The sequence below is a fragment of the Prionailurus bengalensis genome, chromosome C2 (assembly GCF_016509475.1).
Source record: "Prionailurus bengalensis isolate Pbe53 chromosome C2, Fcat_Pben_1.1_paternal_pri, whole genome shotgun sequence".
In the NCBI taxonomy this organism is placed as follows: domain Eukaryota; kingdom Metazoa; phylum Chordata; class Mammalia; order Carnivora; family Felidae; genus Prionailurus; species Prionailurus bengalensis.
The window spans coordinates 31,262,245-31,406,423 of NC_057350.1; positions in this window are offsets into that span (position 1 = coordinate 31,262,245).

A 144,179-nucleotide genomic window follows, 5' to 3' on the forward strand; every position below is an offset into this window, starting at 1 on the left:
TACCAGTGAGAGTTAAGGTTTCATGTCACAAATTCTTCTAAAAGTGCTCGAGCAAAGCTGGCCACCTCCACCGCTAAGTTGATAATTATGTGTAATTTCACTCTGTTCCCTTCTAAAACTAATTATGTACTTGCATCTGGTTGGAGGAGACAAGGTAAATGTGACCATCCAGTCTGCAAGAGAGACCGAGAAATTGAGTTCAGACTCTGAAAGAGGAAGCAGGAGTCCTGTCGAAGGACTTTAAAATATAGATTCTTTCAAACATGGTGAATTACCACTATATAATGAATATCCAGAAATGTGACTACAGAACTTATTTCCTACCTGCTGCCTATTCACTAATAACTTCTTGGAATAAATATCTCTTGTTAACACACTTTGGGAAACACTGAATCAGAAGCAGGGAGACTAATAAGAAGGCATAATAAATACGCCAGAATCTTTTAATCTTTGCAGTTTCTACAACTCTGCACTTCCACTTAAAAATTCCCCATCCTTGTTGTGGGTAAGGATTTAGCCAAAATATGATCATTTGCGGCTATCTTCTTTATGATAAATACCCAACAACCTCAATATTGGTTAACTTGATATGGTAAAAGTATATGAACCAAAGATAATTTTTGGTCGACAGGAAAATTTTTAAATGATGCCACATTCTTTAGCTTTTTGTTTTAAAGAAATTCCTTCTCTGTTCCTGGCCACTATTGCATGTTTTCAAGGGTAGGTGAGGAGTGACTAGAAATTTATATGGGATATATTCCAAAAGAATCTGCTTCTCTATCTCACTTGCTTCCATTTTCCCGTATAAAGTGTGCTTGGAAGGAAAGGGAAAAAAAAAGGAATTTAAGGGGAAGCTGAATTGCAAAGAGGAAGAGTATATTACTTTCTTGAAGCTGCCATAACAAATGACCACAACTTGGTAGCTTAAAATAATAGCAATTTCTTCTCTCACAGTTCTGAAGGATAGAAGTCTGACCTCAATGTGTCAGCAGCTCAGTGTTCCCTCAGACCTCTGGGTTACCTTGGAGAATTCATTCCTTGTTCCTTTCTGTTTCTAGCGGTTGTGCACATTTCCTGACTTGTGGCCATATTCCTCCAATCTTTGCCTCCATGATCACATCGTCTCCTTCTTTTCTATCTGTCTCAAATTTCCCTTTGCCTTTCTCTTATAAGGACCCTTATCATTTGATTTAGCGTCCACCAAGATAATACAGGTTAGACTTCATTACATTTGCAAAGATCCTTTTCTCGAATAATATAACATTTATAGGCTCCAGACATTAAATATGGCCATATCTTTGGGGACAGGGGAGTGTTACCATTTAATCCACCAAATATCTGACCACTGTGGTCCAGCCATGGTTACACATAAAATTAGCCACTAAAGAGGAAGTGATTCCAAAATAAAGAAATAGTGCCTTTCTTTGACTGGAAATTTCTGAAGTCAGGGATTAATTGAAGTATACTTTCCAGGATAGCTTGGGGAAGTGTAGTGTTCTGTTGAGCTTGGAGATATAATGGTAATTTAATGATAAATTACATTACCATTTAATTTAAGGGGACGAGAAAGTAAAAACCAAGTTCCCAATCCTGTAAGATGGGGTGGAAGTAGAGGCAAAAAATCTCTCTGATTTCTGGGGTATGGCATATTGGTCAGGATTCTACAGAGAAATAGCAAATAGGATGTGTGCATATATGTGTGTGTGTGGAGAGATATTATCTATCTATCTATCTATCTATCATCTACCATCAAGAGATTTATTTTAAGGAATTAGCTCATGAGATTGTGGAGTTGCAACTCCAAAATCTGCAGGGAAGGCCAATAGGCTGGAGACCCAGGGAAGAATGCCAGTCTGAATCCAAAGGCGGTCTGCTAGAAGAACTCCTTCTTGCTTGGGCGAAGTCAGTCCTCTGTTCTTTTGACTTTTAACAGATTGGATCAGACTCATCCGTGTTGTGGAGGGTAACCTCTTTACTCAAAGTTCACTGATTTAAATGTAAATCTCATTCAAAAGATAACTCCACAGAAATGTCCTCCAGAATAATGTTTGGCCAGATACCTGAGCACTGTGGTCCAGCCATGGTTACACATAAGGAAGTGATTCCAAAATAAAGTGTCTTTCTTTGACTGGAGATTTCTAAAGATAGGGGTTCATTGAGTATACTCTCCAAGGCAGCTTGGGGATATTTGTTCTGCTGAGGTTGGAGAGCCAGGAAGGCAAACTCCTTCCTTCCTCTTTTCCCTACCAGTTGTCCTTGGGTGTCAATGTGTATAGATTATAACCTACCAGGCTCTTTAGAATCAGAGAGAAGAACCAAAGCCTGAAGTCACTCAGCCAAGTGATGATGCATAAAACCTTCTGAGGATTCAGCTTTTGATGCTGACAGAAGTCAAAAGGAGAAAGGCTAAGGATCCTCCAAAAAGTGAGGAAATGGACATTATCTTTGCCAAAACCACAAAAGCAGCAAGAATCAATGATATCAGATCAAATCAAATCTAGAACCTAGGTACCTTTTTTCCACTCATGTGTGCCAAGTTGAAATTGTAGGCAACAGTGGACTCTGCCAGAACCAGGGACCAGATTGGGGGGAAGAGGCACGTAAGAAGTCAGCTATAAACTACCTCTAACCCAATAGTCATGCATATATGTCCACCATGCATAACTTTCTCCCAATATACAAACAACATCTCAGAAAGGAAAAAAAAAAGAATCTTGAATGTGATGTAAATCTCATCCACAAGAGATTCAGTTTTCTTTAATTCTAAGATTAAGATTTGGTACCATCACTGAAAGTTGAGGTTCCTGAGTTAAGGTTAGTTGTTGAGATGCGTTACCTTCTTAGATTTCAAATACTGCATAAACAATGCAGTATTAAAGCTGTCTACAATTTTTCTAGAAGTATATTTTATTACATCAAAAATATTTATTTTATATTGTTAAATAAAAACCTAACAAAAATAATAAAACACTATATGTTAACAATACTGGAATTAAAATTTAAAAAACTTAATAAAAACACACACATGTACACAAAGTAATATATAAAAATATGCAAAAAAGGCTGAAAAGACACTACAAAGTCATGCGATGGTTCTCTCTGGGTGATACACCTGTGGTTGATTTTCATTTTCTGTTTTCAATTTCTCCATATTCTTTAGAGTGTCTACATGAACAACTCCTACATTGGTAATAAGAGAAGAATAAATACATGGAACATTATTGCCCTCTCCGCTTGCCTGGATTCAATTGACACATTGACATCAACTTTAATATTCAGTGCCTGTTGAGTTTGTTAGCTATCGATAACGTCTTTGAATCTGATGGCTACTTGTGAATTGATAAAATCAGTTCTCTAGAAGTGATAAATTATTTTCTAAAGCATCTTCTTGTGATGAATAAAATAACGTACCTATACTTCATAGAGGTAAGTGCCAATCAGAAGGAGCAAGTTTCACATTCTATTTTTAGGGTTCGGTTGCATATATCTTAGTGACCATACTATGCTCTCTGTGTGTTTTAGGGCTTTGCCTCACATGAAGCTGGGTTTGAAGACTGTGAACTTCAATTTTTTTTTAAAAGGTTTTTACTATGTCTAAAATTGCTTCCCATTTTTAGCAGCACTATTTTTAAAATGTTCACATCTTGATTTAGTATATCTTCTTGTAAGTTTTATTTTCATAGCTGTTTCCTATATTAATGGCTATTGCCTCCCCCCCCCCCCCCCCCCCGCCGCCATTTTATCTTAAGCTCCTGTTAAGGACAGAGCTGTATGATCTATCGTTCCTAGGAATGACTTCAAATTTTCTCATTACTGCAAGACATTAAGTTGCCAAGATATGATTTACTTTAGTAAGTGGCTTTTATGTCACCTACATTGGAGAGTTTTTGTGACTGTTATTTAAATTTCATTTCCCTGACAATTTGTCTCAGTGTAAAAAAATTTAAAAAAGAGAGAGAGAGAGAGAGACTAGATGTTGAAACCTACCAAGACACCTAATACATAGACAACTACCATTGCCTCATTAGGCATATACCACCACCACAGACCACACAGCACAGGAAACCAGAGCAGCCACCTGGAAAAAGCCGACGAGTGGGGTGCTCCTTGGCACTGGCTTTCCAATGTGTTCCTATCAACTGCACACATTTCAGAATATGCTGAAGCAAAGAGAGGACCACAGAAGTGGAAAATTGGAAGGCGAAAAAGAAATCCCCTCAGGCAAAGATTTGAAGTTAATTTTCAAGAATGTTTAGGTGGAGAATGCTTGCTGGAGTTCGATAAAGGTAAAAAGTACAATAGAAGCTTTCTGTTCCGAGGTTTAGGGACTGTGTTGAATTGACTGATAAGAAAATGAAATTGTGTAAGCAAATATAAGGCGAGGATGAAGGGGTTCAGTCGTGCTGAGGGCTTGCTAAACGAGGCTCAGAAAGCTGCCACCATCTCCATCTGACAAAGTGATGTTTTACATGTCTGTGTCCAATGCGATATTGGGAGTAAAAAAACATAAGGTTGATAGAAGTAGTCTGATTTAAATGATTCCTCCATTGGATGGCAAAAGATTCCGATATTTTTACACAAAACATTAAGCATGAGTATGGAATATGAAATATTGGGTTAAAACAAATATTTAAGGGAAGCAAAATAATAACACATTATACATGAGTATTAGTTTGAAAGTGCCTAAGATAATCCAGTAGTCATATTTTATTTGATGATAAAGATAATGTCTATGGTCATTGTTATTATTCCTTTGATTTATAACGTGCACTTACTTTTAAAATCTCTAGGAACATGTAAATTACAAAATGCTACATGATTTAAACAATGGCATAGCTAACAGTGGCACTTAAGAATTGTGTTAGCCCTGCAACACCACTGTTACTCACATTGGCAGACCTTAGGTGTATTATCTCAGAAATTACGTTATTGAATTATTCTCATTCTTGTCATCATATATATTCCTGTTCAATGGCACTAACCTAAAAGAATCATTTAAATGTTAAGAATAAACCTTTTAAGTCATGTTTTCCAGAATTATTCCTAATATTAATTTTATAGCTGGTCTCAGTAACGTTGTTCCCTCCAATGACACCGTCTTCAGTAATTGCCTTTATTAAAAATAATAATAATGGCAAGGTACTGTGTGCCACACAATGTATTTTAGATATCAACAATCTTATGAGGTGAGACTATTATTGTATCTGTTTTTGCAGAGGAAGGTAATCAACGCACAAAGAGGTTAAATAATTGTTTTCTACAATCGCGTTGCTTCGGTAGTAAAAGCGTAGATAGGCTTAAACCCAAGCTATCTTGGCTCAGTTTTGAAACAAAGAAGAAACACTTCCCTTTCATCACTAATTGTTTTAGGTTAATTTAATGTGTTTTGTTCTCATATTTAAAGGCAAATAACGATAACAATGAAATATTCACTGGTGTGGTCTGTAGCACGAATTGTCAATTGCCAAACACCTATATATTTAGAAACATTCCTTTTTTGGACCAAATTTTCAACTTTCTGTTTCTGTGTTTCTTCGTTTCTGTTGGAGTCCAGTTGGTGGTTGGGCAGGAGGGGCTGAACAGAACAAAAATGATGAGGCAGAAAATCAGGAAAAGTTCCTGAAGCAGACGATGGAGGAAGTTTAAGCAACTAAAATATTCTGCAGTTAAAACAGGCAGATGTCCTGGCAGGTGACGCAGTTTGGCAGCTGAGTCCCATAAAGCCATTAGCATGAGGAAGATATGTTCAAAACTGTTGCAACTCCAGCCAAATGGTATTCAGAGGCATGTGCTGGGTCTTTAGTAATGAAACAGAAGGATAGTGCCATTGAAGAGAAAACCGAAACAAGTAGGATGGTGAGATCCAGTGAATAAAATAAGAAGCTGAGATTTGTAGGACAGACTTCTTTGGATTAGGAACAAAATATGAAAGTAAAAATCAATCCTGCTGATAATTATGACAGTGATGTTCACAAGGGAACATCAAATGTTTTCACAATGGATCAGGAACAAAGCTAACAAAAAACAGTGTTTCTGAGGCCCATTGGGTGGCTTGGTCTGTTGAGCTTCTGACTTCCATTCAGGTCATGATCTCATGGTTTGTGAGTTTAAGCCCCACATTGGGTTTGCTGCTGTCAGGGCAGAGCCCACTGCGGATTCTCTGTCCCCCATCTCTCTCTGCCCCTCCCCCAGCTCAAAAACAAACATTAAAAAAAAATGTTTTTCTCAGAGTCATACTCAAGGCCACACCACAACCACAGTATTACCAATGACCAGTTGTTCAGAGTGATTGCTACCTTATTACCAAAGACATCAAGAGCCCTATTTCATTTCTCCCATTTCTTGAATAAAGATTATTAAAATAGTTAACTGCAGAACTTCTTGAATGCATCCATCTCAAAATGGGACCCCCACTTCTATGTTCCTGCTTAGAGTCAACCAGTCCAAGTTAAAACCCTATAAGAGATCCTCTTCTTTCCCATGGTCTTTCCAAATGCCCCCACAATAATTCTGGTATGTGTTCTCTTTTGCTTCAGGAAACTAATAAACCTAATCCAATTCCCAGACCCAACTTCAATGTTGGGGGCAGGGAGAGGTTCTTCCACACATAACACCATCAGGGCATCTAAGATACCCAATCAATTCTAACACTGTCTACCTGGAGGTAACATCAGATTAAAGGTTAAAGGTTAAAGGTTCAATTTTATAAGTCTGGCCCTCTACAGCACACTTAAATAATACTCACAAGTCCTAGGCTGTTACTTATACTTCTGATGACCAGCTACAGATTGGAGGTTCCAATAACCTCTTCCTTGGGTTCAATTAATTTACTAGAACAGTTAACAGAACCCATGGAAACACTTTATGTTGTCAAGTTTATTAAAGGATATGAATCAACAGTCAGATGAAAACATACATAGGGTGAGGTCCCTAACAAGTTTCTGTCCACATAGAGCTTGGGGTCTGTCTTGATGGCACATGGAAGTGTTCTGGTTCCCCAGGCATGAAAGTTCTCAAAATATCAGTCCAAAAAGCTCTTGTCTTGGGTTTTTATGGAGACTTCATCACATAGTCATGATTGACTAAGTCATTGGCCATTCACTGATTCAACCTTCATCCCCTCTTCCCTCCCTGGAGGTCAGGAGGTTGGGACTGAATGTTCCAACCCTTTAATCACATGGTTGATCCTCCTGGCTACAATTCCCCTGCTCCTTTTGCACGTGGTCCAAAAGTCACCTCCATTAATAAGACACTCATTCACATTTATGGCTGTGAAGAATTTTCAGAAACTGTGGATAGAACCAAACACACCTGAAATATATATTCTGGTCACTGAATGAACAAATATACATTTATTATAAATCATTTTATCATGCTTCACTTTCTTACATTGCATTTGTGTTTTTGGGTGTCTTTGGTCAATGGGCTTCCACAAATAAAAGAGATCAGTTCTTAGAATCAATAGGCTTGGTCAAATAAATAAGATTTCCTTTTTCCATGAAGCTGGCATACAGTATACCTGACCAGAGTTAGACTTTGGTCCAGAACATTGATAGGAGCTAATTGATGACGCTAAGGGGCCCAGATACAAAGTTCAGAAAGACTGAGGGCTAGGAAGTCAAGAAAGGTAACTATAGCCCAAGATCAATTATACCATAGTTTTCCAATTTCATTTATATTTTATATTAGAATTATAGAGACTTGAAATTTCAGTGGTCTTTTAGGTAATACAGTATGGGAGTCAGGCACTATGGTAGTTTGAATGTTTCATCTTAATGTCAATTTTGTTATAAATATGTTTCAAAAGATTTAAGATGATTTTAATGGGTTTTTTAATGTGTCTCTGTTTTCTTGTATAAAAGAAAGTCCAGAGCTTGTAATCATTATCTGAAAGATTCTATCCTCAACCCATAGGCATTTATGTTTGATATAAATTTTCTTAGCTAAGCTCTCATGGACTGCTAGGTTTGTTACGAAGACAGTATGAGCAGAAGAAATGCATTGCTTCATCCCCCCAAATTTCCTCATAACACATAAATATTCTACAACATTTAAAACAACGGGATGCAATCCACTGTAAGTATAATCCTGAGGCTGTTTCTAGGCCTCTCTGTTTATTTACCAAAAAAAGTGAAATGAAAAGAAACGCAGCACCTACACCTCATTATAAATTCCTGACTGAGCAGCGAAGGTGCAGCTGCTAGCTATTCATCACCTAAACTTGGCTTTGTTTCTATTGACAGATCGTTTTAATAACCACAATTCTCCAGTTGATGTAAAGTATTCCACATTTCCATGCTTGAGCAATTTATTATCTAACTGCCTAAAATAGGAAATTTTATTTCTATGCTTCTCCCTGGTAATTCTTCTTCCCAGTACACTTTTTTTTTCTCTTAAAAGTGCACTGAATAACCATGTTGCCTTTTCAAAAAAAAAAAAAAATTCGGTCTGACAGTTTAGTCAGACTTGACAGACAATGTGAACCTGTTTAAACAGAAGGTACTGGTGTCATGTGACCTGTGGTACCAGAGAGCTGTTTCTTATGTTGGTTGAGCCTACTAGTGATCTCTTCTGTCTGAATTTATAGGATGTTTACATGAAGCAATTTTTTAAAATGTGGAAAAACTAACACATACAAACCAGGGACAGTGTTCAGTTTTGCTCTGAGGAGAAAGATAGATGTGTGTCCACTGCCTCACATCTTCCAGTTGATCAACCTCTCTCTCAAGCCTTCCATCCCTTCTGCTTAATGAGAGGTGGAAAACAGCGCTAATTCTTTTTATCATGGTTGGTCTAAGAATCAATACCGCAATGACATTATTTTGAGCAGTAAGGCATCTCTCCCGTATTGTACTCTAAGTTAATGATGTGACAAGATCCTAGAGAAAATACATCCTGTTTTGTTTATGACAACAAATGAGGCTTGGGTTGTCAACTTGTTCATTTTATATATTGAGCTATGAAGCTGAAAAATACTTACCACCCAGGAAACAAGAAATCACAGTGTTTTGTAGAGATGAACTTCATCACATCTCTTTCATGCCATTAACTAGCCAAGTGCAAACTGACTTGAGAATGACCTGATAAAGTTTATATTTTTAGTCTGAGATGATGGCTCAAAAGGCTATTTTCATTGCCCTTGATGATTTTTTTCATTCATTGCGTTTCCTTATTTCTTGCTAAAGCTATTTTGCTAAAGGCTACAATATACTGAAGAATTAGAGCTAGTAGGGTAGAAGTAAGTTGGCTTTGAAGCTAAGTGGCCAGACTGCCTCCCTCTGGCAAAAGTGTCTCCTTATGATGAAGCAGAATTCCTTTATAATAGGCCTGGTGAACTTCTGAGAGATTACCCAAGTGTCAAGACCCCGTTTAGAATGTACTTAGGATGCCATTTTGAAGGAAGAAAATGCCATGTTTGTTCAAGTAAGCCTTAAACATAACATTCAAGCTTTACTTTCTTTTCTCTCCTGCAGGCAAGGCAGAATGAAGTTAAGGATAAAGAAAACCTATAATCAGCATCAGAGAAAGGGCTCATAACTATACACTTTTACAATATAAGAAAGAATTTGGGGAAAGGAGCCTAAATAACTTATCTGTCTGGCTTCACTAACTTCATGTTAAATATAAGGTTGTGACCTTTTAGTAGTCAAATCAATATGGCTTTGACACAGGTTCCTTGAATTGAGGAGCTCTTATTCTATTTCTTGGCTTCTCTTCTTCAGATACTCTCCAAAGCCCACTAGAGTTAGTTCTGACCAAGTGTAAACCAATCCTGGTTACTGTCATTGGAAAGTCTTACTGATCTAAGGTAGAGTCCATTACCAACATTAGTTTATCGTTAAGACCTGGGCAGACTAAATAGTTTGGATCAATATTAACTGACCATGTCTCTATACCCCCCCTCATAGTTCCTCAGGATGTAAGGTTGAGAAACTTATAATCAGCTATGTACTCTGCCAGTCCTTTACTACTTTTTAAATGTGTAGTATGTGTTCCTTTTTTTTTAAACAAAGAAATACATATAGTGAACAAGATAAGCCAATAGTGCACAGGGAATTTCCCAAAAACCTCTACTATTTCTCCCAAGTGACCTATTGTAGAAGCTACTAATATTCCAATTTATTTATTTACTTATTTCAAGAAAAAATATCACTTATAAGATTATTGTGTGGCTCTTGATAAACTCAACTTATATAACTCTACACAATCCATCAATATTTCTATTCGAATTTCTATTTCTATTTCTATTCCAATTTATATTTCTATTCCAATTTATAAGACTTCAAGTTTTATCCCTGAATGATAGGTGGGTATTTGTCCTATATGTATGCAACTGAAGGACTCTTCCTGGTGCTTCTCCCAAAGTAGAGAAAACTTAGGTTCAAAGGTAAACTATACATTCTAAAAATCCATGCTGTCAGGCAAGCCAAAGAGGCAGTCTTTTATTAAAGTCAAAATGAAATAACAACATACATTCAAACAAACCATATTCCTAAATCATTTTTACTGGGTATCAACTTATGCAATATGTGTTAGTTATTTACCTTAGTGCTTGATACATGGCATTGCTGATGTCATCTCAGGAACACTACAGAAGTCTGTCAATCCTTGCCTAAAATAAAATGGATCTGATATTTTTTAAAGAAATATTTTTATTACCCCATACACAAAGATAAACTCAAAATTGATTAAAGACCTAAATGTGAGACCTGAAACAGTAAGTCCTAGAAGGAAGCCTTAGTAATCTTTTTGATTACTTTTTTTTAATTATCATTTGTTTGCCTTGGCAACATATTTCTAGATATGTTTCTTTAGGCAAGGGAACAGAAAAACAAAAATAAACTATTGGGAGTACATCAAAACCAAAAGTTTTAGCACAATGAAGGAAACTAACAACAAAATGAAAAGGCAACCTACTGAATGGGGGAAGTATTTGCAAATAATATATCTGCTAAAGGGTCAACATCCAAAATACATAAAGAACTTACACAATCCAATACCAAAAAATAAATAATCCAATTGAAAAAAGGACAGGGTGGGGCGCCTGGGTGGCGCAGTTGGTTAAGCATCCGACTTCAGCCAGGTCACGATCTCGCGGTCCGTGAGTTCGAGCCCCGCGTTGGGCTCTGGGCTGATGGCTCAGAGCCTGGAGCCTGCTTCCAATTCTGTGTCTCCCTCTCTCTCTGCCCCTCCCCTGTTCATGCTCTGTCTCTCTCTGTCCCAAAAATAAATAAAAAACGTTGAAAAAAAAATAAAAGAAAAAAGGACAGGGAACCTGAATAGGCCTTTTTTCCAAAGAAGACATATATATATGGCCAACAGACACATGAGAAGATGCTCAGTATCAGTAATTATCAGTGAAATGCAAATCAAAACCAGGAGATATCACCTGACACCATACAAGACAGGGTGCTCAACACTAGTTGCTGTAGCAAATAACCCACAAACCTCAATGGTTTAACACACACCACACACACTCCACACTAACACACACACACACTCACACTCAAGCATGCAAACACACACATACACACACATGCACATATACATCACAGTCTCAAGTCTGATGTAGACTGGATGTGTCTCCTGGGCAAGATTCTTCTCCAACTTTGTGATCTGAAGATTCTGGCTCTTTTCACCATGTGACTCAGTCATGTCTAAGTTTTTTGCATTTGTCCTCAGGGCAAATGGGAGAGGACATTCTAGCTGAGTATCTCTGGGAGATTTTATTTTATTTTACTTTATTTTTTTTTTAATTTTTTAATGTTTATTCTTTGAGAAAGAGAGAGAGCATGAGCAGGGGAGGGACAGAGAGAGGGAGACACAGAATCAAAAGCAGGCTCCAAGCTCTGAGCTGTCAGCACAGAGCCTGATGCAGGGCTCGAACTGATGAAATGCCAGATCATGACCTGAGCCAAAGTCGGATGCTTAACCGACTGAGCCACCCAGGCACCCCTATTTTATTTTTCTAATTAATTTTTTTTTTTTTTTAGAAATTTTTTTTTTCAACGTTTATTTATTTTTGGGACAGAGCGAGACAGAGCATGAACGGGGGAGGGGCAGAGAGAGAGGGAGACACAGAATTGGAAGCAGGCTCCAGGCTCTGAGCCATCAGCCCAGAGCCCGACGCGGGGCTTGAACTCACGGACCGCGAGATCGTGACCTGGCTGAAGTCGGACGCTTAACCGACTGCGCCACCCAGGCGCCCCTCTAATTAATTTTTTAATGTTTATTTTGAGAAAGAGAGAACAAGTGTGCACATGTGCACACGAACAAATGGGGGAGGAGCAGAGAGAGAGGGAGAGAGAAAGCATCCCAAGATTCTCGATGCAGGGCTTCATCTCAAGAACCATGAGATCATGACCTGAGCTGAAATCAAGAGTCTGGGCACTTAACTGACTGAACCACCCAGGCACCCCTCTGGGAGATTTTAGTTATTAGGACAGGAAGTAGCAAATATCGCTTCCATTCACATTTCATTAGATAAAACTAATCAGATGGATCTCTAAGGTAACCTCAAAAGAATCTTTGCAATTTCCTTCCCGCATACTCAGCAAGAGAAAATGGGATGGGTGAGTATCTAACCAGGGTCTGCTGCAATGCTCTTGACAACAGGAAGTTTCTGCTGGATTATTGTGAAGTTTGTGAAGCTCTTTATAACCAACTAGGTGTGATTGGAAAGCCTAATGTAAATGCTGATCTCATCACAAATCCTGTGCAACTCATTTCAGAAACCTAACTAAACACATTACAGTATGTTAGCAAGGATGATGGACCATTTATTGAAACTACACCTGGACCATCAAACTTCTCATTGCTCTGGCCTAGGATGGGAGATGTTGGGCAAGTATTCAGAGAGATATAGCATGAAGTGGTAAAATTTTGTGGGAGGGTAATTTGTTGGCCCTGGCCTCTTTTCGTGAACAGAACTTGTAAATATCCTCTAGCAATAAGAAGTAATTCCTTGAAGCTCTTTGGAAAAGAATAGATCCTAAAGAGTTAGAGAAAATGAACCATTTTAAAAAATTTTTTCTTAATGTTTATTTTGAGAGAGAGAGAGAGAGGACAGAGTATGAGTGGGGGAGGGGCAGAGAGAAAGGGAGATACAGGATCTGAAGCAGGCTCCAGGCTCTGATATGTCAACCCAGAGCCCGACACGGGGCTCGAACTCACAGATCACATGACCTGAGCCGAAGTCTGCTGCTTAGCTGACTGAGCCATCCAGGCACCCTGGGAATATAAACCATTTTGAGTTCGTTTCAGGGCATGGGGTCACTGTGAGTATGTGGGTGGTTGTCGGGTAGGTTTGGAGCAGTTATTCTGAGTGGGCTAGTGTTGGTCAGATTGTGCTCTAACTGCAACACTTGAAGATGAGTGTCTCAGCCTAGCCACAAGGTTTGAAGCAGGGACAGAGGAAAACCAGAAGGAGGGTTTCATGAACCCAAGATAAGATGTCTAGGAAGGCCCGGCAGCCCTGCTCTGAGACTGCAGTTCAGTAGGAAAGGATTAGCACTGCAGAAAATCAGACTCACTGGCAGGACTATTGTCTGAGCATATGTGTGATGGAAGGGGTGACCTCCAGTACAAACTGAAAAGAAATTTGAGAGGACGGTGTAGGCTGGGGTCTGCACTTTTCCTACAGAGCTATAGGGAAAGGTCCAGAACTGTACCAATTTTGTGGCTATTGCTGGGCCTGAAGTTTTACGTCCAAATGGGATATACGTGGGGACACCTGGTTTCGATTGTCCTAGAATAATGCCCTCTCCCCCACCCCCTACCCCAAAAGAAATTCCATGAGAGGATATGGTTTCTATGCCGTGTTTGCCCAACTCACTTCAGGAAGGCTGCTATACTTAGTTTTTTGTTACTCTGGATCTCTGTTTTTTATCCCTGTTACCTAAATTAACTACTGTTACTGAGAATTACAGGGGAATTTTGGACAAATTAAATGCCTGAGGTAGACTATTAGTTCCTCAGTGTAATAACCTCCTTTCCACAATTGCCTAAGCAATGCCTAATCCCATGCTTCTCTTGTCTCCAATCACTCATATAAAATATATAAGAAGCATGTTAACCATTACTTCCTAGATGGTTAAGAGAATGGGGTTCCCTTCCTTTATTCCTGTTCCTCTCCAGAAATACTAACTTTAAAAGAAATGCAAATCAAAATTTCAGTGAGAGATCACCTCATACCTGTCAGAATGGCTAAAATCAACACTACAGGAAGCAACAGGTGCTGGTGAGGATGTGGAGAAAAAGGAATACTCATGAACTGTTGGTGGGAAAGCAAACTGGTGCAGCCACTCTGGAAATCAGTATGGAGGAGGTTCCTCAGAAAGTTGAAAAATAGAACTACCCTACAATTCAGCAATTGCACTGCTAGGTATTTACCCAAAGAATACAAAAATACAAATTAAAAGGGATACATACACCCTTATGTTTCTAGAGGCATTATTTACAATAGCCAAGATATATAAGCAGCCCAGGTGCTGTCAATTGGTGAATAGATTAAGATGTAGTGTATATACACAATGGAATATGATTCAGCTATAAAAAAGAATGAAATCTTACCATTCACAATGACATGGATGGAGCCAGAGTATAATTCTAAGTGAAATAAGTCAGTGAGAGAAAGACAGATACCACATGATTTCATTCAGATGTGGAGTTTAAGAAACAAAACAAATGAGCACAGGAGAAAAAAAAATAGAGAGAAACCAAGAAACAAACTCTTAATTATAGAGAACAAGCTGATGGTTACCAGAGGGGAGGGGGGCTGAGGGTTTGGGTGAAATAGGTGATGGGGATTAAGGAGTGCACTTGTGATGAGCATTGGGTGATGTGTGTAAGTGTTGAATCACTATAATGGACACTAGAAACTAATGTGATACTATGTAGTGAAACTAATATAATGTTAACTAACTGGAATTAAAATAAAAACTTAAAAAAATAAAATAAAGTCGATCATATCTAGTACAGTGAGGATGATGTATTCAAGTATTTCAAGCATTGCAGAACCTCACCAGCAGGGACTTTCATGTTCTACATATCCCTTGTTCTTTCTTGAATTTGTGATACAGGTCAAATGCAAAATGCCTTACCTTTTAACCTATGATGATATCCAAAATAGGCCACCATGCCTGGTCTAATTCTAATCCCCAAACCATTGGTCTAGAACCTCTAAGTATCCATCAGTGAATTGATGTCTCCTTGAGTTCTCTCTGTGGATCAGCTTTCTTGCTCTAAAAGTGATGTGACTCCCTTACAAACTCTTTTAAAGATGTAGTCTTCCATGTTTCTTTACAAAACCTACCCTTTGGTATTTTCTTAAATTACCTCTCTTAAGAGCGATCCTTGGTAAATTCAGATTAAGATGTAGTTTTGTCTTTGTAGTTGTGTCTCATTCTGTGTTTTGGGGGCCATGTTCCATTTTCTCTCTGTCTTTTTCACTCTGAGACGGTATTGTGACAAAGAATCATGCTCTATAAACATTTGTTAGATAAATGCATGGCAAATAGTATGTACACTTATTTGTACCTTATATTGACACTAATTGTCATGTCAGTGTCTTGCCAGGGTTAGTTCTGTGGCATAGTTTGGTTAAGGCATAGCCAAATATTGTGTCACAGTGTAATAATATTAGACAGTACCATCCCCAAATCCTACACTTCTAGGTAATGCAGCCTACAACAAACAGTTCATTAGAATCATGGAATTGTAGAAAATAATGATCACTTTTCTTTAATCATGAACACTAAATATTTCAACTCAAACGGCAAGTTTCACAACATGATGGAGATATAGCCCATTGTATTTGTCCTTAGGCTCAGTCCACTGATATGGAGACTTCACTTCTAAATTTTCAGAACAGATTGTGGGGATACCTCCATGCTTAAGGTAGAGAACTTTCCTTTTGGTTCTTACTCCTGTTCACTCCCAACATAATTTCTAGAACTTTGTGCCTTTTATTCAAACTCCCCACCAAGTTTCTACCTCCCCTGGGAGCTGGCCTCTGGCTTGTATTTGGCATTTTCTGTTTTCGTCTCTGTGGAAGCAGAGGTAAAGAGAAATACGGAAGGAATGCTTATGGATGTTGGGAGAATCTAATAGAAAATCAGTAAATTTGTGTTTCAAAGATTAAGCTCCTCAGGCATATAGTAAATATTTCATTAAAACAAGACTGTCTATATCTTTTTCAACTTTGAGATACATTACAGAAATTCTCTTCTATTACTTTAGACTCAGAAGCCAGAAAAGAGGAAAGCAGGTTATGAAGAAGGTAAATCTTTTATGACTCTGTTATCCACATCTATTTTAATTCATTTATGGCTAATTTGAAGTGATGGACTCCATATGTTGATAAATAAATCTTATCAATGGGATGAGAGTGTGTAAATTTATAGAAAAGATAAGGTTGAGATATCTTAGAAAATAGAGTCCTTGATCGCACAATTGGACTATTGAAACTAAATTCTAAAGTTCCAGGAGACAGTAAAAATAAATAAGGCTATCTATCTATATCATCTATCTATCTATCTATCTATCATCTATCTATTCATTTCACTAAATGAGGCAGAGACAAGCTAAGCATTTTGATCCATTATTTAATATTTTGTGTAATCAGAAATAATGAATTTTCCTGATACAAATTTTGGAGCTACTGATACCTTGATAATTATGGCTGAAGCAATAGAAAAATGAAAGAAGAACAATTTCATATATATGTACATATACGTATATACATATGTATATACATATATATGTGTATATGTATATGCTTATGTATATGTATATATATACATATACATAAGCATATACATATACATATACATATACATATGTATATGTATATATGTGTGTGTGTGTATTTTTTTTTTCACGGTGATCTTACCTGAATCATATGATCTGTTTTTATTTCTTTTGGGGTAGTGACATTACTAATATGTGTTTTTCATTTATATTGGCAAATATTTCATTTTAGTTGGCTGATTTCCCAGTTGTTTTGCTGTTCATTAATGTCCTCACCATTGGGTAGGGAAGTGTGGGGATGAGAGGGAAGTATACTAAAAGGAAGAGACTTAGCTTGAATGAATCAAGTTTGCATCTAATTATGAGCAAGCATAAGTGTATATTTTTTTTAAAAAAGGGATATTCTTTCTTTTAATAATTATGTTATATATTATGAATATTTTGAAGTACACTGAGAGATGTTCTGACTAGAACATATATTACATATATTGTTTTCTTCTGTGTGAAAAGTCATTCATGGCCCAAAGCTTTTCCAGATAATTTTAGGTGATAATGGATTGTCTCTTTTTCCTAATATTCAAAATCTAGCCCAATATCATATTAAAACTCCAAACATCACCAATTAATTCTTTTCACAACCAGCTGGCCCTACCTCAGGCAAGGAAACTTTCTGTGGGATAAAAGTTATACATTCTCCTTCTTCAGATTTTTCATGAGTGACAGAAAACAGACTCTTTATCTGTCAGATAGTCCAGGCAATGTATACCATGCTCTCCAGTGATCCTCAGGAAGCCATCCTTATTTAGCTTGGGAGGAGAGGAAGCCCTTCCTGACCCTACCACACAGGAGGTGGGGAGAGCACACTGACCAGTCTCTCCAGATAAATCCTCACCACCACTGTCTTTAATTCTGTCAATCTTGCCTCCCACATACAAGCTGGAGTTGGGTGATGGGGTAATGTTGCCAGAAACAAGCATTATATAAGTATTGCACAGAAAACATAAGAATCAACTTAAAACTGGAAGTATAGTGACATCTAGTATATTTTTTCTGGCCTCAGAGGTATTGGATAGAAACTCTGAGGTTATAGGAAATATACCTGGTTGTGTTTTAAAGCACAAGTACTGTATCTGGCACATAGTGGTACTCAGGAGATATCGATTAGTCCTTTTTATTTCCCATTACTCTCTCTTTTTTCTTAAAAAAACCCTTCTCTGAACTAAATTTCTTTCCAGTCCACAACTTCAAATCTACAAATGTCCTCTTTTATAAATACATCATATGCACATTTCTGTACACTTTTATCAATCCATTTCCCAAAACATGGAAAAGGAAGGAGATTGGGTTTATAAGTAATCATCATTAAGGAATATTAAGTGTAAATATGGAGTATATGGAAAATTAAAAATTATATCCTATGTGTTTGGAAATAATTGAGAACCACAACAAAAATACACGAAATATTACCAGACATTTCTATTTGTCTTTTCTCAACCATAATGAGAGTTTAGAACTAAATGATGTTATTAATTTACAACTGAGGATAAAAAGATGTCACAGTGAGTAGAAGTATATTTCACTTCCTCAGTGCTGTGCCTCTGTCTACTTAGGGGTGTTTTATGAAAGATCCTCCATCATATTAACCAGGAATATTTAAGTCTTCTTTCTTCCTTTAAATAGTCTCATAGATTTTAATAAAAAAATCTATGGATTTAATGATTTCAATATCAAACCTTCTTAAATTTATTTGTTCTGTAACCTACCATTTACAGGATAGTTTTACTATTATATAGAGAAATACTTTCCATTTTTTGAGTGAAGTCACTGCAAGGTCCAAGGAGTGACATCTAAAAATCCTAAATCAACCACCGAAAAGAGCTGAGGTGGCCTGAAGGAATATCAAAAGCTGATAAACTGGCGTGTCCGAGCAGTGGTCAGTCAGAGATCAGATCAAGAGAGCATTTCACACCCTTGAGCAAAGGAGTAAAGACTGTGTGAAGTCCAGTTAAATAATATGAAAATACTGGCAGGCAGCAAAAATAAGTGAAGAGAGCATCTTTGGAAGGGTGAAGAGGAAAGGTTAGGGGATGGAAATGAAGCAAAGAAGAATTTTGACACACAGCCAGTGCACTGTCTTGGCCTCCCCTGTCTTTATATTCCTCTCACTCGGTTGAGATTCGGTCCTGACTGAACCTGCCTTGGAAGTAAACCTGGTAACTACAAACAGCTGCTTGGCTGCCTGAGTAGCAGACAATCTACATTTGCCGGGGTGGAGGACAGACATATTTCTCCAGCATAGGCAGCTCCTTGACACTAATATCAGTGAACATGCTCTCCGTGCCTTTCATGATTTTGTAAACTTTGATCACTGTTGCTTCATCTTTCATGTTTGCAGGCTGAATGAGTCTTTAGCCCTTCCACATGTGGCAGGCCCTCTTTCCGCTCAGTAATTTAAGTTTATAGTTCTCCAGACGTTCTTCAACTCCATTATTTCCTGAGGTGGATCAAGGAGACTTTCCAGGTGTGGATTCTTTGTTGTTTTGAATAAGGACAGGGCAATAATTTCTATTTTATTCCTAAATGCTTCTTTAAAAAAAAAAAAATCCCAACGTGCTTTTGGGCTCCAAATGCTCCTTGAACAGTTGTTTTCATGGAATCATACAGTGCTTTCTCAATATCAGGTCTTATGTGAATTCAGTAGATCTGAGTTGAGGTATGATAGTCTACATTTCTAGCAAGTGCCTCCGGGATATTGCTGGTGTGTGGACCACACTCTGAGTTGTGGTGGGTTAGTGCAATAGCTATCAGAGTGTTTCTTTGTGGCAGAAGAAAAACAAATTGAGTCGAATATGCATTATTCTCTACCTTCTATCCCCCAACCCCCAATGATGACTTTCGAATTTTCTAAATTTGCATGTGCTTATTGATTTCCTTAAGAAAACAAATACATAGCCTCTCACTGCATTTTATTTATGTGAATTTAACAGTGTAAAGTTTGGACGTGTTTGACGTTTGCCAAATACATTTCAATTTAGTTATATGCTTCTTGTGACATCATGAAGCCTGTCATCAAGGCACATACATACATAGAATGGAACGGGTTAGCAAAGAACTGCAATGATGCTCGATGGGAAGTGACAGAAGCTAAAAACGAGGCTACCGACACTACAAGGTAATCCGAAATGACACAGATGGTAACCAAGCAATTTGACTCTCTCTAGTCATAACTCCAGCAAAAGTTGGTATCAGGGGCCAAATATCTTTGCTACCCCATCATATGGATAAAGAGATGTAGAATTTGGTTTACAGTTAAAAATTCAGCTGGGGTTTGAGGTGGGGTGACTAAGGTATAAGATTTATTACCATATTAGAAATTCAAAACTATGGGTTAAGGTAAATAAACTCAGTACAAGTCTCCCTTTGCCAGGAGGAGAAGGGAGGAACCCACTTAAATCTAGCTCTAATTGGGAGATAATGCTGTCTCATCAAAGTTGTTTTTTTTTTTAATTTTTATTTTTTTAGAGAGAGAGAGAGAACATGAATGGGGGAGAGGGGCAGAGGGAGAGAGAGAATATCAAGCAGTCTCCATGCTCAGCATGGAGCCCAATGCAGGACTCCATCCCATGACCGTGGGATCATGACCCAAGCTGAAACTGAGAGTCAGATACTCAACTGACTGACTGAGCCACCCAGGCGCCCGTCATCAAAGTTGTTTTAATAAGCTGCATCCTTCTTTCCTTATATCAATTTAAGAGATGGCAGAAAAAGTCAAGTATGCCATGCTTGTATAGATTATTTTTAAAATAGCTCAATGGAGACTGCAGGTCCAATATAAATACGGGGTTACCATAATGTCTCATTTTAATAAAATCATTAATCTGAATAATATATCCTTCCATGGCAAATACTTACACATTGTGACTTTTAAAAAGGCTTTTAGAAAATCTAAATAGTTTTCACTTCTATTTCTCGTCTGTGTGATTATTTAACACCTGCTTTTAGGGAGAAGACACATTTCTTCCCCATTTCTGATAGTTTCTTCCATGTAGGGTGGGCTCTCCCATTAAACACTCCTGCCCCTCTCCCCCTCCTCATTCATCTATTTGTTAAGTATTGGAATAAACTGGGCATGAGAACCTTGGCCTCTTCCTCTCTCTTTTGTGAGGTCTGCTTGCCTACAGAAGTCTGATGCTCTTGGTTATAGGATCACCCTAAAAGCTAAGGCTCTGCCCCACAGAAAGTTTCATGGTGGTCCAGGGCTGTGAGGGACTGGGGGGTGGAGGGGAGGGGTTATGTCTTTCTGATTTTTTGGGATCAATAGTAGGAAGTGTATCATTGTCAGTTGTCCAAGCCACATTCTACAATTCCAACTTTAGTACCGATAAAGGTAGTATTTGGTTCCCATTTTTATCATCTTTTTGTCTTTCCAGTTGCTTTCATACTTTGGCAGAGAAGAGGTAATATTTGTGTGACTGACCTTTGAACTCAAACCTTGTTCATCATCTTCCTTCCTTCAGAGAACTGAAGGAATGGGAATTGTTCTAATGGGAAATATGTTGTTTCCTTCTCATGATTAATGTATATGGATTCTCATATTTATTAAAAACCATCCCAAAGTCAAGATTTGGGGAATTTGGATTGAAAAAAGTTGAATTAGAGCTATAGCTTCCATGTTACTATAATTCATTAGTTGGCCATTCACTCTAAGTCTTAGTTATCTTGTCTGTGAAATGGGGATCAAATGTCTGCTGTCTACCTTAAAGAGTGACTATAAGGTTAAAATTAAACGCATATGAAAATGCCCTGACAAGCATAGAGCACAGCAAAGATGTGTCATTATTGTAAGTTCTTTATATGTGTAAATAGGCAAACACACATTGAAAATATATAGGACATTGCTTTTGAGAGTATTCACATTGCTTCCCTTTATAGAAAGCTTGAATTTAAGCTGTTTTTTTTTTCTATGTATACTATTAACTCTTATTTATTGGGCTATATTCTTATTTCATACCATAAGATATGCTTTCTTCCAGAGCTACTTTTTGCTATATACATTAAAAATGGATCATTTTTATATCTAAGCACTATGATTGGCTGAATGTATTTCCATGTCACATAAAGATGTTTAAAAGTGAATTATGTTTATAGCACTTATGTAGTTTTTTTAATGATGTAAATATCACCTTGTCTTATTGTTGTGCGTTTTTAGATTTATTACTTTTAGTTATATGAGGTGTCAAATAACATTTGCTAGCCTTATTTCAGTACAGGCACTTTTAAAATGTCAACCAAACAGATGTTCTACTATAAACATGAATAAAAATGAGGGCATAGTGAGACTAAATATAGTATATTTTACTATGTTAATATTAATATTACTTAAGATTCAGTAGTGATGAAATTATATATAATAATGAAAATGACAAGAAAAACACCCAAGTTATAATTCTTTAAACAATATTTGTACTTTAAGTTATATTTCAAGGTTAAGAGTTATTTAATAGTTTTAAATAGCAAGATTATGGAGTAAAGTTAGATGAGATTTCTAGTGTTATTGTGTTATTCTGATTATTTCTTATGTCTGAATCTGATGCTGATTTTATTTTTTTATTCTGATTTTATGATCTGATTTCTGTTCTCATTTTTTCTGATTCTGATTCTAATAGTGCTAAATCTCAATGCCATCTCAAGTTCAATATAAGTGGATGTTATATACTGATAATATGTGCATATTACTTAGCACATAAAAAAGGTGGAAAGGAGAAAAATCCATGCTATGAGAGAAAAGAAAACATAACTGTGAGGTTTTTTTTTTCAGTTTTGTATGTATCATAGCACCTATATGTATCATAGAACCTAAATAATTTGAATTTTCTAAAAATGTGTAACTAGCTTAAAAAGTAAACCAAACATGTTGTTAAATTAAAATATGACATAAAACAATTAATTTGTTCCTTTAAAACTTTACTTCTTTCTCTTGCTGTATTAAAAATGTATAAAATGTGTTTGCATAAATATGAGTCTTACTCTGTGTGAATCTATATACATAAAACATTTTGGGCTCTTCTAAATTGATTACAATAGTAATAATATAATAATGTCATATAATTCTATTTTTTTTATTTTTCTAAAGTTGTTTCTATTTTTTAAACGCCTATTGTGTATTAAGGATTTGGGTAGGTACCTTATATGTATTGTCCTATTTAATATATTTGTTTTTAATTGAAACTAAATTGATAAAGCATTTTATCTTAAAACACATTTTTCTTAATTCAAGACAGGAAATACATAAAAAGAGTTCTTGAATTTTGAAATGTATCTGTAAAGAAAATTCATAAGTGTCAAAGCAAACGATTCCAAAACTATTAATAACATGCATTGCTGTGAATATTCATGATGAACTAAAAATAGCCCTTGTGTGCATGGAGGGACTTTGTTCAAAGTTAAAAAAAAAAAATGTATATACGTGGAAAGAAAATCTGTTTTTTTCTTCTGGAGAATGTCCACATGGAAAGAAAATCTGTTTTTTTTTTTTTGGTTTTATGTTTATTTTATTTTATTTTTTCTGGAGAATGTCCTGTAGTCTCAGCATATTAAAAATATATATATTGTAGACACTTTATATGTATGTGTATAATTCTTTCCTGTTGGTAGTTATTCAAAGAAGCCATTAGGTGATTTATTTCAAATAAATAGCAATTCCCTAATCTGCTCTGTAAGTTTAAATTATAAACTAGGTTTCCCTAAAAATAAGGAATACCTGATAGTTTATCCTTAATTGTTCTCAGTTCATACACAAAATGAAATTCATTTTAAAAGTATTTCATTTATTAAAGTTTGAAGCAATTTTGAACACTGCAAAAAATCTTTTTTAACTTTGTAATTTGTAATTCTAGACATTTAAAAAATAAATCCCTAAGTAAAATAAAATATTTTTTTCCTTCCTTGGTCAACAGGGATTTATTTAAACAGATATTAAAATAATAATAAAATACTCAAGTAAGGTGAAAATAATAAAGGTTAACATTGCTATTATTTTAGAATTTACAAAGGCTGTTATTAACACCGCCAGTTAGCCCATAGATTAGGTATTATTTTTCATCCTTTCTACATTAGCAATCTGAGCCTCAGAGAAGTTAACTTGCCAAAGGCTACTGACCTAAGGGAATTTAGTAAGGTTAGAGTTAAAAGAATATCTTAATTCTCATTCAAACAAGGATGAAAATATATCATGTTAGACAGAATGTCTTTACTGACTTCCTATGAACCTATAAATTTTTCTACTTTGTTGTCAGAAAAAAAAATCTGCTAGACAATCTTGATAACTTTTTTGACAAATTTTCATTGAAATTTTATTTATTGTTTAGAGAGGTTACCAACCACAAACACCAAAGTTTTTAAAGTTTTAAAGCCAGGTTATTAGTTTTTTATTCTTGCTGTAACAAATATTAACTTAACTTTTGTAACACAAAGGTAGTGGCTTAAAACAAGACATTTATTCTCTTACAGTTCTGAAGGTCATAAATCCACAATGGTCCCCATAGGTCCACAGATGGAGAGGATTTTTGCCCCAGGGTGGATTATTTATAAAACCTCACTCATCCTTAATTTAGATGATGAGGTTTGGGAATTTTCAGCTGATAAGACTTATATGAAAATCTCAACTTGATGTTATAATGGGTTGAGAAATTTGAAGACCTTGGATGAGGTGAATGTATTCTGCATGTGAGATGAACATGAATCTTTGGAAGTCAGAGGGTAGCTACTGCTGAGATGGCTGAAGGGATCACCGAGTCACATACATACCCTCTTCAAAGGACTTCTATGTGACTGAACAATTTACTTTTTGATCCTTCAGAGGCACTAGCAAAAGGTTTTCAACCACAAAATTGGCTCTCTCTCCAGAGCATGCTTCCCGACAATGACTCTCCAATGTAGCATTCTTTGAGGAATCAGGATAGTCTAAGAATTCTCCCAGTCATTAATGCTTTTTTGCTTAACAGTTACTACCTCAATCTATCTCTAACCACTTGCATTCCACTATAAATAGCAAGAATAAATGAGGCTGCACCCCAACACATTCCTTGGAAATTTCTTCAGCTAATTTTCCAGGTCATCACTTACAAGTTCTGTTTTCTATATGACTACAGAATACAGTTCTGCAAAGTTTCCTGCCACCGTATAATGAAGATACTTTTCCCTACAGTTCTGATAACATATTCCTCTATTCCTTACAAAATCTCACAAGCAGCACCTTTACCCTCCATATTTCTATCTAGTCTGTTTATGACACTTTGGGTATTCTCGAAGATAGGCTTATCATGTCCCTCACGTCTTCGGAGTTCTCTCTAGCAGAGTCATTAACATCTATATTTCTATAACAGTCTCTTTAAGGCAATTTACATTTTTTGAAATTTCATTTTCAAACACTTTTAAAAAACTATTTACTCAATCTACACCATATATCTTGACAGCCTAGTAAGTGTAAGGGACTGCTCAAGAAATAGGGGACATAATAATCATTAACACAGGAATTTTGTTCTTAAGGAGCTTGCATTATATTTAGAGGAGATAAACAATATATAATTTACAAGAAAATATCAAGCAATTATAATGCAAGCTTGATTTGAACATTTTTCTATTGAATTTATAGTTTTTTCTATCATGCTTCTATAATTTTTCCAGCCTTTCCCCATTACCCAATTATAAAGCTACTTCCATACTTCTGGAAGTATTTTTTCAGCAGTACGCTCCTCTCTGCTATCAAATATATATTCGATGCTTATTGCTATTCGAATAAATTACCACTGGGGCACCTGGGTGGCTGGCTCAGTCAGTTAAGCATCTGACTTTGGCACAGTTCTTGATCTCATGGTTCCTGAGTTCGAGCCTCTCATGGGGCTCTGTGCTGACAGCTGGATCTTGCTTCAGATTCTGTGTCTTCCTCTTTCTCTGCCCCTCCCCTGATCATGCTGTCTCTATCTTAAAAAAAAATTTTTTTTAAATAAATTACCACTACATTAGTAGCTTAAAACACACATTTATATTATTACAATTTTGAGGATCAGAAGTTAGTCTTTCTTGGCTAAAATCAGACTCAGCAGGAATGGTTCCTTCTAGAAGTTAGAGGAAAAAATCTGTTCCGTGAATCTTCCAACTTCTAGAGGCTGCTGAAGCAACCTCACCCCCATCTCTGCTTCTATTGTCACATCACCTACTTCATAAAATGTATCTCTGCTTCCCACTTATAGACACTTGTGGTGACATTGGGCCCACTCCCATAATCCAGGATAATCTCCTCATCTCAAGATCGCTTACTTAATCACATCTACAAAATCTCTTTTACTGTATAAGGTAACATGGATAGGCTCCAGGTATTCAAATGTCAACAACTTTGGGGGCCATTATTAAGCCTGCCATAGCTTGATATTATCCCTCATTGTTTTTTTTTTGTTGTTGTTGTTATCTTCTAGTTTTAGTTGACTCTGAAAGGCAATTATGTTTTAGTGGCCTGGAAAGGTAGTATTATAAATTCGTTACTGGCCATTTATCCAAGTGTTGTTATTTTTTAACAATAATATATATAATACATATAATGTATGTGATTTTATGTAATGTAGATGATCTAGGGTTTAAAAGAAGTTACGATATTAAGATTATGCAAAAAAAAACATTTCTGTGAAAGTCAAGGTATGAAATAATCATATTAAAGATAATTGATCATGTTGCTTTTCCTGTCAGAATACACCACCTTTTGTTAGATAAGAGAGAAGAAAGAAGATATGGCCAAAAAGCTTTTGTCAAAAATGAGTTAGGTACTTGCTTTGAACTTAACTAAGATAAGATCACTGGATATGCAAGCTTCACTTTTATAAATTTGGAGCTCTCATTCTGTGTATATGCCTATATTGAGAGAAAAAGAAATAGTATATATCTAGGGGCGCCTGGGTGGCTCAGTTGGTTAAGCATGCAACCTCGGCTCAGGTCATGATCTCATAATTCATGAGTTCGAGCCACACGTCAGGCTCTGTGCTGATAGCTTAGAGCCTGGAGCCTGCTTCCAATTCCTTGTCTCCCTCTCTCTCTGCCCCTTCCCTGCTCGTGCTCTCTCTCTGTCTCAAAAATAAATACACATTAAAAACCTTTTTTAAAAGAAATAGTATATATCTATAAAGGAGAAGTTTGAGGGGTTTAGGATGTTTTATTTTATTTTTTTCAGATTACAGGAAACCTAAAGTAAGTTTCAACAAGTAGATGAAATGTACAGTTGGCACTATCCTAAAAGCAAATTACCTTTCTCCTCTAGGCAGTACAACCACATGTTATGAATCTGGTTCCACAAACTACAAAGGGACATTAGTTACATTTCTTCACAAACATTTGGCACTACTAGAGCTAGGGAAAGCTTATGCCTTAATAATGTCAGCAACTGAACAGTAACGCCATATGTCCAGTTTTTAAGCCAGCATGCTTGGAGTTAAACTCTGATCCCTTTCTATCACATCCAATTGACTGTCAGTATCTGTTCCACCCAAATTCAGGGCCACTGAGCTAATTCAGCTCTATGGAACTGTTCCACTGGCTATTCAAGAGCATTGCAATTCTCCTTCCTCCTCACAGTCATCATGTGAGGTCTCCAATTCATGTTCTACACACATGACCCGAACGGTTTTTTCCTAAAATGCTACTTCAATCGTGCCATTTCCCTCCTCAAAATTATGCAAAGTAATTTCAGGTTTAAGCCCAAACTTCTTAATTCAGCTTGTGGGGACTTCAGGATCTGGCTCATGTCAATTTTTGAGTCACATACCCTTGGATCCTCCTCAGAGAGAATTAAGCTCTTCCCTGGGCTTCTTGATAATCACAACTGGCCTGTTTTTCTCACCTACTATGTTGCATGTAATTTTCAAAAAATGTCATTACCCTTAATGGCACGCTTAAAACAGAAACAGGCTAAAATTATCCACGGATGTTGTATAACATTTCCTTGCTTAAGTTTTAGGCAGCAGAACTGGGATGTGTATAGGAACATATTTAACTCTTCACTATTCTTCTTCTCCTACTGTGCTAGAATTCAGGTATCACCCGAACATGGTGCTTATGTCTCTTGTAGTACTTAGCATAGTTCTTAGCTTAGTATTCTCCCCACTAGACAGTGGCTCCTTACAGAAGGAATCATGTTCATATCCCAAGAATATAATATTGTATCTGGTGCAAAGTTAGGTCTTCATTCAATGTTTGTTGAATGAAGAGACATTTTAAGATTTTTTTTTTCCCCCTGCATGGCAATGTGGCCAAAGAGAAGTGATTTGCATATGAGGGAGGAAAAGGCATTTGAATAAAAGGACCAAAACCAAAGGGAAAACCTAAATGCTAAGTCCATTACTTACAAAGTTTAAGGATAGTAGGCAAGTCCTATAGGCCCCAACTATTTCTTCCCAGATTCCATGTTTTCAAATTGTGTATATGTGAAACCAGGTAAGGAGCTGTGCCTGCAGGAGGTGGTAGATTTATTTACTTTTGGGATGGATAACTGATGAAGCTTCCATTAACACATTTTTCTAGCCAATTGTGTGTGTCTGGAGAGGGGGGCGGTGATGTTTAATAACATAAAGATGTAGCCTTAGTAATTACTAGGGTTTGTGTAGCGGATTTAATTTGAAATACAAAATGAAACAACACAAAATACAAATGATGTTGAATGGGCTTTATTCACTGAATATAGGAGGAGGAAAAGATATTTTGAATAGATGGTAGGGATAAAATGGATTTTCAATGCAGCTGGAACAAAAAAGGTATAGGTACCTCAGAATTTGTGGAGACACAGACAAAATAGGAGACAAAGCAGGAAAAACTATAGGACGTTCTGATTTTTTTTTTTTTTTTTTTACCTGAAGCTGTGAAGTCATTTAAGAACGGGATGAGAGTTTTTACAATGGGGGTTAAGATTTTAGTAGGGGTTACAAGACACATATACTTCTCATATTTTAAAATAAAGGATTAGTGCTTTATGAAAAAATTATAATTAAAAAAAGAAATCAAGTAAATACTAATTAATAGTTGAGCCATATATTGTCTAGGTAGTTCTACCTTTGTTGAATGTCTGGAGAAAGTTTGGGAAGACCTTTGCACTGTGCGTTAGAACTAATTATATGTTAAAGAGTTATTTTGATCCTATATGCTTGAAAGAGTTCCCAGATACAGTACCAACCCACTGTTTTTCTTTTTTTTTTTTTTTTTTTTAATTTTTTTTTCAACGTTTATTTATTTTTGGGACAGAGAGAGACAGAGCATGAACGGGGGAGGGGCAGAGAGAGAGGGAGACACAGAATCGGAAACTGGCTCCAGGCTCTGAGCCATCAGCCCAGAGCCCGACGCGGGGCTCGAACTCACGGACCGCGAGATCGTGACCTGGCTGAAGTCGGATGCTTAACCGACTGCGCCACCCAGGCGCCCCTTAACCCACTGTTTTTCCTAATAGTTTTGCTAGAATTAGGTATAGACAATTAATTATGTGGTTACCTATCACACATCCTATGCTCTATTCTACTGGTGGGCACCTCTATCTAGAAGCAAGTAGAAGAGGGGCAGTGGCTCATTCTTGTGTGTTGTGTAATAGTCTTGTCATGAGAGTAGCTAGAAAGGCTGAGCTTATTAATACCCAGGAAATCAGAAACCACATAGAGAGAGTAATGGGCTAAATCAGGAAGCCAATAAAGACCTATTACAAATTAAGTTCAGTTTGTCATTGTTTAAGATAATCCTTGGTTTACTTTCTATGCCTAATTTAGATCCATGTCTTAGAGCCAGCAGCCATCCAGATGGTGGTAGTTCTTTGGGACTTGACATTATTTTAAAAGGTCACCACAGGCAAATTATAACTGGCACCTCATTCTTTTCAGAGACCAAACATCTGTGAACTTGCTCCAGTTTTGAATCATTGCTAGAGTATTTTCCCATGGTAGCTCCTTGCTGACTTTCTTTCTGAGTGACCTATGTGAACTAATATTTTTCCTATTAAAAATTGTCCCATGTATTATATACACAGGCCCATAATGTTCCTAAAATTTTGTCACTTAAATTTGAATCAAAAGGTAATAGGTTTTTCATTTAGAAGCAAGCCATAGATTCATTGACAGTAACATCAAATGTTTAAGAAATGTCCCTTATGTAAGATGTATTTCCTTCCTGAAGTGTCACTACATCCAGCAAACTTACATCATTTACTCTGGTGCCCCAAAAGTATTGTACAAACAAATAAACAGTGTGTGCATATATGCTATATATTATATGTGTAATGTTGCAATTACATTTCAAAAGTTCATATCTCCTTTTAATATGAGAGAGTAAAAATGTATAAAATTATGAGACAGCTGTACATTCTCTCATATTATCCCCTTGTATTCTCATCCACAGATATGCACATCCCTAGGTTTTCTGTTATTTACAGACATGTATTATGTGTGTATGTTATGGGAAGAGGTAAGTGGGGGAATGGAAATGTATCTTTTATTTCACCACCCTGAAACATTTTACTACTACTTTGCTACACCTGTAAGAATTAATACTCATACAAAAGATGCAGAGGCCATTAATTATGAATGAAAGCTTCAATTATGGTCAGTGCAGTTTTTGAATTTAGTGAATTTTATTCTTATTTTTTTTGCCTCCTTCCACCCACCTATTTGAATAATATTAAAAAAAACAAAAACAAAACAATTCTGCTCAGTATTAAGCTCTTGTTCTGATCCCTAACCCTATACTTAAAGTCTGGCTTCTTTGCTTGGTTTGTGTTAATAAACTCTCCACTTACAAAGAGATGCTGTGACTATAGGCACTAGCCTTGTAAACATATTCCTTGCTATAGACAACTCTACCACTTGGCTTTTGAGTATAACTCATGTAGTGAAGATAATTCCCTATAGTTTTTTAATGACTGTCATTGCAATTTGTTTACTAAAGGCAATCCTAGGACTATTTAAAGCAAAGAATGCAGCTTTAAAAATCATCTTGATGTGTTGTAAAAACATATGGATGTCTAGAGTGGGGCCTCAGGTACATTTTTATTTATATAATCTGAAGTGTAGCCTTATTTGACAGCCACTAACTACCCCTATAATATAAGCTCCCTAAAAGTACACACGTACATATAACCTCTTGGTGGAATTCAATAACTGTCTACTTCCCCATTTATAACTCTAAACTCAAGGACACAAATGGGTTATAGTGATATGTTACAGAGTTTTCAGACTAAGAAATTAAGAGGCCTTCCACATCAAGTTGTCATTTTTCTGTTTGGAACACATCTTTGGTTACTCTTTTCTCTGGGAACTCTTGGAAATATAGATGGATTATCTCCCATTTGGGAGGCAATCTTCAAACCACAATGAATTCAGATGTTTGGAAGAAAGACCCAGCAGCATTCTCATAGATCCAGATGGAAGGAGGCAGGAAGCGGATTGGTTAGGTTAGATATTCTTTGCATTTTGGGGTAAATGCTATTTTCTTTCTTTTCTTTTCTCTTCTTTTCTTCCTTTCTTTCTTTCTTTCTTTCTTTCTTTTTTTAACTTTGTGATTGGCCTTACTACTCATTAAAATGGTAAAATTATGAGGATCAAAATACTTTACGGGACTGGGGATGTTGGTCTCTTTCTGGGCTCCAAATTAAGCTCACAAATAGTGTTAGAGTAGGAGAGCACCAAGAAATTTCAGGCCAAAGCCTAGTCAATAATCCAGTTTCCTCTAAAGTGTCCTTTTCCATAATGATACTCAGGGGAAAATACCTGCATTTTTACAGTTGCATGATGATTTTAAGAATCTGAGATTTAACCATCTTTGTCTTTCTCAGACACTCAACCAATACTTAATATACTGTCTTCTTATGTAGAATGTTTTTGAACATTAAAACATTTAAAAAAAATGTTTAAAAAAATGACAGTTCACTGAAAAAGTGAAATAATAATTTCCTCCCTAATTGAGCTCATCCTTTCTGTACTGTGCGGATAGGTAAGTTTCTGTATATGGATTAGGAGAGTCATGCATATAATAAATCTCTTTTAGCGTTTGGCATTTTCCCAAGTGGAATTTCAAATCTAATATTTTAAAAAAAATGGACAGGGGCGCCTGGGTGGCGCAGTCGGTTAAGCGTCCGACTTCAGCCAGGTCACGATCTCGCGGTCCGGGAGTTCGAGCCCCGCGTCGGGCTCTGAGCTGATGGCTCAGAGCCTGGAGCCTGTTTCCGATTCTGTGTCTCCCTCTCTCTCTGCCCCTCCCCCGTTCATGCTCTGTCTCTCTCTGTCCCAAAAATAAATAAACGTTGAAAAAAAAATTAAAAAAAAAATGGACAGCTACATAGCTACATATATAATCTAACCTCCTTAGCCTGGCCATAGCATTAATAAAAAAGATACCTGAAAATATTCTAAGAGCTCAGATTTTTTATTAAAAACAGACATACTTTGTGTTTATACGTTAGTAATTCTGCAACACACAGGAAAAAAAATGATGACTCACCACTATGCTTAATTGGTAAACAGATGAAGAGGAATATTTTGCACTTCTTTTGTTTTCTTTTTAAAGAAAAAAAAGGTCAATTGAGGTGGTTGAGAGCAGTGAGATCAGTGTAACAGATGTGACCAATTTAATTTTTTGGAGTGGAAAGGGATGAAGCAAAATATTTGGATGTATATTATCCTCATTCTGTGTAGATCATGGCCAGAATTTAAGGTAAAGTACAGTTAATCCTTGAACAACATGGGCTTGAATTGTGCAGGTCTGCCTATACAGCTTCTTTTTCTATATAATACAATACTATAAATGTATTTTCTCTCCCTTATGATTTATTAATAACATTTTCTTTCCTCTAGCTTACTTCATTGTAAGAATATACATAGATATTAATATCTGTTAATATCGGCTGTTTATGTTATCATTAAGTCTTCCAGCCAATCACTATTAGTAGTTAAGTCTTGGTGAAGTCAAAAGTTATATGTGGGTTTCTGACTACACAGGGCATCAGCCTCACAAACCCCCATGTTGTTCAAGGATCAACTGTATATTTCAAAACAAGAATTTTAATATTTAAGATTCTGACCTCATCAGTAATCAAAGTTTCACAATATCTGTTTTCCAGAAATGCTTTCAAAGGTATCAACAGTTATTATTTAAGACAAAAGCTCTATTGGCAAATATATTTGGGAAAAACCGGTTTAAAAGAGTCAAACAAATTTCTTTATTGCTGTAATTCTAAGAATATTTAAAATGTTAACTTGGACTATTGTATATAAATTATATATACATATATACATATATATGTGTATATATATATATACACACATGTATATATTATATTATTTCTATCATATATGTATATTATAGATATACATATATGATAGATAGATATATAGATATATAGATAGATATATATACTTTTCAGAGCATTTCATGGAGTAGGGTTCTGTAGACCCTACTTAAAAAAACTGAAATAAATGTTCTTCAATCCACCCACTAAGTCTTTGAGATTGTTGTTGCTGTACTGGTATTCACTAATAAATAGACTAAATGGTAGTGTACTGGTCAGAAAATGCTAAATAATCGCAGTTAACTGAATCATGTACTGGTTTTTATCTAAATTCTGGTTAACCTTTCCCTTTTGTCTAACCTGTAGAAGAAGGTCATCATTAAAATGTGCTTTAATTTTAACCTAAAAAACTGTCTGTCAGAAGGAGAAAAAAAAAAAGAGCCTGAAATTATACCAGGCTGTACCTCTGGTTAATAAAATACTTAGATCCCTGATGAAATAAATCATTGTAATAACAATATTTATAATGATTATCATTTCTTCACAAAGAGAATTAACTTTCGGGTATTCTTAGACTAATTCCATCTGCCACCACAAAATTTGGACTTTGAAACAAGTGCATTACATATTTCCTAAATCATATCCCCAGATAATGAAGAGCTTCATTAAATATAGATAGCTCTCTATACCCTCTGCGTCCCAAAGGTTTAATATATCAAAGCCTGCACTAGATACAGAAATTATATTTCCATATCAAACCCATGAAGTTGTATAGCATTTTGTGTGAGAGACTTGAGGTCACTGTATCCATCAGCCAACAATAGCTAATATTTGCATTTGACTTCCTTCTTTGCCTGATTTCAATTAAAAAGAAACAACAGCAACAATAACAATGACACAAAACATTTAAAATCCAGTTTTCAAGTAATGATAGCTTGCACTTCTGCAAGACAGCAAAGACGTTCCAACTGAAAACTATGCTAACATCTGCTCTGGCGATCTTTCAAATCCATGCAAGGCAGACAAAAACACCTATCTGAAAGGGTATAAGCTGAAAAATGAACTAGAAACCTGGGTAGATCCACTAGGGAAAATTGTTGGATTGCATAACAGTCATAATACATAAATAGGACTTAAATGGGAATGTCAGGTCACGCAAAATGCTATTCTGATGGTCTGCAAGTCTAATCTTCAGTTTCAAGGTTCTGGGAGTTAAGGCCAAGGAAAGATGTAGCGAGATGCCTGTAGAAACATCTTGCCTAACAATGCTGAGTATTTCTTGTGTATCCTTTAGTGATAACTTTAATATCGCTTCCTTTAAATTTTTTAATGACCTATAAAACAGTTAAAATCTAGTGCGGGAATTCAAATTATCTGGATAAAATTAGCTTTTATCATGACCTATGTAAAAACTATAAACTTTGCCAAATTGTGTAAGAATATATACATCAAATCATGTGAAATGGCCAATATTGTACTGTTTAAACTCAAAACTGTCAGTTTTATACTGCTTAAAATATTAAAATGGAAACTAAATGTTATAGTGGATAACAACTACAAAGCGAAATTTCATATTTTCTTTTTACCTCTTTTTTTCTACTCTTCTATTCTGTGTCTTATTACATGAAACTAAAAGAAGCCAATTGACATTATCAGCACTCAACCTAGGAATTAGCTTACTGATGAAACTGGCATATAGTCTAGTTGTTTCTTCATGTTGAAACAGAAAGACTGCTTTTTCTTTCCTTTTTTTACCTTTTTTTTTTAAGATTTAATTTTAAGTAATCTCTGCACCCAACATGATCTTGAACTCACAACCTCGAGATCAAGAGTTGCATGATCCACTGACTGAACCAGCCAGGTGCCCCAAGACTGTTTTCTTAAGACAACAAAAGCATAACCTTAATGGACATATTTTCATACATTTTACTATATTAAATTAAAGTCATCTGTATATCAAGATACTCATAAAAAAGTTAAAAGGCATGTGATAGACCTAAAGAGGATTTTTGTAGCTCATATAATAGAGACTATAATGAGAGATTGGTCAACAAAATGTACAAAGAACTACAAATTAATAAGCAAGCCTAGCAAACTGATAGAAAAATGGGCAAAGGATAAGAACAGGTAACCACAAAAGAATAAATACTAATGTCAATTCTATAGTTGCCATAATAAATTACAATAAACTTAGTGGCTGAAACAACATAAATTTATTATTTCTTAGTTCTCAAGGTCAGTAGTCTGACAGTTCTCAAAGCATTAAAATCAACTTATCAGCAGGCTGTATTTCTTTCTGGAAGCTCTTTGGGAGAATCTGTTTCCCATACCTTTGGGTTGTTGGAAGAATTCTGTTTCTTGAGGTCATGGCATCAAGATCTTCATTTTCTTGCAATCTGTAAACTGAGTCATTCTTAGTTTCTAGAGGATACCACGTTCCTTGAAAATTTTCCCCCTTCCTACATTTTTAAAGCCAGCAATAGAGGTGGAGTCCTTACATTAATTTCCTTTGACTCTTCTTCCATCTTTTATGCTGTAGGACCTCATAGGATTGGATTGGAAGAATCCAGATAATCCAGAATGATCTCCCCATATCAAAATCTTTAATTTTAATATTCAGTTTCTTCTTTCATATAAGATATCCTATTCATAGGTTTTAGAGATTAGTGTATAGTTATTAGGGGGATGTTATTTAGCCTACCACAGCTAATAAACATAGGGTATTAGTTTAAATTCATTTGTAATCAGGAAACATAGATTAAAACAATGAGAAGTGATTGAATTGAACCCATTGAAATGGCAAAGATTAAAAATTTATTTTCTTAATTATTTGAACTGGCAAAAACTGAAAACATGACAATATCAAGTGTTCGTTCAGTAGGATGTGGAAGAAGATATATTTATATACCACTGATATACATTGGTATAGGTAATAAATGGCAGATGGTCATGCTCACATATATAAATAAAATCTATATTTTTGTTTATGGATACATTCTATATATGTTTATATTCACATAAATATTTTTTTAGTCCAAAAATCCATCAAGATCATCACAATGATTTCCTCAAGAAGAGAAAATGTAAAGGTAATATGACTTTGGGTAGTAATCAAAATAAGCTTTACATTATCTATAATAAAAATATATTTTCAAAAAATTCTAGAAGTACAACATGCAAAATAAATAAATAATAAAAGGTCTTTACTGTGGGATACAGGGTTAGTTTTTACTATTATCTATTATCTCTATCTATCATCTGTCTATCTATCTATCTATCTATCTATCTATCATCTATGCATTTGGATTTTTTTAAACTTGTAAAATAAGTATATCTTAAGACAAGGAATAGAAGATCTCTTTAGACTATACAAATATACTCACCAAAATATATTCTAATAATTATTTAAAGTAGGGGTCATCAAAGTTGAACTTTTGGGCTCAAATCTTGATGCTTGCTTTCAAAAATAATGTACATTGGAAAACAGCCATTGTTAACATATTGTCTATGGCTGCTTTCCCAATATAATGGCAGAGTTGGGTCATTGCAACAGAGACCATATTGCCCATAAGGCCTAAAATATATATTATCTGGCCCTTTTTACCCTTTTTGCTTAGAAGGGATCCCTTATTAGAGCTGGCTAGGGATTGTATAAGTCTAGAGCCTATTGCCTCAATATGGGTAATTGTATTGTAGAATTATTTAGCATCAAGAAAATCAAGTCACAAATTAAAAGCAAAGATGATCACGATGTTTGGTTACGAATAAGTTCCAATGAAATTATTAAATGAATAAATCACATCTTGTACTCGGCCACAGATTGCTCTACTTAAAGGTGTGTACTGAAAGATAGAATTTTGTGCGGTTCCTGACTGGGAATAGCTCTTCAGTAAATAATCATAATAAAATAAAATAATTATGCTTCACCATGTGAAGCATACCCAATTATTTCATAAATAGTATCTCATTTAATTTTTTTAGCCTATATCCAAATGATAGGACTAATATTCTCATTTTACAGAAGAAACTGAGATTTTGAGAAATTAGGTTAAAATGTTTGCTTAGTAAATGGCATGAAGACCAGAGACCTCATTACTTGTTACCCAGTATGCATTTTTTTCTATTTAATGCTTTCTTCTCTCTTGAATGAGGACACAGGAAAATAAATATTTGATTGGTATAGACTGCTGCTTTTTTAAAAGGCAAGGAACATTATATAAGATACAGCTTTCTTCTAGAAAATAGAAAACTTGAAAATCATGTACATACTTTTTGTAAACCAAATGTTCCCAGCCCTCCCTAACCAATAGGTGCGGTTTAGGTAATCTTTGGGTTATTACTGCAGTCTTATGAGCCTCAAGCTTCTAGTTGCTCACACAGAACTGTTCATCTCTTGTCTAATCTCACACTACTATTGCTGATATTCTCCATGTTGATCATAAACCAGTCTAAGCTTCTACTCACCATGGTGTTCCAGAGACACAATCTATCCCCGGCCCTTTAGGCGTCAGTATATGCTTTAATTGCTGTATCATCCTCCTTTCTTTAGAGCCCAGCCAATACTGTCAGCTTCCAATTTTCCCTTCCAAGTCCGATATAGCATGGCAGTCTCTTGAAGAAGAGAAATAAAATATCTCACTCTCTTTTGGTGTTCTTGCAGAAGGGTGTCTAGAGCGCCAAAATAAAAGCTGTTTGTACTCACTCCCTTAGTTCTTTTTTCTCCTCAGGGGTTGTAATGCCATCAGATGGTCAAATTGCAATAGATTACTGTTTCTGCCACTCATTGTACATGAATTCACCATTCTCGTGCAGATGCCCAGGTCATATAGGTAAGATAGCTGATATTTAGGTTCTTATTTCTCTTTGGATAATTTTCTCCTGGGATCAATTATGGCCCTCCTTGAAATATTATTTCTGTTACCTCACCCCAATCTGATAGTCATAAATCTGTGAACACCAAGAGTAGACATGAATAAACTACCTTTCTACCCATTGGTAAGAGCTGACTAAAAATTACCTTCCCACCACCTCTGAACTGAGAGCAAGCCTCATTTGAATGGCAAATCAGTGAATACAGATAGATATTGTTGTGGGAGAAATATTCTAACTCATTATGCCAAAATACCATACCTTAGCACCTTATTTAAATATGAGTATAGTGCTTAAATTCTGTGATGGTTCATTTTTCTGTGTCAAATTTTAGCTGGGCCACAACGCCCAGATAGTCAAACACTATTCTGGATGCTTCTATGAGAGCGTTTTTGGATAATATTTAGATTTAAATTGGTGTGCTTCCAGTAAAGCAGATTGCCAGTTTTAATGTAGGTGGGCCTCATTCAATCAGTTGAAAGCCTGAAGAGGACAAAAGACTGATTTTCCAGGTGCAAGGGGGATTCTCCGGCATACCGCCTTAAGACTTGAACTGAAACATTGGATCTCTTCTCTTTCCTAGGTCTCTAGCCTGACAGTCTTTGCACTTGATGTATAATATTGGCTCTTGTCTGGGTCTCCAGCAAGCTGGCCCATCTTGCATGCTTTTGACTTGCCAGCTTCCATAATCATGTGAGTTAATTCCTTAAAATAAAGTTCTCTCTCTTTTTCTTTTCTTTCTTTCTTTCTTTCTTTCTTTCTTTCTCTCTCTCTCTTTCTCTGTCTCTTTCTACCTACCTACACACACACACACACACACACACACCCATGCTCATATGCACCACATATCCTATCAGTTCTGTTTCTCTGGAGAACCTTAATTCATATGATTCATAAAATATGTTATTAATTAAATATATTTACATTTAAAATTCACGGCAGATATAGGTACTCAATAAACATTTAACAAGAAAGACATGACACATTATCTGGGAATCTTTCAACAATTATGGTAGGAGACTCTTTAGATAGATGTATCCCAATGATCCCAGCTTCTGAATGATATTGGTATCTCTGTGTAGTCTCTCCCACATTATATCAGGATTAGTCTGTATAACCAAAAGAATATGGAAAAGCAATAGTATATTAACTTCTGAGATTAGGCTGTAAAAGTCACTGTATCTCACATTTTGACTGCTTCCTGTCTCTACCTCAGATCATTTTGTCTGAGAGTTGTAAGCAGACTTATGGGGATACACATGTGGGGAGGAACTGAGGTCTCTGTCCAATAGCCAGTGAGAAACCTTAGGTTCCTGCCCATAGCCATGATAGAAAGCTTAGAACATTCTCTAGCCCCACTCAAGGCTTCAGATGACTTCATCCCAGGTGAACTTCTTGAGTGCAACATTATAAGAAGTTCTGTGCCAGAATCATCCAGTTAAGCTGCTCCTGAATTCCTGAGGCTCTGAAAATGCATGCTATGATACATAGGTGGGTTTTAAGCTGCTGACTTTTGGGGTAAATTGTTACATGACAATTGATAACTAAAACAGACCTTGCTACCAAGTATGTGGTGTTATATAACAAATACCTAAAAATGCAGGGGTGACTTGGAAACTGGGAAGTGAGCAGAAGCTGGAAAGACTTGGAAGAGAACATTACTGAAAGCTTAATGTGTGTCGTGGCCTTTGAAGAGGCTAACTAACAGTAAAGGCCCGAGGGAGGGATGGTCGTCTTACTGGAAACTAGTAGATGGGGAATTTTTAGCATGTACTGGCAGAAAGTTTAGTGACACCGTTGCTTTCGGTAAAGTGGAAAGTAGCAAATAGACCTAAGAAACAGCTTCATTTAGATCAGGAGAACTCCAGCCAGAGGGTTGAAGATGTTGCCTGGTTTGTTCTTGAGCTTATCATAAAATCCAAGGAGAAAAAAAGCTACGGAAAAGTGCTGAACATGAAGAAACTGGAACTTGATGGCCTGGAATACTCACAGGCTTTTCAGGCTAACAAACAATGCTAAAACTAAGAAATGTCTTCCTGCAAAGAGCAAATTCAGTCACGGTTGGGGGTGGGGGGCAGTCTTCAAGTGGAGGGTGTGCCTGTCAAATGCATTGTTAAAACCTTAGAAAAACCTAAGTTGGAATTTCAGAGTACTATTGAGTCAGATAGGGTTTTCTAAAGATGTTTAAGGCTGTGACTCACAAATCCCTTTAAACAATAGGGCCCATTAAGTTTTAGGGAGTTTCCCTCCACTATGTTAGCAGAAGCTCAGCTAGAGAAGGACTTACTTCAGAGTTATTTGTGATGGGAATTCTTGTTTAATGGAATGAACCTTAATAAGATTCAAGAAGACCAAAAAAAAAATTTTTTTTTTAAAGAAAATTGTATTTGGAGAATCATGGAAAGCTTGACTGAAAGGGAGTAGAAAATGAAAACCTTTGGATTTTCAGACTTCTACAAGCAGGATGCAGCTGCAAACACACATTTCCTTTTGTGTTAAGGAAAACATAACATAAAGGATAACTCAGCACAGAATGAACATCCCAGAGGGTGGACCCCAGAACCACAGTAAATCATTTATAAACAGGAGTTGAACTGAGTCTTAATCAAGTAATTTTCATGTTGCCTGGATGGATTTTAGAACAGCTGTGGATCAGTAAGTGTGCCTCCTGTTTTCCCAATTTTTGGATAGGAGTTCTTATAGAAGTTCTCTGGTGTCTGCTCCACCATTGTCTGTTGGGCGTGTGTGTGGATGGGGGCAGGATCCTATGTCCCTTTAGATCACAGGACCCCAAAATGAAAGGACCTGGACTCATGAAGCTTTCCTTAAGGAATTACACACAAGCAGAACTCCCTGAACCTGGGCCTGATTAAATGATGAGATTCTGGATATCACACTGAGGCTGTAATGGAATGAGACTTCAGGCCCTTGGAGAAAAGTGAGACTATTTTGCATGTAGAACACACAGGAATTATTAGTGGAAAGGGCAGACTGCCTCCAAGATAGCCCTCATAGCCTGGAATCCAGACCGTATTATAGTCCTGTCCCACCTTGTAACAAGGTTAGGCCATGTGACAAATTTTTAGAACTAATGGTACTTAACTTCTAACATAGATTACATTAGATTCTGTGCCTTTCATTTTGCTAGGCTCCTCTCTTTCTCTTTCCCTTCCTTCCCTCAGATCACTTGCTCTGGGAAAGTAAGCTGTCATGTCATGAGCAGCATTAACAGAGAGGACCATGTGTTGAGGGGACTGGGACTCTTGATCAACCCCCAGTGACAAACTGAGGGCTGCTGTCAACACCCATATAGGTGTGCTTCCAAATGCGTCCTCCAACCTCAGTCAAGTTTACTTCCCATGTCAGCCTAAAGATTGACTACAACCTCCTGAGAGACCTGAGTCAGAGCCATCCAGTTAAAGTATTTCTTTCTTCCTGACCCTCAGAAATTATGTGATAAAATAAATGTTTTTTGTGTGTTCTTGTTTTTTTGTTTTTGTTTTTGTTTTGGATTAAGCTGCCAAGTTTTGGGTGTAGTTTATTATATAGCAACAAATAATTAATACAATCATCCAAGTGTTTATTAATATCTCAGTAGATCTCCTACTTTGTGTAAAGACCTATCAGAGATAATGAGGAAACATAATATCTGACCACTATATCAATTAGGACTCAATGCTGAACAAAGAAATCACTGTAGGAATTTTGAACTGGAAGAGTTTTAACAGAAGGAAATAGGTACTTAGAAATACTTTGGAAAACTTCAAGTGTGTGGTCAAGGCAAGGCCTCTGGGAGCTACTGATCTTGATTTGATTTGATTTTTTTTTGCTGGCGCCAGGAATTAAAAAACACACTCCTATATAGCTGAATGAGGCAGATGGGGTAAAAAAGGCACCACCAGAGCTACTGCTGCTGCTACTGAGGCATGTAAGTCTGGTAAGACGGGAAATAGAAGAATGTTCCTGAAGAAAAACAGCACATAGCTAATAACATTGCATATCAGCATAATCAATGAGGTGCAAAAAAAGTGGCTTCTGCCTCATTCCTACCCTCCAGTTCTTCTCAAAATAATTCAACTAGTGGAACCTCATTCTCTTCTGGAATCACAGTAGCCACAAAGTCTAGGAATATTTCTAGCTTTCTAATTTCTTCAGTTTTAAAGGATGTAACATGGAGGTTGAGAGAACCAATTCTCACTCTTCCTCAATAGTCTGTGCTCACCAGGGGATTACAGGCTTAATGGAATGACAAGATTAACACAATGTGACAAAACTGGAGATGGGGCATGTGCTAAATGGAGTGTTACAGCTTAAGTTCAACAGGACATCAGGAAAAAAAAAAAAGGAGATTAGAGTATGATGGAGAATTCAGAGAAAGTTTCATGTAAGAACTCAACTTTCAGTTGAAGCTTAAAAAGATGGTAGGAATCAAACAGAAAAAAAAAAAAGAAAAGATATTTAATGCAGGTGGATGTCAAGAGCAAAGACCTGGATTAATGAAGAGGGCAGCAAGTAGTTAGCCTGACTCTAGCAAAGAACAAAGAATGAAAGGTGGTGATAATAATGGACTTTGAAATATAAAAAGCTTTACAATTTGAAGTTCAAATATATTTCATATGATTATGCATATTCTAAATGCCCATAACACATAACTATATGAATATGAAAAATTATGAATATTGTTATCATTCAGTAAATTTGTTTCTTTGCCAGATGATGATGGCTCCTAGACTGAACTACAGAAATCGACATGCCCACAGATATCTCAACATTTTCTCCCCCCACCCTTTTTTTAACCTTTTTTTTTTAAGTTTATTTATTTATTTTGAGAGAGAGAAAGAGAGAGAGCAAGGGAGGGGCAAAGAGGAAGGGGGAGAGAGAGAATCCCAATCAGGTTCTGAACTGTCTCTGCAGAGCCTGATGTGGGGCTCAAACTCACAAGCCATGAGATCATGACCTGAGCCAAAGTCAAGCATAGGCCACTTACCCAATTAAGCCACCCAGGCATGCCAACAGTTTCTTCCCCTTAATCCTAGTTATATTTAAACACAAAATATCTCCTTTATGTTATAGTATCTCAGATCTCACAGCTTACAAAGTATTGCTGTTGTTCATTACTTCATTTGATCCTCAGAATAAGCCTGAGAGATGAGAAAGGTAAATAATTACTCTTCTTTTTTTTTTAATAGATTGGAGATGCAACTAACTTCTGAGTCACCTGCCCTTGCAAGTTGAGTGTTGAATAACCCTCATTATATTTTGATCAAGTCTTAGATGAAGAAAAATTTTATTCCAAGTACATTAAATAGATAGACACACTGATAAAATGATAACTAAATAGATCACTTAAGGATTTGAAGCTTCAAGAGTTGAACGTTTGGAAGCTTTCTAATACCACAAGGAAAATAGTCTGTTTCAATACAAACCAGTAAAATATAGTTATAAAACTTTTTTTTTTCTTATATAACTGATTCAGTCTTGGTTACAGTTATTCATGATCCTCACCTGCTCCTAAATGTCATACATCCCATTCTGGACAAAGGAAACAAATCAGACATCAGTCATCTTTCTGAGATTCTAACCAATCACTCATGTCTTCTGTCTACTAATGCATTATTTTTAATTGTGCAAGTGTTAAAGAACCTTTTTTTCGTCCCCGGTTGTCTGTACTGCAATAGACCTCAGAAAAGTATTCTTCAGCCAACTTATACATGTATGTTTACATTTATGTTGGAAGGTGAATTTCCTACGGGGGTTCACTATACACTAGATAGCTGTCTTTGGAAGTGTTAATCCATAAGGCAACCTAAGAAAATAAAGTTTAACTTCAAATTAAAAAAAAAAAGGAATTTTAGTAATTTGTCAGGATGTGGGAAAGAATTATAACTTCAGAATGACCTCTTGTTCTCAAATTTCATCTTTTCAGCAATTAGATTCCACAACCAGCCTGTCCTCTTCCGTTCAAGAAACAAAAATTTATGCCTATGTAGCATCAAAAATTCCTTGGTTATAATCAAGAGGAACATAAAGGTGAACATTTTCATTAGTGCATGTCATGAACATTGTAGAAAAAAGAATTATAACCCATCCCGGTCCAATCCATCTTCCCTGAGGAGCCACTTAAAGGACGGGGTCGGGGGACAGATCCTTAGTTTTTTAGTTGCTCTAACTCCTTGACATAAGTTTTAAAGTTACACAAGAAAGTTCTTAAGGAATAGCAAGGCTGCTTGATCTCTGTTACAGCCATGTGCAAAAAATCTCTAAGTTAGAGACTAATGATTTTACATTAGGAATAATGTATTCAATTCTAAAATCAGTGCTATTGATTGAAATCCAAGAGATAGATGTGAGACTTAAGCCTGGAGAAAGACAGTTAATACATTTTTCCATATATTTAATTAATCATGGTCATTACAAGACAAAGAATTAAAGATAATACATCATTTGTCTAGGCTTTATTGAACACTTTATAATTACATGAAATTTATATGAGAATTCAAATATTTTGCTTTCAAATCACAGGGAAGGGACTTTGTAGCTTAACCCTGAAAATTAAAAGGTGTTGCAAAAAAAAAAAAAACAAAAAAAACAAAAAAACAGTAGTTGGCTCAATAATAATGCATTACTAGCCAAGAATGTCCAATGGGGAAAAGATAGTCTCTTCAGTAATGGTGTTGGGAAACTGGATATCCACATGCAAAATAATGAAACTGGATCCCTATCTTACACCATATGCAAAAATCAACTGAAAAAAAGATTAAAACTTTGAACATAGACTTGAAATCTTCAAATTCCTAGAAAGAAATGGGGGGGGGGGTGGTGAGCCTCTTGACATAGATCTCGGTAATAAGTTTTTGGACTTGATACCAAAAGCAAAGTCAAAAAAAGCAAAAATAAACAAATAAATAAGCAAGTGGGTTCACATCAAACTAAAAAGGTTCTGCACAGCAAAGAAAACCATTAACAAAATGAAAAGACAACCTATGGAATGGGGAAAAATATTGCAAACCATGTATCTGAAAAGCACTTAATATCCAGAATATATAAGGAACTCATACAACTCAACAGTATATATATATATATATATATATATATATATATATATATATATATATATAAATATATATATATTTGTGCAAAGGACCTGATTAGACATTTTTTTTTCAAATAAGACATACGAATGGCCAATACATACACAAAAATGTGCTAAGCATCACCAATCATTAAGGAAATGCAAATCAAAATCAAAATTAGATAGCATCTCACTCCTGTTAGGATGGCTATTATCAAAAGAGATAAGGAATGCTGGGAAGGATGTGAGAGAGGTAATCCTTGCACACTCTTGGTGGGAATGTAAATGGTGCATCCACTCTGAAAAACAATATGGAGATTCTTCAAGAAATTATAAAAGGAACCAGCATATAATCCCCAAACCCCACTTCTGGATATATATCCAAAAGAAAGAAAATCACTATCTCAAAGAGATGGCTGTATTCCCACATTCACTGCAGCACTATTCATAATAACCAAGGCATGGAAAAAGCTCGTGTCCATCAGTGAAAATGTGTTATATCTATAATATTGTTTAACTTTAAAAAAGAAGGAAACTCTGCCTTTTACAACAGCATGGATGAAACTGGAGGACATTTATGCTAAGTGAAATAAGCCAAAGACAAATACTGTGTGTTATCACTTATGTGTGAAATATCCCCCCCCCCCCCCCAAAAAAAATTCTCATGTGTAGAAATAGAGAGTGAAATGGTAGTTGTCAGGGGCCTGGGAAAATAGAGAGACACTGGTAAAAGGATATAAATTTCAGTCATAAGATGAATAATTTCTGAGTATCTAATGTATAACAGGTGGCCATAGGTGATAGTATCATTTTGTATAATAGAAATTTGCTAAGAGAGTACAAGTTAAAGCTTCTCATAAAAAAAAAAAAAAAAAGGAAAGATACATTTGTGAGATGGCTCGATATGTTAATTAACTCAGTGGTAGAAATCCCTTGGCAGTGTATAAGAAATCATCATGTACACTTTAAATTTATTACACTCTTATTTGTCAAATATACTTCAATAAAGATTTTAAAAAAGAGGCAGAAAATCCTGGGTGTAGGTGACAGATTAATTTTTACAACTGAAAATAGTTCTTGGTGACCTCGATTACTCTAGGGCAAAGGTCAGAAGGAAAGGGAAGGAAAGGGTCCTATCCCACAATGTAATGTGGTGATTTCCCAGTACACTCCTGAGTATACACACATTAAGAGGAAGTTATCCCCAACCAGCTCATACACTATCTTTGTAAACACTGCTGGGAGAGGTATAATTATTGGCCAGACTCTCTTTTGTGCTTAAAGTAACCACAGAGAGTTTGGATGTTCCATCAGGGATTGGCAAATTGTAGCCCAAGTGCCCATGAACTCACTGTCTGTTTTTATAAGTAGAATTTTATTGGAATACAGGCATAGCCATTCATTTATTAATGCCTCATGTTGCTTTTGCTCTGTAGTAGCATATTTGAGTAGGTGAGACAGATGTTATGGCCCACAAAATTGAAAATATTTACTATCTGGCCTGTTTCAGAAAAAGTTTGCTTACCCTTGCTCTAAAGGGATATAGGAGGGCAAAGCTTTATAAAAGATGCAGGACCAGAGTAGGGAGATTTTGTGAAGGGTGTTGAGAGATGGCAGCACGTATGTGTGGTTGTGGTTGTGATTGTGGCTGTAGTGATTGTAGTTTAACAAAATGGGAAAGGAGAATGGATTTCAGGGAATTCTGAGTGGGATCTATTGTCACATTTGAGGCAAATTTTCTGTCATTTGCTTCTTGCAGAAAATTATTTACTGGCTTACTTTCTTTAATAAAGCCTTATTTTGTTGCAACATACTTACAATATTGGTATCATCTGAAAGATTTTTTGATTTCTAAGTGGGAATTTGAGCCAAGACTAAGGGGACCCTCTTAAAAGGAAGCCAGTCTCAGATTATATTTTCCTTAAAATATCGTGTGAGCATGTTTGGGTGTATATGTGTGTGTCTTAAAGATATTTCTCAGACGTTGTCCCAATAGAGCTTATGTATTTAGATATAGATTAAAGAGTGTAATTTATTACAAAGTATATGCTGTCTGACCATATTTAGGGGCACGTTGTTATATGCATCCCTTAGCTCTGACAAATCCTAAAGGACCAAATATTACCATTCTGCCCACTTCAAAGTTCCTCTGAGTTCTTACTGTTCAAATTGCAGTGGTGGCTAAATCCCCCTTTCCATTTGCTTGTCCTTTGTCTGTTTTCACAGTCTTCTTGGCTGTGTAATCACTCATTCTCTCTCATTTATCACAGCCTTTCCTGGTCCTGACTACACTATCTCCCCATTTTTGTCATGGTGCACTGGTACATTACAAATACAATTAAACCTCTTATGATACTGCAGCTTTTGGCCAACATATCCCAGCTTCAAGGTTGAAAGATTTCTGATATTACCTCTGATATCACTTCTTTCCCATTTATCGGCAGTGTCCGGACTAATGCAGTAGTGTTGCATTAATTAAAGGAAGCATCTAGTAATACTGCTGTTTTTGCCAGTCTGACACTGAATCGGGAGCTTGATGCCTGCTCATGTTTTAAGAACCATTTATCACCCATGTCATCCCAAAGCAGCCAGCTGTCTGAGCCAAGCCTCATTTGCATTTCATCAACCACAGGCTCTCTTTCCCCCATTTCATTCTCAAGTCTTTGTATAGCAGCTCTAATTTTTTGTAAAGCACATTTTTCAAAGAAGAAGCTTAGCTAAAATTAGTATGCTACGTAGAAAGATGATTTGAATACCAGACACAAGTCTCCACACTGATTGTGGCCAAAATAAGTAACAGAGACTGTGTATTAGATTCACTCTTTCTCTTGGTGGGGTGGGGCGACTTGTAACTACTACCCCACTCCCCAACATTACCACATGAATCTCATTAATATTCATACTCAATAGCAAACATAAAGATTCAATTTCATTTTTGATTATGAAAACAATTTTTATAGCAAAAATGAAATGAATTTGATCCAATATCATCCTTCATTTTATATGTAGCCCACTGCTCTCAGGCTCTCCAGTTGCACATTATATAATGTTTTTCCACCCACCAAAGCTTTTCAAAGACCTATCTTGACAATGGCTCAATATTTCCCAAACCAGAGAAAATAAACTTCTGAAACTGCATTTTGAAACTATCTTGTAACAAGTTTTTTGCTTGTCTTCGTAATTCCAAAACCTGTGTAGTTAACACACACTTTTTCCTTTCTCGTGTGTAAGATTTTGACATATCATTTATCCACGTTCAGTACCTCTTGAGAAATTTTAGGTTTTTTTCTTTCAAGGAAAAATAATATTTCTTCCTTTCCCTGAATCATCTTTATAATAAATATCTTCACATTAAGTATACACAGAATGTGTGTATGTATATGCACGTGTGTGTGTGTGTAGCTGTGTATGCGTGTGGAGAGAGAGAGAGATTATGTTAACTCACTGCACACAGACTTGTCCACTTCCAATGTTTTGCCTAAACCAAATCTCTGGTGATCATTTTAAGGGGTAATCATACCCTTTTATGTTCTTGCTTCTTAACCCAGATGGTCAACAACAGTGGACACCTGTCTCTCACTGAGACCATATGATAAAGGTCATTTAACAGCCTTTCCTAGCAATGCTCTTTAGTCCCTGTGGGTTTGGTTTCAGATTCCATTCAGTGGCCTAGAAACTTGAAAGCTCTGTATCCATAACTAATCCTCTGGGATTTTTAGTCCTCAATAGGTAATTATTTCAACAAGTTTCTCTCTGAAAAGAAGTGGTCTTTTGGAATTCCTATTAAATTGAATAGGAAAATAAAAACTTTGAATGTATTAATTTTAGTTGACATCCAAAGCACATTTTAAGATTAGCATGGTTTAAATTTTAGTCATCTATACATTCCATTTAAAGCAAGAGAACAAATACTCTTTAATAAACTGTGTAATAGTTTTAAATTTGATTTTAGGATAAGTGTTTGTGATTTACTAGTATGTATTTGATCATCTTTCAATCTGTTCTCAAAACACCGTACATTTTTAAAGCAGCAAAATGTGTTTCAGTAGGGAAAGTTATGTTCTAGAATCCCTTTTAACTAGGATACTATAATTTATTGCCTAAACAATATGAGTTTATTTTCCATTGACTTGAAAATTCCATGTTGATGCCACTGAACTCCCATTCATCATTTAAACAGTAAACTGGTTTTCTATAGCTTATGTGTTGCTGTATATTCACAGAGATTCATGAAAGAGACATTCTTTTACAATTTTTTTCCCTATCTTCTCATGCTTTTATTTTATACCTATTTCCCTTCAGATTTATGAACTAAGATCTTAATGCTGGAAGTTGAAACTTTCCGCCTCAGCTTTTGCACTTGTAAATCTCTTTTTACATTACAACACTCCCTGCTGTATCCCTGAATATAAAATATGTTCACATTTGTGTAAATGGATTGTTTCATTAATAACATTTTTGTAAACACTTTTCTTTTCACTACTTTAATTTGCTTTTGTGTGTTTTCATGATCCACGCAATATCTGGGTTTTGAGATATGGAATAAAGACTTCTGACATAAGAAAAATGGATTTAATGAAAACAGCTTTTTTTTTATTGCTGAGTACATTATTATGTCCCTCCTTAGCAAAAACATAATAAAATTATAATGGAAGATGTGTGTTAGTGGTAAAATGGATTGTCCTTAAACACTAATTGGGTATGTATATGGACCCATTTTTCCAGATAAATTTTTGTTTTAGAACTGTTTTAGATTGACAGAAAACTTATAAATATAGCACAGAGAACTCCTATATACACGATACCCAGTATAGACTTAAGTCTGTACTTTGTGGAAACAGATTCTCTTAGTTTTTTCCCAAATGTCAGGGGACCATTCTGATAAGAGAAAAATTTTACAGTGTATATCTACAGCTTGGTCACATCTAAGGGTGGTGGGGGGTGGATAAGAGTCCCTTCTGTTTGAGCTGGAATTTCTCAAAGTTCACAGTTTTAACTTAAATTCATTAGCCATGTGATCTTAGTCAAGTTACTTTGTCTAAGTCTTAATCCCTTTATGTAAATGTAAGTAAAGCAATAATACCTCTCTCTCAGGGTGGCTGTGAGCATTCAATTAAATGTTGCAGATAAAGTTCTCAATGCAGTATCTAAAACATATTCAGGTTTCAATGAATGTACTCCATAAATGTTGGCTCTTTTTTACTGTATTACTAAATTTGAAGGTTTAGGAAATGTCGTAGCCTGAGAGTGATCAAACTGACAGAATGTCAGTGTGGCTTCAGACTCATGAATATCTTCACATGTCTAAAATTCACTTCATTTTCAGGTATAGATCAGAGAGGAGATATCTGATCTACCAAATGGCCCATCAGGTATACAGCAGTGAAAACTAAGTTAGAAAGGGAAAATCCTGTTTTAGCTGCTTTGGCTATAATTGTGCATGAGTTTTCACTTTTAGTAAAAAGTGAATAGAATAGTGATGTTTTGATCTTTGAAGTTTGTTTTGTTTTGTTTTCATCATTTTCAAAATATCTAGAGATTGCTGTGACAGAGGGAAACTAAAGTGATCCTGTGAAAAATTGTTTTATTCACTCCCTTTCCTGCTTCCATTCTTGTTAGGACCTACATCCCTGCCTTATGCACACTTTATAGAACAGATCATGTACTTCCTTGTAAAGGTCAAGGTTTAATGATTTCTTTGGAGCCTTCTAGTACAATATAACATCTAAGGAGTAACCATATGGCCTCATCATGAATGTGTTCCAAGGCCGAGGACTCATCAAAACCCCTGGCTCTAGGGCATGAGTGACTTATGGAGGACACCTAAGTACTCCAGCTTTGTTCCAGGATTACTGAGAAGACCTGTGCACTGGACCACCATCCTTAACAAAACAAAAACTGTAGGCCCCAAACAAAGATAAGACCCTCTTCTCTACCCTTACCTTCCTGTCTTCTTTACTCTGTCTGTATCTATACTCTGTTCTAGGTCTTCAATAAACTCTTTCACTTCCCCTTGGTTCATGTTTCATTTCCATCCTATGCAAAGCCAAGAATCCCCTTAGCTGATTCTGGGGTACCCTTCTCTGTCCTCAGAACCAGCCAGCCCGCATCAGTGGTGGAAATGAAAACCAAATCCTGGTAAAATGTGGAAAGACTGTTTTCACACTAAAGATTGTTACAGTGGCTACTTTGCCTTGTGCACAGAGGAAAGAGTGATCAGTGCATTCCCCAAATCTAATGTGAATGAAGGAGCCTTTAAATTTACTACTGTCCTCATATCTGTACCATAGAGGCTCAGACAAAGATTTGCTTAAACAAACAAACACTCCCTTTGTTTGAGGAAATGAGAAAAAAAAAAAAAAAAAGGAAATAAAAAGAAACCAAAACAAGAGTTTTGAAGGGTGGGGTTTTGACAATGGCATTAGATTGAAGGATGCAAATGTAGATCAGTTATAATCCACCAAAAATTAAAGAACAATTACAGTTATAACAATAAGCCAAAAAAAAAATGGTGTGTTCATTGGGAGGAGGGGATTAGTCAGGGATCCTATAGCCATTCAGATAGTTTTCCAACAGCAAGTCTTTCCAAATTGTGCATTGGAAATAAAGAGTTATAAATTAAGAAACCCAAAATACAGTCTATCCTAGGATAAATGCTGCTCTGTGTGCATAAATGGCTGTTTGAGCATGACTTTATGCTTTGTCAGTTATAACACTGGGTGATAGAAATAATAAGGATGTGCATGAGGCATTGTGCTAATGGTAATACTACTGGTAAGAGCAAAATAAAGGCCATTACTTTTAAGCAAAATTTATATAATCAAACATTGGATGGGCTTATTTGTATTTAGATTTTATAACCATACATTTATAGCTGTAAAGAAGAAATTATATTATTAAAATTTCTTCAGTTGAAGATAACTTGTTTGTTATCGTGAATCTGAATTTCCCTAACCTATAAACTGACTTCATATAAGTTGATTTTTGTTGTTTTTATTATTATTTCTTGGCAACACAGAATCAATTTTTTTATAAACAGGAATGAGGTGCTCTGATTACACTGCAGTATGAGAACCATACTATGTATATGTATATCCCTATTATATATATCCCTACTACATATATCCCTACTTTATATATGTATATATATTTTACCTAATTTATAAGTTCATGAATATTTTGTTAATAGAGATGAACAACTTATGAATACTTTGACTTAAACCTTTTTGGGAAAATTAAAAATAAAGTGATATAATAGTAACAAGCACAGGTCACCCTTCATTCACACTTTAAACACTTGTCTATTCATTATTATGTTTTTTATTCATAATTTAATGTGAGTATGCAGTAGTCCAATGGTTAGGACTTCAGATATGACAAAGACTGGAGACTCCATTCTACCATTAGTTTAAGTGTACCTGACTTTTCATTCTCCCTTCCTCTTCCTTAACTACTTAGAAATCCCAATCTTGAGTTCTAAATCACACATGGTTTTATTCACACGTAGTTTTGCCTAAAAAAGAATTGTACTATATAAATCTGTCTCTTAAAGGTATGGAGGGATTGACACAGAACCATTAACATTGATTATCTTAGTGCAGCAGAGATTGGAGGAGGTGGAGGATAAGGAAAATGGGATTATTTTTCTCTTTATACAATTTTACTATATTTGTGCTGATACAAGGCTCATGCATTATTCGTAACGAAATATCAAAGTACTAAAATGCTCATGTATTTAATGTACTGTAAATGAAATATAAAATCACAAATACAAACATTTATTTTATTCCTCGGATTATTGATCCTGATAAAGGTCAAACCATTAAAAACTTGTACGGAGATATTTAAGCAAAAAAACTGTAGAAAGAGGTAAAATATTGAATGCATTTTTCCTTATTATGTAATCACCGTTGATAGATTGAAAGCATCTAATTTAGAGCTCCTGAATTAAATCTGATCTTTTCTTGGAGAGTAGTAAGGAGTGGTGAGGATGGATAGGGAACAGAGTGTGTTTTGAAAGATAAAATTTAGAGAAGCTTAATTTAAAAGCTCCTTGTGTGTCAAATAGCTATTAAACATAATTTTCATGATTTTAATATAAGTGAATCTGAACTAGCATATGGACAAAGTTTCTTTTAAGTTGCACATGGGTTTAAAATGTAGGGGAAAAAGATCACTTGGCAAATATGTTTTTGGTTTTGAAAAACCTCCAAATGTTTAAAAAGTACTTTTCAAATCAACCATATCCATATGCATCCAGGTTTTCTCATCCTCACTATTGAAGGATAAAAAGAACTAGAATTGGGGCAAAATGGTTGGAGATGAGATACATATGCTGTAAAACTAAAAATCAGTTGATACTCCAAGGAATTGGTTAAAAAAATAAATTTGGTCCTTATGGCAACTTTACCGAAAGAATCTAGCACTTTTATTCTTAGCGATTTAGGATCATGGATGATATTAATCTGTCACAAACTGATCCTATGACCATTTCCAGAAATGGAAAAATGCAGAAATAGAAAATGTGTATAATATTGCTATTTTATTTTGTTCCAAGTCCTGTTACTATCTGTGGAAAGCAATGTTCCAAGAGAATGAACATTTAGATGAATTATGACATGAAATATCATTTTCAATGCTTTATGCATAGATAAATTAATAATAACTGAGCATTGTTGGCATATGGCTTCCAGACACTGTGAAGTTTCCCTCATACCATCTGAAAAACTAAAAATATGTGTATGCCTACTTTTTAAAAAAATATAAAGACATTAAGTTTTGTCAGTAATTTTGAACTGTTATTTAAAAAATAAGTTGTTAGAGCTTTAATTTTTTTTTTTAATAAGAGGATGTATTTGGGCAGTTAGTCACCAAATTTTTTCCAAAAAAATGGATAAAGTATATTTTGTTTTTATTCTTGTTTTAGATTATTTTGAATACATTGATGCAAAACAATCAAACTGCTACAAATAAAATATAAGTAGGGTCAATAATTCCCAAACATCAAATAATATTCAATGAACTTCCACATATGCATTTGGTGGTTCATTATTAACTTAAGAAGTAACACACCATTTTCCTGTCTTTTTTGTCTTTTTTGGTTTCTTTCATTTTTACAAACTATAGCAATAGGTAAGTGTGACCAAAGACATTTGGTTAGTTTCCCAAATCTTTTTAGCAAATTTCTTTTTTTGCCATTTAAATTATGTAGAATTTTCAGAAGCCAGTGGATATAGATCCTATGATAATGATCATGTGTATTTTTGGGAAACAAAGATTATTATCTTTTAGTCCACCAACATCAAAGGTACTGTCAGGTATGTTTGATGAAGAAGGTAATCTTAGAGCCTAAGAATCAGAATGCTGTAAGAAAATATATTTTATGGTACCAGGTATGTGACTCATATTGTGGTTATTGTTGTACCATTTTTGTCCTTCCTCTTTCGGAAGAGTGTGAACAAAAATGTCTTCATATTTATTCATCATATTTTCTACTGCAGTACCATCTATAGATACATTTTCTGGAATATATTAAGGGAACAAAAGCAAAGAAACTACACATCATGAAAATACAGGTAAGCGGCTGGAGGGGTGAGATATTACATGTAGTTCAGATTATCTTATACATAGTCAAGTGATACATCCTTTTTATCTTTTTTTTTTTTAAAGCAATACATGGCTCTTTGGAAGAGAGGCATGAGGTGCAGAAGAGAAGTGTGGAGTGAAGATTAAATGGTGAGTCAGTCTGCTTTCAGTGTTGCCTTCTCCAGGTGAACCCAAATACTGATGTTACCCTTCACTGTCCTAAAGCATGAGTCTCTACTTAAGAAAACTTCTGTGGTTTACATCTAAAACCACATTTTACCCCCTACATTCACTAATAAACTTCCTTTTCTCAATTCTTGTTCCACCATATCCTACTCTCTTTCATACCTGTACCCCAGCACCACTGCACCAGACTATGTTCCATGAACACAGGACTTACATTTGTCAGTTTCTCTATGTAATGATGGACTTGGTATAGTTTGAGTATATGTCAGTTGTTCTGTTATTTATTGATCTCACAGCATGTTATCCCAAAACTTATTTTGTCAAGAATAAGTTTTTTGTCATGTTTTAGTCAACAATATGCATATGGGAAGATAAAGAATCAGTGAGATTGGCTTATCTCTGTTCCATATTGCATTAGCTGGTGCAATTTGACCGGAACATGAAGATACATGTTAAAAAATGGCTTATTCATCAGACTTGTAAATGGGCACTGGTTATCCACTTGGAGCTAAGCTGGGGTTATTCTGCCTTGATTCCTCTCTACATGGGCCTCTTCACATTGTTGCTTGGATTTCCTTACATTGCAGGAGCTGGGTTTCAAAAGCAGGTATTTCAAAAGACAAGATGTAGAAGCTGCCAGTTTCTTAAAAGGCCTCAGCCCAGAAAGCACAGAATTTTTGCTATATTCTATTAATCAAAGCAGAGTCTTCTTAGATTCAAGGGAAGGAGTGTCAAAGACTTGGTATCAACCTTTAGAAGTGGTGCTTGAAAATTATTGAGTGAATAGTTATTTCACTCCTCCAAATATTTCTTACATTTCCCAAATCCTTGTGGCTCTGCTTCTGTAGTTATCCTTCAAGGGATGGCTTTATATCTTTCTTAATCCTGTAAGGAATGCCATGCTACCATGCCAATGCCTTATACACTACCACCATGAAATTGGTCATATTCTCTTACTATTATTTTCTTATTTTGTATGTGTGTATGTGTGTGTTTAATTACTTTGTTATCACTGATCACAATCTCCTTTGCTAAATTATTGTGTGCCTGCCTCTCATTAGCCTTTTGGACTTCCCAGAGTGAGGTTAACTATGTTCTATTCTTTAGATATGATTAAATCAATGGAAAAATGAGACTTTTCCAATAAGAATACAGAGGATAGAGTGAGTCTGTGTACAACACATTCAGTTACACAAGTATTTGGAAATAGAACTCCTATCTGTTTAAAAGAGGGGAGGTGGTCAAGCAAATTCCAAGGACTTCCATTTTTGGGGGGTTAAAAAGTAAATTGCCAGTAACTTTATGAAATGTGACATAAGAATAAGCTTAAAGTTTTTTTGAATGTTTATTTATTTTTTGAGAGGTAGAACATGAGTGGGGAAGGAGCAAACACAGAGGGAAACACAGAATCTGAAGCAGGCTCCAGGCTCCAAGCTGTCAGCATGGAGCCCAATGCGGAGCTCAAACCCACAAACCGTGAGATCATGACCTGAGCTGAAGTTGGATGCTTAACTGACTGAGTCACCCAGGCACCCCTAGAATAAGCTTTTTTTTCTTTTTTGGAAAAAATATTAAATGGTTTTAAGTACTTTCAATCAAAATCTTAATGTTTTCTAATTGTTATCAAATAGAGCTAAGTATGAAGACTTTTAAGAGCATCTCATGCTTTCCTTCTCTCCATTACTTAATATTAAAAAAAAATTGTTTCTGGGGAATAGACTATCAAGACATGTATTCACATGCTTTCCTAGAACAGTTGATCAAATCTCATTTTTCTCAGGTGAAGGAAGATCTGTCATATGGTATATGGCCAAGGTGACTCTTTAACCTATAAGGCAGCAATTTACAACTTACCTGGTGCAATCAACCATTTGTACAGCATCATTCCCTCACTTTTAATTATACAAGTTACTGGAATTGGAAAATCTAAATCTTGCAACTGAGAGGCACTAAGGATAAGGGGTGGAGATGAGGTGAGATCTATGGTGGGCACAAGGATGGGGACCAACAAGTAACACAGACACAATTAATTATTCTTTCCCTATCTTAAATTTGAAGTAAGGTGTTTTAATTGTGGGATTCTCATTGAAAATGAAATGTTTTAGTTGCTGTTGAAATGCATCAAAGAAATGAAAACTAGCAGCCATCCCTTTCAATCATATCTATCTTTATCTTTATCTATCATTTATCTACCTAGGTCTATATTTACCTTAAAAGTAGAAAAGGAAAATAAAATGAGAGCACCATTATGCATTTCTTAAAATCTGCTGACTTAGTAGAGATACTGCAACAAATGGTCTATGAAATGAGAGCCTTTGCACAAGCCAGTGAGCTTTACAGGCACTAATGATATTCCATTCTGCAGTTCTATACTTTACTATGTGAGGATTCTGCATTTCATTATAACCAGGAAAAAAATGTAATTGTGTTATTCCATTTCTGATTTTTTAGTCCCCATTGTATAAAGTGTGTGCTACTTCAAATGCTTTAATACAGAGTTTGAAAAATTGCCCCTGACCTGTCTCTGGATGTTTTGGATGCAGTACAAGCAATGTGTAAAAACACCTGGGCTCAAGCGTGGCAAATGAAACAATGAGGTAATTGGTTAATTGCAGGTGAAATTGGCCACTCACCTCTTTTACTGAAAGAGCAAGTGACTAATTGCACTTGTGAATGCTCTAAAAGAACAAATTGTTACCCAATTATGGAGTAACATAGGTTTGGTGGGCATGCAGAGACCCACATGGGAAAGAAAGCCATGATATCCACACTTCTACATTTCCCAGCTCTGAGAGGACCTGGAAATGGTCATAATCCAATGGAAAGACAGAAATGTGAAAATTATACCAGGGCAGGGAAGGGAAAGTACAAGATCAACCCAAAATACACTATTGTGCCAGAAAGCAATGACATAGTCAAAGAACGATGAGAACATAAACACACACACACACACACACACACACGCAAAAGCCAACTAGAAGGCCTCCCTCCAGACACAGAGGAGACACATTGAATGTCAAAACAATAATGATAGTAGTATCTTATGGCCCAATGAATGCATTAGGAAAACACAAATGTATACGGATAGATTAAATAAGTTAATTGATACTTTTATGAGGAATGTGAATATGATATTTATGTAGTTTCGTAGTACCTATACTTCTCATCCAAATTTTTACCATTATTAGTCAGAAAGGGAAGATGTATAATTTTACAATGGAGAAGCTGGCAGATGTCATCTTAAATAAGTGATCAAAATGTATCATCAACAACAATGGGACAAACAGAAATCACATGACACTTGATGGAATGCAATGAGAAGAAAATAGCATCATGTCTATGATATTCCTGCCAAAGATGCATAATCTTATTCTCTAATCATGAAGAAACATTCCACAAACCCAAAATGAGACATTCTACAAAACAACTGGTCTGTAAACTTCAAAGATAATAAGGTCAAGAAACTAGTGAAAAATTGAGGAGCTATTCCAAACTGAAGGACACAAGACATAACAATTAAATGCAATGGCTGATTCTGAGATGGATCTTTGTGCTATAGACATTTTTAGAACCATTGATTAAGAAAAATATTGTTTTTTTCTACCCTACCTTCAATTTGTCTGTAAATTTGAGATTATATAAGTTTCTCTTGTCCTCCATTAACAGGTGTCATTTCTTTCACTACTTTTTGTCATCTAAAATGGGCCAAAGGATTTTAAAGCATTGTCTTCTCACCTAAAGGATTAAATATTTTAAGTTATAGTAAAACAACTCAGTAGTTTCCTCTCTGTCCTATTTTGCTAGAGAAAGTGGAAATAAAATTTTGGTTAGAAGATGGAGCTGTCTTTTGGGCCAAATCCTTGCAATTTAGTTTGTCAGTTTGGGAAATGACTTTTCTTTAGTATAAAATTTAAAAATTATGGCTTCAATCTTGGCCAAGTAATCAAGGTTATTGTGTCATTAAGACTTTCTTATATGTGTATAAACGTCCAAGATTCATTCTTTTAGTCATTCAAAAAACATTGATTGACTCCTTATTTTGTTCTAGGCACTGAGGATGTGCAGTAAACAAACCTGATGAAATTTCTGACCACGTAAAGCTCATACTCTAGAGGGGAATATAACAAACAAATAAGTAAATTATGTGCTTCAGACTTATGCTCAGTGGAGAAAATGAAAATAGGGAGGAGAAATGGAATTGTGGGGGCCCATGCAACTTTAAATGGAATGGCCAAGGAAGACACTAATGAACGAGAAACATTCAAGCCAAGACCTGAAGAAAGTGAAGAATTGTGCTGTGCAAATGCTTGGGGCCCAAGTGCAAATCTAAATAGTTCTCTGTTTTAGTGAACAATGGAGAGGTTTCATATGTTTTTGGTTTAGGTGAATTATGCAATTATTAAAAAGAGACTGATGACTGCATCTCTCCCTATACTAGAAGGAAATGAATTTCTGCTTATGGGGCAAAGTGTCATCTTGAAAAAAAAATACTTGGAAAAATATTTGTTTGGGTATATGTAAATAAATATATGTAGGACATAAAAATTTGCAAAAGTCAAAGAAAAAGTTGGTAACACAAAAGGAAGTTCTGAGAGGAACAAAGGAGAGAAATGAGGGAAGTTAGGAAAAAGTGAGAGAGAGAAAGAAAAAGAAAAAGACTGAAAAAGAGAAAAGACAGAAAGCACAGGGAAAGAAAGGGTAAATAGATAATAAATCAAGAGAAGAAAAACCCTAGTGTGGGGGAGGGAAACTTTTTCTCTAGAAGGAAAGATGATAAATATTTCAGGCTTTATGTACCAAAAGGAAGCTCTTTCAAAACTGCTTTACTCTGTCTGTATAGTGTAAAATCAGCTAGAGGAATTATATAAGTGAAAGGGTATGGCCATTTTCCAATATGACTTTACAAACACTAATATTTAAATTTTGTATGTACAAAGACACATCACAGAATATCTTTTCAACCTTTTGAGCATGAAAAAAACATTCTTATTATGCTCTCTACAAAAACAGTGCATGGGACTTGACAGTTGGTCTATGGTTTGCTGATCCCTGATCTAGAGCCTTAGAGGCAAGTCATGTAAATCAATTTGGTGCAATGGGAGGTGGAAAGGAATCAGATTAAGTACCTGGTTTCCTGTCTTGGCTTGATAACGTGTTAATCCTTTGACTCTGAGCCAGAATCCACCTCTCAATGCTTTCTTGTTTCAACCAATGAAATGAGGGTGTTGAAATACATGAGCATCAAATCCTCTTCTTACATTATATTTTGTTTTATTACCTTTCAGAACTAAGAATTGGTATCTATAAAGGAAAGAACATTTTATTTCAATTAGAGTTCATGATTTCAGTACTATTCTTTGAAAAAATCTCTTAAGACAAAAATATTCTTCACCTTTTGGGTATAGAAGTGAGTGTTGTATACCCTTTCGGAAATTGGTGTTACCATGTTTTCAATACCTTGCTATAAAATTCCTGAAATGGCCACTTTCAACTGCCATGAGCAAGGCTACAATATGGCCCACCAAGACATCAGTAGTTTGTTTCTAAATGAAAGCCATTCTTTTTTTTAAAATTTTTTTAATGTTTTTATTTATTTTTGAGACAGAGAGAGACTGAGCATGAGCAGGGGAGGGGCAGAGAGAGGGGGAGACACAGAATCTGAAGCAGGCAGGCTCTGAGCTGTCAGCACAGAGCCCGACGCGGGGCTCGAACTCACGGAGTGTGAGATCATGACCTGAGTTGAAGTCGGGCGCTCAACCGACTGAGCCACCCAGGTGCTCCTAGATGAAAGCCATTCTTAAGTGGTGGTGAAAATCCTCATGCATAACAGTTTATCTCCTTCATTCCAGTTTCGATTCTTTGAGAGGCCGGGTGTGTTGAGGTTTGTTTCTTGTTGAAACAGCTCTCTCTACACTACTTCAGGGCAATGAGGGTGCAGATTCTGACTTATTAAACTGTTCTTCAGGATGACTGCAATTTTATATATTTAGGAAGGAACTTTCCCAAAATATTTCTCACCTCACCTCCAGAGATAATAATGTCTATAAGATTTATAATTTTAAATGTTAATTCCATAAAATATATGATGTTTTTATTTTATTTGTTTTTTAACGTTTATTTATTTTTGAGACAATGCAAGAGACAGAGTGCAAGCAGCAGAAGGACAGATAGAGGGAGACACAGAATCCAAAGGGGCCCCAGGCTCTGAGCTGTCAGCTCAGAGCCCGATGTGGGGCTCAAACTCACGAACCATGAGATCATGACCTGAGCCAAAGTCAGACGCTTAACTTACTGAGCCACTCAGGCGCCCCAATATATGGTGTTTTTAAATAGCAAACCAAAAGATATTAAACTGATTTAAATTGTCCTTCTAAAGATGGCCACAATAATATCTCCTATTCTGCCACATGAAGTTTTGGAGTCTATTTTGCCCTCCCCTTGAATCTACTCTGGTGAATTAGTGTTGAAGAATAGAATTAAATGAAACTGGCACTGTAACTTTTGAGGTCAAACCTTGTCTCCAGCTTCCAATTCCTCTCTTTTGGAGCCCTTATCTGCCGGGTAAAAGGTCCAGCTACCTTACTGAAGAGATGATATGGAGAGAGAAGGAGAGCTATCCAAGGGGCCCCCAGATATTCCAGTCATTGAAATGGACACACCATGCAGGTGAACAAATACATCTTGGGGCTTTCAGCTCCTGCTAGCTTAATGCCTCCAATGAACCCAATCTCTAGCTGATAACCCTCCTACATGCAGCCAAATGAGTAGCCCTAGGAAACGCCATAAGAAACATAAGAAATGTCTAGTCAAGTACACCTGTTCCCTGAATTCCTGACCCCTTGCACAAACACAATGATTCTGATTTTAAGCCACTAAGTGTTAGGGTAGTTTGTTGAGCAACAACAGATAACAAAAACAAACTTTACCTTAATTAAGTTTCATAATGATCAATTATATCACCAGTTACACTTTAGGTGACTGCACACAGCTTATCAACAAGTAGCTGCTCCACGGTAAAACACACTGAAATCTGTAATATTCATGTCACGGGTCTTCTGTTGTTTAAACAGTCATTGTTCTTTAGGCAATATTACTTGTTGGCTAATATAATTCAAATGAAGTGTAACTAATAATGAAGTAGCATATATAATATTTAAAATTTAATTTAAAATTATTAAATTTAAAATTATCTACAATGGATTTAACATGAATTAATTCTGGTTTATTGTTTTCAGAGTTAGTTGATCACAAGGCCACTAAAAATGCAATTACATTGTTATGTGGAATATGGTGTTTAATTCCACATGAACATAAGTGTATTTTAAAACTATTTTGAAAACATAAACATATTTATTTTTAAAATAACTGGAAGTAAACATACATTTTTTAAATAACTGGCAAATCATGGAAAGATAGAGATTTATGTCATTCACATGTTATTGAAATTAAAAGATTTTTTCTTAATGTGGTAGTAAAGTTGTGCTATATAAAACTATTTATAATTACATGACACATCTGACTTTCATTATAATCATAGCTTATTTGAAGTTAACCTAATGTTTTCTCGATGCTGCTTCTTCATGACAAAAAAAAAAAAAGGAATAACTACTTAAATGGTAACACAAATTGATGTTAATAAATTGGTACATTCATACCAAGACTCCCAGTTTTACTGCTAAAAGCACACCATTATGTGCAGCATTTTGTAGTTTAAAAGGCACACTGATAAGTGCCTGTATTCAAATCCATTTCTCTGCCCTTTGTGTTCTTATCTTTCCCAGGCCAGCAGACAATCCCGCTTTTCACTAACCTTTGGCACTCCACCATCAGCAGTAAACTGTGTGCTCCTTCCCAGTCCCTCCCTGAGCTTCCTTAATTGGCATGACCTGTGGTATGTTCCATTCAGAGCAGCCCCATCAGCGGCACAAACCTGCTGGGGTCCCTGCAGGTAGAAAAAGGTTCAGTGTTTCAGGGCTCTGGGGAGTCCATCTGTGTGCCTTAAAGTCCTAACTAAACACCTATCCCGTTCACCAAGCTTACTGTAGTCTCTAATCCGGGCAATTGTGCCCCAGTGATGTAGAAGTAAAGTGATAAACAAGAACAGTCCACAATACAGTGGCCCAACAAATTAAGTAGAACATTTGCCCTCTCTTTTCAAAACGAAAAATACTTGTTTTTATCCGGCAGATTATGTAAAATATTTTTCTATTCTTTTTCAAGAGGAAATATTGTTTGTTTTTACATTTATATTTTCTCTAAGGCTTTTTTCATAATTCATGGAAGTTGTAAACATTTAAATATGCTTTTGTCACAATATATTTTTAAGCATGAATTTTGAAGAACAGCTTCAAAAATATTCAGGGTTGTGTTTTCCCTCAAGGTATTTAATGGCATAAAGCATCTCACATGGATGTGAGGAAGGTAAAATTGACAATTTAAAACATTTAAAATAATATATATAGCAATGAATCATAAAAAATGTAATGAATGTCTTTTACTGAACAATGGATGACATGTAGGTTGTTAAACCAAAGGAATTTTAAAAGGCTTAATTTGTGTTCTTCTCACGAACTCACACTTTTCTTCTTTCATACCTTTTCTTCCCTGCCAAGAAGAATTGGCTGTGACACTTAATGGGTATATTTTGTTAAAGCTAAGTTCTTTTAATGTCAAGCTATTATATCTTCTACATACCTAAGAGAAATGGTACCAAGATTTCTAACAAGTAGGTACACATCCATCTTTAAAAAGAGAGACACTAAAAAAGCTCTGTGTTGGTAGATTGATGTGTTGAAAGAGCTGCAAGTCAATTCTGAATCTGTTAGGCTAACAGCTATTTTTGAGAAAAGAGCCTATAGATTAATACTTATGCTAGAAACAAAAGTCTCTGATTTCCTTGCCCAATTTGTAGTAAACAACACATATTTTTACCTATAATACTTTGACTACAAACATAGGGTAGAAATGTAGCCTTAATTGTTCAAGGTTTTGATAAAGAAACAGAATATCATAGTCTATTTTTGTTTATATGTTTTGAGTAAAAATAAAAAAAAAACAATAAATACAAATTTAGTCTTCAATGACTTCCATTTGCAATGGCCCATGTGCAAGAAAGGAATTGCCATCATAACTTCATACTTATCAAGTTTTCATTTCCCAATCCATGCTCAGAATGAAAGATTCTAATATATGAATCACACTCTTCATCTTACATATGAGAAACTGAGACCCTGAAAATGACTTGTCTGGGATTATACTGTTATTAGTGATTAAACTCTGGTGTCTTGAACCTTACTGTTGTGCTATTTCTACTGCAAGATTCCACATTCCTTCACTGACGTTGAGTCTGAATGTCACATGGAGGTGAATTTTAATAACTAAGTGTAAGTTAAAGCTATAAACTGTATATAATTTTATAATTTGTAATACAATGCATCTCTCTTATAAAGCAGGCTGGAAACAACCCAGAGTTCGAGATAACAAAGCCACACAGTCATAGTTATGAAGGAGTTCTTTCCTTCAACATAGGTCACTTAAGTAACCAACCGTCATCAACCTATTTGGAAGGTTTTCAAATAAAGAAATGGGCTACTTAGACAAGGCTGTAGCTCTATAAAGCAGCAGAAGGAAAATAAAATAGAATACATAAACAGAAAGAAGTCTGCACAGGTTGTAACACTGCATTAATTCAGGATATTAACAACAATGATCCAAACATAAGATCAACCAGAGGTTCTTTCTTGTACGTATGCATGCAACATTAAGCATTATTTTTCAAAATAAGCTTTGCAGAATGTAAGGTCTTCAGAATATTAAGAAGTCTTAAGTGAAAACAAAAGTTTCAAATACAAATATACTTGAGGAAAAAATGCGTACAATATCCCTTTTTTTGATATTTACAATGCATGTGAGAGTATGAAAGGCTCTGCAAAGTTGTATACTAAAGATACCTATTTAACTATTTTTCCAAGTATTTCCAAACTTATTTGACTACAGAACCTTTTGTTTTGTTTTGTTTCTTGTTTTTGTTTTTTTTACAAATAATTTTATAGAACACAATGGGAAACATTGATTTAGTATGTAGCTTACGTCCCGAGAAGCCAAAGCAAGGAATTCTATTATCCATCATCAAACAAAAGTATTGTTTGAATCTCTTTCCTGAAAATAAAATGTATACAAAATATAATTTTGTGACTAATATCTCTCCTTTACTTCAATTTTCCTTTTCCAATGCACCCCCCCCCCCGCCAAATTAAAGACCTGCATGAGATTTAAGAAATACAACATTAAATGTGTCTACTAGAATAGGTAAAAAATGAAACCCACATCTTTTCATTTGCTTACAAAGGACATTGCATCTGTCATGAGGCCAATCACTTTAGCTAAGATTATGGATTATCCACTATCCCTAACACACACACACACACACACACACACACACACGCTGTTTTATGGCTATATATATTAAGTGTGTCAGGGCAGTATAGACCTGAGCGCCCAAAATTCTGTTACACTACTTGTTATGAGTTGTACTTAATGATTTTGACCCTGTTCCTGTTAGTAATTAATGGAAGTAGAAGAGCAGGCTTCCTGCATAAAAATTATGAACAAACAAATTCCCAAATAGAGTCCCTTGTAGAATAGAAATTTTCAAATGTAAAAGATAAAGAAGAACTTGGCAAAAGCAATCTGTAAATTGGCTTTAAGAATCCACCAAGGAGTGGGGCACCTGGGTGGCTCAGTCAGTGGGGGTCTGACTTCAGCTTGGGTCATGATCCTGTAGTCTGTGAGTTCGAGCTCCACATTGGGCTCTGTGTTGACAGCTCAGAGCCTGGAGCCTGCTTTGGATTCTGTGTCTCCCTCTCTCTCTGCCCCTCCCCTGCTTGTGCTCTCTCTCTCCTTCAAAAATAAATACACATTAAAAAAATTAAAAAAAATAAATGAATAAAAAGAATCTCTCAAGGAGTTTCTTCTTGCTAGTTGCTATTAACTCAGAGGAACTGCTAATAACCACTCTTATTCCCTGTTGATATGAGGCCTTAGCTGCTAAGATCCTATCAGGACATAAGCATTTAGCCTTATTTTGTACAGAGCAGATTTCTATTAGATTATGTGAGAATGTGTGAAATATAGTTAGGATTTTTCTTTCCTATGCAAGCTGCACAGGACGAGGGTGGGAATGAATATGTCTGCCTGTGTAGTCTGGAAATTCAAAGCTCCTTTTGTTAACTGATGGCAGAAGGGCAGAGGAGCTAACATTTGCTGGAAATTGTTTCACTTCCTAATTTTTTCAGCTCAAATTTAATATTGTCTCATAAAGACATAGGGGACATAGGGGATGTTCCTAGAATGGTGATTTAACCAAGTATTACCAAACAATTTAGCATTACTTTAGTATTGAATTACAAGCTTTAGAGTAAATCAGATCTCAATGATAAAACCATAAATGGTTTTATCTGTACTCAAATATATACATATATATATATATATATATATATATATATTTACATTCTCAACAATTCACTGGGCATAGACTTGGAGCTTTGTTTAATGCAAAATCTGGCCATGTGGAAAATATGGGCACTGAAGTGGAGAATATTTTTGCATTCTTCTATTCCAGTGTTGCCCTTTTCTGTCAAGATGCACATGCACTTGTCCACAATGGGAGCGATATTTACAAGCTGTATTTTACATAATTCCAGGGAACGAGTATCCACTCTTCCACCGAAGAGAATTCCCTTGGCGCTCCTGCTTGCCATTCTGTCCTGCTGGTTCGTTTGTTCTATTGTATATCCTGCAGAGTGATGCATTGCAGCATCTTTGCTGGTTGTAGCTGAAGTGGAGTCATCCATCATCCCAATCACTGGAACTGAGGACCTTATGGACTGGGAGTAAATTATGAAGCTATGAGGAAGGTGATCATTTTTGCAGAAACAGCTATTTTATGTTCCTGTTCTCTATGCCATCCTTTCTTTCTTGTTTGGGAAAATGAAAGAGTAAAAGCCACAGGACCAGTTTGTGTCCTTTGGATTCACACCGAAAGAAGAAAATACAATCAATAAAAATGCACTTAACAAGCTTGAGATTGACTGGTCTTTTTCTTGTTTATTTTGAATTTCAGATGTGATTTTCTGTTGACCTGCTGTTAATGCCATATAGCTGTAGATTTCCCAGATTTAAGTGTGTTATAAATGGATAAACTTCACCACATGGGATGATTTAAACTGATTTGAGATCCAGTCTGGGCACTACAAAGGGAAAGTTGTCAATTATCCTAGTAAATTTCAGCCATGTGGAGTCAAAGTAGGTAAGTTATTCCTCTTCTACACTCTCTGCCCCTTCTTCCACAAGTGGAAACATCAATTAATGGTTGAAAACTTGCCATTTTGTTTCATGTAATTTACACAAGTCTTAATTTTATTCTAGTAATAGTAAATCTAGAATTAGTTTAACATTGGAAATATGGAAAATATGTTTAAATAACTTCATTTCCGATATTGATTTGTTTTGGTTTACCTTTATTACATACCTATTGAATATTTTCTACTGGAAGAGTGCCATATTATTATTATGGACACTAATTCTTTCATAAAAAAATTAAATCTACAAGATGATTAGAGAAAGCTAAGTAGCTCACTTTGAAGACAGATTTTCTTTAATGTAAATAATGTGACAACACTTCGATGCAGTTCCTTTAAAGTGGCTTAAATAGTAAGACATGTCATATTTAATCAACAACTCAGTAAATATAATCTAAATTGATATTTTAAATTTGGAAGGTATACTTTTTTTATGGACAAGTAGACATTAAAGGAAGCATTCTAATTAAAAATTAAATACTAGGAAGAAACTAAATCTCAGTTACATCTGGTTGCTATATATGAGATAAATATTTAACACAAATTAAACTATGTGTGGTATTTTTGAAACAAATATTTACCTTTTATTTAGGATGACCACACACATATTTTTTGTACTATAGCTACTGAATGTTTATACAAAATGTCAACAGATGTAGTAGCAATCAAGCTATGGAAATAAAAGTTGGAAAATAAATTAAACTTTCTTTGTAGGGGTGGGGAGTGTTTTTTATATGAAGTGTAGCAAAGCAAGCTAATCTTACCATGTTTAAATGCAAATTTTATTGAGACAAATCAAAGGCAATGAAAGGCAGGTATAATAGTTTCATTCTAAACTGCTTTATTGGCTTCAGCTGTTGTGTTTGAATGAAGCCAGTCTCTTATACTTTATTGACAATAGTTTATGCCCAATCTTTCACTAAAGAAGAGAAAGTTCATTAACCTGAAGAACTCTTCCTTGCCAGTTAGTAAAATAATGAAAGAGGGACTCTGTTAAAAATATTTTTTGTTTATTTTTAGTTAAAAAAAATTGAAAATTTGAGTGTTTTACAGGAATTACAGGAGTACTAACTAAACATATATTGTTCTTGAGACACTCTTAAATGTTGCATCCATATTTTTCAGTTGGGTGGAGAAGGCTGTTCATCTAAGAGCATTTTGGACGGGGTGCTTTTAAAATTTGTGCAATGAGCCAAAATCAGACCCTAGATGGACAAGGTTCTAGAATTTCACACGTCCTTGTAATAAAATATTGTGACTCTTATTTCAAAGATAGATTTATAGGCTCGTATGTAACCTAGGTTGCTCAAATTTCACATGAATATCCAAAACCAGATTAAATTCATATGGTTTTCTGTATGGGATGAAAAACAGCTTTGGATGTACCACCTTCTTGTATCTGCTTTTACTAAAAACTAAATCACATAATCCATAGTTAGTGGCCTCTGACGCTGATGGAAGTGTCTTACTGATCTTTGTAAGACAGTTTCCAGGTCCACAGTATAATTTAAAAACAATTTATGTAATTGACAGAGTAAAAGATTCCCATGTCATATCTTAGACAGCCATTTGGCTGACAAGTATTTGAACATGACTAAACTCTTCCAGTAATGCATTAATTCACTGCTGAAAGAATTGATACAATTCATTGTTGAACTAGTTTGAGCTAGGGAGGCAAGTTTGTCTAGTCTTTGTCATATATATATACATATGTATATATGTATATATATACATATATATGACATATATATATGACATATATATATATATTTCAACTATGTGGGATTATAAAGTACTGCACCTTAATCAGACAATCTAATGTTATTAAATATTACTAGCTTTGAGCCCTATCATTCACTTAGAAAGTAATTTCCACATATAAGCTAAAATAACTAATTTAAAAGTTATAAAAATATGACAGAAAAAAACCTGTAGTTTTTACTTCAGAAGCAAGCAAGCAAAAAAAGTACTATTGCTCAGCATTGTTTGACTTACTATTTCCTGCTTAAAATTCAGAAGTTTCACTTAGTAGGTTTCTTGTGCACAAGAAAATGTAACACAACTGTTTTGATATAAATCACAAAAGCATACATGGCTCTTTCATCAATCCACTTGAAAATGTCTTCACAAAAATAGCCTTTAACTGTTACAAAATTTGATTTTATATTCCCAAAAGGAATCCCATTTTCTATCTGAAGAACATCGGGATTATTATTTCATAGGAAAGCAATCATTATGGTGCCTTTAGCACCTGTGACTGATTTTCTCCGTTTACATGTTCCTACACATCATTAATCCTTCCCTTGTGTACTGAAAGGCATATGGCATTAGTCAGTAGTGAATTAAAGATCTTCTGTTCGCTTCAAAGATAATTTTAAGGCCCTATATCCATGATGTAGAAAGTGTGTGATTATTCATTTTTAAAGCCTGCTGTGTAATTTACCTAAGGTTATTTTTTAAATTAAAACATTAAAATACATAGAACATAAGTAAGAAATGAAGTTCACTCTTACATAGCTGTACAATAACAAAGGATTTCTACCTTCCATTATTGAAATTTTGCTCAATAAAATATAACTTATGTAAGAATTGGTACATTTTATCAAACACAGTCTATTCAGCCCATTTTTTGTATTTGACATAGTCACCAAAAAATATAATAAAAAACAGACCAGCATTTGTGTTGAGCTTTTAGAAAAAAAAATAACATTGAAAAACAATTTCAGAGATCTAAGAATACCTTTAGAACATCTATGAATGATCAAGAAATTTCCAAAAGCTCTATGTACAATGGCATGCAAAAAGTTTTCATTTTGATCCCAGTAGCTCACAGTGCTTAAGATTCCAAGCTAAATTTCCTCTGGATACTTCTTGATCTTTTTATGTGGTCTCTTATCTCTATTACTTTTATCTGCTCTTACTCTGGTGAAATGTAGAATAAATATGTCTCAAGGATCAGACAAATGAGTTCTTGGGACTTCTTTATTTTTCATTTCTGTGCAGTGATTTTTATAGTGCATGGAGCTGGAACCAATGTCAAGACTTGGTCAGCTGTTTTCGTCTGTTTGTAGCTGAAAGGGCTAGAAGGAATATTGAGGATAACCAAACAACACATTTAAGAGTTCAGGTGAGAAAATCACATTAGCAACCATAAAGAAATCAAGAAACCAACAATCTTGTGAGTCAAGATATGGGTAGAGCAACCACTAGAATTTAAGTTCTATGAAGGCAGGGATTTCCATCTGTTCTGTTCATTGTCATAACAAGAATAGAACATAGTAGGCACCCAATGGACATTTGTTTAATGAATCAATATGAACAGCACAAGAGCAAACAAAACATATAGCAGATAGTAACATAGAAGATTAGGTAAGAGAAGAAAGGCATTCCAAATGACGTACTGGGAGAAGAAATTTGCAAACAACATGTCAGAAAAAGGGTTAGTATACAAGATCTATAAATAACTTATTAAACTCAACACCCAAAAAGACAAATAATCCAGTGAAGAAATGAGCAAAAGACATGAACAGACACTTTTCCAAAGAAGACATCCAGATGGCTAACAGACACATAAAAAGATGTTCAACATCACTCATCATAAGGTAAGTACAAATCAAAACCACAATGAGATACCACCTCACACCTGTCAGAATGGCTGACATTCAACAATGGCTAAAAATTGTTTCAACTCTGGAAGCAATAGATGTTGGCAAGGATGCAGAGAAAGGGGAACACTTTTGCACTGCTGGTGGAAATGCAAACTGGTGCAGCCACTCTGGAAAAAATATGGAGACTCCTCAAAAAATTAAAAATAGAACTACCCTCCACCAGTAATTGCACTACTAGGTATTTATCCAAGGGATACAAAAATGCTAATTAGAAGGGGCACATGAACCCTGATATTTATAGCAGCACCATTGATTATGGACAAATTATGGAAAGAGCCCAAATGTCCATCAACTGATGAATGTATAAAGAAGATGTGGAACATATATATACAATGGATATTACTTCGCCATTAAGAAGAATGACATCCTGCCATTTGCAACAGCGTGGATGGAAGTAGAATGTATTATGTTAAGTGAAATAAGTCAGTCAGGGAAAGATAAATATCATATGATTTCACTCATATGTGGAATTTAAAAAGCAAAACAGGGGTGCCTAGGTGGCGTCTGATTCATGATTTTGGTTCAGGTCATGAGCTCATGGTTTGTGGGATCGAGCCCCACATCGGACTCTGCACTAACAGTGCCTCTGCCCCACTTCCCCTCCTGTCAGAGGAGGTCATCCAAAGGACAGGATTGCCTGTTGACTTGCATGCTGGACCCAGGCAACTGGAGAGGCTCCTTACTCCCTCCCCTGTCCCGGGAATATGAGTTCCACCTACCGTTCCCACAGTCTGAGCCATTTCAAATATGTATCCTTGAGAAAGTAATATGCGGTCGAGACCACTTAGGTTGAATATGTCACTGGACCCCATTAAGGCCTCTATAAAAACTTTTAAGGTTTTGGAAGGCAGGTGGGAAGATCTATTCACCTTGCCGCCACCCACAGCCAGCCTCATTTGTAAGTTCCCTTGCTAACTGAAGCTGCCACCTGCCAGTCTGGAATGGTCTGCCTCTTTCTTTGGTCTCTCCTGATTCTCCATGTATGGGAGACAGTTCCAAATTTCATCTGGGGAAACTCCCAAGGTTGTGAACTAACAGGGACCCAGGTTCTTTCCATACTGAAACTTGACCATCTTCTGAAGCCTCTTATTTTCTGTGACCAGTGGTACAGGGGGAAGAGATTGAAGAAAAGACAAACACTCTTCTTAACAGCTGTATCCCAAATGTAAGGTACTTTGGCTATCACATCCCATTTGGCTATCAGTCACATGCCTGTACCAAGGAAATCTGAGAAAGGTCGTCTGTGTGCCCAGTAAAAAGGGGAAACATATATTTAATGAGCAGCTTGTACATAGACCCTAGAGAACATAGAGAAAATGTTTGTGAGGATAAAAAAAGAAAAAAAAAAAGGGAAAAAGAAAGGCATGTCCCTCTAAAACTTGTAAACTTGTAATAATTCAAATCACATTGACAAGAAAGTAGATAAAGAAACTGGGACACATTCACACAATTGGATAAAATGCAGCCATAAAAAGAAAGAAACTACAGCTAGATATGATTGCAGGAATGGACCTTTAGAAACAGATCAGGACAACATAATGGGTCCTGAAAGACTACAACAGTTGTATATATAATGACAGAACTCAAAAAAAAAATGCAACACGAATATCTACTTCAGCACACAATAAAACTAGAAAATCTAGAAAGTGGTAAACAGAATGAAAAATAGTGGTTATCCCTAAAGGAGACATAATGGGGTGGAATAGGAGAATGGCCTAAAGGTAGATGCAAATTATTGGAAATGGTCTAGTTTGAAGATTGGGTAGTGGGTTCATATTATTTTTTTATAGCTTACATATATTATTTATGTACTTAATAATGCATTACAACATAGAATATTAAAGCAAAAAGATCAAAGTAAAACAAGCACATTAGAATTTATTATTAAATATCATATGATCTCACTCGTATATGGAATTTAAGAAACAAAATAAAGGGGGCGCCTAGGTAGCTCAGTAGGTTGGGCGTCCGACTTCAGTTCAGGTCATGATCGCACAGTTGGTGGGTTCGAGCCTCATGTCAGGCTCTGTGCTGATAGCCCAGAGCCTGGAGCCTGCTTCGGATTCTGTATCTCTCTTTCTCTTTGCCCCTCCCCTACTCTCACTCTGTCTCTCTCTCATAGACATTAGAGAAAAAAAAAAAAAAAGAAACAAAACAGAGGAACATAGGGGAAGGAAGAAAAGAAAAAAGAGGGAGACAATCCATAAGAGACTCTTAACTATAGAGAACAAACTGAGGGTTGATAGAGGGGAGGTGGGTAGGAGATGGGCTAAATGGGTGATGAGTATAAGGAGGACACTTGTGATGAGCACCGGTGTCATATATAAGTAATGAATTACTAAATTCTGTCCTGAAAGCAATATTATATTATATGTTAACTAATTCGAATTAAAAAAACAAAACAAAACTTGAAACAAAAACCGAAAAAAAAAGAATTTGTTTATTATTGAACATTACGTATCTACTGAACATTTGCTAGTGGCAAATTTAACCAAATTGTTAAAGCTTTAGGACTTGCACTGCTAGTTATTTTAGAAATCTTGAAGCAGGATGAAGCAGCTAATTAGACTGCTGTGAATATCTGGTACTACATTTCATTTTTGCTTTAATTACTGTTATTTTGTGATTTATTTTGATTATAACACATTAGTTTTAGTATTAAGATTTGTTAGTACACTATTTTGAATAACTTGGAGCAAATTGTTTTTCACTCTATTAATGCATTTGGAAATGTAATTTTATTATTTCAAGGAAGAGATTCTTTTTCAATATTTAAAATTTTTAATGGGATGGAGAAGAAAGCAAGAAAAATACAGAAATGCATTTATATTAAACTCTTAATATATTTCATTAGGTGAATATTATTAAAAAGAAAATTTTAAAAAACCTCTTTGGAGCATGCTGATAAAAAGCTCACCTGTGAACTGTAGAGTTAATTCATACTGGAATAAAAAACCTAGAAATAATCTTTGGAGTCATAAAGAAAGGCAAATAATTTACCAAGATCAGTGTTGCTCAGCCTGTGGACCAGTTAGTGGACAAATCTTTATTAGATTCAAACACCCTCCTGTGTATTCAACTTTGATTCATAAAATCAGAAGATATTCTTGGTATATGTCTAAACTTAGGACTTCTGCTACTACCTCAGAGCCCTGTGTTATGTATTCTGTAGCCTTCAGTCTGAGACTCTCTAATCGAGAAAATGGTGGGGCCTGGCAGAAGGGAAAAAAAGAAGTTCACTTAACCTCTTTCCCTTTTCTTTTCTAATGTCATAGAAATGCATCTAGGTATCCGCTTACAGTGCAACATCAGGGGTGCCTGGACGGCTCAGTTGGTTAAGCATCAGACTCGGGCTTGGGTCACGATCTTGCAGTTCATCAGTTCCAGCCCCACATTGGGCTCTGCACTGATAGTGTGGAGACTGCTTGGGATTCTCTCTCTCCCTGTCTCTCTGCCCCTCCCTTGCTCGATCTCCCTCTCTTAAAATAAATAAACAAAAAAAATAAAGTGCAACATCAGAGAAATAGCTCATAATCTAGTTAGTAATGGATGATTGATGAGACTATATTAGAGCATTAATGCAAGTGAGAGGTTTTTTTTTAAAAGATTTAACACAAAGCTAAAAGCGCCCACTTCCATTCCTGTTTATATTTAGTTATCATTTAGGTTTGAGCTCTCACAGATATGCACAGTGTTTAAACAACTTGTTTTGGCAAAAGTACATAAAAAATCTCAAGCAAATACATTTGCTTGGGGATGGTCATGATATTTTGACAAGTTGAGGATGGATAAATGTAAAACTGATGCAGAAACTGTGATGCCTGACAGACATTGGTGTTTGCTTCATAATTGTCATGGAAATTTTGTATAAAAATAAATTTGACAAGCTTTGTTATGTTTTGTGCAATTGAAAAACTTGTTTGTGTAATTCCTTTGATGATTAACTGACTGGAGTTTTAATGATGCCATTGAAGAGAAAAACAATGAAGCATCATTCCTAGCAACTGGTCCCCGCAGCATAGAAAATGATTTTCACATTTGGCAAATTTACCTTGAATACAGCTGTTGGAGGAACATAAAATTTGAATAGTTGGAAGAAAAATGAGATATGGAGCCTGGAATTTATAATGAATTATCAAATGTGAGTAATTGTACTCAGTTGAACCAAAACACTGAACTTCTTGAAGCTGACTCATCACTTTGATAATTTCCTTTTAAAAGCTATTTTATGCCTAATAAATCCATAAAACATGAAAATGCTATGAAATATAACCAGTGCTATTTCTTTCATTATAAAAGGAAGGAGTGAGCTTTAAAGTACATTTTCCCAGAAAACAAAATGTTTTCTCCATGATATAGTGATTACTACATTCTTGATTCTGTCTGCCTATTCATGGTTTGGCTCTACGAGGTAGCAACTGTGTATTCAGCAGTCATTCAAGCAAAATTTGATTCCCAGAAATAAGAGATGCACCGAAGAAAAAGAGCCTGAGAACAACTGCAGGATGAAGGGTGGAGAGAGAAGGAGAATCTTGATTTTTACTTTTGCTAATGTGCCAGTTCTTCAGGGCCAGTTATCCAGAGCCCCTGATCTGTGAACCTAAGCTCAGCTGACATAAGTCTGTCTATCAGGGATAACCAGGGTGTCACGTTTTATCATAGCTAGAGGGGGGAAAGATCATTAATACTTGTTTTCATGTCAAAGAATTAATGGAATTTACAAAATTGTTGCCCTTTTTCCAGAATTTACAATAAGGTCAGGGAGTCTTGTTTGATGTGGTTTTTAATTTTGATTTTCCCTCTCTACCTAGTGCTTATTGGAGCAAATAAGTTCCATGAAGTGGGAGGAGGGATCTTTAATTTTGGGGCACCCAAACCTTTATAACTTGTTTTCTTTGTCAGGAACATTAAGAAATAGACAAGGTCTGGCACTTAGGGACCAAAATAATACACAGAAATTACCATCACATTGGGTGAATTTAATATTAGGGCATCAGTAAACCAGGGACTTTGGTAAACAAAGATTCAAGAAAATGCAAGCCGGTTGAGCCTTGTAAAATTTGTGTTGCATTTTTAAAGTTTAATTGCATCTGTTTTATATTTATTTTTTAATATTTTGCATGTTTTAATGCATATTAATGAAATCATACTATAAATATTCTTCAAAAGCATGATTTTTAAGTTGTCCCTAAGATTTAGCCATATTGGTCCTTTCCACTGTTATTGATGATTCTTTCTGCTGCATAGTATCCATTACCTGGATATACCACAATTTATTTACCATTCTTTTGTAAATTCTTACAGACGTTTGAATGTGTCTGGTTGTTTTTCTAAAGTGAACAATGCTATTTGAATGCTCTCATGCTTTTTTTCTGGTTATATATAGGAGTTTTCCTGGTAAGGTGGCTCTCTCTCTCTCTCTCTCTCTCTCTCTCTTTTTAAAAGTTTTTATTTAATTATTTTGAGAAAGACACAGCCTGAGTGGGGAAGGGGCAAAGAGAGAGGGAGAGAGAGAATTCCAAGCAGGCTCTACACTGCCAGCATGGAACCGGATGTGGGACTTGAACCCATGAAGCCATGAGATCATGACCTGAGCCAAAACCAAGAGTCAGACACTTAACCAACTGAGCCACCCAGGTGCCCTGAAGTGGCTTTCAATAATGTTTAACCATGGCACATAATATGAAATTTATTTTACATAGTGAATAACAAAATTCTCCCCAAACAACAAAAATTATTCTGATTTGATACAGCCTCATATTTTCTATTCTGTTGTATTATATTTATAATCTAACCTATATTATTTTAGTTTGTAAACCTTTTGGTCTCTTTCTGAGAATCATGACCACAAAAGCATGAAAATTAAAGCACAACTTCATTTAATTGGCACATGAACTCAACTGAAGACTGGTTTACTATTAATCTCTTTGAGATTCCTCTTTCACTGAATTTGGGTCAGAGAACCATCTAATTTGTCCATGGAAACCATTGGTGTATCAAAAGCTCTCTTCCCTGACTTGCCTGCCTTCAAGCAGAATGAATTCTTTTCTCATTCCTCTTCCAAAGTAATAAATATCCTGGGACCTATCCTCCTCTATAATGGAATGGAGAGATATGGAAGAGGCTGATGCTCTGAGATTTTAACTGCAACTAGGGATGCAAATTCAAATAGAAAGTGGAAGTAACATGTCCCTGCAGTATTTCCAATCTAGTTTTACCAAAGATGTATATTTAGATTCTCATTTGGCTTCTCATGTCCACTTTCAATTGATTGGATTTAGAATGGTTGCAAATTCCTTGACATTCCTTCCATTGAAAATTGGTGTTGGGGTGCCTGGGTGGCTTAGTCAGTTTAGCGTCCAACTTCAGCTCAGTTCATGAACTCAGTTTGTGAGTTCGAGCCCTGTGTTGGGCTCTATGCTGACAGCTCAGAGCCTGGAGCCTCCTTTGGATTCTGTATCTCCTTCTGTCTCTGCCCCTCCCCCACTGATTCTCACTCGCTCTCTCAAAAATACATAAACGTTAAAAAAACCTGATGTCTAGGGACGCCTGGGTGGCTCAGTTGGTTAAGTGTCCAACTTCAGCTCAAGTTATGATTTCACGGTTCTTGAATTTGAGCCCCACTTTGGGCTCTGTGCTGACAGCTCAGTGCCTGGGGCCTCCTTCAGATTGTGTCTCCTTCTCTCTCTGCCCCTCCCCCACTCATGCTCTGTCTCTCAAAAATAAATAAAAACATGAAAAAATTGTTTAAAAAATGATATCTATATACCCTCCCCTAGCAACTGAGTGGGAAAGTGATGCTATATGACTTCTGAGGCTATAGCATAACAAAGCCACGTGCCTTCTACTTTGTTCTCTTTGAACACTCACTCTCCAGATGCTTTCTCTTGGGTATCTCAGAGCCCAGTTGACAGTAAAACTGAGCCCAGGATTAAGTCTCTTATCCCAAGAAGGCTCCAGAATAATCTAGTACCAAAATACTTGAGTGATCCCCAGCTATTTGTGTCTGCTCAGCTGAAGGTCCAGAATTGTGGAGCAGAGACTAGACATATTTGCAAGACCCTATCTTAATCCCTGACCCACAGAACCTGTGCACATACCAGGTGGTGATTGTTTCAAGCCACTAAGTTAGAGATAGTTTGTTTTCCAGAAATAATGACTAGAACACCTGGAGAAAAGTGTGGATGAAGGGAAATCAAAAAAACTTTCCCCTAGTCTCCAACAATATGGTTAGGCATCAGATGAATCATACAAAGAAAAAATTCCTGGGAAAGAGAATTATTAGATACGTATATCATATTTAGGAGTTCTGTAGGTTTTATCTGGATCTAACCATTCAGGATAGATTATTAAAAAGTAAACCTCTAATATTTATAAACAGCTATTAGAGGGAATTTGAAATGTCTTTAGGACTGTGATTGGGGGATGACTAAGGCCAGGTTGTACTAAATATCACCCACCTGACCAGTTCTGTGTCTATGTCTTAGAATGCGAATATATGTATAATACAAAAATTTTATAATACAAAAATTATATATATAAGACACATGTACACATGCATTCACAGACACACTTATTTAGAGAAAAAGGCAAATGGCAAAAAAAAATTTACATCAAAGTTTGGATTTAGTAATAGATACTCATCTTAAAAATTTAACATATATCCTAGATTTAGTGCAAACCACATACCATCTTATATTGTCTACATTTATATCTATATTTCTAAACAATGAGAATTAGTGTCTATTTGAGTTGAAGATCCAAGATAATTAAATATTTTTTATTGTATGTTACTGAAAAGTATAAACAGTTCAATAACAAGGATGAAACAAAAAAAACTTAAAGGTAGAATCAGAAGCTGAGGTCATAGAAACCGTATTATTCCCGTAACTTTATAATTAAAGATTTCCCCCTTTTTATGACAGAAAATTGGTTGCAAAATTTGTTCTGGAAATTTTATGTATAATCTATGCCATTTCAATGCCTAATTTAAGGAAAAAATTATCTTCGTACTGGTTATTAGGACTCTTAGTTTCAAGCAATAAATACTAACAGGCACTAGCTTACGCAAGTGGGATCTTACTATGGTGCAAGAATACCTCACATAACTGACAACAGGTGTACATTTAACTCTCAGGAATTGCCTGGGAATGGGAACTTCAAGGCTTGTGCCTCTCTTTATGGCTGCTTCAATTTTCTCTCTCTCAAAATAAGCCTATTCTTATTTTCCTGACCATAAATACAGCAAATTAAAACAAACAAACAATCAAACAAAAGGAAAACAAAACACAAAATAAAATCAGAGAAAACATGGCTGCTGATGAATCCTGAGCTGACATGTTGTACCCTTTAGCAGATTTTTCTTTCTCAATTCCAATTTTAATTTCCTAGGAAGTGAACCATAAGTATCTCGGCAAAGTGATTATCCTTAGGGAATAGAATCTGATGAGCTTGCCTGGCCTGGTGAGAGAACAAGGTCATGGTGTGTAAAATGTCTGTCCAGACTGTCCCTGGCCAAGCTGTGGAAGCAAAGGAAAGGTGGTCCCCAAAGATGGCATGGAAAGATGGGACCAAATGACTTCCCTGGAGGAATCTGTTATGAATATAAACACTTTGCCTTAAAACTGTAGAGAAAACCAATGAGTTATCAGAGAAACCATTGAGTTAAACAAGAGTGTTGTGACTCTACACAACACATCTACCAGTTACACTGATCCATTTGAGAAGCCTCAAAATAATAAAACATGTCTGTATTGTCTTGCCACATCCTGTTCCCTTTCCACTAGCTACATGGTTAACAAAGCATTACTGCCTAGCAGTTTATGTAGTAATGAAGGGGAGAACCCCACATAGGAGAGACACACCATGCTAGATTATGGTGGCCAATCTTTCAAGGCAGTCCTTCTAGATGAGCTTGAATTGAAATCACACTGACATTAGAGTCAGTTCAGGATAACAGGCTCAGCAGAAGCAGCTGGGTGCCTGATAGGCAGAAGCATTTCCCTAAAGCCCAGGCAGTACCTGTTTCTGCAAAAATCACCAGTAGAGATGCTTCTGAATCCGTGCAGCTATAGCCAGATGCACAGAACCAGAGTTGTATAAGGAATGGGAATAAATTATATTTTAGGTCTGGAATGGCTTCTAAGGCCACTTCCTATTTTTTTCAAACTTCCCTGTATATTGTAAAAAACAAAACAAAACAAAACAAAAACAAACAAACAAACAAAAAAGCCCCAATTACCTGAGGATAACTAATGTGATTCTGTACCATCAAATTTTAAGCCTAATCGATACACTTCTCAGGATCCAAACTAATACTGAAACTGAGCGAGACTGAAATGATTTAGCAGTAAATAATTTTGAAGAATGTTTTACTAGCAGTAATAATGAAAAAAAAAAGTACTAGTAATAACAATGACAATAATACTAGCTACTTTTTATCGAGTGCTATATTCTAGTGGAGAGTACTTCAGGCATTAACTTAATCTTAGCCACACAATTTTCCTATGAGGTAAGTTCAACTTTTCATTTGCATTTTGGAAATGATGGATCAGGCTCAGAGAGGTTAAGTTTCTCAATATCCCACAGCCAGAAAATGATGAAGCCAAAAATGTGACTACAGAATCTGAGCACTTAACCACTTTGCTTAACTGCTTCTCCTATGGGATTTAAAAAATACATATAGTATTGAGAACAGATTGCAATTTTATTTTGAGAAACAGAGTAAAGTTCAATATAAAGACACTCGCATAGAAGACTCCCAGTAGCAAATGTGTGGTAACCTTTCCACATATCTTCTGAAATATTTGTCCTTAGATACTAATCCTAAAGTTTTTCAACATCTGGTTCAAATTATGCATTTTGCTTTATCTATAAAACTGTAAAATGTTATGTCATTAGCACCAAGCAAACATGTGTTCTTCATTATGTCTCATTCTATTCATATTGAAATAGTTATTAAAATAACATGACACAGTTTCTCTATTCTCTGTATTTGTGCTTTTTTAGTAGCAAATAAAGTGTTTTGTTGTTAGCATAAAAGGCCACATTGAAAATTTTGGAAAACTGCTTCTTTTATTTTGTTTTTGCAAATTATCAACTATGATAAAATATTAAAATGTTGTAACCCATAGTTATTAAAAACAATTCACACTCTAATAATAGTGTACTTCCAACTGTAATGAATTATTGTCTAAGAAAAATTGGAAAGCTTTTTAAGAAATAGCTTGTGTCTACCATTTTAGTAGTCTTAACATTGTGGGTCACATCCTTTTGTCTGAAGAAAATTTTCCCTTTTTGATTTTTTTTTTTTATGTTTTATTCTGGTCCATTTACCTTTCTTCTCCTCTAACTCACTCTATCTTAGTGCAGTTGTTTTTCAAAGAACAGTCTGTTATGCTAGATTTTTGATATTTTATATTCATCCAGGAAGACAAAAGGTGTCACTTACTGTGATTTCATGATTACACGTAGCCCTAAGGAATATGGCCCTGTACTGACACTTCTCGGATTCAGTTTTCACTCCAGTTAGTAGATATGTGACCTTGGGTGGGAAATTTAATGTCTTCATACTTCAGTTTCTCTATCTGTAGAATTTGGAGGATCATAATACTTTGCCCATAGGGATACTGAAAAGATTAATATGAGATAATATGAGTAAAATACATAGTGTGCTGTAAGCATTTAATCAACATGGAATGTTTACATGAGCCCTGATTCCTCAACCATACTCCAATTCCATATTTCTTTTCTCCCCACCCTCCCAGCTCCAGACAAAATACTTACTGGTTGGGAATAAAGACTCAGTAATTAATAAGAATTGATAAAATACTTTTTAAGAAGAGCAGTGAAGTGATGTTTGGGGCATATAGACAGGAATACCTGACAGATGGCTGCCATGGTAATTTAGGCATGAAGTAGGGAGGGTGTGAACTAACGAAATGGTAATAGATGTGGATGGAATGGTCTTTTGGAAATGAGCTTCACTGATTTTTAAGACTGCATGTGTAGGACAAGGGGAGAATAAATAAATAGGATTATTTCCAGTGGTTGGAATACTGAATAATTGCTTAACAATCCCCTTAGTACAGAGAAAAAAAGATTGTTGAGAGAGGCAATGAGAGCAATAGTGGAAGAGAGTGTTAAATTTAGTTTTGGACAGCCTAAGGGTGAGATTTATATAAGAAACCCAATCAATGCTACTCAATGCATGTATATACACACACACACATATACATACACACATATATGTGCATATGTATGCATACACATATATACTGTAGGTGTATATATATGTGTATATATATTATATACAAGTTCTAAACTATGTACATCTAAAACTCTATATACACTACTCCAAACTATTTCTTATATGGATACAACCATAGATTTATCACTTATTAGTACACAGATATGCATAAGATCACTTAGAAGGGAATTTGTAGAGTGAAAAGAAAACTGAACCAAGAAAAGAATGCTATATGACACCAACTATAAATAATATGTACAAGAAGAAGAGCCCAGAAAACTAATTGAGAAGGAATGTTCAGAAAAATTGAGGAAAATTTTTGAGATGCTGTTTCATGAAACACTAGTTTCCTGGGAGCCAGGAATGAGTACATTTCAAGAGTCAGGATATGAAGCAATCTAAGAAGACTATATGCCATTGAAAAGAGAGAGGATCCCAACTTAAAAATGTGTCTGAGATTTGGCAATGTGGGGAGACTTGTAATTTTCTAAGGACATTTTCCACTTGAATAGTTGAAGCCACACTGTAGTGAGCTGAAAAACAAATGGGAATTGGAATGTGGTAAATACAGGAAGAGGAAAATACTGCTTCTAGACCTTTAGCTATGAAAGAGAAAGATGGCATAGCTCTAGTAGATTACAACTATGTAAAGGTCAAATAAAAATTTGTGTTTATTTTTGGAGATGATGAAAATGTTTACTCCTTGAAAGGCACCATAGAGTGAGAAATTTAGAGCCACAGATGAATTATAGGATGATCCATAAAGCAAGATCCATGAAAATAGAGACGATGGGAAAGGAAAGATGGAGAAAAGAAAACACACACACACACACACACACACACACACACATGGGGGACAGAGCATATATCCATATATATAGATTATAGATTATACATCTAAATGCAAAAACCACATTTCTGGAAGCAGAAAAAGATCATTATGTTTTGGATTTCTAGATTGAAAAATAAAATAGTGTTATAATTTTTGAGATATCAAGAGAGAAAATATAATGAATTAAAAACTGGGCTGGAGAAAACTTTGGCAAAAAGAAACAGGAAGCGTATGTAAAAACATAGAACCCAAAAAAGGTTCTATAATATATTTTTTTAATTATATGAAAGTAAACAAACATATAGAACCTAATATCTCCATTTGGTCCACTGGCTTACAATCTTGTTCATAACCCCTTGCACCAACGACCTGAGACCTGGATACTTGAGTGAAATAGATGTCTGTAGCTACTCATTCTTTCTTTCTGGACTTTATTTTGAATATTCAGTTCTTAATAAGAACTTGCAACTTTAGTTTGTGTTGATAATTGAGCAATTATTTCAATCTTTTGTTAAAACTCTGTTGTTTTAGGATTTATTCTGAAAATAAGTGGCCTAGCATGTTTGTATTTTAGTTTGGGTAGGAAAATGAAAAGCAAACACCATAGTGAATATGGTCTTTGAAATTCTAAATCACCTAATGTTCATGCCCTTGTGCTCTGAAGTCTGTAAAAGTACTGATGAAAAAAATGGCAACATTTTGCAAACCATGGGAAAAAGTAAACCGATCACTTTAGGGCTCATACAATAGCTTTCAAAATTTTGTTGCATCTGAATGCTTCAGGTCAAGTCCCTTTATTAATATTATCTTTTTAAAATGTTTTTTTAATTTATTTGAGAGAGAGAGAGAGAGAGAGCGCGCACATGAGTGGGGCAGGGGCAAAAAGAAAGGGAGAGAATCCCAAGCAGTCTCCACGCTGTCAGCACACAAGCTCCAACTCACCAACTGTGAGATCATGACCTGAGCCAAAATCAAGAGTTGCCTGCTTAACCACCTGAGCCACCCAGGTGCCCCAACATTATTATCTTTAATTCTACATTATAGGTGTTTCCATTGAACTTTTTCATGTTTGTGGTCTTTTTTCTTCAACCTTTATTAATGCTATTCTAAACTTGGTGACTCCTGCAACCTGAACAGGTCCAGAAAGAAAATAATTGACAACAAACCAGTATTATGTGTCTTCAAGGATATTTATCCTGGAAGTATGAATGGGCCTAATAGCCCTTGAACTTAATGTTAAATCTGTACTTAGGCAACCGCAAACAAGACAAATGAAACATATTTTAATATTCTGAATAATGCTTGATTTGAACAATTTGATTAAATATATTTGTAAAGTTCTCTATATTTAATTCAAAGATAGCATATACATGTTTATATATCATGTATTATATATAGTATACATATACACATATATGGTTCATCAAATTGGTTATTTTTTGCTATTGGGAATGATTTTAATCTTTCAATAGTTTCCAACAAATTGAAGTGAGATGTTTTAAGAGAATTAGGAGTTAAGTCAATAATATTTCAACCCCTTTCTAATGAAATTTCCTATAATGAATAAACTGGTAAACTGAAAGTAAATAAATAAATTAGATAGGTGATAGCTAGATAGCTAGATAGCTAAATAGACAGATAATAGATAGATAGATAGATGATAGATAGATAGATAGATAATATTTTCAGATTCCCTTGAAGGTGGATTTCCTTGCAGTTATGGTTCTTCTAAGTAGGTACAGATACATGAACTTAGAAGGAGGAAGTGAAAAATGAAAAATATACAAAGAAGCAAGTATAGTCAGGGACTGGGAGATACTTACTGCACTAATGCAGTATCTTCACTAATGCACTAATGCACTAATGCACTAATGCAGTATCTGCACTAATGCACTTACCTTCATCTTTAGTACAAGTTCTAATATACAGTTTCTAGCATCCTAAGTGCCTAATGCTATGATGAGCAGAGTTGGAGCTTACTTTCAAAGAGAAAAATATGGGACACCTGGGTGATCAATTGTTTTAAGTGTCAGACTCTTGATTTCAGCTCAGGTCATGATCTCAGCATTGTGGGATGAAGCCCTGTTGCATCAGCTCTACATGGGGTGGGGAGCCTGCTTAAGATTCTCTCCCTCTCTCTCTTTCTCTCATTCTCTCTCTCTCTCTCTCTCTCTCTCTCTCTCTCCTCCTATACCTACCCCTGCTTGCACACATTGTCTCAAAATACATTAAAAAAAAAGGGTGAGCTTTTCCTAACTTTTATTGCTGCTGGACTTATTGTAGATTCTTCTTCTAGCACTCTAATAAACCTCTTTCTACTTAAACTAGCCAGAGAAAGGGGCGCCTGGGTGGCACAGTCGGTTAAGCGTCCGACTTCAGCCAGGTCACGATCTCGCGGCCCGTGAGTTCGAGCCCCGCGTCGGGCTCTGGGCTGATGGCTCAGAGCCTGGAGCCTGTTTCTGATTCTGTGTCTCCCTCTCTCTCTGCCCCTCCCCCGTTCATGCTCTGTCTCTCTCTGTCCCAAAAATAAATAAACGTTGAAAAAAAAAATTAAAAAAAAAAAAACAACTAGCCAGAGAAAGAGAACAAAAGACAGAGGCTAATAATGAAAGATAAACTTATTTAGGCTAAAAACTACACTTGGATTAAAAAGTGTATACCTTGTTGGTCCCTAAGGACATGAGGGTGGGTAGAGGAAGGCCAAATCCTAGAAGGAAGGAGAAGAGGAGGTGGAAAAAGAGATGGAAAGAGTTGGGGGAAGCAATAAGGAGTTGCGGGCATTGCGATAGCCTCAGAAATGTTGGTGAAAAGTTTCCATCATATTAACTGATGCTGGTGATAAAAGAAGGCTGCCTTTAAATTTGGGGTCACAGGCTATTAGAACTTGCTTATAGCATTCAGATACTAACTGGATCACTTCTGTGCTCCATTACCTCCTGTAGTGTCAAATGCCTAGACACCTTACCCAGTTCCCTACCATCCTGCCCGAGTATCCCAAGACTCCTTAAGGTTGCCTACTCTTATTTGAACAACAGCAGTTCAGGTGTAGCCAAATCTCCATCTGGGATAGCATATCCCTTATGTTTTATCCATTTTATATTTATTCTCTAAACACAGACATCTTTGAGACCAATCTGTAGGTCCATATCTCATCATGCTTTCTTTTTCCTTAGGGAAATACTCTGCATTCATTATCTATGCCATCCTATACGTGGGTTGGTCTGAATCTTTAGCAGTTCTTTTCTCTTTCTCTCCAGCTATTTTAAATATCTGTCCTTCATAGGATCACCTCTAAATCTCCTCCACAAAGCCTTTCAGGACTACTCCAGCAGAGACTCTCTGTATTTATTGAATTGTATTTATAGCACCTATCACCTGATCTACTTTTTTTTTAAATATATACATATAGGCTGCTTCTTATTTTCTTAATGCTTCATTTTTTGAAGTATCATCTCATTCAGTAGACTGTAAGCCCCTGAAGGGTGGAGACAAACAATATTTTGATTTTCTTTGATGCACTAGTGTCATAAATAATGAATGAAATATGGTAACAATGACAAAATAATCATTCCACATGGACACTTGTCATGATGATTGGACACAAATAGACCAGAAGCATATTAAATTTTAGGCAACTGTGTTGCTGAAATCCCAAATGTTTGTCTCAAGGAGGTATGACAGTTCAATTTACAAATAAATCTCTGGGCCTTTAAAATTGTAACAGTAGGAAGCAAGCCATGGGTTTTATACAACCCCCAAGAAGGGCATACTGTTCAATACTCACCTCAGATACAATCAGGAGATCTTGGGCAAGGAAAATTCTCTCAGAGGTCAAAGTCAGGGCCTTGCAGGAAAATGAGCAGGTGATAATCTATGCAAGAGATGAATCAAGGCCTATCATACTGGCTAATCAAGAAACAAATTCCACTGCTAGAGCCAAGTCTCAAGGCTATTTTTATTAGGTGGCATTTGACTGCTATGTATTTCTCATTCTTCCCTTATAGTAATTTAACCTACAAGTCACAAGAACCACCCCCAACATAATGTGCACAGATCTTCATGTAACTCAGAGATCCTGGGCCTTGAGGTCTGTGTAGAAATCCTATGAGAATTTCGGGGTGGTTTTCTTTGAGAGAAGGTTGTGTTTCTTCCATATATGGGGGGGTGGAATAAGGGGCATGTTGATGTTTGAGTGGGCAAATATGCAGCTGGTTGCCTGCCCAATATTCATTCTCCTTTTCTTGCCAACATAACCCTGGGCATTGTGCCCAGATGAAGATAAAGATAAGAGAGCAAATGGAGATTTAAACAGATGTTTTGTGAAGATTCAAGATAAGGATTTTTTTTCTTCCCCCTGTACATCTTCCTTTCTAATGCCTCATATGAGAATATTATGTGTGTTAAGAGTTCCCAAATAACCCTCAGATTTGTTGATTTGCTCAAGGGACTCACAGGAGCCAGGAGTTCTTATTTTCATGGTTATAGTTTATTATAGCAAAATGATATAGCACAACATTATCAAAGAAAAAAAAAAAGGTTCATGGGACAAAGTCTAAAGGAAACCAGTCTGAAGCTTCCCAGATTCTGCTTTCTGTGGGGTTGCATAGCATGTGCTTAATTTCCCTAGCAACAATATATGAAAACATGCACACAGTGTTTTCTATCAGGAAAGCTCACCTGTGCCTGGACCTAGGAGCCCAGGGCTTTCAGTGGGGATTGGTCACGTGGACATACAATGCCTACAGGACTTGCCACAGTTCCTCCAGATCCCCAAAGCAGGTGTTCACTGTAAATCACACTTGCACAGGTTATCTGGAAAAACTGGTACAGCATGGTTAAAGGCTCCAAGCCTACAAAACACTTTCATCAATTAGAACATTCAAAGACCTCATTTGTTAGGAGCAGCTGAGGGCCAATCCATTCACAGACAGGTCCAGTGTTGGGCCTGCTGTGCAAGGTTTGAGCAATACAGGCCTGCTTAGTTAACTCTTTCTTGCACAGATGGCTATCTTGTGATTTTGGGGGTGGAACCTAGGGCAAACTTAGATGTCTTTCTAGATGCAAAAATCCAATCCTAGCCTGCCTAACTCTTCATTCCATGTGTGTGTGTGAGACAGAGAGTGACCTATCTTGTACATGAAAGCTACTGTTAACACTTATCTTCATTATCATTGACTGAATCCAATTTTCAATTCTTAACCAACACTAACATGAATGATGATGGTACTTCATTTTCTCAGTTTAAAAATGACGACTATAAAATGTTCTTTGAATAAGATTTTATTCATTGATAGCTATCACTCAGCTAAAAATTAAAGACATATTTGCATTTTCTATGAAGCATTTCATCTCTATAATTTCTAATGCTCATTACCACTTACTTTGGGTTGTGAAAGAATAGAATAAAGGGATCAGGAGTTACTCTACCGGGAATCTTGAAAAGCACAATTTTGCTTTCTGGACCAACATTGGCTTATAATGACTTAATGTAAAGAGAAATAAAAAAATGATGTTCATATGATTCTGAATGCCCGCATAGCTGGTATTATCCACTTTATCTCCTTTATCTCTTTCTTTACCTTTCCCTCTTCTTCATTACATACTTGGGGTCCTTAGGTTCTGCTTTACTCAGAATTTTGATAACTACAACAATGGCTTGCCTGCATGACTTTCTGATTAATATTATTTGGCTTTAAGGAAACTATAAAATGCAGGCTCCATTATAGAACCTATAATCCTGCATCTTGTTCCTTAGACTCTGCTCTAGGAGTAGAATTATCCCGAGTATCACCTGAAATGACATCAGAAATAAATTGAAAAAAAAGACTTGTGAACTCAGAACTTCCTTGGAGAGTGATCATGATAAATTACTCAGAGGTTGCAAGTCTTCTCTAAAGAATTTTCAAAAGGAAGTTTATGGGCCTTGGGGCCCATACCTGTTATCATACCTGATAACAGCAATTCATTATAGATGTAAATGTAGATATAGGTTTATATCTATATATTAATATAATATATAATAACATTATATACAATATATAAGTATAATACATACAATATAATATATAACACATATTATAAATAATATAAACATATCATTTTTATTTTGATGCTTGTCATTTTAATGTTTACCCTTAAATATATATTTTAAATGTTTATGGAGATTTTCTTTCTGGAAAACTTCTGATTTTGATCATATTTTCTTTTTTTTAAGTTTTTTTATTTAATTTGAGAGAGAAGCAGTAGGCAGAGAGAGAGAATACCACGTAGGCTCTCTCTTGTCAGCACAGAGCCTGACATGGGGCTTGATCTAATGAACTGTGAGCTCAAGACCTGAGTCAAAATCAAGAGTCAGACGCTTAAATGACTGAGCCATCCGGGAACCCTGATCATCTTTTCTAATTCTTTTTAGTCCAAATGTGCTTCTTTGAGCATAATCAAGTTTGATTTTGGAGAGGGGCAGTAATACTCCCAGAAAATGATGAAAAAGTAAAAATAACAGCCTTATACTATCTAATAGTTGAATATTACCCAAAAAGTACTCTATCGTCTTTGATTTTAAAATTCGGCTGTGATTCAATGGAAAGAATATTGTCTATAAGTTTCAGAAATATTTTCTTATTGCAAAAAAAAAATCTAAAATAACAAAAAAAAACCCTCCTCTGCCTAAAAGTATAAAAATTCCTCAAATGTAAACAAATAATAATGTAAAGAAACAAATAAGCAGAGCCTAGCAAATATAAGGTGCTCAATGAATATTTCTAAATGAATGAAGGACCAGGTGATTGAGAGACATTTTACCTCTTAGACTGTATCATGGGCCAGTTCTTCCTAGCTAGTTATTAACCCAGGGCTGAGATGAGCAACCACAATATAGTTTATTGAACCTTATAAATGCACTTTAAGGTTTCCACATTGTTCCACAGATTGTGGATATTAAATTTGTGAAGAATTTTAAATAAAATAATGTCAATGTCTCTCTGAATTAGTAACAAGTTTTTTATTGCTGTTGTTGCTGTTTTAATTAATTAACCTTTCAAGTAAGTTCCTGAATTTTCAGTCAACTCAGGATGCAATTTTTGCTCTTCTACTCATGTTTTTCCTTTAAATAAATGGTCTTAGTTTAACCATGCTCAAAAAGATGGTTCAGCCATGTTTCAAAAATGTAAAATGTATATTTGAACTACCTGTATTCAATCATAACATTCAAAGAAAGTTTCATGCAGAATCCATGCCTTACTTTGTGGAGAGCTCAATAAAAGTCCAAAATTAATGGGATAAAATGAAGCACAGAATATGGCTCTCAGACCCAAAATGGCCTGGTTCCTCAGTCTAAGATGTAAAGGTCAAATTATAATGTCATGCCAATATATTTTGTAAAGTATACTGAGGGTACTGCATTTAGAGAAGTTAATCTGCATGACAAAAATTTGACAAGAACAGAAGTTGGCACAAAAATCAATACATTCATGTGACAAGCACTGCAATAAATAATAGAAGTGAAGAACTGGGTATATTTAGCTCTGTTTTATTACAAATTAAAGTCAGACTAATATCTCATATTATTGGCTAAGAGCAGCCTGCTCAAAAAATGCAGAAAATTGTAAGCCATACATTAGCTAATTTTAGCTTTTACTCATTCTCAAAAATAATAATTGAAAAACGTTTCTGACCTTGGCTTTTATATATGAAGTACAATACCTGTGTGTATCTATAAATTGGCTAGTTTTTACATAACATGAAAATAATCTGGCCATAACGTACATAACGAGAATTCACTCGGCATGTACATCACACTTCATCATGTAAACCCAGCAACACCTCTTCCCCCTGGGATCAGCTTTATTTTCATACTACATTTCACAAATAAGGAAACTGAGGCATAAAAATCATTAACCTGTTTTGTGTAGGTCACAAGAAAAAATCTGTGCCAGATATCAAATTATGATCTTTAGCTGCTGGAGGCAGGATTCAAGATCACTCAGTCTTTAATCTCCTGAAGTTTTATTTCTTGGGTCATGTCACCATGGATATAATTGCTGATGTACATAGACTACGGGATTTTCTGTCAGGGTGATTTTCCCAATTACTCAAACAGTCACAGCTATGAAAAACTAGCTCTAGTTCCAAGAATAGCATTTCAATGGCTTAAGGGACAAATGGGTATGCACACAAATATAGGCATGTACATTTTCAAAATTAAAGGAAGTTAAGTATGTAAAAGAGAAAGCTCACATACAAACCTAGAGCAGTAAACTTTTCTCTTTGTGTACATATACATTCATTCTGATCTTGTCCATGGCTATCCTTAAAACTGGAGTATTTAATCAACCATAGACATGACTACTGAATGTTTTGAATTATCCAGAACAATCTTAATCGAATATAGTTATATTCTTTAAAAAAGATAGTTTGTTGCATATATAAATAAACATGTCATTTATTAAAATGTAAATGCATTTTTGAGATTTTCCATTTGCAGAAATCCATAAATATTAAAAATGTCTTTGACAGACATTACATCCAAATTTTAAGTTTATTATCAATAGAGAGTAGTGAAGCCAGGGAAATTATATATTACATTTTCCAAACTCCCAAATACATCTTAATTGCTTTGGGTAAAATGAAGACAACTTCAAAAGCAAAGTATAGAAGTGTGAAAAGCAGTTTAAAGGAGATAGAGATGATAAAGAACTGCCTTGGTGATTCTTTTGGGAGATATTGTAATAATTTTATCTAGCATCTGTTGTCTCTTAAAATATGATATGATGTCAGAAATGATGGGTCCCTTATATTCCCAGATCAGAACACTCACTGAAACATATTGCCTAAGATGGTTCTGTCCTGAATTTGATAAAAAAAAAAAATTCAGGGACATTGTCTCTCTTATTACTGGAAATAAATTGAAATACAGAAAAATATTCATATGTTTACAAAATTCATCCCTGTATGTGATTTTCCCAGGAATATCTATACATAGATGAGTATGGATAAATATGATTAACAATAGAGACATTTCATATATATTTGTATTATATTTCTTTTAATTCAAAGGTCAATTTCTTTTAATGAAATTTCACCTTTTTTTAAGTTTTTTTTTTTAAAGTCTATTTAAGCAATCTCTAAACCCAACATAGGGCTTGAACTCATGACCCTGAAATCAAGGGCCGTATATTCCACTGACTAAGCTATCCAGGCTCCCCTGAAATTTCACCTTTGCAAGCACATCAAATTACATATTTCCTTGAGATTTTGCCCTCATTAAAAACGTACTTCCTTCCTATATCACCTCTCTCTCTGTCTCTTTTCCTCTGCCTGTCTCTGTCTCTCTCTTTCATCGTGCCCCCTTTCAGATTTGAAAGCAAGCATCCCCATTAAGCAATTTGAATCAACTAATCACACCAAGACTTCTGATATCCCTGAATATTGGGTCTACATAATATTGTATTATTTTATGTTAATTAATACTTTGTACTATATTGTCAGATAAAGGCATTAAAATTTGTTAAAATAGCATACAATTATACTATGTTTAGAAAACATGGGGTAGTGTTGTAACCTTGTGCCCTTTAGAAAAAAATGAACGTACAAAATTATGATTAAGAAAAAAATTTGAATACTATTATAATGCATTGGGCTTTATATTCTCACCTTTGAAAATTTTAATCCAGATTGTATTCTGATATTGCCCACAGTCAAGAATCAAGAAATCTAGATTATCATTTTGTGGTCACCAAATATTTTTAGCTTTCCCACTTTTTGTTACATAGTTCCATTGTTTTTTGTTTGTCTTGTTTTGTTTTGTTTTGTTTTAGCATGAGTTTTGGTCCTGGGACTTGCTTCTAAATGTGAACAACAGTGATGAATGAAGAACCCAGGCTTAATTTGCCAAGTTGTCTTCTTACTGATGATTTTTTTTTTCCCTTTCTGTTGATTTTGAAAGCTTCTTTCAGTATGGCTCTTCACATAAACACAGTGAGTAAAATATTCTAATAATCTAGATTGGTCACATGAGAGAGAAATAACCTTTTGCAGGATTAAAATAGTGATAAGTTTTGAAGACTGAAACAAGTATCCTACAGGTAAATACTTAGAACACAGGAAGCATGAAATAAATGCTCAATAAATGTGTTTTGTAATTCATAGTCCAAATAATATATTTCATTCCAAAGTAAGAAGAAACTTTAGATATCAATTCTAGGTCCTAAATACTTATTTTTCCAAATAAGTGGGCAAAGACAGATATTCTTTTAATTGAAATATAATTGATGTTCTTTCATCAATATCTTATAGTTTTCAGTATGTATATCTTTTACTTCCTTCGTTAAATTTATTCCCAAGTATTTTGCTGTTTTTTCATGCTATTATAATTGTGAAATTCCTAATTTCTCTTTCAGGTAGTTTTTTTTTTTTGCTAGGATATAGAAATGCAACTGATTTTTGTATGTGAATTTTGTATCCTGCAACTTTACTGAATTCATTTATTAATTCTAACACTGTGGTGGAGTCTTTGGGGATTTCTATTTATAAGATCATGCTATCTGCAGACAGAAACAATTCTACTCCTTCATTTCCGATTTGGATATATTTTGTTTCTCTTCTTACTTAATTGCTCTAGCTAAAACTTCCAGTACTATGCTAAATACAAGGGGCAAGAGTGGGCATCCTTGTTTTTTTTTCCCCTGATCTTAGAGGAAAAGCTTTCAGCTTTTTATCATTGAGTGTGATGCTAGCTGTGGGCTTGACACAAATGGCTTTATTATGGGAGGTATGTTCCTTCTATACCCAGTTTGCTGAGAGTTGGTGAATGGTGAAAGGAAGTTGAATTTTATCAAATGACTTTTTTTCTGCACCTATTGAGATGATCATACATTTTTTTCTCCTTCATTTTGTTAATGTAGTGTATCAAATTGATTTCTGTATGTTGAACTATCCTTGCATCCCAGGGATAATCTGATTTTTTCACAGTGTACAATCCTTTTATGGTGCTGCTGACTATGATTTTCTAGTGTTATACTGAGAAATTTTGCATCTATGTTCATCAGGGAAACTGGCCTGTAATTTTCTTTTCTTGTAGTGTCCTTGTTTGGCTTATTTGGCTAAAATGAGTTTAGAAGTATCCTTTTCATTCATTTGTTTGAAAAGGATTGGCATTAACTTTGTAAATGTTTGGTAGAATTCATCAGTGCAATCATCTGGTTCTTGGCCTTTCTTTGTTGGGAGATTTTTGATTATTGATTTCTTATATATCTATTCATATTTACTATTTCTTCATGATTCATTCTTCCTAAGTTGTAGGTTTCTTGAAATTTATTCATTTTTTTCTACTTTTCATTTTTCAATAGTGAGCATGAGAAAGCTTGGACATGTGGGTATCATTGATTTGAAGACTACTTTTTAAACACTTGGAAGTTTTTCAAAACCAATAATGTATTTGCCAAGTGATCCTTTCCCCTACATTTTAATCTTTGTTCAACTTAAAAGGAACTTTGTCCATATGCTAGTTCAGATTCACTTATTTTAAATTTATGAAATTGATGGTAGTTACTTGACACACAAGGAGCTTTTATATTAAGCTTCTCTAAATTTTATACCAGTAAGAACCCTGGTTCCTATCCAGCCTCAACACTCATCACTACTCTCCAAGAAAAATCAGATTTAATTCAAATATCTTTAATTCAAAAACATATTCTTTTGATAAACTGACCCCTTTGTCATTGTATAATGACCTTCTCTGTCTCTTGTTACAGAATTTTACTTATAATCTATTTTGTCCAGGGACGCCTGGGTGGCTCGGTTGGTTACGTGTCTGATTTCTGGTCAGGTGATGATCTCACAGTTTGCCAGTTCGAGCCACACATCGGGCTTGCTGCTGTCAGTGCAGAGCCCACTTTGGATCCTCTGTCCCCCTCTCTCTGTGCCCCTCCCCCCATTTGTGTGCACAAGCGCAGGAGCGTTCTCTCTGTCTCTGTCTCAAAAATACATAAACATAAAAAATATCTATTTTGTCTGATAGAAGTACAGCTATCCTTCCTCTCTCAATTCCACTTGCAAGGAATATGTTTTCCCATCTCTTCACTTTCAGACACACACACACACACACCATAGTGAAGAGTAACTCATCCTTGAAACTTCAGTGCAAACTTTATTCAAATATTGCTTGTCAGAACACCATCAGTTTAGACAGGTTCTTGTTCTCTATTTTCCTCTAATGTCCTGCCATGAATTTCTTATGGTTTCTGTGACATATAATTGGAGTTATTCATTTTCTTTCTCTTTTTTTTTTCTTTGCTCATTACTCTGAGCAGGTTTGATGATTCACTCATTACTGTATTCCCAGTGCCTAACACAATGCTGGAAAATAGTTAAAACATAATAAGTGCCATTTAAATGAACAAATTAATAGAAATGAATGAATTTTACTTCACTATCTATTGCCCCTAAAGTTTCTCTTTCAAGTCATCAATCCATTCAACAAATAATACTTGAGCAAAATATGGAACAAGAGGATGTGAATAGCTTATATAGAATAAAAAAAAAATCTGACATATTAGTTTTCATATTGTATCTATTAACCTTTGTTAGGTATCTTGTATGTGGCATCCTGTTTAAAATTAAAGACAGAGAGAGAGAAGAAATACTCCAATTAAGAGATAGCAGGCATTGGGGATATTCTTAATAAATTGGACTTCTGTGGACAAAAAAGAACTTCTGCTTTTAGTTATTGTCTTTTGGAGCTATGCTAGTGTATTAATGCATATATTCAAATAGTGTTCAGTCGCTAAATTTAGAGGGTGTATCTTTATGTTTTAAGGCAGACTTTTATGACTTGAATTATATTTTTGTACCATGTAGTGTTGGCTGTCTTCCAAGAGGACAATGGGCAATGTTCTCATTAAGGTGGAGGATGGGGCTATCTCCTAAATCATTGATTAAATATTTGAAAAATACTGGTCTTAGAACAGAGACCACAGTGGTATGGCTCTCAATATGTAACCCTAGTTTGTCACATAATCACTGATAACCACCTATGAATATAAACTTTCGTACAATTATACATTAACCTTACAAAATATTCCAAATTTCTTGGTGAAAATGACATGCAAATCTGCATCAGGCCTTTCTAAAACCTAGATATATTAAATGTCTTGTTCGATTTTAGCTATCACTGTCATAGAGAAATTAAATTGTTCTGGGGTGATTAATTTTCATAAAATCATATTAAGTTATGGTTGAATACTGTGCTTTTCTAGGTATTTGCTAGCTAATAATTTTATGATTATATCTAGTAGCTGTCCAAATATCAAAATTAGTCTGACTCATCTTTACTTAAGATAACTTTTCTTATTATATTCCTTAAATTCTACACTTTCATTTTCTACTGCAACATGTCCATCCCATCTGGTCATACTTCTTAAACCTTTTGTTTCCTTTTCTTTCCTTTGCTTACTGCCTGTCCCCAAATTGGCTCCCTACTTGATCCAAACTAGCTCAGTCCTACTCTCACCAAACTCACCAGATTTGTATTTGTTCCTTTGTTTAACTGTGCCCTTTTCAAGGCTTATTATTTTGATAATAGAAACATTTCTGCATCTATAGCGTCCTGCAAAGAGACTGGTATATGTAGAGAATCAGTAAATAAATGCTGAAGGAATTTATTCTCGGAATTTTCCTTAAATATCACTTCCATTTATTTGCCTTTCCCTCAAAACAGATTGTATCTGGCTGTCTAATGCACTCCCCCAGGAATCCATAGTGACAGAAACCATTTGCACATTCCTTGCTCCCTGCAAGTGGCCAGAATACAGTCATTCCACCCATGTCTTTTCTTCAGCTCATACTGACAAGGTTTGCTTTCTGTCCTTTAATACAGTCCTTTACTAAGTTGCTCAGATTTTCTTTTTCTTTCTGCAGTGATTTCAGCACCTGGTCTACATTTTCACTCTCTGCCTTATCTCTTGCAAAGTTTATGACTATCTGGTAGAATTGAATCAGTTCGCAGGTCCTCACCCTCTTCAACTCTAGTAACTTAATTTCTACTGGCCACAAGCACGACCATAGAGCCTTTCAAAGTCATAAACACTGATATTTTTTTCTCATGTATGACACATTCTTATTCTGCATCTAAGCATGCTGATATAAATATTACTACATTTAGATAATGTTTTTGGAAATTCTCTTAACACGAAGAGGGTTCAAAGAGAGCTTGAATGATCATTTTGCAATCAGGGAAGCTACAGTGAGTGGGAGAGTTGACAAAAAGGAACGCAACTATTCCATGGACACCAGTAAAATTTCCTTCAAATAACTTCATCTGAATCCTTTCCCAACTCACACCACAACCCCCACATCTAATGAATGCAAACTTACTTCCTTGAGATGTAATTCAATGCCATGAATGTTTTTTGAGGATCTTTTATTGACAAGACATAGTTCTAGGAACTTGGCATACATCTGTGAACAAAGCAGATAAAGTTGCCTGCCACTTTGACATTAAAATCCTTTGCTTTCTTAAAAATAAGACAACAGACCCCCAAATGGAGTCACTCGTGCTAAGCCTCATGTCACCAAACCAATACTTAATTACAGTTTCAGGTATCCCAGAAAAGGAATCTTAAACTAGTCAATCAAGAATTGCCTAATCAGCAGTAGTTAGCTAATCTGCTGATAGAACCCTGCCATCCCCTCAAGAAAAGTGATCTTACTGTTACCAAACCACTTTTTTTTACCTGGTATAACTTCTTTGTTCCTGCTCTGCCGATAAGTCTTTCATTTTATACATCTCCTTGAAGTTATTTTCTGTCTGCTAAATTGGATGTTCCTGATTTATGAATCATTGAATAAAACCAATAAGATCTTGAAAATTTACTCCGTTGAATTTTGCTTAATATCTTGAATTCTCCTGCATAATGTATCCTATTTTGTCTTGTATTGTACATATTATTTATAATTTTATGAGTTGCTGTGTTCAATAGAATCTTGGAACGAGGAAAATCTTGTCATTTTCTACCTTAACTAACATCTCAAGCCTCAATTTTCTCTTCCATGATAAAAGCATATAACCTTATAAGGTGTGTGGACAGGTTAAACAAGTAAATGTTTAGAGTATCTTGGATAGTGCCTAGTACATAAAGCATTCTGAAATTAAAAAAAATAGTCATTATTAGTATTGATATTTTAGTAGTAGGAGTAGTACTAAAAATTATGTGCATATAATCCATTATAGCTTTTTATATTATCGATATTTTTGCATAGCATCCCTCTACCAAAGAGTACCCCCTAAGGTCAAGGATCCACCCCCCACCCCCCTGTTTTGCGAAGTTCTATGTGGTTGGAATATTGTTGGCATTCAAGACTTTCTGCACATTGAATTTAAGTACAAAATTATAATTTCATCTTAATAAATGTCATATTTTGATTTTTCTCAGATTTTTCTAAAATACTCTGTTTTTAATTCCTATCTATTCCTTAGAAAATACCTGGAAAGAAAATTATAAGATTTTAAGGATCTAAATATCATTAAGTTTAGAAAGGACACTCTCCTAAGAAAGCTGTAATTGATTTTCTGATTGTAATTGAGATTTACTTAAAGGATGGACAGATTATGATTCATATGAAAGTTTCAGCACTGCTTATTGAAGTGAAATGTAGAACATTATTTTAATGTCTAAACCTAGATCGTATTTATCTAGAGGTAAATCTGAGAAATGAATGCATTGGAGGTTATCATAAGTACATTTTTTTTTAAAGAAAGGTAAAAATCATCCAGTTTGAGGATACTGAAATCTAGCCTCCCACATTTCCAAAAGCCTGTGGATTCCATATTTGGTATGCTAATGACTAATCAAATCACAATCAGTATGCATTTTAAACCACAATTCAAATATGGATCTTCATTTGGTGATGTAACTACATGATAATAATTATGGAAATTTATTTGGATGAAGGGCAGCAGATATTAGTACAACTAATGTGGTCCTTATTTTATTAGGTACTAACTGCCTCAATCTGCCAAATGCTGCTAAGGACGCTGCCACCTACTGTCATATATATATATATATATATATATATATATAATATATATATGAAAAAAAACAAGAAAAGAACAACATTCATTATAAATGAGCCAGCTATCTTTGACATAGTCTGTAATGTTTTAGCTATGCTCTTCTAGATAACTTTATGATAATTACATAACCATATGGCTCAGGCTGTCTTGCTTCAGTACTCTAGCTTGTCAATGCAAATATCGAAGTGTCTTCCATATGCATAATAATACATTTGAATAAACAAAGAATCAAATGACCATTGTTGCTTGGAACCGTTCTTTAGGCTTTTCAACAAGCTGGTAAATGAGCTTTCCTCTCAGAAAGTATGAGATTTGTTTTGCAATGCAGACTGATGATGATAGCCTGTCTCTGAAGGAGTTAAACTTGGCTGCTACAGAAGGTAGTGTCTTATCTCTGTAAGAGCCATTTACTGCACTGTCTTCCACCTGGAATTAGAGGTAGGCGAGATAATCTTATCAATGGTTCAAAGCAAATTCTTCAGATTTTAAATTATGAGATAGCACTACAAGTTGCAGAGCAGTCTCTCCTAAATTATTTCAAATTACTCCCACAATTCTGTAAAGTAGATTAGACATTTGTCAGATGAGAAAACTGAAAAATATAGAGCTACATTACCCTGGTTATTTGTCTTTATGGAGAAGCTCCCGATTATCTTATTTTTAATCAGGAAGTTATATTTTTTCCTTGTAGGATATTAACATATATTAACATACACTATATAAAACAAAGTTCAAACACTAGAGAAATATATAATATAGGAAGAGAAGGTCCTCATAATGTGCCTTGCCTTACCAAGAGCTGTTTTTTTTTTCAACGTTTATTTTTTTTTGAGACAGAGAGACACAGAGCATGAATGGGGGAGGGGCAGAGAGAGAGGGAGACACAGAATTGGAAACAGGCTCCAGGCTCTGAGCCATCAGCCCAGAGCCTGACGCGGGGCTTGAACTCACGGACCGACGCTTAACCTGACTGCGCCACCCAGGCGCCCCACCAAGAGCTGTTTTTAATTTCTGTTGTTTTCTATATTTTCTACATATATTTTCATTTATTTACTATTAACAAAAAGCAGCATTAAATGAATTCTATTTTGTACATACTGTGAAAGAAACTTGTTTCCTCTCATTCCCAATAATCTTTATACTTTATTTTCTGTGCCTGTATGTGTATGTGCTTGGATCATTATCAATTTTTTACTACTAATCATAACATCATAATAAGCATTCTTATGGCAAAATTTTTCACTGTCAGGTAAACTTATTTTTTTAATTAAAAAAAACATGAGTATGTATCAATAAGCAATATTATATATGTTATTATATATGTTATTTTATATTAATATTATATGTGCTAATTTTACCTAAGTAGGTCTTAACAGTATATGATAATTATTGACTAAATATTGGGAGCTGATCTGAGGAATTAAGATCATATTTTTAGAAGTTATTTTCTGTGGATTCCTGGGTGGCTCAATTGGTTAAGCACCAGACTCTTGATTTTTGCTCAGGTCACGATCTCAACATTTCATGAGTTCAAACCCCACATCAGGCTTCGGGCTCGTAGCACACAATCTGATTGAGATTCTCCTTCTTTATTTGTCCCTCCACTGTTCACACTCTATCTGTCTCCCTCAAAATAAATAAATAAACTTTAAAAAACAAAGTTATTTTCTGGAAATGCCTTTATAACCTATTTGAAGTAAATTGGTCAATTTGTATACATTTAACTGATAACTAAATCAAGTGAAAACATATTTACTGAGTATTTACCATGGAAAATTTGTAGGCCACATACTCATAGAAGAGAAGAAAAGAGAAAATGGGACTTATTTAATCTCTATTATTCTCCAATTACTGCATTAGACATTTTTTTCTGCCATTTAAAAATCTATAGACAATCCTGCCATGTCAATGATTTTTTAATTGATAAAAAATCTAATGCTTGAATTGGGAAAATAAATGAATAAACCAAAAAATAAAGCCCAAGTTTACAAACTTTTTCAGTGATAAAGTTGAGATTTGAATCAAAATCTCTGACACTAAGGTTACATTCTCATCACACCATACTGTACAAGATGTGAGGCAAAAACATTTAGTATTTTCTGAATATATGGTTGATTATCTACTTGTTTGCTTGTAAATGATATATCTATACACAGATATAGATATGATATATGGTTGCTTATAACACAACGGGTCTCATGAATTTAATAATACATTTTTCCTGTAAAGAGGAATATAACTCAGCTGATTGATTTTTTTTTCCATGTGCTAGATTAGATAAAGGTGTCAATTTTGCAAATTTAGATGGAGACATCTTAGAATCCAAATATTAAGTTTCTGTGAACAGCTAAAAGTGGAAATGTAATCTCTTTACTAAGTCTAGGTTTCCACTGGCAATGTGGAGAATGTTAAAAGGGACATTAATAAAACACTTTGCAGAGCAAAACAATCAAGGGGGATTTGCCAGGAATTAGAGTAACATGATGAAGCATAACACAGACAAAAATTACTTGAGTTTATTTATTACAAATAACTCAGAATGGTTAATGAGGACTCCTATCATGTTCTGATAAATTTTAAATCATCAGTTTAGCTCCAAGCCCCTATTTATTGTAAGTGCATCTATACTTATAATCACAGCTGCTGGTTTTTCTTCCATACTTTGAAACTGCCAATAAATATCAAGAATTTATATTTGCCACAGAAAGCTCTTCTATGAAGCATTGTATGTATTTATTTCACTTTAAGGAACAGTATAACTCTTTTTTTTAATTTTTTTTTCCACGTTTATTTATTTTGGGACAGAGAGAGACAGAGCATGAACAGGGGAGGGGCAGAGAGAGAGGGAGACACAGAATCGGAAACAGGCTCCAGGCTCTGAGCCATCAGCCCAGAGCCCGACGCGGGGCTCGAACTCACGGACCGCGAGATCGTGACCTGGCTGAAGTCGAACGCTTAACCGACTGCGCCACCCAGGCGCCCCAAGGAACAGTATAACTCTTATGGATGGTTTGTTTAGTCGTATGTTGGATAGTCTCCTCTATGACAGTAAACTGTATGTCCATATCAAGTGAACTAATACAGCCCAGATGCCAGATATACACACACAGAGCATGTGTGTGTGTGTGTGTGTGTGTGTGTGTGTGTGTAAGTAAGCATTCATTGCAAAGATGTGGAAAGCTTATTCCCCAGGAAGTATTTACTTACCACAACATCAGGTTTATTTTACCACCTGCACATTTATTAGAATAAAATCCTATATAAAGGAAATGTATCCAAACAACATAAGGTAGAAGGAGTTAACCATAAGTATCCTCTAGAAAAATGTGTTGAATTTCATTAAAATAAGGCACCATCACATGTATCCAATCATGACTAAATTATGTAACTTTAAATAATCTTTCCCTTCCACAGTTGTGGAAAAATGCCACTATACATTGAAAGCAGAGGGATCAAAGCCTCGGTAAAGTTTGCCAGAACTTTGTTCCTTGTTTTCACTTATCTTTAACAGTATGCAACATTAAGCCAGACTGTATGCATTTTACAAATGAGTTTACCACCTGTGAGCATCTTGTATATATTGGCAAAGCCACAACCTATTCTTGGCTTTCAATAGAAAGTTCTCACCCACCAAATTTTCTGGATTCTGGAAGACCTCAGAGTTTTACAGAAATTTAGGGACCTTCCAACACAGAGAAACACTTTGGAATGGGGCAGAATATGCTCTAGTTCATTGTGGAAACCAAGGAAGGAGGAACTGGAAGTTGTTTATGTAGAAATCATCTCATTTGCCTTTATTTTACACTTTGCATTTTATCACCTGAGAAAATGTACCAACCATAGGGTTCGCAGCTTATGTGAAAATAGAAGACAATGTACAAGGACAAGAGAAGACATTTTATAGTAAAAAAAAAACCCCTCAGATTGTGCCTCTGATAAACTTGAGGAGCAACTGAGCAAATCCTTAACCTCTGGAAGTGCAGTTTAACACCACTGGGGGATTACTTAAGTCGATGTATGTAAAAGCATCTAGGACACAGTTAACTGGTTCAGGTAGATACTTAATTTTAAAAGGTTATAAAAAAGATTCCAATAAACTGATTTCATATTACATTATAGCAACAGAGCTAGAATATGAGCTTATGTAGTGTATTACTAAAGGACATGCTAGAATATCTTTGATGATGAGTTTGTCCTTGGTGGGGGGGTGGGGGTGTGTGGGGAGGAAACCGTTGCAGCACTTTTTAGGAGGTCATTTTGTTAGGCCTGAGCATTGTAAAACAAGTTGTTTATAATCTGGATATAAATTATATATCACAAGAATTGAATATTCAAGTGTTATTAAATTAATTGATTATAAGAGAGTGTTTCTTTGAATTGATGCCATGATTCTGTTAGTTTTGCTCTTTGGAAAGAATATCAGCCAGGAAGATTTTGAAAGCACAAAGTAGATTTAAATAGTTGCTAAGGATGCCATTACAATTAAGGGACAGTGGCCTGACTGCTCTGTAGCCTTTGATCTGGCATCAGGCTCTCTCTGAGAATGTGCAGTTAAAGCCCACATGTTCATCATAAAATGTCTAGGCCCTAAGGAAACCTGACAGCCACTTTGACAGAACTTTTGCATTAAGGTCTTGAGTCTTTGCCTGGTATTACTCCTGTTTTAGACTGTAGTGACCAAACTCATCAATGCCTGAGATCTCAAGAGTCCAGAACAATTTATCCAATTTTTACCACTCGCTGAATAGACGTCCAGAGATAAATGTGTAAGGGGATGTGCACTGTGCCAAAAACCTTTGTTTCTCTCTCAACAGTCTGGGAATTATGGGTAGTTGGTGGCAGTGGCAGTACCTTGGCATACAGGAGTAGAGACACAGAGAAAAATTAACACAGAGAAAAATTCTGCCTCCACCTGTCCTTTGGAAGATTCCCCAAACAACTATACTAGTAATATGTGATCAGAAGCCTGTGGTCTGAGTTGAAGAAGAACACTCTGACAAGACAATATTGAAAGAGTTGTGACCATTTTAAGATAGACAAGATTTTAAAGCAAAATGTAATATTATGGTCTCTGGTTAGCAATGGACAAGCAACACAACTCTAACCTTCCTACTGCTAACTCTGTAAAAAGATACAGTCCATTTCTATTCATTTATTTCTTTTTTTTAAAACAATTAAAAATCACGTATGCATTACTTTGGTAATCAGAAAGAGAAAATACTAAAATCATAAAATAATAAAATCATTACTATTGATCCATTATAACTGGGCTTATTTCTAAGAAAATTGTACCCAACATGATTAAATACAAGTTTGGTAATACCAACAAGAGTTCAGGGATGAGATGGACTCAACAAAGAAGTGAGGATGTCTGCTTTAGATATTTCTTGGCAATTAAAACAGTTTCCTTGATTGCTTATTTATTTGTCCATCCATCCATCCATCCATCTATCCATCCATCCATCCATCCATCCTTTAGTATTAGTGTGTAGAATGGTGATGTGGCCTTTGTTAAATTGTAGCACATCAAAAAACATATATCGCACTTCTCTACCAAAATGGCGATAGGCCAGCACCTAGGTCCATTGGGTCTTTTGGCCAGGAGCTGGTCTTTCTATTTATTTATTTATTTATTTATTTATTTATTTATTTATTTAATTTATTTGTTGTTATTTAAAGTTTATTTATTTATTTTCAGAGAGAGAAAGTGCACGAGCATGGAGGGGCAGAGAGGGAGAGAGAGAATCCCAAGCCAGCTCTGTGCTATCAGTGCAGAGCCCAATGTGGGGCTGGATCCCAGGAACCATAAGATAATGACCTGAACCAAAATCAAGAGCAAGAGTCAGATGCTCAACAGACGGAGCCACCCAAAAGTCCCTGGGCCCATGTGTTTATATAAAACCTAAACAGTTCTTTCCCCACTTCCTTTGCCTGTCCCTCCTTTCCTTTTCTTTCTTTCTTTTTTCTTTCACTTTTTATTTTGCAATAATTTTAGATTTAAAGATATGTGACAAGCTAAGGCAGAGCTTTCACATATACCATACACCCCTCCCCACACTTCCCCTAATATTAAAAATTTACAGAGTCATTATATAATTATCAAAACTAGGAAATTAACATAGATATAATACTATAAACTGAAATGATCTTCTTCAACTTCCACCCACTTTTTTTCACTACTACCCTTTTATGTTCTAGAAAACAATCCAGGATCCAAAATTGCATTTAGTTGTGTGTCTCCTTAGTCTCCTCCAACTGAGGCAGCTAGGGTCAGCTAGTACCAGCTAGTTATTTTGTAGCCTGTCCCTCAATTTGGGTTTGCCTGAAATTTCTTTGTGATTAAATTGACATCATACATTTTAGCAAGAATACTACAAAAAAAAATGTTATGTGTCTTTCTTGGTACATCAGGTTGGGTGTACATGATGTTTATATGTCTTACTGTTGGTGTTCACTTTGATTTCTTGGTAATAGTGGTGTCTGTTGGGTTTCTCCACATAAAATTACTATTTTTCACTTTGTAATTAATAAGGTGGATACTACTGAAAAATACCTTAAGATTATGCAAATATCTATTTTTTTCTTCAAATATTTGATAACTGATTTTAGCATTCATTAATGGTTTTCTTCTGCAGTTATTATTATATAGTGTTTGCCTATGGTGACTTTCTATTTCCTTAGCTCCATCTATATTTTTCAATATTTGAAGTCATCTCTAATGAAGAGCTGTCCCTTTTCCCCATTTATGTATTTATTGTAATTACATACATTGATAGGGACTCATGGATATTGTGGGAGGCTAAAAAATAGCCCCTCAAAAAGTAACCACATCCTAATCCCCGGAACATATGCGTGCTTTATTATATAGCCAAAAAATGTGATTATATTAAGGATTTTAAGAGGAGGGGACTATCCTGGATTATCGAGCACATCCTAAATGCAATCATATGTATCCTTCCAAGAGAAAGAGAGATCCTGCTTTCTGCTCATTTCTCAGTCAACCCCTATAGGTAACAAATTACTTAGGCTTCTGTTTTCTTCTTTCTGTGTTTATTTTGCACAAACAAGAAGATAGATGTATTTTGTTGTATCTCCCTGTTTCTTGCAAAAGGGATAGGATACTATTTATGTTCTTTTGTAATTTACTTTTTTTTTTACTTAACAGTATACCATGGAAAACACCTCCATACCATTTCACAAAGAACATTTGCATAGTACTCCATTGTGTGAATATAATATAACTTATTCAACCATTCTCCTATGTGTATTTAGATGGCTTCCAATATTTTACAACTATAAACAATACTGGAATGAACAACCAAGCCTAAATTCCTTTCTGGCAGTCGGGTTCCAGAGCCCATGCTCAAAACTATCAACTATGTTATGCAGTGGCTGAGTTTGATTTTCTAAAATACATATTATTTATCTGGAAATATTACAAAAAATCCAAACAGCAGAATTGTGCAAAAAAGACATTTAAGAATATCTACTGACTTTTTCATAAGATCATTGTAACAATTTAATAATGATTTGCTACATTGTTCAGTGTGTGATGATTGTATAATTCACCAGCTTGTGAAAATTTTGTTGAGTGAATTCTTTGTGGACTAATGCATTTAATACAGACCAGTGTGTGGATCACAGAGAATGAAAACAGTGAGTCATCTTACTGATATTAGGAAGTTTCAGTGGTCCCTGTTGGCTTAAATATTTAGGAAATTAAACACTCAAAGTATTAAATTGCAATTATGTTACTATAAATAATATATTCAATTTCTTAGTCATTATCATATAAGACAACACTGAACCCAATAAAATGCATTCAGAAAATGTCTGAGACTAGATCAAGACTTTTCAAATATTAATCTCCTTTGTAGTTAAAAATGGCTAAGTTTGGGAATGATTGATTAATCAGATCAGGAGAGGGCCTGGTTGAAATAGATAAGTATTTGTTACTGCATTAAATGGTTGCATCATAGTTGGGGAATAAAACCCTCAGGTCCCTCTAATCATGTTTCTTTCGTAACACATGGAACACACTGGGAAGGTAATGTGGAAAGAGAAAACAGCATCCATCTCAGGAGACCAAAGATAGCATATGAGCAACCTGGGATTAAAAGAAACACAAATCAAATGGGAAGCCCAGTGTGAAGGAAATGTAGCATGATACTGAGAAGTCAGCAGGCTATGTTCAGCAGTATGAAACATTCCACTTGGTGCCTTCAAGACTTATCATGAAAAATTTCCACAGTATTTTTACTGTGGAAAGTAGAAATGTTTATTATTAAGGTTGTTATGGAAGAAGTATAAATGATATAGCCTGTAGAAGAATTATAATACTCGACTTTAATGGTTAAACCAGGATTATTGAATCAAGGAGAATTCTGAACATATGGCCAATTATTAATTGCTAGTGACTAAGATTTAGCTACTGTAATAGCATGTACTGTAAAATAATTTCAGAGTTTCCTTGAAATATCCCTAAAGCTTAAAACAAATATATCATTTCAGTCCCTACATACAACAAAAATGACTAGCAAAATACTTATTTGATTTTTGATTTCCATGAAAATTAATCTGTAAACATATTCTATTGAACTTACTCTAGTTTAAAATATTTTAAAATAAAAAAAAATTAAATTCTTTTCACTCAATATTTTTGGTCTACTCCCAAGTGTTCAGCTCAGTTCCCATAAAATTATAGGCCCTAGGAAAAATACAGGACATTTGTATAAGAAATTTGGGGTCACTTAGAACTTGAATTTTCTTTTTACCACTTAAATGTCTTGCTGTGAAGATACATTAATTTGTATACAAAACTGTTCTTTTGCCTGATATTAGAATTAGTTAGGTGCAATTACCTGTTTTTATATCATATTCTCTTCATTGATAGTAGATAATAAATAATCCACAATAGATAACTTTTATACTAATAACTACATTTAATAATATTATATTTAGTAATATTTTGGGGGTGATTTAATACATTGAAATTAAAATAATGATTGATAACTATTTATGAATGTCTATACCTACTTTTGGGTACATATATATTTATATATATATGTGTATATATATGTGTGTGTGTATATATATATATACATATATATATACACATATATATACATATATATACACACACACATATATATGTATATATATATATATAAACTGTATGCATGTGTATATAATATAGCTCTGCATGTATGTTTGTGTATATGTATTGCCAACCAGTGTTGTTTGTGTGAGGTATTCTGGGAATCTGTTTCAGGGTGGGAAGAAACCAACTTCTACTATATAAAAATATTATAGTACATAAAGGAGATAATTAAGAGGGGAGTATACCAATACATAAAGACAAAAGACAAAAACTAAACTAGTAGAATTTTCTAACATTTAGAGAATCATTCATTAAGAGCTTTTATTAAAATTGGAAAAAACTTAGGGTGCCTGGCTGGCTCAGTTGGTAGAGACTATAACTCTTGATCTTAGGGTTGTGAGTTCAAGGCCCACATTGAGTATAAAGCCTACTTAAAAAAAATGAAAAAAGCCTAATTTAGTGATGTTTAAGGCACAAATTAGAAAGAAGAAAAACCCTAATCTTTAGAGATTAAATTCACTAGCTCAGTTAAAAAGACTTAAAAAAAAATATAGACATCCTACTGCTATGCTTGAGTGAAATTTGGTAGAGACTATTACAGTGATGTAAAACATTTTAAGCTATAAATTATTTGTGATTGTGTCATTCCTCTTAATAAGACTGTTACCAAAAGATTTTTAATATAAAATCCATAAGTTTTTTATATAATTGAGACTTTAATCTGTGTATCTGAATATCACATAGGAAAACATTTATTTTTTAACACTTAAGTCTATGCTTAATCAATTTTGTTTTACATTTGGAATTGGTTGCTAGCAACTTTTTTAATGTTTATTTTAGCTTTGAGAGAGAGAGTTAGCACATGCTAGTGGGAAAGGGGTAGAGAGGGAGGGAGAAAGAGGATCCGAAGCAGGCTCTGCTCTGACAGCAGAAAGCTTGATGCAGGTTTCGAGCTCATGAGCTGTGAGATCAAGACCTGCGAGGAAATCAGATGCTTAAATGATTGAGCTAACCAGGTGCCCCAGTTGCTAGTAATTTTTAATCAACTTCGAGTTCAATGTTGAAGGTACATACTATTATATTTAAGAAATGCTAAACCTCATTTTCCTGTATTTCAAGTTTGAAGAAGCTTAGATTTTCATCCATATTGTGGCTCATGATTTGAAGTATGTAGATAGATATGTATTTTAGTTCCTAGAGGTTTTTACAAATACATCTTGATGATAAATCTTGTTTATATATAGGCAATATGCATTTCAGTTGGAATCATAAAAACAAATACAAACTCTTGTTCACTGTGTAGAGAGATATTGCCGAGAAATAATAAAGGGATTATGTATGGAGGTAGGGTAGTAATTAACATGAAGGTGACAATATATACAGCCTTAACTTCATAGACACAATAACCAAAGGATAAGCAATTCAGCCATGAGGGAATAATGGTACCAGACAATGTTCACGTATATAAAGCTGGCCAAAATTTATAAAAAAGCTGTTTTCAGACACTGGAAAATAACATAAAATTGTATTCATTAACAGAAAAAAATGAACTCAATACAAATACACAATAAGTTAGTAGTAAAAGGATAAAAGAAAACTACACCATGCAAACACTAAACGTAAGAGAGCTGAACTGAGTATATTAATGTCAGCCAAAGCCAAAGTTTAGGAAAAGGAACATAGGCAAGAATAAAGAGAGACATTTTATAAAGGTAAAAGAATTAATTCATCAAGAATACATAATAGTATGCATGGAAAAACAGCTTCAAAATACATGAAGCAAAGCTTGACAGACCTGAAAGGAGAAACAGACATCTCTACAATCAGAGTCAGAGACTATAGCACTCTTCTCTCTGTAACTGACAGAAGAAGAAAAAATCAGAAATAATCTAGAAGATGTGAACATTATTGCTTAACATGACCTAACTGACATACAGAGAATATCCATCCAACGAAGACAAAATACATGTCCTTTTCAAATGTACATGGAACATGCACCAAAAGAGATATATGGGACCACGAAATATACTGTACAAATTTAAGAGTGGAAATTATACCAAATATGTTCTATGACACACACATGAAAAAATACAAATTGGAAAAATGGATAAAACTGTCTTTATATTCAGAAAACAATGTGAACAGAGAAAATCTTGATCTAGAAAAAAAGGCCACTAGAACAAATATTTGAATTTAGCAAAAACTATATAAATTCAACTAAATCTTTATATTCTAGCAATGAAGAGGTAGCAAATATTATTTACAATAACACCTAAAAATTAAATTAGAAGCAAATAAAAAAATCTCAAAATTTTCCAAATATTTAGAAATTAAACATTGCAGCTCTATAAAATTCACGTCTAAAAAACTCAAGGAGGATTAAAAAATATTTTACACTGAATAATATTGCAAACACGGTGTAACAAATTGGTGGGATACAGCTAAGGTGGTGTTTAGGGAGAAATTCATATACTTAAATATTTCATTAAGAAAGAAAAAAATGCCTAAAATCAATGTTCTAAGCTTCTACACAGGAAGGAAGGAAATGAGGTAGGAAGGAAGGAAGGAGAAAAGTACACAATGATGAAAATTTTATTTATAAGAGTGGAAAAATGAACTTGAGTAAACTATAGAGAAACTTAATGAAACCAAAAGCTAGCACTATACCAAGAAAAGGTGTTTTATCATATGTAAATTAAAAAAAAATTAAAATGAATACAAATTTCTACCTTGAAAATGTGTCTTATGTTATAGTTTACAATCTATTCCACATACCCCATATTAAACTTTCTGCTTGTTTGGAAACGACATGTTTATAGAGTTACTCTGTCCAGTCTGATCATTACCACCACCTGCCCAGTTGGATTTGGGCACAGATTTGGCAGAAAATGACAGCCAGGGATTTGGTTACCTTTTAAGATTTGAGTCTTGGGGTATCTGGGTGGCTCAGTCAGTTAAGCGCCCAACTCTTGATTTCAGCTCAGGTCCTGATCTCACAGTTCATGAGAATGAGCCATGTACCAGGCCCCGTGCTGAGTGTGAAACCTGCTTGGGATTCTCTCTCTCCCTCTGCCTCTCCCACCTTTAAAAACAACAACAAAAGAAAAAACCCAAAACAAACAAAAAAACAAACAAACAAACAAACAAACAAACAAAAAAGATTTTAGTCTTAAAAGCAAGTGCTTCACTTATTAATAAAATATTTGTAAAGAATCTGTTGGATTACTGATGACAAGTAATTCATACACATGCTTTTATTGGATTCTCACTGTTTCTCTGAATAGCATAAGGCAAATAATATAATCCCACTCTGGAGAGGAGTGAGACACAGAGAAATAAAATGACTTATCTAGTCAGTCAGATGATACTAGAGGAGACTCAATTTTTATCTTTAATGCCAAACCTCATTCTCTTCCGGCTTCGCTCTGTGCTAGCATTCTAAAGGATTCTGACTGTTCCAGCCAGGTCAGTGAATGTTGATTTGGTTCTTAAGAGAGAACCAACCACATGTTCAGGACTGTGTAGATATTGTAAGGGAAGCATAGAATATATTCTTTATTCTCTAGAGGTTTAAAACATAACTGGATATTTGTACAAAAGGAAGTGGAAGGATGGTGGTAGAGAACATTCCACAAAAGCACAGGAATCTAGAGGCTATTTTTCATGTACTTACTTTTTTTCCTTTTTCCTTGATCAGCTTAACTACTGCTATGCATAGTAACATGGGTGAATCTCACAAATGTATATAGTTAAAGAAGCCAGGCACATGAAAGTGCATTTTGTACGCTTCTACTTATAAGAGATTTCAAACCATGCCAAACTAACTGAGGGTGGGAGAAGTTATAATAATGGTTAACTTTGGAGAAATGTTGACTAGAAGACATTAAAAGAGAGGCTTCTACTTGCAGGTAATATTCTATATCTGAACCACATCAGTGGCTATATGAGTGTATTGGTTTATAAAAGTTCATTAGGGATATATTTAAGAATTATGCACTTTAGCCTATGCACACTTTATTTTTAAAAATTTTACAAAAGCTTATTTATTTTTTTAAACTTTTTTAATGTTTATTTTTGAGAGAGAGAGAGAGAGAGAGAGAGAGCGCGAGCAGGGGAGGGGTACAGAGAGGGAGACACAGAATCAGAAGCAGGCTCCAGGCTCTGAGCTGTCAGCACAGAGCCTGACACGGGGCTTAAACCCACAAACTGTGAGATCATGACCTGAGCTGAGGTCAGACGCTCAACTGACCAAGCCACCCAGGCACCCCAACAAAAGCTTATTTATTAAAGTAAATCTAAAAAATCTCAAGGTAGACTGGTTTAAGAAAAGAATAACATTTATAATTGATCAATATCAGGAATAAAAAAGGGGACATCACATAGTTCTAAAGTCATTAAAAATAGTAAGGAAATGAATATTTTTTTATCAATAACTTTGGTAAATTAGATGAAATGGACAAATTTCTGGAGAGAAATACATTTGCGAATCACCGTAACTGACACACACACACAAAATAGAAAACTTGGATTGTCCTAAATTTATTAAAAAACTGAATTCATATCTAAGAAGTCTCTTTTATAAATATAACTTTATGCCTAGATGGCCTCAATGACAAATTTCATCCAATACTTAAGAAATTAAAAATGTCAATGTATAGGCATAGCTTGGAGATACTGTGGCAGTTCCAGAACACCAAAATAAAACAAATATCACCATAAAATGAGTCAAACGAATTTTTCATTTTCCCGGAACATATAAAAATTATGTTTTCATCCAGCATCCAAGCTTTCAGCGAGTCATAGTCTTTTTGCTGGTGGAGGGTCTTGCCTTAATGTTGATTGATGACTGCTGACTGATCAGGGTGATGGTTACTGAAGGTTGGGGTGATTGTGATCATTGCATAAGATAAGACAACAATGAAGTTGGCCACATTGATTGACTCATCATCTCACAATTTCCCTGTAGCATGTGATGCTGTTTGATAGCGTTTTACCACAGTAGAACTTCTTTCAAAATTGGAGTTTATCCTCTGCTTTATCAACTAAATTTATTTACTATTCTAAATCCTTTGTTGTCATTTCAACAATCTTCACAGCATCTTCATCAGGAGTAGTGAACAAACCATCTCAAGAAACCACTTCTTTGGTCATCCATAGGAATCAATTCCTCGACTTTTCAAGTTATATCAGGAGAATACAGCAATTCAGTCACATCTTTAGGCTCCACTTCTAATTCTGGTTCTCTTGCTTTCCACCATATCTGCAGGTACTTCCTCCACAGGAGTCTTGAACCCCTCAAGTCATTCATGAGGGTGGGAATCAACTTCTTCTAAACTCCTGTTAATGTTGCTATTTTGATCTCTTCCCATGAATCACAAGTGTTCTTAATGGTATCTAGAATGGTGAATCCTTTCCAGAAGGTTTTCATTTACTTTGCCCAGATCTACCAGAGGAATCACCATCTATGGCAGCTATAGCCTTACAAAGTGTATTTCTTAAATAATAGGAATTTAAAGTCAAAATCATTCCTTAATCCATGGGCTACAGAGTGGACGTTGTGTTAGCAGAAATGAAAACAACATTAACTTCATTGTACATTTCCATTAGATCTCTTGAGTGACTAGGTGTATTGTTAATAAGTAATATTTTGAAGGGAATATTTTCTTCTGAGCAGTAGGTCTCAGAAGTGGGTTTAGAATACTCAGTAAACCATGTTGTAAACAGATGTGCTGTCATGCAGGCTTTGTTGTTGCACTGTTAGAACACAGGCAGAGTACATTTGGCATAATTTTTAAGGGCCCTGGGATTTTCAGATGGTAAATTAGCATTGGCTTCAACTGAGTCACCAGCTGCATTAGTCCTCAACAAGAGAGTCAGCCTGTCCTTTGAAGATTTGAGGCCAGGCATTGACTTCTTTCTAGCTATGAAAGTCCTAGATGGCATCTTCTTCCAATAGAAGGCTGTTTCATCTACATCAAAAATCTGTTGTTTAGTGTAGCCATCCTCATTAATTATCTTAGCTAGATCTTTGGATAACTTACTGTTTCAGCTTGCACTTTTATGTCGTGGAGATGGCTTCTTTCCTTAAAACTCAGAAACCAACCTCTGCTAACTTCCTACTTCTCTTTTGTAGTGTCTTCACCTCTCTCAGCCTTCGCAGAATTTAAGAGAGTTGGGCTTTGCTCTAGATTATGCTTTGGCTTAAGGGAATGATGTGGCTAGTTTAATCTTTTATCCAAAAGATCAACTAAAACTTTCTCCATTTCAGCAATAATGCTGTTTTGCTTTCTTATCATTCACATGTTCCCTGGAGTAGGGCTTTTAATTTCCTTCAAGAACTTTTCCTTTGTAATCACAACTTGGCCAACTGTGCAAGAGGCTTTGTTTTCAGCCTATCTTGGCTTTTAGAATACTTTCCTCACCAAGTTTAATCATTTCTATTTTTTAATTAATTAGTTAATTAATTTTCATTTTAGACAGAGAATGCAAGCTGCACAGAGGGGCAGAGTGCCCAAGAAAGAATCTTAAATAGGCTCCATGCTCAGCGTGGAGCCCAGTGTGGGGTTTGATCCCATGACCCTGGGATCAAGAGTTGGAGGCTCAACCAACTGAGCCACCCAGGTGTCCCTCTAGTGTTCAATTTAAAGTGAGACACATGAAATTCTCCCTTTCATTTGAACATTTAAAGGCCATCGTACGTTTATTAATTGGCCAACTGTCAATGTTGTTGTGTCTCAAGGTATAATAGGAAGGCCCAAGGAGAGGGAGAAAGATGGAGGAATGTCAGAACAGGTACATTTATAGATTAAGTTCGCGGTCTCATATGGGCACAATTTGTAGTAACCCAAAGAATAATAGTAGTAACACCAAAGATCAATGATCACAGATCACCATAATGAATACAATAATGAAGAAATCTGAAACATTGTGAGAATTACCAAAATATGACACAGAGACAGGAAGGGAACAAATGCTGTTGGAAAAATGGTGCCAAAAGGTTTGCTCAATGTAGGGCTGCCACAAAAACCTTCAATTTGTAAAAAATGCAATATTTTCAAAGCACAATAGACCAAAGTGAAACAAAATGAGATATGCCTTGTTTTTAATATACAGCTCAAATGAAGGAAAGTGTTTGTCTCTAAACATTTTATTATTAGTAGTATTGATATTCCATTATATCTCACAAGATAATTGGCTACTTGTGATTTGTAACTTTATTAAAAGGCATCAATAAACATTTTACCTTTGATTTGTGTGTTAATCACGCACGTAAATGTGAAGTTACGATCAATAATTTTTGAATTTTTTTATCTTTGGTAATTTTTAATAGATTCCTTAGATATGAACTTGGTATATGAATAGGAATTATAGAGATCACTATCTTATGAAAAATATATCCCACCACCTGAAAAATGAATCTAGCGTTTGCTAAAACAGGTAAAAAAAGGTATTATGCCTAAGTCCTTCTATGTTTTTGCTCTCTTTTTAATCTGCATAGAATTGAGCAACCTTGTGCAATCATGGTAATTTCTTGGAAATGGAAGTTAGTCTGTCACATGCTATAATTCTGTTCATAGCTATAGTTGTATTCTGAAACACAATTAACTTGAGAATAGTGCAAGAGAGGTATGGTTTCAAAATATCTTTGAACCTAGGAGAAAATCAGAAAATTAGTTGTGCCAGGATAGAGAAGTAATTGGTTTAAGAAATTAAGCAGTGAAAGCAAATAGGGTATATTTCAAGCTATAGGCAACTCTAACCATAAGCATAAAAATAGAAGTGTTAGTTTGAATGTGAATTTTTATACTTATAATAGCTGTGTCTACATTAAATGTACGTTCATTGCTATACTTGAGAAAAAGAGGGAAATCTTTGCCTCTGTATTGCAAATCTCATCAAATAGAACAGAGTTTTTACAAAGAATAGAAAAGAATAACAGAAAACCAAGTATTTTAGGAACTAAAATTCAGGGGACTTAAGAGGTAGCATAGACCATGTATAGATGAAAAAATAGCCACATCTATTATGGAGTCTCCTGATAATAACTTTAAAGGACAGACTATGTGCCAGTCACTCATATGTGTTGTCTGTAATTTAATAATCATCACAAGCACCCTGTGTGATAGGAACTTTTATTGTCATTATCTCCATTGTAGAGAAAATGTAACTGACTTGCCCAGCATCATCTAATGAGGAAGTTGTGAAGCTCGGATATGAATCTTAATACTACAGATCCAAAGTCCGTATGGTTACCACTAGGCTTTCTTTTCTTACATCTCCCTTTTATCTTTCTGTGCAATGAGTAAGGGGTTTTCTCAAAGAGCATACTCTAAAGATCCAGAGTCTAGCTGAGGCCATGGATGGAGGGTAGGGAAGGGAATTCTGCACTAAGGGTGGAAGCTAAAGGCTCTTCTGACAATTAATGTGTTTATCTCTTCTGGGCATTAGGGTCAAGATGGGAGGAATGGGTTAACCTGCTCCCACAGTCAGCCAGAAAAAAATACACCTCATAATGTATACGGATTTGCTATGAGGACAATATGGAGGATTATAGTTCTAAACTGACATGATCAAGTAGGTAGGTACTATCGAAGGCAAAGACGTATCCAAAATGGAAAGAAAGCATTGCCTTACTTATACTCTTTGCACTATATTCTAGCCATTTACACCGACTTATGTGGGACAAGTACAGTGTTAGAAGATACAACAGGGATGTATCTCTAGAGATTTTGAAGGCAAATGAGAAAATTAAGATCTTAAACTCTGGAAGGAATTTGTAATGTTATAAAAACTGATTTCTGTGTAATGGTTTATAACAATAGATTCATGGCCGGGAGCAAAACACATCTTCATGAATATGGCTTGTCTTTTGCATTTGGTAGCAAAATCGCTTAAAACAATAAAATGGACTTATTCATTATTTATTCCCAGGGTCAAGTACAATGCATGATACAAAGTACATATTCAAATCTATCTGGCTTACCAACTCATGGAAATAGTGAATAAAATGGTGGCTGCCAGGGACTGGGGTGAGAGGGGGCATGAAATGGGAAGATGTTAGTGAAAGGGTACAAATTTCCAGTTATAAGATGAATAAACTCTGGGGATCTAATGTACAGCCTAGTGACTATGTTAACAATACTATATTACATACTTAAAAGTTGTTAAGAGAGTAGATCTTAAGTGTCCTCACCACACACACACACACACACACACACACACACACACACACACACACAAATGGTAATTATTTGAGATGATACAGGAGTTAACTAACCTTACTGTGGTAATCATTTAGCAATATATACATATATCAAATCATCATGCTATATACCCTAACTTTATTCAAATTTATATGTCGATTATATTTCAATAAAGCTGCAAAAAATAAAATATAAAATAAAAAAATAAAATAAAAATAAAGTAAAATATAAAACATATATCTGGCTTAAAATGATTAATGTAGTAAGAGATGAAAAAATAAATTGATTTACAGATCGAAGCCAGTAATTCTTGGAAAGCAGATTCAACAAAACAAAACACAAACAAAACTCATGTCTTTAGAAGGGTAGAGGCCATATTTCCTTCATATTAAGTACAGCAAATATTTGATAAATACATGTTTTTATAATCCATACTGCTATGAAACCCACCAGCAAAATTGAGTATGTCTTGTAAAACTATTGAAATTGTGGAGAGAACTGGGGGAGGAAAAAAATTCATGAAGGAATGTAAATGGAAAGAGTAGAAAATCTATAGAGAAGAGAATTTAGTAGAGTATTAATGCTGGCAGGCCTGCTGTAATTTCCCCATGACTTTGTTCAGAAATGCAGAACCCCAGGCACCAATTTAAACCTACTGAATCAGAACATGCATTTCAACAAGATCCCAGGGTGATTTATATGCCCATTTACTTTTGATAAGCACTGAGCTAAAGACATCAAGCCTTTTGTCAAACAATTCTGTAAGAATCCTAAAGCCATTGCTTAACTCCCAACTGAGGAAGCAAACCCTTCTTGTTTGTCTTACTACCTCACATCAATCCAGAGAGGAGAATGACAAAATATCTGAATCTAATTTACTCTGGGCCATTGGCTTCTAATGGCTAAATGGAAAAATCAGATAAATTTGGGGGACTTTTTAAAATTTCTCAGTGATCAGTACCCCAAATGATTGCTGTTGTCTCAGACTACAGAGTTTTTCAGATTCCAAAGATTGAGTTGTGGATTTTGATCAATTTCTGGATGAGGGTTGTTTTAGTTTAAGCATCTGGTGAAGCAATCTGAAAGACCTTTCTTTATTAGGAAAAGTTAGTTGCAAAAAAAGCTAGCGAGAGACTTAAAGGTGTTATTTGCAATGGGCATAGAACAAGAACTATGGCTTGTTGCTTTTTGCCTGGAAGTAGAAGTTGCTTAGAGGGAAATTCCCAGTTGTAATTGAATGCCATCCATAATGTCCTTTAAGCAATTTAGTTTTTGAAATTTGTGACAAATTTTATTTCTTATTATTTATGAATTGTATCACTGTTAATGAAGATTATTTTGAATATTGAAAGGAGAGTCTTATGTGTCTTGAAGAATAAGAAAAAATTTTTTTCATTCCACTTAGAAATAAAGTGACTGACTTTTAATTTATCTTTAGTTAAGTGTCATAGATATATAAATAAAATAGATTTCTTTTTTCCCTGAGGCTTGCTTAAGTCAAGGTCAAAGAGAGAGAGGGAAAGAGAGAGAGAGAGAGAGAGAGAGAGAGAGAGAGAGAGAGAAAGGAAAAAGCTGTATTCCTCCCTTTTTTTTTGATCTGGTGAAAGCCCCAAAATGAAATTAATATTGATTTACACTAAGAAAGGACAGATGCTTTAGGTGAGTATATATGTTTATAATAGGTCTATTATTAACAGATGGTAAATACAGGCACATCACTAGAAAGTGGAATTATGACCCAGCCACAGAAAGAAGAAAGCAGGAATTTAATTTTGTAAGGCTTCAGGTCATACTAAACGAAATTGTTTTTCTCAACAATAATTCAGACAACATAATTACTATGACTAATGGTATCACATACATGATTTTGTCTGTATGTGCACAATCTAGACACTGACTTTATCTATAGCCATCTATGGTAGGCAAAATACCTCTGGAGATGCCCACGCCTTAATCCTTGGATGGCAAAGGGTAAATAAGGTTGTAGCTGGAATGAAGATTACTAATAAACCGACACTAAATAGGGAGATTATCTTACATTATACAGGTGGGCGTAATATAATCCCAACGATACTTACAAATGGAAGTGGGAACTAGAAGTGAGAACCCAAGAGATAGCAGCACAGAAAGGACTCCACTCACATGCTGGTTTTGAGGATGGAGGAAGAGGGCCATGAGCCAAGGAAGGTGGGCATCCATTAGAAGTTGGAAAAAGCAAGAAAATGGATTTTCCCCTAAAGCCTCCAGAAAGGAACATCCCATTAATACTTAGATCTTAGTCTTGTGAAATCTATGTTGAATGTCTGATATTCAGAATTAGAAGATTTAAATAAATGTGTTGTTTAAGCAGTTAACTGTATGATACTATCACAGCAGCAATATAAAATGAATACACCCTCTTACCATGGCTCCTACTCCCATGATAAAATGATAATACCAACCAGGTAGTATATATTGAGCACCCTCACTGTGCTAGGAACCTAAAATCTATCATTTTAGTTCTCACAAATCTCTGCTAAAAATATCCTAAATTTATGAAGAAATTGTAAATTAAATTGTCATCTAGTAATAGTTGAGCAAAGATGTTAACATAGGTATTTCTAACTTCTTTCAAAGTCTGAAAATTTCCCTCTATACCCATTATTTCTTAATTTGTTTTCGTTGAATTACTCGGACAACTGTATGAATCGTCACTAGATAAGAATTAAAATCAGGAACTGTGTGGTTACATATTATTATCTAGAAACAGTCCCTAAATTTCAGTAATTAATATGTTTATGTTTATAGTATACAGTGACAAAAGTCTGTGTAGAAAGAAATGGAACAACTATGTACCCGTCCTTCAAAGGATACACTTAGGCTTTGGATACATGAATTATTATATGGGCTGAACCAAAATGATTCTTTCATGTTTTTAACAAATGACCAGAAAGGTCAAATTTATGGCCTAATGTTCTTTTATAAGAAGGAGAAATATTCTTTCCTACCTAATATAGTATGAATATATCTTCTTGGGAGATATCTACTAGTATATAATAATAATCTGTTGTTCTTTGTCAACAAGGTATCCCTCAAGCATCAGTTTATCTGCAACAGTACAGAAACATTTCCTAGTATTCTTCTGTCTTCTGGTGTTATTACCTGGTAAGCCTGCAAACCTTGCTTTATAATCTGTGATGTTGCTCTGTATTTTCCCTTTATACTTTCTTGTTCCTTTGCTGGGGCTGGGGTGGGGGTCTGGCCAAGAGAAAGGTACCAATGCAGTTTTTATTTCTGCTGAAAGCAGTACAGAGAGCTGTGATTAAAACTCAAGCACTCATGTTTCCGAAAACATCACTGTTTTCCGACAGCTGACTCAAATAGCTCAGCAGGCACTTTCAATGCCATCTTGCCAGGTAGGCGATTTTCACTTGATGTGTAATTCAGATCTTGGCCTCTCACTTCCTTAGCTGTCAAAATGCAGGCCTCGGAGTGCAGCAGATTGCTCAGTTGCTGGAGGGAAAGGATTGCCGCCCATTCTTCAACAGACCATTAAAGCTAGAGTCCCATCTGGTAGACTCAGTAGCTTTCTATGTTCCTTGTAGGAAGCAGGATGGGAGGACATTACGATGGTGGCAAAATTAATGAGGATTTAGTGAGGAGAATAAGCTTTTTAATGCTAATTCAGAACTAACTAGAAATGTTTATTTCTGCTACCTAAATAAAATAAAATAAAATTTTAGAATGAATTGAAATTTAAAATAAGTTCTTATTCTTACTCTTGAACACATACACTTAAAGAATATGTTTATGGTGGCTATTTTTTTTCTACTATTTTTTAGGCCAAAAGAAACATGTGTTATTTATTTTTTTCCAATAACTTGGATTCAAAGAGTCTCTTTCTATTTGACTCTAGAAGGTTAAAGTGTATTATTCAAATGCAAATGCTTTATAACTGACATATATTTAAAAGTACATATAAAATGTTTAAAGTCTGTTTATGAGACTCAGGGAAGTGTTGAAATTTTTGAGTGTTTATAAGAAGTCCAAGAAATACACCATCTCCTTCTGCCATGTAAAGACAGTAGTAATTATTATGTCCCATGATATGTTTATATAGGTATGACAAAACTCAAATCCTTCTTTTCACAAGATATTAACTATATTTGAAAATTAGCAATCTATTTTGGAAGATATACAAATTCTTCCAATCTCTGCTGCTCAAATTTATTTTTGAAAATGAAGAACCAACATTTGTAAGGTTCCATAATACACACATATCTTCAATTTACCAAATGTAATTTATAAGAAAGGAATAACTATATCATCATACTTTAATATTGACTTTACCATATTTCAGAATAGTATTTTTTTCAAATGTCTTGCCAAATTGGAATTTAAATACTCAAGACAAAGGTCTCACCCTGGTATCTTCCTAATTAAATGGTTTCCTTGTGTAAAGAGTCAAAAAGAAAAAAAGAAAGCACAACAATGTCTGTCCTGTTGCTCATGCATAAACATTTCTAGATCTCCCAGGCCCAAATACTTTTGAATCAGATAACAAGCTCCCACAGCTGTGTGCTATTTTGTCCACATTCTTCTTGGAAATTACCACTTCATCACCAGCATCTTCTTGGAAATTCTCCATCATTAAGTCCTCCTGGTGTTTATCTTGCTTGTTTTCAACCCAGGAACCATCGTTTTTGCCTAGCCTGGTTTGCACTATGGGCTTAAAACCTGATTGTGTACCTGCTGCCAGTCTGGCATCCTTCGGCACGTTGCACTGGCATTTGTTTCTCAGAGTTTCATGATGCATAATTCCAACTTTTGATATTGTTCCACTGCCCAAGTATCTGAGGACACTCTACATCCAGACCCTTCATGTCTGGTGTGAAGAAACAATGTACTGAAAATGCGTGTTGATGTTTTCATTTGCCTTATTGACTTTGTGAGTAAAGTGGGAAATAATGCTAATGTACTGTTGCTAGGAGGATGTTTGGGGGCGGGGGTGGGGTGGGTAACACAGGAAATACCTCAAGAGAGATTCAATGTTCAGGTTAGGTGACCCTTTCTTTCAAAGACAACAGAGTACAACACCATCATTCCTAGGGGCAAAGGGAGAGCAGATTTTTTTCACGATACCTATGCAGAGAAAGGGCACAAATTTGCAAATGAAAAGGCTATTCTTGCAATAATAAGACAGGCAGACAGTAGGTGATTTTTTACACCTAAAAGCAGGGCATTGTAGGGGCCAAGGGTAGTCTGCCTCAAGATGGGCCACTTTCACATGAATGCTATTTTGAGTTAAAAGCAATCAAAACCCAGCAGCTTCAGGAGAAGATCTGTACCTTACCTTCAACTTCTGCTTATACCAGGAAGAGTGCTATTAACAGAGACTTCTCTTTGCCTAAGAAACTTATCTAACAGGGCAACCTTTGTTTTCCAAATGTCTCCTTTCACCTTCTTGCTAATGGTCTTTCTCTACTTTGTATTCTCAGACCCCTACACCTTTCCTTGGCTCTTATAAACCTCAAGTTGCCTGAATGTCTTTGGAATTTCCATGTCTGTGTGGATTCCTTATACATACGCTACTAAATTTGATTTTCTTATGTTGCTATGTCTCCTCAGTTTGATTCTTAGTTCAGGTAGAATGATCTTGAAAGATTAAAGAAATTGTTCCTCCCCTATAACATAATCATGGAGATTTAAGGTCTTGAAACGCAGACCAAGAACTAGTAATGACAACACTGAAAGAAAGAATTACCAGTCAAGGAGTGGAAGGTTTGAGGCAACAAAAAGGAATATATAGTTCCTGGAAGAATGAAAAATTGGATGCAGTTTTTTATGTATATTGGTTACAGTTCTGAACTAAAAAAATCACACAATTTTATAACCAGAATTCCACAGTATATCTTTTATGGGTTTTGTATATAATTATGCTAAAACTATAGAATTTACACTCTAAATTGTTGGATTCTGTCACTTTCAACCAATCTTTTTTTTTAATATTTATTTATTTATTTTGAGAGAGAAGGGGGGGAGGGCATGTGTGGGTGGGGGACAGGCAGAAATAGAGGGAGAGAGAAAGAATCCCAAGCAGGCTTCATGCTGTCAGTGCAAAGCCCAATGTGGAGCTTGATCCAATACTGTGAGATCATGACCCGAGCCAAAATCAAGAGTTGGATGCTCAGCTAACTGCGCCACCCAGGTGCCCCTCAACCAATTCTTTTCTTGTCACCAAGTAAGTTGTAGTATTCTGTAGTATGTGTATGTGCCTTAGGAGTTCCTTCTAGGGGATCACAGATCAGATTCCAGTATTCACTGTTGGAGGTGAGGGAGAACAGCAAAAATGAGCAAAGAAACATAGATAAATGCCATTCCTAAGAGAAAGCTGACTTTTAAAAAGCTTAATTTTCTTTGTGTCTAGGACACAGTGAGAAGGGAATAATCCCTATTCTGCTGTCAATATAGCATCACCTTTACACAACAGTAACCATGCAAGCCCATGAAGATGAAAACCGTGGGAGGGTAGCTTCACATACACTTTGTAACATAGTGTGGTTGGGAAGAATTTGGGCTGTGGGGTGACGCTGCCTGGGTTGGAAACCAGGGGTCAATTGCTTTTATTTTTGTCATTAGTGAGGATAACTTCCATCTAGTTTTGTTGTAGTTGCTGTCTGTCTGTTTATTTTCTCAGGGCTATTGGAAAGATTCAAAAAGTATCTCTCCACAGTAGCTACCAGCTACTCTTCCCGGAATCGCCTTTGTTCTTTTTTGAAAAGAAGAAATTGTCCTTCTTAGATACATTCTTTTTTTTTTTTTTTTTGTCTAAGAGAACATAGCATGTTGCTTGTTTTAAGAAATAAATGGGGAGGGGATGTTAAGTTCGGAAACCAGCAATTTTTAACGATATTTAGGTTTCTATCTCAAAAACTTGTATGTGAATGTGCACATGCCCTGTCTAGTTGCTTTTGAAAGGTAAGAGTCTAGGACCTGTGTGACAGCAAGCTTTTGTCTGGGGTCCCATGACGACTTCCTCAGGTAGCAGAAGCCACAGTCAGAGTTGCCTTGCTATGCTGGGCCACATAGTATCATCACACAGTGTCACCTATGTGTTGGACAAGAGAGTATGTCACAAACTTTTGAATTTACTTATTCTCTTTCACCTCAGAAGGAACTTAAAATACTCGAATGCAAAAGATTGTGATGATATATCATTATAGAAATTATTCTGAGTTTAGATATCTGTTTACAGATATATTATAATGGATATAACAGATACATGGTAACTCTTGAACATCATAGGGGTTAGAGGCGCTGACATCACACATGATTGAAAGTCCACACATAACTTTTGACTTCCCCCAGATTTAGCTACTAACACCTACTGTTGGCTGGAAAGCATTCCAATAAAATAAACAGTTGATTAACACACATGTATTATACATTGTATTCTTACAATAAAGTAAGCTAGAGAAAAAGTATTAGTAAGAATATCATACGGAGGAGAAAATACATTTATAGGACTGCAATTTAATATTGAAAATCATGTACGTATAAGTGTACCTGCATAGTTCAAACCTGTGTGGTCAAGGGTCAGTTGTATTAAAATCTGTAAACATGCATTATTCAGATAAAAATGCCCTGCCATATTCTCTTGTCTTTGGAATAAAAACATCAAATAGAAAGTAACAACAAAAAATTCAACAACAAGGAAATGAGAATGATTATGAATTTATAATAACAAAGAAGACCCAAGACCAAAAGGGCTACTGAAAGAGCTTGTAAAACCTACACCCCATAACATAAATCTCTCATAAATGATCATGTATTATCAACAGTATGGAGCTTTAGATTAGTGCTTTTTTAGTTTTGTTTGTCCTTACAGTGGTAACAGAGGTAATTTTCTATCGAATTAAAATAAGCTGTAGGCACTTCTTCACGGATCATAGTACACTTTAATAATCAGGTCTATTATTGTAAACAGGGGGAGAGTGATTCTTCCAGATGACAAACTTGATGCATCCCTTGGTGCTCATTTACAGTGGTTAAATGGGATTTAGTGAATTGTTAACAAATGTATAATTTGTATAAATGTATTTTATTGCCACTTTTGAGAAAAAAAATTTCTATAAATTTCTAATATTTAATCTCCCCTAATTCAAATATTACTTTGTCAGTAATTAACTCAAATAGAAATGGGCCAGGTAAAAATGAGATAGCTTTGATGCATAATAGAAAAGGACCTACTAAACAAGATAGCATGCTATACTTAAAAATATAGAGAGCTTCCTTTTACCCGAAGCATTAAAACATGGCTGAGAAATGACAAAAAATGTAGACATGATTCACATCTCTGATAGAAGCTTGGACAACATGCCTTATATTACATGTGAATCTGGAATGCCAGCATTTCATGGCCATATTTGAATCCATATCAAGATTGTATGTCTAGGGCAGTGCTATATATTTTACTAATATTGTTACAAATGCAAAGTTTCTTCTTTGCCATAAATGTAATACATATAAAGTAAGACATTCACATCGTAAAAAAAGCTCAAGTAATAAAAAGTATTAAACAAAAATGAATTATCTGTCCCTTACCTTCATTCTCATCTCCTCAATATTAGATCTCACCATCAATGTTCCATATTTTTAGTTAACCCAAATCAGAATATGTTTATGTCTATAGTCTTTACTATATTTAGACACTATGGATTTCCTTCCAATAAAAATAATGAATTTGTAACTATTACTTGTATACTGTTCCCAATCTTGCATTTAAGTTGTTGTAATTTAGTTCTTCTATTTGCTACCTTCTGTTCCAGTTCTAACCTATAGTTAGTGTTCCATCAATTTTAAACAAACTTCACTCTCCACCTTCACACTTGAATAAATAAACACCTTAACTTCCTTCTTTTACTTGTACACCAACAAAGCGTATAGTATTTATATTCTACTCTGTTACCGTAATGAATTCTTCTGTGCTTTGCCTACAGATTCTAGAAATTGAAATTCAATAAATTCTGATTTCAATTTGGTGTTTATTTACACATCATACACTGGCACTACATAAAGTGATTGGACAGGGAGAAAAAAAATTAGGCAATCTATGTGCCATTCAAAGGAGAATGTTGCAAGTTTCAATGCCACATAGATTTATTTATCCTTACAATTCCTCAAAATAATGCTGATTTGGGAGATCCAAGTTCCCCAACACTCACTATAATCAATAGTATTTTTATTTTTCATGGGAAGCAAATTAGATTGGAGCTGAAAACTTCATATTTTTTAATATGTCACAGTGAAACTGCCTCTCTTCCAGAAGAAACATTACATATTTGTAATGAGGGGGTAATAAGATAAAAAGTATGTGGAAATCATGTAAAACATCTTATTTTATCCAAATGTTATATTTGTGTTCTTTTAAATTTTCCTGTTAAAGAATAGAGAGGGATCTGCACAGTGACACTGTCTCAAATGAGGTCATAGAGTTATGATTGGATATTATGGCTCATAATTTATGCCCCAGGGAGTAATAAAAGATTAGAATAATTTCTCCATTTTCAAGAGTTCTCAAAGCTTTATGACAAGGCAAGTGTAAACCCGTTGGTGTCCTTTTAAGACCAAGTGAGCCTTGCCATTTAGTGCATTTTCCTTAGATAACAAGGTATCAAATAACACAGATAGTATCGTAATGTTCCCTGACATTTGTGGCTAAAACTGTCATGTTCACTTATATCCATGTGTTTCTGCAGTTTGGCCATGGAACTGTATGGAAGATAGATAGGAGTGATGGCTACCACTTCTAGGACAGGCCCCTACAATGTCCTGCACATTCTATTTTCCACATTGGTCACCAAAAATCAAGAACCCTGAAACTTCAGAACCTCATGATGGAAGGAGTGTGGTTCTCAAGGTCAGTCATTGCAAGAAGGCACACAGAAGGACAACCTGACCAACATTCATCTGTGATAAAACCAAGACATAAATGTTCATTATGTTAGAAGTCATGAAACCACAGGGTTTATTATGGTGGCTTATGCCAGGCTATTCTGATTTGTGTCCCCTTGTTTTACGAAGAAACAATGGTACACTGGACTCATCTCTGTTTCTTGGTGTCTTGGAATATCTATCATGTTTATGAAATAAATAAATAAATAAATAAATAAATCAGAAAAGTTAGTTTTACCCCAGTTGTAATGCCAATTTCATTTGGACCAAACCTTATGGAATCTTATCTGGAGTTTGTATAATTTTTTCACTCTTTATTAACAAAATACACTATGATTTCTTCATTATATTGTTAAGATATTCTATTTTCTTTTTAAAAACTTTTAACATTTATTCATTTTTGAGAGAGAGAAATGAGAGAGAGAGACAGAATCCAGAGCAGGCTCCAGGCTCTGAGCTGTTAGCACAGAGCCAGATGCAGGGCTCGAACCCACAGACAGCAAGATCATGACCTGAGCTGACGCTAGACGCTTAACCAACTGAGCTATCCAGGCACCCCAAGATATTCTATCTTCTTAATTATAAGGTTTAATAGAATTCACCTCCTTCCTGAAAGCATACTTTTTTGAGCCTTTATAATTTGTAGGATTTCACTAGAATTTAGACCAATTGATTTTTAGTTGTTCTACATCTGCTGAATGGCTGTCCTTCCAAGCTTTCTTTTCACACGTTAGATCCTCTGTTTCCACACATACTGTGCTTTTTTCTCTAGGTATTCTTTTGTATTTTTTCCTAGATAATATATGTAATTTTTAAGAAATTATTCAAAGAAGATAAACTTTTTTGACACTTTGTATTTCTGAAATTAGTGTATTTCTGAATTTTTTTTTGTTTAATTTCAGAGAGAGAAAGTAAGAGAACACAAGTGGGAGAAAGAGGCAGAGGGGGAAGGGGAGGGAAAGGAGGGGTGAGAGAGAGAGAGAGAGAAGGAGGGAGGGAGGGAGGGAGAAAATTCTAAGCAGGCTCCACTCTGAGAGTGGAGCCCAATGTGGAACTTGATCCCACAACCCTGGGATCACAACCTGAGCCGAAATCAACAATCCAACACTCAACTGATTGAGCTACCCAGGTGCCCCGAAAGTGTTTGTTTTCTTAAAGTGAATATCTCCATCTGGCCTTTCCCATCTCCAATCAATTCAGAATTACTGAAATTTTATCCTGGCTTTTAAAGTATTTTTAAATATATAAACTTGCCCAAATCATCGCTTTTTAGCATATATTTAGAAATACTTCTTGGGATGCTTGGGTGGCTCAGTCGGTTAAGCATTGGACTCTTGATTTTGGCACAGGTCATGATCTCACAGTTCATGAGATCAAGCCCCACATTGGACGTGGTGCTGTCAGCACTGACAATAGAGACTCTGTTTGGGGTTCTCTCTCCCCCTCTTTCTCGGCCCCTCCCCCACTTGTGCATACATGTGCATATACTCTCTCCAAAATAAATAAATAAACTTAAAAAATTAAAATAAAAATCTTTTATAAATAATTTTTTTTGGAATAGCTCAAACTAAATTGATTTCACATTTTATCCATTCATCTATTTTTATTATATTTTAATTTTTCCTCTAATATTTAAACCTCAAATTCTAGGCGGGGGGGAGCATAAGGGACATATGTGCCTGTGGAAAGGGTTCTCACAACACTGGATCATATCAGAACTTCCAGAAACTACACAAACTCTCAATCAATTGATACTATTGAATGTAGAGCATATGGTAAAGCGCAGAAGAAATTGACTCTTAGGTCCCATCTTTCTTCCTAGAATCTCCCATTGATACTAGACGCTCAATATATGCTCCCAATATTCAGAGATTTCTTATTTTTTTTTTTTAGTGTTTGTTTTGAGAGAGAGGTGGGGGAGGGGCAAAATGGGAGGGGGAGAGAGAATCCCAGTCAGGCTCTATGCCCAGCAAGGAGCCCAAGGTAAGGGGCTCCATCTCACAACTGTGAGATCACGACCTGAGCTGAAATCAAGAATCAGTCACTTAACTGATTGAGTCACCCAGGTGCCCCCAATATTCAGAGATTTCTAAGTGAAAACTTTTGTTACCTCCATGATTATGCTTCTGAGCTGAGAGTATCTCCTGGGTAACACTGTTCAATTTTGCCATATACATGCACATGTTTTTGCATTTGTATCTTAGAAATAACAAATAAGTTTCTATTTATAAGTTCTAACTAAGAACATATCTTATTACCTTTGTTATTTCTGCATTTTTCTACAGTATCTAGCTTCAAATATGTGTCTACATTTATTTATGTATACTTATTTACATATATTTATTTATAGAGAGACACATCTGTTTATTTATATATAAACACTTTGATGACTGAGGAAGAAGAAAATATTTGACAGTCAGCAATGCTAACATGAAGTAAGGGAACTCTTTTACGTGCCCTATAAGTGTTGGTTTGGTTTTTAACTGTATAGTGTAGTTCAGGCTAACAGTATGCTACTAGGCTCTATGAGTCACAAACTGCTGTTTCTTTTTTATTGATTTCTATGACATCATTCTCTCCATTCATTCTTGCTTCTCACAACATCTCTGGATTTGGAGAGCATTGTCTGCCATCTGGTCTTGGTTGAGCCAGCTTCCTGGCTTGCTCTCATGGATGACTGTTAGCCTCCAACTTTTTTCTTATCTACATTTCTACAGTAGGTTCATTTAAAACAAGGGGTGCTAAAATTTCACATTTACATTAAGTAAAGTTATAAAAAAAATAATTACTCTTATATCCCCATTGGGGAATGTGAATGTTATCTTATAAAAACAAACAAAAATTCCAAGAATCCCTTTTGCATTGACATTGTACATGGCTAGCAATTCCTAGTCAGCATTGTGGTATAAACAAGACACCTACATAGAAACAAAGAAACAAACAAGCACAGATATCTCACTGATATCTCTGGTCTTTGTCCTTTGTTGTGTGTGTATGTGTATGTGTGTGCCTTCAAATATCTCCCTCCTCTGAAGAGGGCTTATGATGGTAGGTAGATGGATCTTCAACAAATATTTGAAACTGATTAGCTGACTAAGAACATAATTTAGGTTATTTCAAGTCCATATGATGGTAAGCTCCAACATAAAGTTCATTTTATGAGGAGTTTCTACTTTGTACTTCTATGAGATAAAATATAGAATCATGAAGTAGAAAATAAGTGATGAAATCATTTTCACAAGCATGTACTTAAATAGAAATCCTATCCAGGTCAAGTTTCTCAGGTTCACAGACTACGGAAGCACCTGTTTATTTATAATAGTGCAAATGACATCTAAAATTTAAAGTGAAGACCTGTTGTAAAACATTCACAACTTAAAATATTCTTTTTACTAGTAACTGATACTTAATCAAAAAACAAGCCCATACTTTCATAAAGCAAGAACTATTTAGTACTTATTAGCTACATGCATAATAATCCTAGAAAAAAGAAACTCAAAAGACTCTTATTTACATGCATTATAAATGAGAATATAAAACCTGTCTATAAATCAGGTTTTGAATTTTACTATAATTGTGCTTTTCAAAGTAGATAATTAAATTGCTATGTCTTTGGGAAAAGGTCAGCTTGTTGGGATAGCACAGATTAATCTCTCTAGGGCATTCTCTCTTAATAACCATGAATTGTAGTTTCATAAGCTTGAAGGCTTGGCAAGTTTCCATCCAGCCTAAAATACTTTGAAAATGACAGAAATTCACTAAGAAACACACTGATAGTCTTATTTAATCACCAATTAACCTGCATAAGCACCTTTGTGTTATCATCTACCAGTTAACCTATACTCTGATCAGATATTTGGGAAATTGAGAACATGAAGCCTCCTGGGTTTCTTTGTTCATTCCTGTGTTCGGTTTGGTGTTGGGGCCCTGAGCTAAATGTAGAGGGCAAAAGATATGAACTCAGATTCAGACAGAATAAAACCTCTAATTCTATAAACTATTGTTGAGTACCTGCCATCTGATTTTGCATTTCTATTATAATACTTCCATGTTGTACCTTTGTAAAAATTACTAAATAATTTCTAGTACAGCTTTTAAGAGTCCCAAAAGAACCTTTCTAAAATGTAATAACAAAATCTTTGTCTATGCAATTAAAATTAAAGTTTTTTATTGGAAAAATAACAGTCTGAATCCCATAACTGTTAGAGACAAATACAATTTGCATATTATTCTAAAGTTGTGAGCCTAAGTTTTGCTAAATTCTATCAACGTACTCTTTAGTTACCAGCAGAATATTGAATTTCAGAAAAATCTTTTTTTTCCTATAGTTGTTACCAATGTATATTTGATGATTATTTTTCTTTCTTTTTTTATACATGTTTTTTAACGTTTATTTATTTACTTTGAGAGAGAGGGAGACAGAGTGCAAGCAAGGAATGGGCAGAGAGAGAGGGAGAAATAGAGAATCCTAAGCAGGCTCTGCACTGTTAGCCCAGAGCCAGAGGCAGGGCTCAATCTCACCAACCATGAGATCATGACTGGAGCCAAAATCATGAGTCAGACACGTAACCGACTAGGCTACCCAGGCACCCCTAATGATTATTTTTCAAAAGCTTAATTAGTGGAACAGGGATCTCCATTGCTCAAAATAAGAACCCTTGTTCTGAAATGAATACCTGTTTCTGGATTGCCCCTCTTGGCCATTAAGTAGCTTGTGCTTTCTAGTAACATTCTCTGAGTTCTCTGGGGTATCAAAGAAGACTTTCCTTGTCTTGATATTTGAAGAAAGGAGGCTTCCCCTTGTCCTAATGCCTTTAATATATGTGTTGGCATCAACAATTTTGAATCCTATGGGAAATATCTGGAATACCTAGGTGCAGCAGCATTTAAAGGAAACCAACAAAAATGGAGAATATTTTCTAAGAGAAAAGTCACATTTTTTTTTAGTAATCTGAATTTTAAAGTTGTATAACAACAAAAATATGCTTGTAATTGCTTTCTTCTCTGAGTTAGCAGGGTCCCTTTCTTGGCACACCTAAATTAAGATTTAATTGTAAGTACTTTTGTTAATTGATTTTTGTGTAATTATCTTACTTTGTGAGCAATGACTATCAAATGTTGTGTTATAAAAGTTCCAAAATTAAGGAATGATTATTATCGTTACATGATTACATCAACCTGAAAACAATTGATTGTTTAGTAAATCATTGCATAGTAGAACATCTGTTCTGAACCACCAAAATATCCACAGGACAAAGTTTGGAATAGTCTTTTTCTTATCAGTAATACTTCATCGCAATGTAATATTTACTATGCTTTATTGCTATTATTAATAAGCCTTTTTTTAAATCACTTGATGACAGAAGGATTTTTTTAAGTTGACATTTATTACTTTTTAAAACTAATTTTCTTGGTCAGGTGCCAGCTCTTTGAAAAATATTTTAAATCAATGTGAGAGAAATTTCAGTTTAAGTATTTGAAGCTAATGGACAGAAGTTGTACTTGTAAATAAATTGCTGAATTAAATTTTTCACCTATATACTGGGATCCTACACAGGGTGGCTAATCTTTTCAGAGCCTTCTTTTAGCATACCTGTTTTTCTACAATTAGTAAAAGACATTTATTCTGCATTTTGCGTTAGTAACAACTCCCAAAATTTATCTATGCATCAAAAGGAATGTTTTTAAAATAAAATGATTTTAACTTGCACCAGGCTTACAAATCATACCTTTCATAATGAATACAAATATAACATGTTTATTATTAAAATGTACAAAAGGATTCCAATTTTTGAGGTTTTATACATTTTACAACCACCTATATAAATTTGTTTGATTTTCATGTTACAATTTTAAGAATTATTATTTTTATGTTTATTTTTGAGAGAGAGAGAGAAAGAGAGAGAGAGAGAGAATGAGAGTGAGAACGAGCAGAGGAGGGGCAGAGAGAGAGGGAGACACAGAATCCGAAGCAGGTTCCAGGCTCTGAACTGTCAGCACAGAGCCCGACATGGGGCTTGAACTCACAAACCCAGAGATCATGACCTGAGCCAAAGATGGATGCTTAACCAACTGAACAACCCCGGTGCCCTAAGAATTCTTACTTTTGTTCACTGTTTATTTAATGAACTGAACTTTTAGACTCATTCTAGTCTATAATACCTTAAGGCTGTTTGGATCTGAAATTAATTTTATTTCTCTGCTAGATCATTTAATACCAATTACTTTAGATCTCCCCACCCTGTTTCAGGTCATTTGTTCGTTTACCATTAACAAACTCATTAGCCTAAAGAGTTATTGTTTAAAATATGTTTTCATGTGATTATAGCAATCCATAAAATCATTTGTTCATTGCTATGTCCAAAATTCAGTTATTACCATTGAGGTAATCATTCTACCTTTAATTATGCTGCCTACAAAGGCATACAATAGCTTCTATTCTGAACAGAACATCCCTTAAAGCAATTCACTTCAAACTATTAAACTAAGAAATTAATGACTCTGTCTACTGTGGCTGTTTCTGGCAGATTACTTGAATAAGATAAAGTTTTGTGTAAAGCATATTCTTTTTCCTTTGTCCTTGGCTTACAATCTATCATGAAGTTTTATGACCTTCCTCCAACTCATCATTCTGGTCAAACTTTGCCACTTCATTGAGTGTGTGCATGTAGTTGGATAATTGTATAGGGCAGAGAGATTGCTACATGAAGAATATGGTCTTAAGGAGTCACATGACAACACTAACAAGTAGAGATATTAATAAAAGAAAAATAAACCAGCTTTTTGACCCTGGCTTTTAACTTAGCCTTTCTGACACACACTGACAACTTACCTAGTCTGATCTACCCTAGAAGAATTTGCTTTTAGAAAAGAATTTGATAAGTTAATTCACACTGAGATGTAAATGATAGGTTCAAATAATGTTAAAGGACACAAGGTCCTATAATGTTTTTAAAGAAATCTACTCTAAGTTTAAAAATTTATGCTTGTGGGTTGCGGCAAGATGGCGGCTTAGGAGGACGCTGGGCTCACCGCATGTCCTGCTGATCACTTAGATTCCATCTACACCTGCCTAAATAACCCAGAAAACCGCCAGAGGATTAGCAGAACGGAGTCGCCGGAGCCAAACGCAGGCGAGAGGCCCACGGAAGAGGGTAGGAAGGGTGGCGAGGCGGTGCGCGCTCCACGGACTGGCGGGAGGGAGCCGGGGCGGAGGGGCGGCTCGCCGGCCAAGCACAGCCCCCGAGTCTGGCTTGCAAAAGCGGAGGGGCCGAGCGGACTGTGTTCCGATAGCAAGCGCGACTTAGCGTCTGGGAGGTCATAAGTTAACAGCTCTGCTCGGAAAGCAAGAAGGCTGGAGGACAAAGGGAGGGAGAGCTGCTGAGCCCCCTGACAACAGAGCTCAGTTTGGTGGGGAACAAAGGCGCTCGCCAGCGCCATCTCCCCCGCCCATCCCCCAGCCGAAATCCCAAAGGGAACCGGTTCCTGCCAGGGAACTTGCTCGCTCTGAGCAAACACCCAACTCTGCGCTTCTGCGGAGCCAAACCTCCGGCAGCGGATCTGACTCCCTCCCGCTGCCACAGGGCCCCTCCTGAAGTGGATCACCTAAGGAGAAGCGATCTAAGCCTGCCCCTCCTGCCCCGAGCACCTTGCCTACCCACCCCAGCTAATACGCCAGATCCCCAACATCACAAGCCTGGCAGGGTGCAAGTAGCCCAGACGAGCCACACCACCCCACAGTGAATCCCGCCCCTAGGAGAGGGGAAGAGAAGGCACACACCAGTCTGACTGTGGCCCCAGCGGTGGGCTGGGGGCAGACATCAGGTCTGACTGCGGCCCCGCCCACCAACTCCAGGTATACACCACAGCACAGGGGAAGTGCCCTGCAGGTCCTCACCATGCCAGGGACTATCCAAAATGACCAAGCGGAAGAACTCCCCTCAGAAGAATCTCCAGGAAATAACAACAGCTAATGAGCTGATCAAAAAGGATTTAAATAATATAACAGAAAGTGAATTTAGAATAATAGTCATAAAATTAATCGCTGGGCTTGAAAACAGTATCCAGGACAGCAGAGAATCTCTTGCTACAGAGATCAAGGGACTAAGGAACAGTCACGAGGAGCTGAAAAACGCTTTAAACGAAATGCATAACAAAATGGAAACCACCACAGCTCGGCTTGAAGAGGCAGAGGAGAGAATAGGTGAACTAGAAGATAAAGTTATGGAAAAAGAGGAAGCTGAGAAAAAGAGAGATAAAAAAATCCAGGAGTATGAGGGGAAAATTAGAGAATTAAGTGATACACTAAAAAGAAATAATATACGCATAATTGGTATCCCAGAGGAGGAAGAGAGAGGGAAAGGTGCTGAAGGGGTACTTGAAGAAATCATAGCTGAGAACTTCCCTGAACTGGGGAAGGAAAAAGGCATTGAAATCCAAGAGGCACAGAGAACTCCCTTCAGACGTAACTTGAATCGATCTTCTGCACGACATATCATAGTGAAACTGGCAAAATACAAGGATAAAGAGAAAATTCTGAAAGCAGCAAGGGGTAAACGTGCCCTCACATATAAAGGGAGACCTAGAAGACTCCTGACTGATCTCTCTTTTGAAACTTGGCAGGCCAGAAAGAATTGGCACGAGATTTTCAGGGTGCTAGACAGAAAAAATATGCAGCCAAGAATCCTCTATCCAGCAAGTCTGTCATTTAGAATAGAAGGAGAGATAAAGGTCTTCCCAAACAAACAAAAACTGAAGGAATTTGTCACCACTAAACCAGCCCTACAAGAGATCCTAAGGGGGACCCTGTGAGACAAAGTCCCAGAGACATCACTATAAGCATAAAACATACAGACATCACAATGACTCTAAACCCGTATCTTTCTATAATAACACTGAATGTAAATGGATTAAATGCGCCAACCAAAAGACATAGGGTATCAGAATGGATAAAAAAACAAGACCCATCTATTTGCTGTCTACAAGAGACTCATTTTAGACCTGAGGACACCTTTAGATTGAGAGTGAGGGGATGGAGAACTATTTATCATGCGACTGGAAGCCAAAAGAAAGCTGGAGTAGCCATACTTATATCAGACAAACTAGACTTTAAATTAAAGGCTGTAACAAGAGATGAAGAAGGACATTATATAATAGTTACAGGGTCTATCCATCAGGAAGAGCTAACAATTATAAATGTCTATGCACCGAATACCGGAGCCCCCAAATATATAAAACAATTACTCATAAACATAAGCAACCTTATTGATAAGAATGTGGTAATTGCAGGGGACTTTAATACACCACTTACAGAAATGGATAGATCATCTAGACACACGGTCAATAAAGAAACAAGGGCCCTGAATGAGACATTGGATCAGATGGACTTGACAGATATATTTAGAACTCTGCATCCCAAAGCAACAGAATATACTTTCTTCTCGAGTGCACATGGAACATTCTCCAAGATAGATCATATACTGGGTCACAAAACAGCCCTTCATAAGTTTACAAGAATTGAAATTATACCATGCTTACTTTCAGACCACAATGCTATGAAGCTTGAAATCAACCACAGAAAAAAGTCTGGAAAACCTCCAAAAGCATGGAGGTTAAAGAACACCCTACTAACGAATGAGTGGGTCAACCAGGCAATTAGAGAAGAAATTAAAAAATATATGGAAACAAACGAAAATGAAAATACAACAATCCAAACGCTTTGGGACGCAGCAAAGGCAGTCCTGAGAGGAAAATACATTGCAATCCAGGCCTATCTCAAGAAACAAGAAAAATCCCAAATACAAAATCTAACAGCACACCTAAAGGAACTAGAAGCAGAACAGCAAAGGCAGCCTAAGCCCAGCAGAAGAAGAGAAATAATAAAGATCAGAGCAGAAATAAACAATATAGAAACTAAAAAAACTGTAGAGCAGATCAACGAAACCAAGAGTTGGTTTTTTGAAAAAATAAACAAAATTGACAAACCTCTAGCCAGGCTTCTCAAAAAGAAAAGGGAGATGACCCAAATATATAAAATCATGAATGAAAATGGAATTATTACAACCAATCCCTCAGAGATACAAACAATTATCAGGGAATACTATGAAAACTTATATGCCAACAAATTGGACAACCTGGAAGAAATGGACAAATTCCTGAACACCCACACTCTTCCAAAACTCAATCAGGAGGAAATAGAAAGCTTGAACAGACCCATAACCAGTGAAGAAATTGAATCGGTTATCAAAAATCTCCCAACAAATAAGAGTCCAGGACCAGATGGCTTCCCAGGGGAGTTCTACCAGACGTTTAAAGCAGAGATAATACCTATCCTTCTCAAGCTATTCCAAGAAATAGAAAGGGAAGGAAAACTTCCAGACTCATTCTATGAAGCCAGTATTACTTTGATTCCTAAACCAGACAGAGACCCAGTAAAAAAAGAGAAATACAGGCCAATATCCCTGATGAATATGGATGCAAAAATTCTCAATAAGATACTAGCAAATCGAATTCAACGGCATATAAAAAGAATTATTCACCATGATCAAGTGGGATTCATTCCTGGGATGCAGGGCTGGTTCAACATTCGCAAATCAATCAACGTGATACATCACATTAACAAAAAAAGAGAGAAGAACCATATGATCCTGTCAATCGATGCAGAAAAGGCCTTCGACAAAATCCAGCACCCTTTCTTAATAAAAACCCTTGAGAAAGTCGGGATAGAAGGAACATACTTAAAGATCATAAAAGCCATTTATGAAAAGCCCACAGCTAACATCATCCTCAACGGGGAAAAACTGAGAGCTTTTTCCCTGAGATCAGGAACACGACAAGGATGCCCACTCTCACCGCTGCTGTTTAACATAGTGCTGGAAGTTCTAGCATCAGCAATCAGACAACAAAAGGAAATCAAAGGCATCCAAATTGGCAAAGATGAAGTCAAGCTTTCGCTTTTTGCAGATGACATGATATTATACATGGAAAATCCGATAGACTCCACCAAAAGTCTGCTAGAACTGATACAGGAATTCAGCAAAGTTGCAGGATACAAAATCAATGTACAGAAATCAGTTGCATTCTTATACACTAACAATGAAGCAACAGAAAGACAAATAAAGAAACTGATCCCATTCACAATTGCACCAAGAAGCATAAAATACCTAGGAATAAATCTAACCAAAGATGTAAAGGATCTGTATGCTGAAAACTATAGAAAGCTTATGAAGGAAATTGAAGAAGATTTAAAGAAATGGAAAGACATTCCCTGCTCATGGATTGGAAAAATAAATATTGTCAAAATGTCAATACTACCCAAAGCTATCTACACATTCAATGCAATCCCAATCAAAATTGCACCAGCATTCTTGTCGAAACTAGAACAAGCAATCCTAAAATTCATATGGAACCACAAAAGGCCCCGAATAGCCAAAGGAATTTTGAAGAAGAAGACCAAAGCAGGAGGCATCCCAATCCCAGACTTTAGCCTCTACTACAAAGCTGTCATCATCAAGACAGCATGGTATTGGCACCAAAACAGACACATAGACCAATGGAATAGAATAGAAACCCCAGAACTAGACCCACAAACGTATGGCCAACTCATCTTTGACAAAGCAGGAAAGAACATCCAATGGAAAAAAGACAGCCTCTTTAACAAATGGTGCTGGGAGAACTGGACAGCAACATGCAGAAGGTTGAAACTAGACCACTTTCTCACACCATTCACAAAGATAAACTCAAAATGGATAAAGGACCTAAATGTGAGACAGGAAACCATCAAAACCTTAGAGAAGAAAGCAGGAAAAGACCTCTCTGACCTCAGCCGTAGCAATCTCTTACTCGACACATCCCCAAAGGCAAGGGAATTAAAAGCAAAAGTGAATTACTGGGACCTTATGAAGATAAAAAGCTTCTGCACAGCAAAGGAAACAACCAACAAAACTAAAAGGCAACCAACGGAATAGGAAAAGATATTCGCAAATGACATATCGGACAAAGGGCTAGTATCCAAAATCTATAAAGAGCTCACCAAACTCCACACCCGAAAAACAAATAACCCAGTGAAGAAATGGGCAGAAAACATGAATAGACACTTCTCTAAAGAAGACATCCGGATGGCCAACAGGCACATGAAAAGATGTTCAGCGTCGCTCCTTATCAGGGAAATACAAATCAAAACCACACTCAGGTATCACCTCACGCCAGTCAGAGTGGCCAAAATGAACAAATCAGGAGACTATAGATGCTGGAGAGGATGTGGAGAAACGGGAACCCTCTTGCACTGCGGTGGGAATGCAAATTGGTGCAGCCGCTCTGGAAAGCAGTGTGGAGGTTCCTCAGAAAATTAAAAATAGACCTACCCTATGACCCAGCAATAGCACTGCTAGGAATTTATCCAAGGGATACAGGAGCACTGATGCATAGGGCCACTTGTACCCCAATGTTCATAGCAGCACTCTCCACAATAGCCAAATTATGGAAAGAGCCTAAATGTCCATCAACTGATGAATGGATAAAGAAATTGTGGTTTATATACACAATGGAATATTACGTGGCAATGAGAAAAAAATGAAATATGGCCTTTTGTAGCAACGTGGATGGAACTGGAGAGTGTGATGCTAAGTGAAATAAGCCATACAGAGAAAGACAGATACCATATGGTTTCACTCTTATGTGGATCCTGAGAAACTTAACAGGAACCCATGGGGGAGGGGAAGGAAAAAAAAAAAAAGAGGTTAGAATGGGAGAGAGCCAAAGCATAAGAGACTGTTAAAAACTGAGAACAAACTGAGGGTTGATGGGGGGTGGGAGGGAGGAGAGGGTGGGTGATGGGTATTGAGGAGGGCACCTTTTGGGATGAGCACTGGGTGTTGTATGGAAACCAATTTGTCAATAAATTTCAGAAAAAAAAAATAAACCATAAAAAAAAAATTTATGCTTGTGAAGTAGATTAGTATTGCTTTTCAAAAACACTAACAGTGTTGGTCATAATGTATACATTAAGAACTGCATGGGCAAGACACAGTTCTATGGATTTTGTTTAATAATGGTTCTTTGAGGTGCATAATATTATTATTCCTATGTGCATATATACATGCTTAGAGAAGTCTCTCAGAAATTTCTGAAATCACATTGCTAATATAATTGGTACAATCTTTTAAATCACCTAATCATTTAGGGGTGTGGTTTTTACTCATAGTTTATACTAAGTGTTTAAAAAGAAGAAAAATCCACAGATAATACATACATATTATCACTTACTTACATTTTAAAATATAACGGCACTTATAAACTCTGGGAAAAAATAATAACTAATTGAAAGCGCTGAAGAACAACCAAAAGTAAGCAGAAATTGGATAGGAGTCTAATCCTGGAGGAAGGCATAGAGAGAGTGTAGCAGATATGTAACTGACATCTCAAAAGGAAAGACGATAAATAATGGGGAACAAAAAGAAAAAATTAAGAAATAATGGCAAAAATTTCCCAAAGTTGGTGGAAGTCAAATGGCTGAAATATAAAGAGACAAATTTTTAATTAGCCAAAGAAAAAAATGACACATTAAAAATAGGGGGAACAAAGGGTGCCTGGGTGGCTCAGTCAGTTAAGCATCTGATTTCAGCTCAGGTCATGATCTCAGGGTTTGTGAATTCAAGCCCTGTGTCAGGCTTTCTCCTGTCTGTGCAGAATCCTCCTCAGATCCTCTGTCTCCCTCTCATTTCGCCCTCCCCCACTTGCTTGTGCTCGCTATCTCTCTCAAAAATGAAAATAAACATTAAAAATAATTAGGGGTCAAAAATACAAATGATTAATACAAATTGTGACAGAAAATCTTCAATGAAATTAACAACTTTCTTGAAAATTACCATACCATTTCTTACACAAGATCAGTAGAAAACTTTAACATCCCTATACATATTAAAACTAATATATATTATATATTAATTATGAAAAATTTTCACAAGGAAAGCTGCAGCCTCTGGTTAATTCTATCAAACATTTAAGGAAAACATAATATAATCATGTACAAACTGTTTCAGAAAATTAAACAGGAGAGGCACCTGGGTGGCTCAGTCAGTTAAGCATCCGACTTTGACTCAGGTCATGATCTCAAGGTTCGTGGGTTCCAGCTCCACGTCGGGCTCTGTGCTGACAGCTCGGAGCCTGGAGCCAGCTTCAGATTCTGTGTCTCCCTCTCTCTCTGTTTCTCCCCCGCTCTCACTCTGTCTCTCTCTCTCATTCTCTCAAAAATAAAGATTAAAATATATTTTTTAAGAAAATTAAATAGGAAACATTTCCATTTTGTTTAATAAAACAATAAGTTCCTGATAACAAAACTAGACAAAGTCATTACAAGGAAAGGAAACTACAGACCGATATCCTTCATGAACATAGGTAGGAAAATTCTTTACAAAATATAAACAAATCAAATTCACCAATACATGTTAAATCAACATAATGGTCAAGAGGATAATCATACCAGGAATGCAAAGCTGGTTTAATATTTTAAACAGTCGATGGAGAACTGACACTCAATGCCTCTCTTACCACCTCAAACTTTCATGTCATGGGGAGCTTCTGGGAGAAGCTGGTAGCTTTCACCCAGAGCTGCATATATACCTGACCCGGAATTCAGAAAAGCTGAAGGGGGAGATCCTTGAGAACTAGAGGAGCTAAAAGACTCTCATTTCCACCCCATACCCATGAAGTGAGGTACAGATGAAAAACAAAAAAGCTGTTAATATAACTTATCATATTAATAGAATAAGGAAAATCGTATCATTTTCATAGATAAAGAAAAAGCCTTTGGAACTATTCAAAGTCCATTCATCATGAAAGTTCTCAGAAGATAAGAAAAAAAGAGAACGTCTTCAATACCCATTCATCATGAAATTTCTCTATTGCTTCTCGGCCTTTTGGCTAAGATCAAGTGTAGCATCATGAAACTTCTCAAGAAATAAGAATAAAAGAAAACATCAAAAAATGGAGCGAATATACTGAATACCTTCAACTAATATGATACTTAAAAGTCAGAGATTAACCACTTTTCCCATAAGATCAGGAATGAAACAAGCATGTCTGCCTCCATCACTTATACTAAACATTGTATTGGAATTACTTCCTAATGCACCAAGGCAAAACAAAGAAATATAAGGAAAATAGATTAGAAAGGAGGTAGTAAAATGCTTGGCGTGCTTGATATGATGTAAATGTAAAATATATTAAGATGTCTATGAAGCAAATATTAGAACTAAGTGAATTTACTGGGTCACCTAGTCACTGGGTCAGGGTCAGTATAAATATATATATTTTTTTAATTTTTTAAAAAGTTTATTTTTTTTTTATTTTGAGAGAGAGAAAGAGGCAGAGAAAAGGAGAGAGAGAATCCCAAGCAGGCTCTGTGCTGTCAGTGCAGAGCCGGAGTCAGCGTCCAGTCTCACCAAATGTGACATCATGATCTGAGCTGAAATCAAGTCAGACGTTTAACCACCCAGGCACTCTAAAGCTAATTTATTTTAATGCATTTATGGAAGAATAAAAATCTAATATATAAAGAATAAATTAATTAAAAAAGTACAAATAAGTTTTATACTAAACATTACCAAGTACTGCTGACAAAAATTAAAGGATATCTAAATAAAAATATATACACAATGTTTATGGATTAGAAGACTCAATATTGGTAAGGTGTCACTTCTTTCCAGATTAAACCGTAGATTCAATGAAATCACAACCCTGACTCCATCAGGGTTCTTTTTTCTTTTTTTTGTAGAAATTTACAAGCTAATTCCAAAACCTACATAAAAATAAAAAGGATGTAGAATATTCTAAACATTCTCAAAAAAGAAGAGCAATGTTGGATGACTGACTTCAAAACTTGGTATAAATTTATAGTAGTCAGTAAAGTGCAGTACTAGTTTAAAGATAAGCAAGATCAACTGACAGACTAGAGCCCAGAAATAGCCCACTCTTCAATTAATTTTTTAGTTAATTCAGTTAATTTTTGACAGAGGGGCTAAAATAATCTAACGGGAAAAGTATATTCATGATGAAAGAAAACCAAAATCAACTCAGACTCCCAACTTATACCATACATAGAAAACAACTCAAGATGAATCATAGACTTGAACGTGAAGTGAAAACTATATAGCTAAATCCATATGACATAGAACATTTTTGTGACTTAGATGTAGAGTAAGTTTTATTATAGATGGCACCAAAAGCAAAAATTACATAAGAAAAACTATAAATTAAACTTTATAAAATGTAAACATTTTGCTCATTATAAGATTCTCTTAGGAAAATCAATGGATAAACTACAGACTAGGAGCAAATATTCACAAACATACTATCTGTCAAAGGACTGGTATCTAAAATTCTTAATAAAATCATACAATTCAATAAAATATCCAACAACTCGATAAAAACGGTCAAAATATTTGAACAGATATTATTTTATAAAAGAAGCTATATAAATGGTTATAAACACATGGAAAATTTTACAAACCATTAGTCATCAGGGAAAAACAAATTAAAACCACAGTGAGATGCCATTACATAGCCACTGGAATAATTAAAATTCAAAAGAACGGGAACACCAAATTATTTTTAAAAATTTTTAATGTTTATTTGTTTTCAAAAGACAGAGGGGCTCTGAGGGGCAGAGAGAGAGGGAGACACAGAATCTGAAGCAGGCTTCAGGTTCTGAGTTGTCAGCACTTGAACCCACTTGTCAGGCTTGAATCCACAAACCTTGAGATTATGACCTGAGCCGAAGTCGGGCACTTAACCAACTGAGCCATCCAGGTGCCCCAAGGAAACACCAAATTTTGATGAAGCTGATGAGCAAATAAAGTCCTAGTGCGCTATTTGTGGTATTATAAAATGATACAACTACCTCTAGCAATTCCTTATCAAATGAAATACACATCTTCTCTATGACCCTTCTGTATTACTGGATTAGGAGGAAGGGTCAACATAACTTACTTTTTTATTGCTGGTTTAGA